The 144,179-nt window shown below is 45.2% G+C and overlaps 1 long non-coding RNA gene across 1 annotated transcript; it reads right to left on the bottom strand.

The window, feature by feature from the left end:
* Positions 1-77,686: 77,686 nt before the first annotated feature.
* On the bottom strand, positions 77,687-137,641 carry LOC146810008 (uncharacterized). The gene is made up of 4 exons (XR_014965618.1): positions 137,258-137,641; positions 101,376-101,446; positions 93,308-93,408; positions 77,687-78,671 (listed from the first exon to the last, which is right to left on the bottom strand). It is a non-coding gene; the product is annotated as an uncharacterized LOC146810008 (long non-coding RNA).
* Between the last annotated feature and the right edge of the window lie 6,538 nt (positions 137,642-144,179).

The following is a 144,179-nucleotide window of genomic DNA, read 5'->3' as shown; positions in this document are numbered from 1 at the left end:
TGTGCCTAACAAAAAAAATGAATATGTCCTCGTGTAAAGCAACTGGTGCTATGTAAAGCACTCTGATACCCAATTTGTATCAAGTTTGCACTATATAAAACTCTGTAAAAAAAAGCCCTCCTTGTACCTCCTGTAAGTCGTACGCAGCAGGATTCCTGAGCGCTGGTCGGAGGCCCAGCACCCTTTCGCTACCACTCTGCAAAAGTGACTACTACTTAAAGAAGTATCTTTCTGCGCCTCTGACTTAGAGGTAGTTTTAATTCCCCTGCCGTATTATGTACTAGGGCCTTCCAGAGGAGGTCATGCCAATCACAGGGGTACCACAACGCATAGTGTTCCCTATTGTATGTAGGTGTCTTCACTGTATTCTAAGTGTCTTGTAGCATAGCACTGGCTCTAGGCCTGGTTAGGCAGAGTCAGTTACCACCAGTACCAGTAAGTAAAACATTGGGGGCACAGGATGACTTTGAAACAAGGCCTCTTTCTGCACCTCTGTTGGTTCTTTCTGCAAATCTCTTACTTCTTTCTGCACTTTTCTTCATCTTTCTGGACTTCTGTTGCCTCTTTCTGCATTTCTCTTGCTTCTTTCTGCGCGTTTCTTCCTCTTTCTTCACATGTCCTACCTCTGTAGGCATAATTAGAAATTATAATTTAAAAAACCTTAGAAATTCACTGAAAAAACCATAGGTTTCAGGGACGTTATAGTTCGAAATTATCATTTAGAAAACCTTTGAAATTCACTGAAAAAAACATAGGTTTCAGGGACCTTATAGTTAGAAATTAGCATTTAAATAAACATAGAAATTCACTGAAAAAACCATAGGTTTCAGGAACGTTATAGTTAGTTGGACATTTCACTCATACAAAACCAGTTAATGTGGCCGTTATAGTTAGTTGAGCTAACTATAACTCGTGCCCCTGCAGTGCACTGCTGATGACATCACATATTACATCATTCATGACATGGTCAGTGACATAACTGATGACAACACTGATGACATCTCAAATAACATCATTGATGACATCATCCACGTGATTATCTGATGCACCTCCTCACACCCTAATATAACCTTTGATACACCCACTCTAAAATACAGACTAGCATTTTCGAAACCATAGACACACGAATATCAGTTACTACATACCCACTCACTGATTCCTAGGTCTACACATGCATCCACTCATTCACCTATAAAGTCACTCATACATGCAGTCACTTATCAATACAGCACTATCATTTGCACTCATACACCTATACAGACACTCACACATCACCACTCATCCATTAAGTTACTCACACACCTAGTCAATCATGCAAAGAGTCATCCCCACTCCCATTTACTCACCTATACAGTTATACACACACCACCTCACTTATTCATACAGATACTAACACATACTTACTCTCTTATACAATCACTGATACAAGCACACACTCATCCATACAGCCACTCTCACAATCACTCACTGATATATGTATATATATATATATATATATATATGTATATATATATATATATACATATATACATAAACATATATTTCAGCGACAGGAGAGCAGAAGAATGTAGAAAATTCCACAAAAATCCAGCGGCACACCAGAGGAAGGTACACAAAACCTTTACTGTGCACACAAACAACGCGTTTGAGGACGCCCACTGGGGCGGTGCTTGTTTAATTGAATAAATGATGTCCTACCACACGTTTGCTGCTCCTCTGCATCAATGAGATGTTACACTGCCAGTGAACAAGAGCGCTGAGACGCTTGAAACGCGTATGGTTAATGGGCTGAATTGAGAAGCGCGAGTGACATGCTGTGACTGCAGCCACCTGGGGCATCAGTGTGCTAACCCCCTCGTGTGAGATGGCTTCAGTGGGGCAACCTTCGTGTTTTTTTGTGTAGTGGCCTGTCCAGCCGCGAAGCCGTCCCGCCGCCGGAGAAGGCGGATCCTTAAGGCCCGCATTTGCGATCCTGAACAGGAACTAGGGGGACCGGAGCCTCAGGTACATATTGGCGTGTACCACAGTGAGCCTACTCAGCGTGTTCATCTATTGTGATTAATTATCAAACTTTGACTCATTCGTGCTTATAATTGTGGGTGGAACATGCAAACACCCAACCGGGTTAATATGGGACTACAGGCATGGCTAATAACAAATGGACTACATCATCCAGATAGCCGTGAGGACGCCCACTGGGGCGGTGCTTGTTTAATTGAATAAATGATGTCCTACCACACGTTTGCTGCTCCTCTGCATCAATGAGATGTTAGCCTGCCAGTGAACAAGAGCGCTGAGACGCTTGAAACGCGTATGGTTAATGGGCTGAATTGAGAAGCGCGAGTGACATGCTGTGACTGCAGCCACCTGGGGCATCAGTGTGCTAACCCCCTCGTGTGAGATGGCTTCAGTGGGGCAACCTTCGTGTTTTTTATATATATATATATACATATATATATTTCAGCGACAGGAGAGAGAGCAGAAGAATGTAGAAAATTCCACAAAAATTCAGCGGCACACCAGAGGAAGGTACACAAAACCTTTACTGTGCACACAAACAACGCGTTTTGGCGATGCCTTTTCTCAAGTTAGAGAATTGTGCTTCAATCCCTGCAGAAATATATTTCCACGTTCATAAACAGTGTAGACATGCACGGTGCACTTTGTTGAATGAGCAATGTCTAAATAGTACAATAATTAGTGGTTGGCAATTAGGTAATGCTATGTGCTTAGATAAGCTGCTTTGAATTTGATTGTATATATTATATCGATCCAAAATTTAATGAATTTATCGATGTATTTGAAGTTCATCTGATGCACCAAACTCTGAGTTTTTTTCCGCTGTCTATTTATATGAAATGTGAGGTATTAATCCTTTGAGACATAAGGTTGCCACTACCATTGTACATTTTTGCCAAATCCATTTGTCTTTACATCTCTATTTGTCAAATTTATGATTACAACTGTTTCATTTAATTTTATTTGAGCCGATGTTGACAGTATGTCTACACTGTCTATGAACTTGGAAATGCATTTCTGCAGGAATTGGAGCACAATTCTCTAACTTGAAAAAGGCATTGCCAAAACACGTTGTTTGTGTGCACAATAAAGGTTTTGTGTACCGTCCTCTGGTGTGCTGCTGGATTTGTGTAGGATTTCCTACATTCTCCTGTCGCTCAAATTTATGGATGGCAGCTGCTGCAGTCGCTGGCACCAGCATCGGAGGCTGTAGATCGGCTGACTGCAGCACATCTCAAGAGCCATATATATTACCTACTGGCGGTCGCCAGTAGGTAGTTATAGTTAGGACCAAGTTTCCATAGCAAGAGCATTTTTTGTTTTGCTCATAACTTTGGCGTCGTTTGATGAATCTTCATGAAATTTTCCAAACCAATTCTTTGTTCATATCAGCTCCTATGGGGGGTGATTCATCTAGGGGGGGGCTGAGAAAAAAGGGGGTCCCAAAACGTGTTTTCTCCATGTTAATTTCCATAGGAAACTTTAGACAAGGCTACAGGTTGAACGGGTGAACGGAATTACCCCAAATTTGGTAGGGAGAAGGGTCTTGGTCTAGAAAGCACGCTTTTGTTTATTTGGTGTAAATCCGTTCAGTAGTTTTGGAGAAATATTGAAATTTACAGATATCGATATTTGGGAGTTCTGCCTTCTGATTGGCTGAGGCGTTACGAGCACGAGCTTGCTACTTATTGGCTGCGAGCAGTGCGAGCGGTTGCAACTAGGAAGTGTTGGCAGCCATTTTGTGTTTCCGTTGAAGTGAGTAAGGGGACAAAAGAGCAAAAAGTGTGGGAAAGAGGAGGGTAGGAGCGCTGTGAGGTCTGTGGGGTGGTGAGGGTGTCCTTTTTTTTATTTTTTTTTTTTTATTGATGCAATTAGATGTTACATAATACATTGGACAGAAACAAATATTATCAACAATTAAACATATGCTAAATCTTCAAAAGGCACCAAAGCCAGGTAGGAACATATCAGAACATGAGACGGGGAGGCATTATGTACATACATTCGAAACTTCAATACAATATACATCAAACTCTTGATCTTCCAACAATCCAGTCAGAGATTGGAGACCATATCTTTTTACCGAAGTCCTGTTTTTTCCTCCCTTTCTGAGCATATAAAGAAATTTCAATATTATATATACCCAATACTCTAGATAACCATAGCTGGAACTAGGGGGCATTTACATCTTTCCACCCTGAGGTAATTAATATCCGAAGTACTGCTACAGTTAAAAAGACCAAAGCTTCCTCAGATTTCCCAAGTTTTAAACTATTATCTATACCCAATATCATCAACGAGGAGGACCATTCAACCCTTCGACCAAGCACCTCCACCCAGAATTTCGCTATCTCTCCCTGAATAGCTAATAACGCGCTACAGTTATAAAACATATGCGTCAAATCTGCTTGAGCCAAATTGCATCTGGGGCACCTATCATCAACTTTAACCCCCCACCTAAAAAGCTTTGCTGGAGTGGAATATAAATCAAACAGGGTTTTATAATGCTGGGCCCTCAAGTTCGTAGAGTGAAAGATTTTTTTATTCAGATAGAGTGCCTTATCAAGATCCACATCGGGATTATCCAGCTTCCGTACAAGAGTATTCTCCATTTTCTCGATATCGCTCTGTAAAGCATCCAACAAAGACAGATAGACATTTTTAATTCTAATACCCCCTGTTACCAACATATCAATCAGAGGAACTTTTAACACTATTGGCCATCTGATTCTTAAAGCTTTAATGACACTGGCCAGCTGAACATAGGAGAGCCAGTGACTTGAAGGGATGGCAGCTCTACTCTGAAGTGCTTCGAAGCCGATCAGCCCTTCTGCCCCCGCTATATCTCCTAATGTGCTAATTCCATGCTCCTGCCAGATCCGGATATTCCTCTCAAGACCTCTACCCCGAAATAAGCTCGAGTTACTAAGGTGCAGATACGCATGGATTTTGGGAATTTTACAAAAGCAAGATATAGCTCTCCAAAGTCCCCATACTCCTTCCAATATCTTAAAACGTGGTCTTTTATAATACCTCCGTTCAACCTCACACATCAGGAGACCATATGCCTTACTTCCAACTAATAGCTCATATATAGATGGTGGGGTCTGTAGATCTCCTTGCCCTGAATCATCGGGTTGAGTAGGTTGAAAAAGAATAAACATTTCTGCCAGCAGACATGACCAGTGATACAATCTTAAATTAGGTAAGGTGAGCCCCCCCTATCCCATGGGAGTGACAAAAGGTTTGTGGAGCGTCTGAGTTTCCCGTATTGCCAAACAAATCTAATGAATATTGACTCTAGCCACTTAATAGTTTTTTCCTCTACTAACAAAGGTAGAGCACGAAAGAGATATAAGATTTTTGGAAACATTGTCATCTTGAGAACATTGACCCTGCCTATCAATGAAAGATGTAAAACATCGATTCTTTTGAGATCTGCTTCTATCGTTTTCCCAAGTGGGATAAAATTCTCTGCTGTGATCTTATTAACCGCGGCATTAATTCTAACTCCCAGATAGATTGCTGAATCCATATATCTAGAGTCGGCTTTATCTATATTTGCTGTACAGATAATTTGGGTTTTAGATTCGTTTAACAGATACCCCGACTTCATGCCAAAAATGTTAGCCATCTGAACCAAAACCCCAAGTGTCTGTTGCGGGTTTGTTGTAATCACAGCCAAATCATCGGCATATGCCATAATTTTATTTTCAAATCCATTATGTATCACTGGTTCTATCCGGGGGCTGGCTAAGATCTCCCGGATGAGAGGGTCGATATAAAGAGCACAGAGGATAAGGGAACAAGGACATCCTTGGCGTGTACCTCTCGTTATATAAATTTTCTCAGAACACTCACCCATGACCACGAGGGCAACTGGATCACAATACATTGCCCGCAGAGCTGTAATACAATTCTTACCAAAGCCTCTACCGATTAAAGTCCGCCATAAATAATTCCAACCGACACGGTCAAAGGCTTTCTCTGCATCGAGCAGGATCATGGCCATCTCTCCTCCCATTGCAGACTGGATATCAAATAAAGCTATTGCCCTCCTAATATGGTCTGTGGTACCACGCCCAGGTACAAATCCATGCTGCCAAGGGGAGACGAGATCCCCAATGACCCTGCCCAGTCTTTTAGCCCAGATTTTAGAGTATAACTTTGTGTCTGAATTTATTAGCGAGATTGGGCGATAGGAGCCTGGTTTATCCTTTGGTTTCCCTTTCTTATGGAAAACCACTATGTTTGTTTCTTTCTATGATTCCGGGGCCACTCCTGTTCCCATTACCCCGTTAAAAAGATCACTAAGAAGCGGGGTAATCTCTGCCTCAAAACATCGATAAACCTCTAAAGGTATTCCATCAGGGCCTGCTGCCTTGCCGATGGCTGACTCTTGCAGGGCTTCCGCTATATCCCTCCCGGAGATCTCATTCTCTATCTCTTCTATTGCAGTATCCCCTAGACGAGGGCCATTATCAGCAATCTCCTCCGTCCCAGGTTTATTTAATATTGTTTCTGTATATAATTTTTGATAAAAATTCTTAAAAACCTGGAGAATATCTGAAGGGTCTGTATATTCTGTACCATTTTCTTCCATCTGAGATATATTATTTTTAGACTTGCCCTGCCTTATTTGTAAAGCTAAAATTCTGCCTGCGTGTTCCCCTGTTTCATACCGTTTAGCCCTAGACGATTGGTACTCCAGCATTGCTCTCTGAGTAACCTCCTTCTGTAGTTCAGCTCTGGCTACCAATAGTAGCCTATAACTCTCGTTACTAGCCCGGTTTTGAGCGATGTCAGAGGTATGTTGTTCCTCTGCAGCTGATAAATCCTTCAGACTTTTTTCGACCTTTCTCCTGTCCTCTTTTCTCAACCTTGCTGCACAGCTTATTGTTTCACCTCTAAAAGCGGCCTTAAAAGCCTCCCAAACTCCATTTCGTGATGCGCTATATCTATTGGCATCAAAAAAATCAACCAACCATTTCCTGATATGACCGACATAGCGGGTATCCAATAACAGCTTCCTTTCAAACGTCCACCGTGTCCGAGTTTTTGGTACTCCTACCATTTGAAATGACAATACCAAAGGGTTATGATCCGACAGGAATTTGGGAAGTTTAGAGATTTCTACCTTGTTAATTTCTGAGGAGGATATAAAAAAATAATCAAATTTTGAGTATTTTCGAAAAGGATTCGAAAAATAAGTAAAGCCAGATTTAGAAGGCTCTTTTACACCCCACACATCAATCATCCCATGTGAATCCATAAGAGCTTTTATAGCCCTGAAAACTCTAGGTTTCCGTCCAGTATACGTTATGTTACTTACCCAATCAGCCGAGATATTCATATCCCCACACATAATTATAGGGGATAGCCAGTTTACCAGCTCTATTTCTAGGAAATCAAAAATCTCATGGTCGTCACAGTTTGAGCCGTAGACAACACACAGTGTCAAGCCTATTACCATCTCCACCAATACCCATCTCCCACTGCTGTCGGTTTTAATTCGTCTAACACCCCCCATGGAAGTCCTGGCTAAAACAGCGACCCCTCTAATTGTTGATGATTGAGTAGTGCAAGCTAATAGCTCAAAGCCATTGATATGCATGAGGCTTCTCCGAGCCCAGGGGAGGTGAGTTTCTTGTAAGCACAAAATGTCGAAATTATTAAGCTTCACAAACATTGCCAGTTTGTTACGTTTCCTCCAATCATTCATCCCCCCAATATTGACTGAACAAATTTTAATACCTGTCATCCCTAAAATATATACATATAACAAAAAACATCTGATCCTTTGGCGATTTAGCACTGGTTTTAATCACTCTGACCTGCCTACAAAAATAACAAATTTCTATAAACATCATACTGCATCCATATTTTCCATTTTTTGTTGACCCACCACCCTTACCCTCCCTGCCCCCCCTCCCCCTGTGCCACCCCCCTTCTTGTGAAGCACTCAGACCTAGTCTGTGCTTAGGATGGTGCACGTGATTTGCAGTGACGGCTGGCTGTTGAAACCAAGAATTTAAACAAAAGAAATTACTCTTAGGTACCGTCGAGGCCCCGCTATTATTGTAACCATCATAATATCAGTGGACGAACCCCCATCATCTTATTTTAAACAAGTTGAATAATAGAAGACATTCCAGATATAATCCCTCACCCGGCCTACTTAACATACTATTCCATTTTGTTAAGAGAGACCAAGTATTCTTTTGCCTTGATTTCTGAGGAGAAAAAGATCGTCTTCCCTGTGTTAATTATTTTCAGCTGCGCCGGGTTTATCAGATAGGCTTGTATCTTTTTGTCCTGGAATAGGCTTATCATCCCTCTAAGTCTCCACCTGCGCTCTACTGTCATATGGCAGAAATCGGGACGGACAAAGAAAGAGACCCCTTCGCCACTTCTTTTGGAGTCTGGTCTGGCTTTTTCTGCAATGGATTGCCTCAAAATAAAGTTACCAAAAAAAACCAACACAGCCCTCGGCTTATCACCTTCCTTGGACTTTTTACGAACAGTGAAGGGGGTACGGTGTACCCGTTGGATTTCGCTGGCCCAATTCCAATCAGAAAGCTCTGGGAATGCTTGCACAAAGAGTTTGACCATGTATGCCTTAATATCCTGACCCTCGACTCCTTCCGGTATTCCCAAAACTCTCAGGTTATTCCGTCGTAGCCTGTTCTCCATCTCCTCCATTTTCCACTGCATGTCAGCCACTTGTGCGGATTGGATCTTTACTTGGTTAATCGCCTCTGCTGACTCTGTCTCAGTTGACACAATTCTCTGCTCCAAGTTAGATACTCGATCCCCTATGTTTGCACATGTCTTGGACAATTTCCTAACAACCCCCTGGATCTTCCTCATAGCGACTTGGGCTTTGCGGTTGTCCTGACGGGTCTCCTAACGATGTGAGATTATCTCTTTGTGAATGGTTTCCAACATAGTCATATGAGCAGTGTCCGGGTTGGGGGAGCCCTGTAATACCAAAGTAGAAGAGTGATCCCAGCTAAGCTCTCCTTGAGGGCTAACATGAGCTAGAGGTTGCTTTTTCCCGGGAGGACCCACTGGGGGCCTAGATGTAATTACAGGGGGATCTAGCTCTAATTCACTTTCTGAGTCCAAAAAAGAGCTGCATTCGACATCATCATCGTCGGACCACTCTGCCCCCTCTGAAACAGAGAAAAAGCATTCGCTAGAATCTTTATCTTTATCTTTACCCTTTTCTTCTTCATTTTGATGACCCCCAGTGCCAAGGCCGATATCCGGGCCGATATCCAAGTCAGCAGCCGTACTCAACAAAGTTTGCTGCCCGGCCTCTTGCGGGCACAGCTCCCTTTCGGATTTTTTAGGATCCTGCTCAGGAAGGCCCCTATTATCGCTTGCAACCTCTTGCAGCCTGAGATCTTGATTAATCTCATCTCCAATAAACAAACCCTCACTATGTTCCCCCACAGTGTGCAGACAAGGTTCCAGGGATGATGCCTGCTTGCGAATGGTGGATCCGTCTTTTAAATCATTTAAATTGACAGTCTCAATAATCTCCGAGGGAGCACTATCCCTACTGTCTGCCGTACCTTTGGACTTTGGACCCCGCTGCTCCTTACCAGTTCTTGAAAATATGTCAGCTATTGAGGCTGTAGAGGATGTAGCTTGTCTGGTTCTCCCCAGAGTTTGTTGATTGTTTTTTGATGAGCCTGCTCGACCGTCTTTTCCGCTCCCTTCATCGTTCCCTGCCACATTTCCTCCTTCTTGTGCTTTTTTTCCCCTTTGTGTGGCCATTTTTCCACCTGCTCCAACCTTTGGCGCCATTGCGCTTCTCCTCCTGTGAAACCACTTCGAAGGCGCCAGGACTGCACAGCAGGTGCTCTCTGAATCGATGCGAAACTCCGCAGAACTCCGCCTGGGACGCCAACCAGAAGGCAAGCTCCGCCCCCTTACACGTCCGGCACTGCCTGCGGGTGTGAGAGCCGCTGCCGCTACCGCTGCCGCTGACACCGGCACTTGGATGATCCTCCTCCCGGGACAGCAAAGTACCAGGTACAGAGAGACCGCAACTTTTGGCATCCCCAAGCGCATTTGTCAGGAAATGGTTAGCGCAGAGACAAGATTAGCGGGTCCGTAATTTTCCGCCTCGATCAGTGTAGATCAGCGAGCCGTCACTGCATCTCTCGCAACGGCTGTGGTTAAGCCGCCATCTTGCTTCCCCTCCCGATGGTGAGGGTGTCCTATACAGGGATTGTGAAATGAAGTATTCACCCCTAGCGGTGTGAAAGTGCTGTTTTGACCAGAGTGAGATGGTGCTGAGATGAGGTGCCAGTACACTCGGGGATGAAACTGTGAGCTGATTGCTGTAAACTGATCTGCTCCTGGTGCTGTAGCATACTGTCCGCTGTAGCATAGCTGTGCAAGTGGTGTTAGTATGGGTTTAGACTATAGCGGGAGTGGGAAGCAAACTACTCACCCCCACCGGTCTGAAGACTCGAATGGAGTGTTTTAGCAAGCAGGAATAAATAAATAATCGTGAAGAATATAATGCAGAATGTTGTAATGCCACAGAAGGCAAATGGTGAAATCAGGTGTGTTTAAGAAAGTGGCTGTGTGGGATAAAGCGATGGAGTCTGCAAGTTATATAAAAAGTGTCTTTATGTAAAGGCCATAAATGAAACCACTGGTGCAAGAGCTAAGGCATCCAGCTGAGGCAAACTCCAACCGCTTCTGCTGTATTCAAAGCTAAGCTTCTGCATCAGTCAATTCCACATTACATGTTACAGTTCCATGTGACATAAACAATACCTATTAGACATGAATGACTGTAAATTGTAGAATGAAAATAAAGGTAGGATACGATTACCATACTGTGCCAACCAGTTCCTAAACAATGCCGTGTTTTTTGATCTTGATCGCCAGTTCGTGAGCAGAGGTTGAGGATGAGCTAATTTGTGTGAAAGGGCTTCATGGATAAGAGACAGGCAGAGAGACGTGTGTGCAAAGTATAGATATGGCTTCAAAATGGATGTCGGGTTTAGGCTAATTTAGCAAGTAAATAGCGTATTTGCATAGGCCATACATCATCCATCCCTAGTTAGTGTGGAGAGGTAAGGGCCAATAATGAAAACAGAGTTCAAATGCCTAAGCATACTTAGAAAGTTATTATATGAAAATAGTTCGATTAACGTGTATTGAAATATTTAATAGGAAAAAGTCCAAAAAGTTGGAAAAAATCAATCCAAGAATAAAGTGAATTTCTTACAAGTCTTGGAGATTGCAGTCCGGAAGTTCTTCAGTGGCTTGAGTTGCGTAATGTTCCAAGAGGTGATTGTTGCCATCGTGTGAGAAAAGCGAAGCAATCCAATTCATATCCTCGAATGGACAGTAATGTTCCTCGAATGTTGGAGTGGCAATTTGAATTGGCAGGCAATCTGCGATGTTGTCAAAGGCTGCACGTTGCAGGAGATCTTTTGTGGCTGCGCAGAAATCCCATTCCGCCAGGATAACTTTTTGCGTTGTATCCGCCATTGCTCCACTGCCTGAACAATCAAGTTCATGGTTTTCAAGATACTCCATTACCTGCTAGATATCGGGAGCGTTTGCTGGGATGTTGGAAAGGCATAGATCCATTCGCCAGTCGATTGGGCAAGTTTCGCAATAAAAAGATGGTTGCACGCAGATTGTATATGTGTAAATAAATGTGATGTTGTAGCTGGCTCCGATAATAGATAGAGGCAGGCAGCCGAAAAGTTGTTCAATTTTTTCACGGTATTGATGTAGCTTTGCGTAGAGGCGTATTTTGTCGGACATGCTTCTTACCACAGGGAGCGTTGCCTTTTTTAACAAGCTAAAATAGTACTAGGATGGCCGCAAACAGAGCGAGAATTATGGGCACTGTTGCTGTTATTCCAAAGATGATCGAATGAATGAAGTCTGGTATTAGACTAAAAACAGTTTGAAAGCATGTGAGAAGGCCAGAGGAGACAATGTTAAAAAAGTGTCTCAGACCTTAAATGTCAGATTTGTCAAAAATTGTGTAACAATTCACAAAGTGTAATGGGAGGTTCGCATTTAAAAGGGAATGTATTTTACTTGAAGTGCATGCTACCTGCAGTCGATAAATTACTTTAGGAGAAGTGAGGGACACTTCCGTTTGAAACAAAAGCGCTTTCAGTTTGCTCCGTTTCATAAAATCTGATTTCAAAGTAGGTATATAAGGCCAAGTTAAACTTTGGGAGTTACTTTGTGTGGGTGGGAATAGAGATTGACAGAGGAAGTTATCCGGTTTGAAACAGTAAAGACATACGGTATGCCAGCTCACATTGCGTAGCAGTCCATGTTATTAAGAAGCAGATAACTGCCGTTAGAAAGCTGTGTGAATGTTGGTCTGATTGTAAAAGTTGGCGTGCTTTTAAGAAAGCACGCACAATTGGGGCTGTAAGCTTAGAAGCGTCGTGCAGTTGGACATTCTTGCATAGTAATGAATGATTGCCATTGTGGTCCCACTTTTCACCTGTGAGAAAAACTTTGGTATCCTCTTTAAGACAGCGATATGTAAATGGGAAAAACCACTGCTCGTGAATAAACGTGCTACCTTATATAATCACATACAACATGACAAACAACATGTACACCCAGCAGACACAATGACACTACGTACTGTGGGAACCATGGCTAGCCATGTACACAAACCAAACATGGCATGGCACCTCTGCCACACAATGCAGAATGCGGGGAGAGATGGGAGCAAAGTATGTGCCAAGGTGGCAAGTGATTCTCGATTATAAAAGTATACAATGCAAAGTGCTGAGGGGATGTGCCGGACAGACTTGAGTATGCAGAGCACAGACATTTACATGTCAACATAGACTGATGGTCTATTCAGTGAATTTGGCAGTGGAAGCCACCATGATAGTACAGTTAGTAAGGAAGATTTCAAAAACGTGCCCCCTCCCCCCCCAAATCTTTAGCGTAGTGGGCTGGCTCAGCGTACGCAAGGCTAGCGTTGGGGTATGAATAAAAGGCACGTTTCTCTGGGTGTAATTCTCTTCCGGAAATGCAAACATGTCTGTCAGGTCTGCGTAGCTTGCACCGCCACGAGTCTGATGCCGTGAGCGAAGGTGGCTGCAGGAATAATGCTCTCAGCCTGCTGCTACCCAGAAACCATCATGGCCGCTGTGACGCACATATGCCCCACAGTTCACCTTTCGACACCGTTGTATGTGAAAGAGGGCCCACCACGCGAAAGCTTTTGGGCCGAGGTCTGCGAGCTGGGAAGACTCCTGAGATCAACGCTGGCTACCGCGACACAGGCAGACAGCGCCCAGTCTGAGGCCCAGCACCGTGAAGTGCTCTGTATACTATTAACACAGTAGTCGAAGAGGTACCAACAATGGAACGGTGTCTTGATCCCACAATGGACGATGTTAGAACTGCATCTGAGAGTGCAGATGAAGGTACTCCTTTTGACCAGCTGTAACTAACTCTACTTCCCAACAGCGGAACGGTGTCTTGATCCTACAATGGACGATGTTAGAACTACATCTGAGAGTGGAGATGAAGGTACTCCCTTCGACTAGGTGCAAGCAACTCTAGGTCCCAACAGTGGAACGGTGTCTTGATCCCAGAATGGACGATGTCTGATATTACCTGCTGCTTGGTTTTCAGAGAACTCCCTCCCATGAGGTGCATCAGACTCTGTGCTTCCGTAACTAATTGCTGCACATGATCATTGGGCTTGGCTGACTGCAGTCGCTGGAGTACACCACGGTACAGCAGGTCCTAACAGTGGAACGAGGTCTTGATTAGGGGTGGGCGGAATTTGCGAAAGTGACATTCGCAAATTATCGTGAACATTTTAAAAATCTCCGCAAACACGCGGAAATATCGCGAAGATGTGGAAGTTTTTTTCCCGCCCGTTCGCGGTATTTTCTGCATAGTTGCAGCTCGCCAACTTACCCATGCGGTTGCTCGCGGGCGCGGCCATCTTGTTTTCACTCTTCTCGCGGTGCATGATCGCGAGAAGAAAGACGTGATCACGCGACCAATGACATTACTGCGGGCGCGAACTGTCGCGAGACAGCGCAAATGGCTACCAACAATCCAACATCTCATGAAGAACGCGACCGGATCGGGAAAACTTGTCGGCGAACGCGGGGATTCAGGTAAGGCGATCGCGAGAATGTATTATTTTACAGCGCGAGCAAGAAACAAATTATCTCTAAGCTGCGGAATGCGGAAATTTTGACATTTTCGCGCTCTCCGCGGAACGCGAAAATGTCAAATTATCGCAATTTCCACGAGCGGAACAGAAATTTAGCCCAGGCCTAGTCTTGATCCCAGAATGGATGATGTTAGAACTGCACCTGAGAGTGCAGATTAAGGTACTCCCTTCGACCAGGTGTAACCAACTCTAGTTCCCAACAGTGGAACGGTGTCTTGATCCCAAAATGGACGATGTACGATATTCATGTGCTGCTTGTTTTTCACCGAACTCCCTCCGTTGAGGTGCATCAGACTCTGTGCTTCCATAGCTAATTGCTGCACATGATTATTGGGGTTGGGTGACTGCAGTCGGTGGAGTACACCGCGGTAGAGCAGGTCCGAACAATGGAACGGGGTCTTGATCCCACAATGGACGATGTTAGAACTGTATCTGAGAGCAGATATGAAGGTACTCCCTGTGACCAGGTGCAAGCAACTCTAGGTACCAACAGTGGAGCGGTGTCTTGATCCCACAATGGATGATTTTAGAACTGTATCTGAGAGTGGAGATGAAGGTAGTCCCTTCAAGCAGATGCAACCAACTCTAGGTCCCAACAGTGGAACGGTGGCTTGATCCCAAAATGGACGATGTCCGATGTTACTTGCTGCTTGGTTTTGACAGAACTCCCTCCGTTGAGGTGCATCAGACTCTGTGCTGCCGTAGCTAACTGCTGCACATGATTATTGGGCTTGGTTGACTGCAGTCGGTGGAGTACACCGTGGTACAGCAGGTCGAAACAGTGAAACGGGGTCTTGATTCTGTGATTGAGGATGTCAGAAGTTAAAGTTTGTGATGATTTCTGTGTACCCACTTTAATCAGGTGCAACCAACTGCGTGCTTCCGAATCCAACAGCACGTGGCTGTGAGGCGTTAATGACCACTGCCTCTGGCCTACAGTGCGGTCAGCAAGGGCTCAAAATTCAGATCGAGTGGTGATTGTTTAATTACAGAATCCAGTAGGCAACTAACTACAACATCTATTGAAATATACACAATAGCCTTTTAGTATACTTATTTAAGAAGTTTTTTAAGATGACTTATTGATCTAGTACAATGACCAAATTCTTCTTGGTAGTGGTAAAGAACACTGAATAACAGTGTACACAGTGGACAGCAGAGATCGCAATTCGAATTGTTTTGATTTATTTATTGCAGAGTTTTGAGTAATTTATGTTGTTGTATTTTGTGAAGAGGACGTGAGAAAAAGTATTCATGGAAGACTGTGCTCACTACTGCCTTCAATTTACACTACAGACAGCAGTGTTCACAATTCATATCGAGTCGCTATTGTAGATGACGCAGTCCTGTAGGCAAAAGACATTGCTCCAGTGCTCTCTGTCCGCACCACGCATACGCATCATCACAGGGTCCGCACACAGTTTTTGTTGCTTCGGTAACGGCAAACAGGACAGCTCAAGTCAACGCCACATGGCTGTGGGCCCTTGCTGACTGCTCTCTGGCCTACACTGCAGACAGCAGTGTTTACAATTCATATCGAGTCGATACTGCAGATGATGTAGTGTTGTAGGCAACAGACATTGCTCCTAGTACGGCCCGCCCACAGCACGCATCATCGCTGGCTGTGCACATGCTGAATGCTTTTGATGTGGCTATCTAAGTGCACTAGACCTGATGGACCCTTTATGATACAATCTTTTTGTGTATTATTTCAGATCTACTGCCTGTATCTTAGTATACCACAAGTTATGGTTGTTTTACGATAGAATCTTTTCTGTATTATTTCACATCTAGTGTCCCTACCTTACTGCAGCACAAACTATTGACCCTTTTATTATGGAATCTGTGTGTGTGATCCAATGATTACTGTTGTAGTTGATGCTAGCAGCAACCATTCCCTGAGGGCTGATTTACACTCACCCCACATGCATCCAGCACATACGTCACTGGATATGTGACCCTGGTAATAAAAAGGAGTTGAGCGCACGTGCCCGTACCCACTTCCACTATCTATCTGTGTCCGTGTGTTCATTATGTATGCATGATACTGCCCCTGGGCCGTACCACATTACATTGTGCTGTGGACAGCGTATGCAACCATGTTACCTCTGGCAGTGGGGAAAAGTTCTGTTATGTAACTTTTAGATGCATGGCTATCACAGGTGGAAGGCTGCTTTACAGAGCATGAATATTGATGAAGATGATGGTTGCATGTTGTGTGTACTGTCAGATATGTGTACATAGCAAAAAGTTTTCAAAAAAGCTCCGTAAGCAGAAGTTGAGTTTCTCATCAAACGCTGTAGAGAGAATGGCGAAAATGGGTGGGGTCCTCCAACTGTTACAATGGGAAATGTTATGAACCAATCAAATGCTTTTCTTTAAGGTCACATGGCAATCGTGCAGCGAGCGCGCAAGGAGGTCTCACCCGACGTGATTTTGAGAAAATATTACCATAATATAAGTATATTACAGTTAGAAATATATGATGGTTTAAAATATTTTAGATTATCGCTTGTTCTCATATACACTTTAAACTTATTTAGATATAGTTTTAAGACAAAAAAAATGAGGGAATTGCGTTCCTGGTGCGACACCATACGTCTATGACGGAACACAGGTCCTGGCAGCGTGCACTCGTCACATATGCAATGCTTAGCGGGCGTGACCCCATACGTACATGACGTAAGGCACAGCTTGGTACTGCGTACCCGTCGCATATCAAAGTAGCAGCTGGCGCGACCACATACGTATATGATGTTACACGGTACGCGGTGCCACGAACCCGTCGGATACGAAATGCGCATCCTTTACGAGTTTAGCACTATGGCAGATAGGATTCGCGTGCTGATGGAGCTTGGTACACTACCGGTATGGGACTTCAGTTTTCTCCCCCCCAAAAAAAAGCGATATACATACTTTACATATTTTTCAAATTAAAAACAAAAAAGTAGAATAGAGTTAAAAAATATTACAAAAAAATAGAAAAAATATAGGTTTTATAAATATTAAAATATGAAATTAACATTTAAAAAACCTTTGAAATTCACTGAAAAAAACATAGGTTTTACAGACATTATAGTTAGGAATTAGCATTTAAAAAACCTTAGAAATTCACTGAAAAAAACAGAGCTTTCAGGGACGTTATAGTTAGTTGGACATTTGACTCATATGAAATCAGAGAAATTTGCCTGTTATAGTTAGTTGAGCTAACTACAACTCGCGCGCCCGCAATGCACTGGTGATGACGTCACATGTTACATCACTCATGACATGGTCTGTGACATCACTGATGACATCACTGATGACATCATCCACCTGATAATCTGATGCACATACTGATGGCCTAATTTAAACTTTGATACACGCACTCTAAAATACAGACTACTATTTTTGAAACCATACACACAACAATGCCAGATACTACATACCACCCACTATTTCCTAGGTCTACACTCACATCCACTCACTTATACATGCAGTTACTCATTAATACAGTACTATAAAATGCACTCATACACATATACATACAGTCACAGTCCACCACTCATCCATAGAGTTACTCACACACCTAGTCAGTCATGCAAAGAATCAATCACACACCCATGTACTCATGTATACAGTTATACACACCAATGCATTATTTATACACACCCCACATCACTTATTTATGCAGATACTAACACATACTTACTGTCTTATAAAATCACTGATACAAGCAGACACTTTTATACACCCACTCCTTCAAATAACTTACTCTCACGCATAGTCATTTATATACTCCAACACTCACATATATTGCCTTAAAACATATGTAGTTACTTACACATATACCAGTGAGACATTCATTCACTCACCAACACACTCATACACACACTAACTCACCCATACTGCCCTTCCTAGATGTACTTTTGAATCCATACAACCAGTGAATCACCCACTCAGACCTGTATGCACAGAGTCACACATCCCCCCACCCACCCACAAAGACACTCAGGCACTCATACAGATACTCAGACAACAAATCAATAACCCATATAGACACTCATGTAGCTACTCACCAACCCATGCAGCCGCTTATACACCAACTGAGGCCCTAATACAGACTTTCACACAGTTTAGTCACTAACCCATACATTCAGTAACACATGTTCAATCACTCAGTTATACAGTCAGGCACGCATCTACTAAATAATCCATTCAGGGACTTGGAAATTCACTCTTTCTTCAATACACCTTGGCATAGATATATATGAAAAATATTTAAAGTTCACAGAAACACACATTCACTGGATGATGTCATTTGAGATATCATCAATGATGTCATCAATGATGTCACTGACCATGTCATGAGTGATGTAATATGTCACGTCATCACCAGTGCATTGCGGGCGCACCGGTTATAGTTAGCTCAACTAACTATAACGGACGGTTTTATATGAGTCAAATGTCCAACTAACTATGCCGTCCCTGAAATCTATGTTTTTTTCAGTGAATATATATAGATATATATATATTCACTTCTTCTCCTGTCCCACTATTCACAAAATAGGCACCGACACAGCTGGAATCAAGTTTTCAGAATGTATTTGTTATTTGTACAGAAAGGTTTATACATATATATATATTATATTAATACATACACATACATACAGATCACTCTCGGCAAATTTCTCTTCCTTTTGCTTTTGTTTGAATACACAAATCCCAATGCGTTTTGGTCTTCACACAGAACTTTAACAAGGGTCACTTTCCAGCAATCAGTGCAACCAACCTACCTGCCAAATCATTTCCCGTTATACAATGCATGATGGTTCTTGCTTTCTTTTCACAGTCAAAGGGAAACATTAGAATTAAAAGTGACTAAGTGCTTTTTGTGCAAATATGCTACAAAATTGTCAATGTGCAATTGTGCAAACATTAATAAAAGTTACAACAATGTTAAAAGGGAGAATTCCTTATTAAAGTATTTCAAACCATATATGAAGTTCTTGCTCTTAATATATCCCATGCAGATTTACTCTATTTCGTACTTATGTAAACAAATACTCAATTAGATATTGCACAAATTCACATTATTTCTATTGATTTTGTGTCCTCCATTATATTTCAAATATCGCAAGTCAATAGTCTTGATAATTGGATTGATTTCTATATTAAATTTATTTACTAAGAGTTTTTTGTTATGACTCCTCTAGTGGTTTTATATACCATTGAATGTTACACTCTTCTAGGACGATTCATGCCCTCCAGTAGGCCATGTTCTGTTGACGTTGTGATATTTCTGCTCAAAAGATGCTGGATGATTGGTCTTCCTGATTTGATGATTTCTCTCTATACTAATCAATTGTCATCACACCCACCAGTGGATTTTTTATATATATTTCAAGTATTATTGATTGATATTCACTTGAGTCATTTGTGTTTCATTTTGCATTCTGAAAGAGCAGCATATAATCAGATTGGCTTCCTCTGATATTGGATCTCTATGAGTTTTTTCCTCTCTGGTTTCTTATATATGTATATATCGTTCCTCATTTTGATTGAGGCCTCTTAGGTTCAAGGTTCTCTGCAATAAGATGTGTCTTGATTCCTTCTGTCTTAAAAGTTTTTCGTGGCTACCACCTCTTTCTGACACTGGAACTTGTTCAATTGCATGAAATTTCAGTTTTTCCCAGTTGCTCTCAAGGTATTCTTCCATATGTTTTGGTTTTGCAAATGTATGTATATATATGCTTACACGCCATCAGATCTCTTCGCTCAGCTGATGCTAAACTTCTGGTCGCCCGTAGAACTAAAATAGCCAACTGAGGTGACAGATGCTTCATAGTTACCACATCCAAATTGTGGAATTATCTTCCCGTGCAGATTAAGGCTAGTCCCACGCTGCTATCATTTAGAAAACAAACACAAACGTGCCTGTTCAAGCAATAGGCTTTTCTCACCAGCTATAACCTACCATTCCAGCATATAGCACCAAGACACCTATGGGTATTTGTGCGCTTTACAAGTTGTTAAAATAAATTAAAAAATATATATATATATCCAACTGACAGTTGCCAGTAGGTATTTATAGTTAGGACCTAGTTTCAATAGGAAGACCGTTTTTTCATTTGTCATTAACTTTGTCATTGTTTTACGAATCCTTGCAAAATGTTCAAAACTAGTATGACGCTCACTTCAACTGTCTCAAATTTTCGTCACGTTGGGGCTGAGAAGAAGGGGGGTTTCTCAAACACGTTTTCCCAATGTTCATTTCCATAGGAACTTTAGACATGGTTACTGCCCGAACTTCCGAAAGGAATTACACCAAATTTGCCAGAAAAGTAGCTGTTGGGTTGGAGAAGTGCCTTTATCTGATTTGGGGTAAATGCGTTCAGTAGTTTTAGAGTTATTAATTGAAATCCAAATTTGTATGCAAATCCTCTGCAACGTCCATGCGCACATTTGTGCATCCTCGCACCATGAGATGTACTGTGATTGGCTGGTTGCAACCGGTCTAGAGAGTTGCATTTGCCATTTTGGACACCAGAACTGTGCCCTGGGGATAGAAATTATTATTGAAAAGAAGAGAAGGGGTCAGGGTAGGGGTACATTTACCCCATGGGTGTATTGTAGGAGTTTGTGAAGGACTCCTTGTGAGTTAGAAAATGCAGTAAACCTGTTTTTTTTTCCCTTGTGCGGGGAGCCGTGTCTCTCAGCGCAGCCCTCACGCATGACCGCAGCAAAGTTGTAAACCTTGAAAAATAATTGTTTTATGAATCCTTGCAAAATGTTCAAAACTAGTATAATGCTCACTTCAACTGTCTCAAATTTTTGTCACGTTGGGGCTGAGAAGAAGGGGGGTTTCTAAAACACATTTTCCCAATGTTCATTTCCATAGGAACTTTAGACATAGTTACAGCCCGAACTTCCAAAAGGAATTACACCAAATTTGCCAGAAAAGTAGCTGTTGGGTTGGAGAAGTGCCTTTATCTGATTAGGTGTAAATGCGTGCAGTAGTTTTAGCGATATTAATTGAAATCCAAATTTGTATGCAAATCCTCTGCAACGTCCATGTGCACATTTGCGCATCCTCACACCATGAGATGTACTGTGATTGGCTGGTTGCAACCGGTCTAGAGACTTGCATCTGCCATTTTGGACACCAGAACTGTGCCCTGGGGATACAAATTATCATTGAAAAGAATAGAAGGGGTCAGAGTAGGGGTACATTTACCCCATGGGTGTATTGTAGGAGTTTGTGAAGGACTCCTTGTGAGTTAGAAAATGCAGTAAACCTGTGTTTTTCCCATGTGCGGGGAGCCGTGTCGCTCAGCGCAGCCCTCATGCATGACCGCAGCAAAGTCGTGAACCTTGAAAAATAAATGTAAACATTCAGTCACAGTGTAATATGTGAACTTAGAGACGCACACAGAGTCGCACAGGTAGTCAGAGACCCACGAGAGATACTCACAAACTCAAGTATCCACTGAGTCACCCATGGGATAGTCATACATCTACCGACAGACCCACTCAGTGACTCACACACTCACTCACAGACCCGCAAAGAGACTGATCCACCTCCTCACAGACCCACTCAGAGACTTACGCACCCACTCAGACACCCACTGAGGGGCTCATGCACCCACTCAGATTCACTCAGATAATTGTGCACCCACTGACAGACCCACTCAGAGATGCACACACACATCGACTCACAGACCCACTGAGAGACTCTTGCACCCACTCACAGACCAACTGAGACACTCACATATGCTCTGACAGACCCACTCAGAACATCATGTACTCATTCACACACCCGATAAGAGTCATTCACAGACACACAAACTCACTCAGAAAACTCACACACCCACTCACAGAACCACTCAGACTCATGCATCAACTCACAGACCCACTTAGAAACTCATGCACCTACTCACAGACCCACTTAGACACTCATGTATCCACTCACAGACCCACTCAGAGACTCATGTACCCACTAACAGAGCCACTCAGAGACTCATGTGCCCACTCACAGACCCACTCAAAGACTAATGCATCCATTCACAGAGCCCCGCAGACACTGAAGCAGTCAGTCACAGAGCCACTCTGAACATTATGCAACCGTTCACAACCCCACTCAGAAATGTATGCACCCACTCACAGACCCACTCAGACACTCACGCACCCACTCACAGTGTTGTGTAGTTCCTACTAATCCATAGGATCTGCACATTTGTAGGACAACATAAACTTTGGGCGAGGTGCCTAGACTGATTCCGTGCACCCCCACAAGATATGTTGGCCTAGAAACCAGCTAGCTCTCAGTGCCAACATAAGCCCCCCAAACCTTACCAGGAGTGAATAGTTTCTGACAACCCCTGAACATGACAACCCTGACCCCTCAGGGATTGTTGAAACAGATCAGAACCTTTTGCTCAGTCACTCGTGCACATACAAATTTACAGATTATACACAGTGGGACATTTTCAATATATTTATTGAACCAACATTATTCTCATATAGTACACGTGCTGCGATAATCCATAGACAGAAGCAGATGAAAGTGATTACAAGCACCAAAAGCGCAAATAGTAGTTACAATTCTACCATGGTGCTAAAACAGTGTATATATGCGGGCATATAAACAAGGCAGTAATCTGGTGTACTCCTGCTATGCAAAACCCTGCTCCAAGTGTACCTAGAGTGTGTGTAGACGTGAATCCAAGAATCCCCCCAAGGGACGAACCAACCCCATTACCTTGTGAGAGAAATTGTAAGAGATCATCCTGGTCATGAACTAGCCACTCCCTCAAGGAGATGTCAGACCACTGCGTTGTGAAGTTTCAGCATGCAGGGACCCTCAGTGTCAGCTGAGGGGCCTCCTCTGCTAATCTATCGGGATTCTCATAGTTTATAATGAAAAGCAGCTTTACGATGTACGTTGTAGATTCGCAATGTTGTGGATATGTAGATAGCTCTGCCGCCCCATGGGTGAAGATAGAATGACATTTGTTCATAGTGCTTAAAGAGGCCTTGTTCATGATATTCGAGGCATCGTAATAATATTGTGCGAAGCTAGATGTGTAAACAAAGCAGTTTCAGAGAAACTAATCCAACATTGTCGCGCATGCAAATATTTTCAAAAGTTAATGGCAGAAATGCTATTGTGAAAAAGAAGACAATGTAAGAAGTGAGCAGCTTCACTACATTGGCTTAACCCGGGAACATAACAACAGACCCATTTAGACACTCATGCTTCTACTCATAGACCCACTCAGACTCACTCACAGACCCATTTAGACACTCACGTACCCACTCACAGACCCACTCAGAGACACATGCACCCACTCACAGACCCATTCATACTCATGAACCCACTCACAGACCCACTCAAAGACTCATGCATCCACTCACAGAGCCACTCAGACACTGATGCAGTCAGTCTGAAACTAGCTTAGATACTTTTGCCCCCACTCAGACATTCCCTCAGGAACTGATATATGTTCAGAGAGACCTACTCAGACGTATGCATCCACCTATACACACACTTAGGGCCTCATTAGGATGTTGGTCAGACCGACATCCAGCAGAGTAGTCTTACATCCGCATTATGATCGGTTTGTTGGACCGCATTGGTTGGAGAGACCGATCAATGATGCTCAAGGAGCCCTTGGGCCCATTGCTCTGATTTTATTCCCTACAACTGGGGCGGTGCCTGAGCAGTCTGACCACCATGTAAAACATATTGGAAATGGACTTTAGGGGCCCCTAGCAGGGCCCTGTCCCTAGTGGGCCTCAGCTATGAGGCCAGGGGGCACCTGTGGTTCCCCCCACTAATGTCACACGGTGAATGGATGTTTCAAAACATCCCTTTTTCCATTGTGGCTTGTGCTGCAGTCCTTTCTGGGTCGCAGACCAACTGCCTACAAGGTGGTTGCATCACAACTTGGCAGGTGGGACCCCAGACTACTTGTCGGTCGGTCCCAATCCCGCTGCGATGGCGGTCGGATGCTCGTTCAACCGCCATCGTAATTGTGACCTTGGGCACTGGCAAAATTACTCACAAACTCTTTGTAACATGTATAGAATAAAAATAATAGTAATAAATCTTAAATGTATTGTTGTGCATTGAGTTTGTGTGTTAGCTTTGAGGATCCACAACAGGGTTGCGACTCAGAAAAATATTTTTTTTTTAAAAGGCATTGAAAATGAATATTATTTAGTGTTGAGCAAAAGGGAGACTCTGGGGAGAGCCTTTGTGTTTATTGTGAGTATGTCACAGCTACACATAATACTGGATACAGACTTTTAGGTTGCTGAGAAACACCCTGTTGCCTTCATCTGTAGAGTGAACTCGATCACTTCTATAAATTCCATGCATGTCAAAATGCAGATTGTTGCTGTAGATAGAGCCCATGTCCTGGTCTCTGAGGAATGCAAAAACAGTTTTATTAACATGTCTCCTGGCTTCTCACAGAAAATGATTAGTGCCACTCTCCGTAAGAAAGAACCAGAAATGGCAAACTTTCCTTCTCTTTTTCCAGTGATACTGATATAGTCAGCAAATGTAAATGGTTCCCTAGTTTTTTCCTTTCCTTACTCCAGTTTTCATTGGTCATTTTAGCAACTCGTAATTGTTCCACTCGTAAGAACCCCCCCCCCCATGTAACCCAGCAACGGGGTCGCGACACTGTGCACGGAGTCTGTAAAACCATATACTTACATATATATATATATATATTCCATGCACAATGTGGGTCCTTCTGGGATCAGTCCCGTCGCCAGGTGGAGCGTCCTCCGGTAGTGACCCAAGCCGGTATTAAATTGTATCAAAAACTTCAAATAATGACGCTCACTCGGGAGTCCATTGCAACCATAGAGGTTTAATAAAGTGAACCGCTACGCGTTACGGTTCTTGATCAAGACACTTCCTGTGTCGTAACACGTAGCGGTTCACTTTATTAAACCTCTATGGTTGCAATGGACTCCCGAGTGAGCGTCATTATTTGAAGTTTTTGATACTATATATATATATATATATATATTACCTACTGGCGGTCGCCAGTAGGTAGTTATAGTTAGGACCACGTTTCCATAGGAAATCCGCAACATTCTATTTTGAATAACTTTGGCGCCGGTCGACGAATCCTCACGAATTTTTCAAAATAGGTGGGGCGCTACGCTCCGCTCCTACCCTAAAAGTCTCGGGGGGATTCGTCAAGCGGGGGCTGAGATAAAAGGGAGGTCCCAAAACGCGTTTTTCCCATGCATTTTTCCATAGGACCTTTAGACACAGCTACAGCCCGAACGGCTGAACAGAATTACTAGAAATTTGGCAGAGAGGTAGTCCTCAGGTCAAGGAAGTGCCTTTTGTAGGTTTGGTGTAAATCTGTTCAGTAGATTCTGAGAAAATAGCCTTTAAATCAATATATATATCTGAGCCAGCTTACGGTGCGCTTACGGTACGCTTACCGTACGCGTACGGTGGCGTGCGCGAGCCCGATTCTGATTGGCTCTTAGATCTTAGTAAACATTCGAATCGGCCGAAACCAGGAAGCGGCGGCCGCCATTTTCTCTCTCGCACTGAGAGTGTGGATTAAAATATAAAGCACAAAAACATGTAAAGGGGCTGTTTGGACAGCTCCAAAACACCTAGGGCCCGATTCACAGAACTAACTTAAGACAAAATCCTAAACTTACTACTTTTGGTATTCACAGAAGTTAGGATTTTGTCTTAAGTTTGTCTTAAGACAAACTTAAGACAAACTTAAGACAAACTTAAGACAAACTTAAGACAGACTTAAGACAGACTTAAGTTAGGAATGTGTCTTAAGTTTGTTTTAAGTTTGTCTTAAGTCTGTCTTAAGTCTGTCTTAAGTCTGTCTTAAGTCTGTCTTAAGTTTGTCTTAAGTTTGTCTTAAGTTTGTCTTAAGTCTGTCTTAAGTTTGTCTTAAGTCAAACTTAGGACAAAATCCTAACTTCTGTGAATACCAAAAGTAGTAAGTTTAGGATTTTGTCTTAAGTTAGTTCTGTGAATCGGGCCCCTAGCCATGTTGATGGAGTCCCCAAAGATCCCCCAAGGCCAAAAACTGAATTTTTATTTTTTCGCTAATTTCGCCGATTACGCGTACGGTAAAAAAATATAAAAAAAAAAAAATTATCCTCACTCTCCCCACCCCGTGTGCAAATGGTGCCCGAAGGGCACCATTTGTGCATGGCTTATAACAGGTGTGAAAAATTAAAATATAACATTTCAAAACGAAGTGCATCATATGTCCTCCATGTGCGCACGGTGCGCGAAGCGCATCGTGCGTACATGGCCCATCTAGCGTTAAGTGGGCGCGCACGCCACGAATGGCGTAAAGTAACTTAGCATTTAAAAAAACGTACAAATTCACTGAAAAAACCATAGGTTTCACACATGTTATAGTTAGCGGAAATTTTACTGATAAAAAACCAATGAAATTCCCCCGTTATAGTTAGTGCAGGCAACTATAACTCACGCGACCGCAATCTTCTGCTGATGACATATGTCTAAATACAGTATTAGCATCAGCAGAAGATTGCGGTCGCGTGAGTTGTAGTTGCCTGCACTAACTATAACGGGGGAATTTCATTGGTTTTTTATCAGTAAAATTTCCGCTAACTATAACATGTGTGAAATCTATGGTTTTTTCAGTGAATATATATATATATATATAGAGAGAGAGAGAGAGAGATTTAAGTAACAGTTTAATGTAGTTTTTTTTTAGTATTATTTATATAAGCAATGACATACTTGTAAAGGGCTTGAAATATTTGTTTACAGATAAAATGAAATGGATGTGGGACTGGTCAACTTTTTCAATAGTATCTGATATATACATGTAAAGAGTATCATATATGGCTATTTGCATAATAAAACAGTCACTAGCAAAAAAAAAGCAATCCACTGGATCGTCTATTGCAAGTGTGCTGCATTTTGCAGCACACATGGAAACAGCAAAACGACAATTCTTGTTTATGTGCAGGAAGGTCCCTTCCTCCACATAAACAATCATTTAAAATAATGACATTTTGCAACTTCTATGTGTGCTGCATTAAGCAGCGCACATAGGAGTTACAAAACACCATTTAAAGATTGTTTATGTGCAGGAAGGCACACCTTCCTGCAGATAAACAATCACTCCCCTCAATTCAGGCACCCTTGTACTATGGTGCAAGTGTGCCTGAGTTAGCGGTAGGTAGCTAAATTTAGCACCAGTGCAGGGGGAAACTCAGGGCTGCACCATATTCGAGTAAATATAGTGCAGCCATGCGATTCTAAAGTGACAAAGCATGTCATTAGCCTTCTTCGCTTAATGACATGCTTCACCACTGTCTTTGTAAATATGTCCCAAGCTCTCTCAGGCGAGCACCTTGGCATTATTAGCTCTGACTCTCTTTTTGGCCTCCAAATCTATTATGGAATAGGCGCAGATGAAATTGGTGTTATGGTAGCATAATAAGTGTAATTTCAATAATTTCTTGATACACCAAATTCCCAAAATTCTGCCATCATGCTACATTGTAAAGTTGCACGCTGTCAGTGGGAAAAAAAGACAGCTAATGCACCATTTGTTGTAAAAATGTATAACGAGCACATGGGAACAATGCGCTTGACAGAGCGTGCACAGCTGTTCTTCTGGGTGGTTTGGGCTTTTTTACACTCTTTTTTTTCAACATGAAATTCATTCACCAGTCCAAAGTGGGCACAAGGATTCATTTTGCACGAAAATAGAGAGCCAAATGTTAGTTTTGCATTTCGCGTAATCGCGTGTAATTCCACGTGATTTCGCCAAAATTGCACATGCATGAACAAATTACACAAATTTAATGCACCTCTACTTTAGACTTCGTTGTTACGGTTCATCTGTCGCATCACAATTGCAGATTTCAGTAGCTGAATTGATGATCGTTGCAGTTATACAAGTGAGGATAAATATTCTCACCTTTTGCATCAGTCGAACGCCCACTTGGGCATTTCCCTGTGTTTGACACACAGTTGATGGGTGTATCACTGGCGGTTCGCAAGCATTTAAATATTCATTCAATGTTCCAGCGCATCAGGGGATTATACGCAGAAGAATCGTAGGTGGAAAACAATACATCCAGAGTATTGGTCCTGTCTTTTTCATGTGGCAAAATAGTGTGTGGAATAATTTCCTGTCACAGTGGATGTCATAGTGCAGGAAAGAACTACTTCCGGAGCCGACTGAGCTCCTGCCTTTGGGGATACAGACAGCAGCGATACGCAGAAGGTTTAAGCAGAGTGTCTAAATGTGAAGACTCCGCGGTTGGGGGTGCAGAAAAACCATGACGGAACACCTTGGCCACGTGCACTGCTGGAGAACAATTGCTTCCTGTGACTGAATGAAGACACAACATGGCGCTCTTCGGGGCAGATCTATATTGGAGATGCGCCACTTTTACGCCGCCGTTGCGTCACTTTTGTGACGCAGCGGCGGTGTAAACCCTGCGCCACGTTGCGCCATATTTACATCGTGACGCATCTATGGAGATGCGTCACGATGTAAAGCCCTGTGCCACGTAAAACGTGCGTCAGGTTTCACGTGGGCGTGTCGACAGAGGGGGGGGCGTTCCGTCGCAGGAACGCCCCTGAAAAGTGACTCAGTCAAATCTATAAGATTTGACTGAGTCACTTTCCCAACGCTGATGCGCCAAAACCCTGCGCCTGCTTGAAGCAGGCGTAAGGCTTGACGCACCATGTTAGGGATAGGGTAGGTTGGAACAGTGCTGGAGTTGCGTCACGCGTGCGACGCAACTGAAGCACTGCGCCAACCTTACGCCATAGGATGCGTCACGCATCTGTTTATTCCTGCGCCATGATGCGCCACATTGTAAATGCGGCGCATCATGTGTGGCGCAAGGGTAAACTTGCGTGACGCATCATTCCTGGCGCATCCTTGCTGATTTGCAGGGATGCGCCAGGAAACATAAATCTGCCCCTTCATGTCTAAGAGCCCTGGACATCTCTGTCCCTGACTGACATCTTTGAAATCCCTCGCACACAAAAACACATACTAAACAAGGCTGCAGAACTGCATTTTACTTGACCTTAGTTTTAGTGAACAGCACCAAACCCAGTCTTAAATGGCAGAAACTCGAAAATGTACGCTTGTGTCGGTACATATTCATTCAGTGGCCAAGTACCATTGCCTATTGAGCACGGTGTGCAATACTCTGCCCCAATTGCCTATACTGCCCCTTCTGCCTCTTCTGCTCTACCCACAACCCGAATGAGTGAAACCAACAGGAGCACTTTTTCAATGTTGCGCTGGATTTCTGCACTGGACTTAGCAAAGGTGGCGCAAAAGAAACTGATAGCGATGGGGTGTAGAACCAAACAGCGCTACTGTGTATGAACATTAAACTGGAGCAACCATATCAAATCATCCTTAGAAAAAGCTTACTTGCTTACTGTAAATAAACAACAAAGTGAAACCTCATACTGTAAAGATGAGGCGTCACAGAGGTACTTGTAAGTAGTTTATTCCTTTACAGGACGACACACTCAACCGGAGGCCAAGTGCATAACCAACCAAATGAAATCCTACCAACTGTTCCAACTGTCACTCTGGAACGTCCAGCTGTCAACATTCCAGCTGGTGGGTTCCGCGCGCAGGAGGGAGGGGCGCGCGGTGGGAGTAGGCAAGCATGGTGCAGTTGCCCTAAGTAAACAACCTAACACATCTCCTTCTCTTGTGATAAACAGACAATTGGAAGGAAACATAAAAAACAGGTGAAATTCATGTTTAACTATTCACAAATAAAATCCTTGTATTTGCTGGGTTTAACCACGCTGCGCCCACATCTACTTGTGGTGGCCTCTTCTTCCAAATAGTTTTTCTCTTGCCCCAGTTCTTGGTTTGAACCCAGACAGTCACTAGCCTCCAAGGAACCTCTAGTGGTACTGGTAACAGGATAACTCTTTTCTCCGCTGGGTTCAACAGTCTCCTGTAACTCCTCAATGCTTGTGTCACTTCCATTACCTATGGATGCCTCAGATGCGCTAGTACTCAGTTCTCTGTTTACTCCTATTGTTTCGATATCCTCACATCTCTGTCTGTTACCACCTTTCTGTTTTAGATGTTGTTGTGTTATGTAATCATCATCTTCCTCTGAATCAGATGAATCAAGTTGTATCCGTTCCTGCTTGTTATGCCTACTGTGTCCCACATCCGTTCTCCTTTGTTCTATTTCAGATATGTTTCTTTTTCCTTTCTCCTTCTTTTTACAAACAGATAATGCGGATGCATGCCATATTCTTCCGTCACTGAGGAGTGCCGAGTTGCAAAACACTTTTTCCACAAGCAATGGATTGGAGAACCTACTTTGTCCTTTTACCACATTTCCGCTTTTTTTCACTCTTACACTGTCACCTTCCTCCAGGTTGATTTCTTTGCAGTTATTTTTGCTGTCAAATTTTCTTTTACACTGGTCTTTTGCCTCTTGTATTCTCTTCCTCACTGTTTCTACAGACCATTCTGATTTCCTTGCATTTTTGAGCCACCCGATATTGTCTTTAGATACGGGAGTTCTGCCTCTCATAATCTCGAATGGGCTTACTATTGTTTGTTCCCCTGGAGTTATCTTGTAACTCCATACCATTTTGTCCAATTCTTTCCTCCAACACTTCCCATTGTTGTTTGCCAACTGAATGGTTCCTTTTATTACCCTATTAAATCTCTCTATGGCTCCATTGCCTGCAGGGTGGTATACACTTGTTGTTTTGTGTTTAATGCCTTTTCTGTCCATGAATTTTTTGAAAATGTCTGAAGTGAACTGACTTCCATTGTCACTGACAATAGTTTTAGGTATACCTTCTCTGTTAAATATACTGTCCATGAATGTGACAATATCAGTTGCATCCACCTTCCTACAAACTTTTATTTCTGGCCATTTGGAGAAGTGATCAACTAAGACCAAAACATACACCAGTTCCTCTTGCCATCTTACAGGACCCATAATATCAATTCCCACTCTCTCCCACGCCATGTTTGGACACTTTAATGGCTGGAGTGGGGGTCTTAGAGTCGTTTGGCTTTTATCTGAATTCTCACATGGTATGCAGTCTCTTACTGCTCTTTCAATTTGTATGTCGCACCCAGGCCACCAATACCAGCTCTTTATTCTTTGTTTTGTTTTATTTATTCCTAGATGACCCTCGTGGCACAAGTCAATTAGTCTCTCTCTCAAAGTGGTTGGGGTATAACTTTCCCCTGTCTTAAAATCAGTTCATTTTCTATGGATAATTCATTTCTTGGCTCCCAGAATGCTCGCAACTCCTTTCTCATGTTCTTCTTTTTTGGCCATCCCGCTACAATAAGTCTTCTCACCTCATCCAGGGTATCATCCTTTACGTATTCTTCTTTCCATGCATTCATGGATATGCTTGGGAACTCTTCATTGACACTTGCAACACATAGTTCTTCCTCCTTAATTTCTTTTTCTGCGTTCTGCAAGGGTAACCTGCTTAGGAAATCTGCAACGACATTCTTACTTCCTGGCAAGTATTGTACTTCGTAGTTGTAATCCAAAAGTTTTATAGATAATCTTGCCAATCTAGGTGATGCATTAAACAATCCTTTCACAGTGAGGACCTTTGTCAATGGTTTGTGGTCACAACACAATATGATTCTTTTCCCCCATATATACTGTCTGAAGTGTTCCAAACCCCAGACACATGCTAGTGCCTCGCGCTCTATGACAGAGTACTTTCCTTCCGTTTCGGTCAAGGATCGGGACGAAAAAGCGATTGTGACTTCCTTTCCGTCGCATTCTACTTGTGTTAGGACTGCTCCTATACCTCTTCCACTTGCATCGGTGGTAACCACACATTGTAGATCATTGTCAAAACCTTTGAGTGGTGGTGCGTCACAGATCTCTTTTTTAAGTTGTTTAAATCCGTCTTCACAGTCTTGTGACCATTCAAATTTATTTTTGTTCTTTAAGAGGTTTCTAATACTGTAGGTTTTCATTGAAAAGTTTTTTACAAACTTGGAGTAGTATTCCACTAAACCTAAGAATGCTCTGAGTTCATCTTTATTCTGTGGTACAGGTGCGTCCTTGATGGCCTTAATTAACTCCTTCTTTGGTTTTATTCCTTCTTTACTGATTTCATGCCCTAGGTAGGTGACTGAATCGTTGCTGAATCTGCACTTTTTGTATTCCGCTGTTAACCCATTTTTCTCTAAGATTTTTAGTACCTGTACCAACTTTTTGTCATGATCCGTCTGTTCTTTTCCCATTATGAGAATGTCATCTTGGAAGATGAGTACGTTTTTTACCCCCTTGAATATTTCATGCATAAGTCTTTGAAATAGTGCGGCTGCAGATGCTAGTCCGAAAGGTACCCTTTTAAACCGGTAACACCCAAAAGGTGTTACAAAGGTGGTAAGGTGTCTGCTTTCAGGGTTTAAAGGTACCTGGTGGTAGGCTGCAGCTAAGTCTATTGTTGAAAAAACGGTCATGTCCTTTGTAATAGACAACATTTCATTTATTCTTGGTAAGGGGAATTGGTCGATCAGAATGTTTTTATTTAGGTCGCGCAAATCAATGCATAATCTCAACTTTCCGTTTGCCCTCCTTGCGACCACCAGAGGTGCGACCCACTCTGATGATTCCGTTGTTTCAATTATTTCCGCCTCGAGTAGCTTATTTATCTCGGATTTCACTTCCTCCCTTAGTGCCAATGAAATTTGTCTCACTTTATGCAAACAAGGTACTGCACTCTCCTTTAGTTGGATTACATGTTGGAACCCTTTTAGTTTACCTATTTTTCCATTAAATACCTTAGGGAACTTGTTAATCAAATCACACTCCTCCTGCTGTGTTATCAGAACGGGTTCAATACTATTAGGATTAAGTGTTATTCCAAGTTTGCCTTGGTCTTTCCAACCAAGCACAAATGGGCCTGTGATAGCTACATACAATTTGCTGCTAGTTTCCCTTTCCTTGAATGCAAATTTCAGTTCTTTGAAACCCATCAGTTCAATAGGTTCCCCCGTGAATGTCTTCAGGGTGATATCAGGTTTTTCTAATTGTCTCCCCACTTTTCTTCTGAATTTCTCTTTCCAAACCTCTCGGTTAACTATTGTGCATGGTGAACCCGAGTCAGCAACTATATTTATACTCACACCTCCGATTTCCACCAAGCATGTAGGTTTCTTCTTTTTGCTCTTCTCCTCATCCTCCTTAGCCATCTCCTCATTAACATTCAGCATACATAAGTTGTACTCCGAATCATCCGAGGAGTTTTGTTCATATTCCTCATCATATTCATTATCTACGAATTTAACTTTCTCTTTTATTTTCCTTTTGCAAGCCCTCTGGAAATGACCAATTATTCCACACTGGGTACATTTATTGTTCCTGGCAGGGCATTTCCAATCATTGGCCAAATGTTTACTGCTACCACATCTGTAACACCATAACTGTTCATAGGATTCAGCATGTCCCTTGAATTTTGGTGTCTCTTTCCCTTTATTTTTTTAATATGTCTTTCTTCCACTTTTTTTCTCCACTATATTAGTTTCCTCATTTTTATTTTTCCCTTCGTTTATAACCTCCTTCGCACATCTACCAGTCAACTCTGCTTTCTTTACAATGTCAATAACTTGTTGAAGGGGTTTCTCCCCTTTAGCCCATAAGGCGTCTTGTATGTTTGAATTAGCAGCACACATCACAATCTGATCCCTTATGAAATCATCATGCATATTTTCAAACTTGCATGAAAGTGCCAAGTTCTTTAGTGCCGACACGTAATCATCAATACTTTCCTCTTTTCCTTGTTTTCTCCTGTAGAACTTATATCTGTGGACTGCTACACATACAGTTAGTTTGTAGTATCCATCTAAGTCCTCCATTGCCTCATCGTATACTTTCCTCTCTCCTTCTGCTCTCACTATTTTAGTAATATTGTTGTATACTGTTAATCCACCAGCACCCAAACAATGTAACAGAATTTTGTTCTTTTCCTCTTGTTTAAGTGGTTCATCTTCTTTGTCAAATGTGGAAATGTAATTGTTAAAATATTCCTTCCACTCTTCCCACTTTACTATAGGCACACCAGTACCTTTCAAAAATGCTTCTGGTGACTGCAAATTATATAAATTTCCTGTAGCCATACTTCAACCTCTGTATTATTATTTTTTTTATAGTGTGTTCACTTTTATATGGTCACTGTAAAACAATTCCCTAATTTGTCAATAAAATTTCCTTAGTGTTTACACCAGAATTTATATAATATGAAGGAGAATATTTTTCTGTACTGTTACTTTTTTTTTTTTCCCTACATTTATCAACTATTAATTTATTTTTATTTTTTAACTTTCGTTATTCTCACCTGCCCAGGCTTTTTCCTAGCGTAGAATTTCAATTCTGCACGAGTTCCTTTATTTATTTCTCCTTGCACCCAACGCTGTGGTTTTTACGAGCTCCTCCGTGGTTACGAAGGTTCCGCTCGTTACTTACGCATTTCCTCTATATTCGTTGGACGCAAGACAGTACGTCACTACGCTAAATAGCTGGTGCGTAAGCTTCACTTCCTGGTTTCCCTTTTTTTTTTTGCTTACGTCACGGCGTTCTAACAGTAACGCCTTCGCTCTGTGGAGATTCTCACTCGTCGTCAAGTTTTCCACAAATCAAATTTTCCTTCCTCCTTCAACAACGCGACGAACGATCCCAATGGAAGTCAGACTGCTGCACATTCAACGGTAAGAGAAAATGTTACATTTACTTCACCTCATTTTTTATCGCATTTTCTTCTTAGTTCTAAGACTCTTTCCGCCGTATTTGCCTTCAATTTCCTTAGCTTTTGTGGCAGTTTATTCTCCGTTGCTCTTCCGTTCGTTCAATTTCACAGTCTCAATATTCTTATTAGATGTATAGAGGTTATTGTACACTTGCCAGCATTCAACGCTTATCTTTCAATGCTCTTCCTATGGTCCTTACTCACATGAAATGTGTAAAGTCCTTTATCTTCTTTTATCTTTTCATTTGTCCTCCGTAAAATTATTGTAATTTCCGTTTCTTAAAATCCACCAAGTTCATCATCATGTGGGTTCTCATGTGCGTCGTCCAGCCATATCTCGTCGCCAAATTGTAAAGATGAGGCGTCACAGAGGTACTTGTAAGTAGTTTATTCCTTTACAGGACGACACACTCAACCGGAGGCCAAGTGCATAACCAACCAAATGAAATCCTACCAACTGTTCCAACTGTCACTCTGGAACGTCCAGCTGTCAACATTCCAGCTGGTGGGTTCCGCGCGCAGGAGGGAGGGGCGCGCGGTGGGAGCAGGCAAGCATGGTGCAGTTGCCCTAAGTAAACAACCTAACACATACTAATGACACAAAGCCTCCTGGACAAAAATTAAAAAGAAAATGTAGGGGGGCGTGGACAGGCACCCAACGAGCATGGCAGCATTTTTGTGAAGCTCTCCACACGGGTGCGGCGGAATCGCGCTACTAGAGAACTTTGTGCAAAGCTGCCCGGAGGAATGCCTGTGTGAAGAGATGTACGCAAGGATGAGTTATCGCCCGAAGCTCCTCATAACAACAGAATGGTATATTTAAAGGTAAAGTGTTCCTAAGTGAACTCGTGGCATCGCGGCCACCATTTTGATTATTTGGAACGCACTGTGATCGTTTCTCCTCATAACGGCGATAATAAACCATTTCTACGAGCGCAGTAGTCTCTTTAACACACAATAACTCTAATGTTCCCTTTTAGCGGAAGCTTATCGCGGTGCAGCAACCCAGCTTAACCTAACTACTGCACAACTGCTGAGGAGATGAGGCTGCGACTGCCATTTTGAGGAATATTTATATGCTTAGCATGGTCAACGCTCAAGTATTTATTTGGATTGTACGTGTTTTTTTTGCCTTAAGTATTTTCTCTTATACAACCCTGTCAATAAGAGGCTATTTTTGCATTTTCTACTGGCCTGCTTTATGCATCATCCTCTATGACATATATTAAGTGGAGGGAAAAGGCATATCAAGGAGTAAAAAAAATGCTCTCAATGCAACAATGGTCATGGCGGTTTAAAGGCTGCAATTCATTTATGTTCCACAGCAGGTCACAATACTCTTCAGGACTGCATAGACTGTTGTGTTTATTGTGAGTATGTGACAGCTACACATAAGACTGGATACAGACTTTCAGGTTGCTGAGAAACAGTGAACTCTATCACTTCTATAAATTCCATGCATGTCAAAATGCAGATTGTTGCTGTAGATAGAGCCCATGTCCTGGTCTCTGAGGAATGCAGAAACTGTTTTATTAACATGTTTCCTGGCTTCTCACAGAAAATGATTAGTGCCACTCTCCGTAAGATAGAACCAGAAATGGCAAACTTTCCTTCTCTTATTCCAGTGATACTGATATAGTTAGCAAATGTAAATGGTTCCCTAGTTTGTTCCTTTCCTTACTCCAGTTTTTATTGGTCATTTTAGCAACTCGTAATTGTTCCCCTCGTAAGAACCCCCCCCCCCCATGTAACCCAGCAACGGGGTCGCGACACTGTGCAGGGAGTCTGTAAAACCATATACTTATATATATATATATATATATAGAGAGAGAGAGAGAGAGAGAGAGAGAAAGAGAGAGAGAGAGAGAGAGAGAGAGAGAGAGAGAGATTTAAGTAACAGTTTAATGTAGTATTTTTTGAGTATTATTTATATAAGCAATGACATACTTGTAAAGGGCTTGAAATATTTGTTTACAGATAAAATGAAATGGATGTGGGACTAGTCAACTTTTTTAATAGTATCTGATATATACATGTAAAGAGTATCATATATGGCTATTTGCATAATAAAACAGTCACTAGCAAAAAAAGAAATCCACTGGATCGTCTATTGCAAGTGTGCTGCATTTTGCAGCACACATGGAAACAGCAAAACGACAATTCTTGTTTATGTGCAGGAAGGTGTCTCTTCCTCCACATAAACAATCATTTAAAATAATGACGTTTTGCAACTTCTATGTGTGCTGCATTAAGCAGCGCACATAGGAGTTACAAAACACCATTTAAAGATTGTTTATGTGCAGGAAGGCACACCTTCCTGCAGATAAACAATCACTCCCCTCAATTCAGGCACCCTTGCACTATGGTGCAAGTGTGCCTGAGTTAGCGGTAGGTAGCTAAATTTAGCACCAGTGAAGAGGGAAACCCAGGGCTGCACCATATTCGAGTAAATATAGTGCAGCCATGCGATTCTAAAGTGACAAAGCATGTCGTTAGCCTTCTTGGCTTAATGACATGCTTCACCACTTTCTTTGTAAATATGTCCCAAGCTCTCTCAGGCGAGCACCTTGGCATTATTAGCTCTGACTCTCTTTTTGGCCTCCAAATCTATTATGGAATAGGCGCAGATGAAATTGGTGTTATGGTAGCATAATAAGTGTAATTTCAATAATTTCTTGATACACCAAATTCCCAAAATTCTGCTATCATGCTACATTGTAAAGTTGCACGCTGTCAGTGGGAAAAAAAGACAGCTAATGCACCATTTGTTGTAAAAATGTATAACGAGCACATGGGAACAATGCTCTTGACAGAGCGTGCACAGCTGTTCTTCAGGGTGGTTTGGGCTTTTTTACACTCTTTTTTTTCAACATGAAATTCATTCACCAGTCGAAAGTGGGCACAAGGATTCATTTAGCACGAAAATAGAGAGCCAAATGTTAGTTTTGCATTTCGCGTAATCGCGTGTAATTCCACGTGATTTCGCCAAAATTGCACATGCATGAACAAATTACACAAATTTAATGCACCTCTACTTTAGACTTCGTAGTTACGGTTCATCTGTCGCATCACAATTGCAGATTTCAGTAGCTGAATTGATGATCGTTGCAGTTATACAAGTGAGGATAAATATTCTCACCTTTTGCATCAGTCGAACGCCCACTTGGGCATTTCTCTGTGTTTGACACACAGTTGATGGGTGTATCACTGGCGGTTCGCAAGCATTTAAATATTCATTCAATGTTCCAGCGCATCAGGTGATTATACGCAGAAGAATCGTAGGTGGAACACAATACATCCAGAGTATTGGTCCTGTCTTTTTCATGTGGCAAAATAGTGTGTGGAATAATTTCCTGTCACAGTGGATGGCATAGTGCAGGAAAGAACTACTTCAGGAGCCGACAGACAGACAGCAGCGATACGCTGAAGGTTTAATCAGAGTGTCTAAATGTAAAGACTCCACGGTTGGGGTTGCAGAAAAACCATGACGGAACACCTTGGCCACGTGCACTGCTGGAGAACAATTGCTTCCTGTGACTGAATGAAGACACAACATGGCGCTCTTCATGTCTAAGAGCCCTGGACATCTCTGTCCCTGACTGACATCTTTGAAATCCCTCGCACACAAAAACACATACTAAACAAGGCTGCAGAACTGCGTTTTACTTGACCTTAGTTTTAGTGAACAGCACCAAACCCAGTCTTAAATGGCAGAAACTCGAAAATGTACGCTTGTGTCGGTATATATTCATTCAGTGGCCAAGTATCATTGCCTATTGAGCACGGTGTGCAATACTCTGCCCCAATTGCCTATACTGCCCCTTCTGCCTCTTCTGCTCTACCCACAACCCGAATGAGTGAAACCAACAGGAGCACTTTTTCAATGTTGCGCTGGATTTCTGCACTGGACTTAGCAAAGGTGGCGCAAAAGAAACTGATAGCGATGGGGTGTAGAACCAAACAGCACTACTGTGTATGAACATTAAACTGGAGCAACCATATCAAATCATCCTTAGAAAAAGCTTACTTGCTTACTGTAAATAAACAACAAAGTGAAACCTCATACTAATGACACAAAGCCTCCTGGACAAAAATTAAAAAGAAAATGTAGGGGGGCGTGGACAGGCACCCAACGAGCATGGCAGCATTTTTGTGAGGCTCTCCACACCGGTGCGGCGGAATCGCGCTAGAAGAGCACTTTGTGCGAAGCTGCCCGGAGGAATGCCTGTGTGAAGAGATGTACGCAAGGATGAGTTCTCGCCCGAAGCTCCTCATAACAACAGAATGGGATATTTAAAGGTAAAGTGTTCCTAAGTGAACTCGCGGCATCGCGGCCGCCAATTTGATTATTTGGAACGCGCTGTGATCGTTTCTCCTCATAACGGCGATAATGAACCATTTCTACGAGCGCAGTAGTCTCTTTAACAAACACTAACTCTATGTTCCCTTTTAGCGGAAGCTTATCGCGGTGCAGCAACCCAGCTTAACCTAACTACTGCACAACTGCTGAGGAGATGAGGCTGCGACTGCCATTTTGAGGAATATTTATATGCTTAGCATGGTCAATGCTCAAGTATTTATTTGGATTGTCCGTGGATTTTTGCCTTAAGTATTTTCTCCTATACAACCCTGTCAATAAGAGGCTATTTTTGCATTTTCTACTTGCCTGCTTTATGCATCATTCTCTATGACATATATTAAGTGGAGGGAAAAGGCATATCAAGGAGTAAAAAAAATGCTCTCAATGCAACAACGGTCATGGCGGTTTAAAGACTGCAATTCATTTATGTTCCATAGCAGGTCACAATACTCATCAGACTGCATAGTTTTAATTAAGGTGATGCATCTTCTAGACTGAATCTGCTTCTCCATCTCTCATCTCCTTGACTAACATTTTTTGAATCTGCTTTCAAGCCTCTCTGCATTACCTACTTCTCAAAGTTGATGGGTAGAACGAAGGGATCTTTTCATAGCATTTCAAAACCACAACACTCTTTTATCAAAAATTCATCACTCTTTTCAGGACTCTCCAAACTGGAAGATTCAGGATTACTCGTGACAGAGAGCATCAACACAATAATGGATTCCTCACAAGCAACACCAGGGAAGTCCAATGTGAAACGCCTGAAAAAAGACCCCCCTCCCCACCTAAACCGGCTTCTCCAATTTCAATGGAGTTATTACTACAGGAAATAAGAGCCCTCAGACCCTTTGTGGAGGAAAACAACTCCATATTACAAGTACTTTCAGACAAGTGGTCACAACTTGATACAAGGCTTACGGCAGTAGAGCAAAATGTCACCTCCTTCAATGACACCACCAAAAGTGTTACTTTCTTACATTCTCAAGCCTCAACACTTCAAAAGCAGATTGAGGACCTTGAAAATAGCAATAGGAGAAACAACATGCGTATTTATGGTTTGGTGGAGGGGGCAGAAGGTACAGACTCTCTTACATTCTTTAAATCATTACTCCCTAAGATCCTTTATATGCCAGATACCACGCTAAACACACCGCGTGCCTGTAGGTTGGGATGAGTTTCAACTAATACTTCACCTTCACAACGACCAAGAGGAGTCATCCTTTATTTTCTAGAGTACACCGACTTGCTGAAAGTACTGGCAGCATCTAAAGCTATTCAACGGATTTCCTGGTCTGAGTCCACACTGTTCTTTGCACAAGATTATTCCAAAGTCACAGCAGCCAGACGTAAAGCCTTTCTCAATATAAGGCCAGACCTTCGTTCCATGGGAGCTAGATATACTCTATTTCACACCTGTCGTTTTAAAGTCACTTATAACAACAGAACAACAACATATGAAGATCCCGTACGTCTGCAAAGCTTCATCAACTCTCATAAAACGGATCTTATGGATTCTTCAAGATCTTCCTCTTCACACATTACATGACTTTCCTGACTGTATATATGAGATGCCACCATTCTTTTGAATACAGATTTTATGAAGTTAGTCTCATATATATGATGGTAATTTCTCCTCAATAGCATTGCAGTTTATTGTCGCTTTCATGTTACTGTGCTTCATTATTCCCTTGTTCATCGTTTATCCTAGAAATTAATGTTAAGTATGTTATTCTCCGCTTTACAGTTACGACTAAGTTATGGCGTGATCCTCCCCCGGTCTAGTCGAGTCGTCCCTAGACGTTCGTCTGCTCCATGTGGTTCTACCCACCCCCGCTTCCACGTTTCCTTTTTGTAGGTATGTTACTTGTTTTGTTTTTTGTTATTTGTTCTGTCATGTATTTCCTTATTCTCTTCTCTTTTGGTGTCTCTAATATCTTCACTTCTTTCTACACACTTATGTTTATCAATATATTTGTCACTACACATCTAAATCTTCCTTTTCCTACATTCTTACATTACTTATTTATTATATTCATCTTCCGTTGTACTGTCATCTCTGATTTTCATTCTTGGCTCAGGTTTTCTGATTCTTCTTTCTTCCTTAGTCTCGTGATTGAACTTATCATTTATCTCTACCTTTTCTCTTTCTATATCCTCCACTGTCGCATTAATGAATTGGACTTTTGTTTCATGTTTTTTTTTCATTCTATTTCTGAAACTTTATGTCTTTAAAACTGATCTCATGGAACGTTAGGGGATTAAATTCTCCCATCTAAAGACAAAGAGTCTTAACTCATCTAGCCAAATTGGGCTTCGACATTGTTTTTCTACAAGAAACACATCTCACGGATGTCGAATCTTTAAAACTAAGATAAGTTGGATGGGGGAAGTTTTCTTCTCTCAAGGGGATGGTAAACGTAATGGAGTCACAATACTCTGTCGTAAATCACTTCCAGTTAAACTTTTATCGCAAGACTCGGATGCTGATTGTTAGAAATGGGATTTCTGGTTGGCTGAGGCTTGTGCCAAAGCCAGGCAGAAACCACCACTCTAGTCAGGGCTGGGGAGTTACACGCCAAAGATAACCCCTGCTCACCCCCTTGGTAGCTTGGCACGAGCAGACAGGCTTATCCCTGAGGCAATGTGTAAAGCGTTTGCGCGCGCACCCAGCAACAACACCCAAGGCCCACCACAAAGGAAACTCCACACAAGGTATTATATAAAAATAACCTTTGTATTATACACAACACATTAGATAAAAACACACACTTTACAATGTGCCAACAGGCACGGGCAGAATTTACAAGGGATTATATATACAGGGGACAGGGCCACATGGACCACTGTCAGGAATTAGCACTTTGTAGAAATAACACTTAGAATATAGGAATAATATTTTAGAACATAGCACATACAATCACTGTAGCACTAAAAATAGAACATATAGCACACAACCAGTAACTACTGGTAACCAGAAAGTACCACCTACGCAACCCTAACCACCTTTAGGAATATCACGCAGGGAACTAGGACCTCACTAGTACCACCTGCACTAGGGGAAAAACAACCACCTAAGTATCACAATACCTGTAGGGGTCTAAACACATAAACACATGATGCATAACATTCAGCGGTGTAAAGCAATAAAACACATGATGCATAAAAACATTTCAGGTGCAGGAAAGGAACAATAACGCCAAAACTCACATTAGCCACGACTGTGGCAGTCCCTAGGCCAACTGGCCTTGTCGGGGCAAGGACGCTCTGTGTCAGGTCAAGCTGTGCCAGCAGCGCAAAGCAAAACGAAAATGGTCCCCCACCTAAACGTTGCAGCTGCCCACTAAGTGCTGGGCAGCTGGGGAAACGAAACTTTAGGCACTCTGCGTGCCTCTGGAGCCTCCCTGGGCTCTACAACATGAAATGCCCTGAGCCTTGCAGGCTCTGAACCAAGCAATGCCTCCGTGTACGGGGGAGCGGCCCGCTTCCTTCCGGGGCCGCTCCGCTGGTCAGGAAATGCCCCCGTAATCTGAGTCCCTCTGGACTCTCGGATAAATCAATCCCACGTTGGAGCGCCTCGCGCTCAAAAGACAATAGCTGCCCCCTTTGGTGGAGCCTCGAGGCTCTAGTGCTGATGCGGGTGTAACGTTGGAGCCTCGTGGGCTCTGTACAAATATGTACCCCGCTCACGGGGGAGAAATGCCCGCCTGAGCCTCTCTGGGACTCGGAGTCCCACACGGGGGACTCTTTCACGGCAGGGATGCGGGCCTCGTCTTTGGAGCGCCCTAGCGCTCACAGCCAGTGTGCACACGGAGTCCCACCCCAGCCCTTCCACACTCACCGGGCTGGGCTTGGTGACTCCCGCGTCGCCTCTGTTGTCTCGGTTCCGGCCGCGCTCGTCAGCCCTTCTCCTCAAGGCCCCGGGGCGCAGGGTAGGCTCCTGCCGGCTCCGGGGCTTTCAATCCAACCGCCAGTCTTCGGTGGGAGGCGGGGTAGGCTCCCGCCCTCCTACTTCCTGATCCGGTTGTCCCGGCGGCCCGCCTGACTTCCTGGGTGTCCCGGGCTGCAGCGGTGATTTTGATACGGCGGCAATGAGGGGTGGGCTCCCTCAATTAAACCACGGCGATAGCGGGGTAGGCTCCCGCTATCAAAATAAACAATTAAGCGGGGTAGGCACCCGCCTTGGACACGGCAGACAAGCGGGGAATCCCACGCCGGGGTTCCCTCGCTAAATATTGCAGCTCAGCGCTGCTGGGGCCACAATAGAGCGCTCCTAGCGCTATAGGCAAATCAAAGCGTTTCTAGGCGCTTAGGGACACAATAAGTGCTCCCAGCGCTTTAGGGCCAAATAATCCCAAAATCAGCAAAGTTCTCCCTTGCAGGCAGCAAGGCAGGGGTGGGGGGGGCAAGGCTGGACCCAGAGCCAGCTCACTGGGCCTCCAGGCAGGGAGGTAGTCCAAGTGGCGGTCCTCTGGTCCAACAGCAGCAGCAGCCCCCCTCAGGTAAGATCCTGGCAGAGAACAGTTTCTGTGGGGACACAGCCCCATTTTTATACAGGCAAACCCTTTGTTCTGGGTTCAGGGTGAGGGGGAAAACCAGTCGCAGCTGGTTGGGGAGCACCCTTGATGTGCTCAGCCCCTCACTCTATTCACTGGAAGGGCTAGGGTCGTCAGTCGCACCACAGGGGGCGGGGCCAGCATTGTGTTTGGAAAACCCTGTCCTATTCAGGACCCAGGTGGACTCCTCCCACCCATCTAGCTGCTGATCTCCCCATTCACCACTGGGTGACTCATCCTGACACTGGGGAATCCCTAGCCCGTCACATGACACGACCAGCCAATCACGCGACAGACACACTGCACACCGAAGTGCCCACTTCTAGAAGTGGCACTTCCACACTAGGTACATGCACGCCGCACACATCATCGCGCAGCATTCACTCCCACGAGTCCGCACATACCAAACTCGGGCCTGCACACCCCACGCATCAGGAACTACTAGGGACACATACATTCCCCATGCATTCCTATGGGAGGGCAGGCCTATCTCACCACATGCACTCAGAGCACGCACGCACTTTACCCTGGGACACAGGTAAAGTGCGCAGAAACCAAACAATCACCACACCAAGTCACCAGTAAAAATCAAAAAAGTTCAGGGGTGAACCTGCCAGAAGGGCCAAGTCCAACACAACCCCCTTCCAGCCAAAACGCAGGGCAGCCCAATCACCACCGTGATGGACTTCCCTGCTTGGGGCGATAGAACACGGACGCGGGCCCGCAACTGCAGGGACACCCTCCGGTTCTACGCCACGGCGAACTCATGGAATTCTTTCTAACACCACTGTCTGGACCAACTGGGCTACCCCACTGGTACTCCCAAGTTGTCCGCGGCCAAGACCAGGCCCTAGGCCACCCAGGTGCCACTGGTCTTTGCCTAACCACAGAGTGGGGGGTAGTAACCCCTGGCACATAGCGGCCATTCTCCACTCTTCCTCTCTGAAAGACAGGACTAGACTGCCACTGGTTCTCCAGCCTAGGGTCTACACCCTCAGGCGGACCAGGAGTCTCAGGGAAGGCTCTCCTCCCCCTACCTCTTCTCCTAGGGTTCCTCCTCCTCTGGCGAGGGGTACACCTAGAACGCCATTCCAACCCAGGGTTTAACCCCTCAGGTTGTACCGGGGGCAGAGGTGGGCTCTCCCACCCTCTGCACCCCCTTCCAGAACCCTGCTCCCTACCAACTGGGGCGGTACCTCTGGAAGAAGAACTGGTCGGGACGCTGATTACAGACGTCCCACCCTTCAGGTCAGGCTGATCCCGAACCTGGCCTTCCAACCTCCGGCCTAGAACCTTTGGTGGAATAATTGCCTGGCACTCCAGGACTTCTGGGGATCTCCACTCCATCCCCCTGAGGCTATCAAATGACACATATGTCGAGCGACTGTCTGTCTGGCGCTGATCTCCCGTCCCCTGTCCACCTGACAGTGCGCGGAGATCCCCCAGAACAGAAGTGGTGTCACCCTGGTCACTACACGGGAACCTAGCCCAACTGGGAAGTCCCTGACCCACCGGCTCTTCCACTGGGGAACTCATCCCCCAATCACTCACGCTGGACTCCTGTACCCTCCCTACCGGAGCGGTACCGCCAGACTCCAGAACCACAGGAGCCCTGGTTACAGGTGCCCCAGGTCCTCCACTCACTAAGAGATCTTCCTCAAGTGGACTAACAGGACAGCCTAGGTCCCCAACTTGGTGTTCCCTCATGAAACCATCCAAGTCCTGAGGCAGGGTTTCGGGCGTCTGGGGACCCTCGGTCACCCCCTCACTCCTGCTCCACTGAGCCAGGCAGCGAGCCCCTACACCCTCCTCGCTATCCTGGGACCTAGCTGGGCTACACTGAGCCTCCTCCACCACGCTGGGCTGGAGGATCTCTGACCCACTATTGTTGGAATCACTCACTAATGACACTAGAGAACCTCTGGCCCTTTCCCAGCGGTCTGCTTCCTCTGCAAGTTCAAATGGACAAAAAGAGTTATACCTCAACAGGTGTTGGCGCAACCCTGGAGAACAACTACTGAGCATCTGCTCCTTGATAATCATATTTAGTACTCCATCCAAATCCTGCTCCGGGTTAAACACCAACCAGTCCACCAGTGCATCATGACATTCCTCCACAGCCTCCTCCCAAGACTGGTGAGACAGCTTCTTACTGCCCCTGAACTTCAACCTACATTCCTCCTCTCGGGAACAAGGTACCACACTCGGGGGACTGGGACTCTCTGTACTGCACTTTATATCGCTGCCCCCCCTGGACTCCACCCTCACTGGGGAATCCAGAAAACTACCACTATACTCAGGGGACAAGGAAAGGGATGAGGCGCTATCTCCTACGCTGGACCCAGCAAGGGACTCCCTACCTACGGGGTCCTCACTCTCTACTGGAGTCCAGGTACTGTCATCTTCTTCTAAATCTTCAGGGCTCCCCACGGACCCACCACCCTCCAGGTGTGAGGCCCGGGCCCTTTCTTCCTCACTGTGCTCAGGTTCCCATTCATCTGCTTGCCATCCAATCATGTAGTTCCTCAATTCGTACACAGTGTCTGACTCGCTCACCCCTATGTTTCTCTCTCTACAGAACCTTTCCAACTCCTGCATACTGTAATAAACTAGATCACTGAGATCAAAAGCAGGCTCCATTCTGGCAGACGTTCTAGAGAAAAGATCACACAGGGAACCTAGGGGTCTGAGCTTAACAGGAGTACACAATTCACAAAAAGATTCAGCAAGCTCTCTAACCCAGAGAACTCACACTCACTTGCCTAGTGCCACTCACCACTCATCCACACACAACCCTCCCCTCGGACTGGTAAGGCAGTTTCTACCACCCCTGATTCCTCAACCTGACCACCACGTGACACAGGTACCAACTCTGGGCGCAGGGCGGGGGACAAATGTACAGGACACTATTACGCTGCCACCACTGGATCCCACCCTCTGGTGAATCCAGAAAACACAATGCACTAAGGGGGATGATCTACCCTCCCGAGCTAGGGACACCTAACTCACAGTGCACAAAAACACATTTCCAAGGAAATGACAATTAAAAACAATTTTAAAACAATAATCCCTATACCATGTGATTTATCTAAATGCAGAGTTTTGTAGTGCGGCCAGTTGCCGCTGCGGTACAGCGCAAACGCAAGTCCAAATCCCACCGCTGATCACCAATGTTAGAAATGGGATTTCTGGTTGGCTGAGGCTTGCCCCAAAGCCAGGCAGAAACCACCACTCTAGTCAGGGCTGGGGAGTTACACGCCAAAGATAACCCCTGCTCACCCCCTTGGTAGCTTGGCACGAGCAGACAGGCTTATCCCTGAGGCAATGTGTAAAGCGTTTGCGCGCGCACCCAGCAACAACACCCAAGGCCCACCACAAAGGAAACTCCACACAAGGTATTATATAAAAATAACCTTTGTATTATACACAACACATTAGATAAAAACACACACTTTACAATGTGCCAACAGGCACGGGCAGAATTTACAAGGGATTATATATACAGGGGACAGGGCCACATGGACCACTGTCAGGAATTAGCACTTTGTAGAAATAACACTTAGAATATAGGAATAATATTTTAGAACATAGCACATACAATCACTGTAGCACTAAAAATAGAACATATAGCACACAACCAGTAACTACTGGTAACCAGAAAGTACCACCTACGCAACCCTAACCACCTTTAGGAATATCACGCAGGGAACTAGGACCTCACTAGTACCACCTGCACTAGGGGAAAAACAACCACCTAAGTATCACAATACCTGTAGGGGTCTAAACACATAAACACATGATGCATAACATTCAGCGGTGTAAAGCAATAAAACACATGATGCATAAAAACATTTCAGGTGCAGGAAAGGAACAATAACGCCAAAACTCACATTAGCCACGACTGTGGCAGTCCCTAGGCCAACTGGCCTTGTCGGGGCAAGGACGCTCTGTGTCAGGTCAAGCTGTGCCAGCAGCGCAAAGCAAAACGAAAATGGTCCCCCACCTAAACGTTGCAGCTGCCCACTAAGTGCTGGGCAGCTGGGGAAACGAAACTTTAGGCACTCTGCGTGCCTCTGGAGCCTCCCTGGGCTCTACAACATGAAATGCCCTGAGCCTTGCAGGCTCTGAACCAAGCAATGCCTCCGTGTACGGGGGAGCGGCCCGCTTCCTTCCGGGGCCGCTCCGCTGGTCAGGAAATGCCCCCGTAATCTGAGTCCCTCTGGACTCTCGGATAAATCAATCCCACGTTGGAGCGCCTCGCGCTCAAAAGACAATAGCTGCCCCCTTTGGTGGAGCCTCGAGGCTCTAGTGCTGATGCGGGTGTAACGTTGGAGCCTCGTGGGCTCTGTACAAATATGTACCCCGCTCACGGGGGAGAAATGCCCGCCTGAGCCTCTCTGGGACTCGGAGTCCCACACGGGGGACTCTTTCACGGCAGGGATGCGGGCCTCGTCTTTGGAGCGCCCTAGCGCTCACAGCCAGTGTGCACACGGAGTCCCACCCCAGCCCTTCCACACTCACCGGGCTGGGCTTGGTGACTCCCGCGTCGCCTCTGTTGTCTCGGTTCCGGCCGCGCTCGTCAGCCCTTCTCCTCAAGGCCCCGGGGCGCAGGGTAGGCTCCTGCCGGCTCCGGGGCTTTCAATCCAACCGCCAGTCTTCGGTGGGAGGCGGGGTAGGCTCCCGCCCTCCTACTTCCTGATCCGGTTGTCCCGGCGGCCCGCCTGACTTCCTGGGTGTCCCGGGCTGCAGCGGTGATTTTGATACGGCGGCAATGAGGGGTGGGCTCCCTCGATTAAACCACGGCGATAGCGGGGTAGGCTCCCGCTATCAAAATAAACAATTAAGCGGGGTAGGCACCCGCCTTGGACACGGCAGACAAGCGGGGAATCCCACGCCGGGGTTCCCTCGCTAAATATTGCAGCTCAGCGCTGCTGGGGCCACAATAGAGCGCTCCTAGCGCTATAGGCAAATCAAAGCGTTTCTAGGCGCTTAGGGACACAATAAGTGCTCCCAGCGCTTTAGGGCCAAATAATCCCAAAATCAGCAAAGTTCTCCCTTGCAGGCAGCAAGGCAGGGGTGGGGGGGGCAAGGCTGGACCCAGAGCCAGCTCACTGGGCCTCCAGGCAGGGAGGTAGTCCAAGTGGCGGTCCTCTGGTCCAACAGCAGCAGCAGCCCCCCTCAGGTAAGATCCTGGCAGAGAACAGTTTCTGTGGGGACACAGCCCCATTTTTATACAGGCAAACCCTTTGTTCTGGGTTCAGGGTGAGGGGGAAAACCAGTCGCAGCTGGTTGGGGAGCACCCTTGATGTGCTCAGCCCCTCACTCTATTCACTGGAAGGGCTAGGGTCGTCAGTCGCACCACAGGGGGCGGGGCCAGCATTGTGTTTGGAAAACCCTGTCCTATTCAGGACCCAGGTGGACTCCTCCCACCCATCTAGCTGCTGATCTCCCCATTCACCACTGGGTGACTCATCCTGACACTGGGGAATCCCTAGCCCGTCACATGACACGACCAGCCAATCACGCGACAGACACACTGCACACCGAAGTGCCCACTTCTAGAAGTGGCACTTCCACACTAGGTACATGCACGCCGCACACATCATCGGGCAGCATTCACTCCCACGAGTCCGCACATACCAAACTCGGGCCTGCACACCCCACGCATCAGGAACTACTAGGGACACATACATTCCCCATGCATTCCTATGGGAGGGCAGGCCTATCTCACCACATGCACTCAGAGCACGCACGCACTTTACCCTGGGACACAGGTAAAGTGCGCAGAAACCAAACAATCACCACACCAAGTCACCAGTAAAAATCAAAAAAGTTCAGGGGTGAACCTGCCAGAAGGGCCAAGTCCAACACTGATGGAAGATGGCTGAATGTTAAATTGTCTCTTAAGGATGTTCCAGTCTCTTTCCTTAATGTCTATGCCCCTACTGGAGGTGATACCTCTTTTTGGCACACATTGGCTAAGCAAATGACTCATTGCATTGAGGATAATTTTATATTAGCTGGCGATTGCAATCAGATTTATGACCCGTTTATAGACAGATGTTCTAAAGTTTCTTTTGTCCCCAATAAGCCTCATAAATCTTTTGTCCACACCATCACTCAACATAAGCTCCTTGATGCATGGCGTTTGTGTAATCCGACTACCAGAGAATACACTTTTTATTCCCCAGCCCATCACACTCAATCACGAATTGATTATATATTCGTCTTACACAATATTTCGCAAGCCCTCATAAATGCAGAAATTGGCCCTATTCTATTGCTGACCCCGCCTCTATCTCAATTAGCCTTGATATATTGCCTAAAATTAATGCTCCTAGAAGATGGCGTTTTAATAATGCTCTTCTTTTAGATCCTGTGTTCACAGCTTCCTTCACCTCCTTCTTTAATGAGTACTTTGCGATAAACCAAAGTGAGTCCTTGCCACTTTCAACTATCTGGGATGCCTTTAAAGCTTCAGCAAGAGATTTCATTATTATCTTTGTTTCCAAGAAACGAAAAATTGCATGCAACCTTACAAATGATCTCTTTCAGGACATATAGAGACTGGAGCACTCATATTATACATCCCACTCGAAGAAATGTTTAACAGCTCTTATAAATGCTAATTTACAATGTAATAAGAAATCTACAGATAATGCCTCACTATACTTGTTAAAATCTAGTGCAAAATTCTATGGAGGCAAAAACAAGGCAGGGAAAATATTGGCTAATTATTAAAAAATTTGGCACAACAAATTAAATATCGAATCCATCTACGATGAACATTCTGCTTTAAAATTTAAAGATGCTGAGATATTAAATGAATTTTCTCTCTTTTATAAATCATTATATTAATCAGAAACACAATCTACAGACCAATCATTGTCATATTTTTTCTCTAATGTCCAAAAACCCCACAATGCCCTCCTGATTTTTCTTCCTTGGAAGTGAACCTAACACAACAAGAACTCCTCAAAGCTCTCCAACACCTTAATAAAACATAAAGCGCAAGGTCCAGATGGTTTTACCGTTGAATTTTATCTTCACTTTTCCAAACTTTTATTGCTCAAATTGTACTCCCTGATAAACTCTTTTTGGGGCATATCTACAAGGACGTCGATAAATAGACGCAAAGTGCGCTTAGCGCTTTTCTATTTATTACCGTCTATCGCTTGATTATATCGCCCTGTTAGCGCGTTATATGCAACGTGTTTCCCCAGGGCGATATAATTACCAGTGATAGCGGGGAGATCGCCGTTTTGCAGGGAACATCACTGGTTTCGAACCAACTCACCCTTCACCTCATAACACTCCAGATTCTTTCCTCAATTCACCAATTTGGCACAACAAGAACCTGCTTATCTGGAATAAACCCTTCTACTGGGAGACCTGGAGACAAAGGGGATTATTATGGGTTCATCAATTATTCTCACAATCTGATTTTTTATCCTTTTCTTCACTCAGCAAATCATTCAACTTACCTGCCTCATTCAATCATAAATATAACTTACTCAAGGAAGCTGTGATGGATACATGTACCCATCTTTCTACTGTACGTGATACTTCTTTTGTCCCAAACACCTCCCCACGACTTCATACCTTGTTACAAACCATGCCCAAGGCTTCCACCATCTATAAATATGTACAAGGTATTGACAATGTCAGACAGAAATCTAAAATAAAAGAGACGTGGGAACGTGATTTTATGACATCCTGGTCGTTGTCACTATGGAAGAACATATGGAACAAGATTCGTAGATCTTCCAGAGCAGCCAACACAATGCAAACATTGTTTTTTGTATACAATAGACTCTTACTAACACTGACTACTTTAAGTAAAAGCTTTTCAACTGTATCGGATACTGTATATACTTTCTGGAAACAAGTATGGACCCAAATTAATCAAATTTTTGGCACTAAATTTCCTTTACCCATATTTTTTGAGGAAGGCTCTCTTCTATTTGGGAAAATGTCACGCTGAATGTCAAAATTATTGATTTGTTATTAGCGGTTGCTTTTCGGCAAATTACCATTGATTGGAAAGATTTTACAAACATTTCTTACAAAGCTTGGTGGTATGTGGTTTGCCATAATCATAGACTGGACACTTCTTTTGTTTACCCTTTACACATGGCAACAAAACGTTTAAACTTGAGGTCACCCGTCACAATATACATTGACACAAGTGCCCAACGATGTTCCCTGATACAACCATCTCAGCAAGAAGTCCTTAAACCACCCTGACTCCCCCAATAGTTCCTCATTTTTTTTAACACTCTAATGTTATTCATGTTTCACTTATATTGTTTTGCTTTTCTTATTTTTATTAATAAGTCCGATTCATGTAGTTCTATTGTAGTAGACTTGCAGTGTAATGATGTGAGCTCAATATTTTGTACTGTATGTAGACACCTTTATACTCTTCAATAAAAAAATTCTTGAACTGAAAAAAAAGAAAATGTTGGCTCCCCCCACGAAAAATTCAAGCTTGGGGAGTCTTAAATCAGTGAAAGATATCAAAGTGTCAAAAGGCCCCAACTAAAGCTTACACTGGACAACAGCCCAACATCCAAACTACCAAACTATTGTGAGTGCTGTAAACAAGGGGAGTCCTCTCCCCAAGCAGGTTTAGTCCATAGTGTCAGCAATTCAAGCGCGAAACACAAGAACAGTTACCAATAGTGCACTTTCCAATGCACCATTTTATGTAGACTTGAGAGGTCATTTTTCCCACATTGGGGAGACAGCTTCATTTTGAGGGAAGTAATCCAAGCGAAGGAAGGAGGATAAAGTCAATGTTGACATTTTGGGGAATGAAATGTTTAAAACACTGTGGTCCGGATTTACTAAGGCTTTGCACCAGCGCTCGTGTGACGCAAAGCAAGGAAAAGCAGCACATGCTCTTATACAGGGAAAAGGTGCTTTGGACTCAGAATGTGCACTTTTTTCACAATGCAATTCCACCAGTGCTGCTTTCCATCACTGGGTTGTTACAGGGGTGGATTAGCGCAAACACCTTTAAATTTTGATGCAAAGCCTAATCTACTATAACCTGCCTGGGCTTCGCTTAAAAAAATGCCTACTTGAGGCAGATGCACATTAGGGGAAATGTGTTTATTTGTCAAAACGTGATGCATTACATGTGTGTCCATATCACACACCCAATCCGTGGGATCCTTCTGAGTTTGTCTGCACATAGCCACTTGTACTTGCAGGGTACGGCTCATGGACAATTGCTATGCTAGAGCTCGCACACTCACTTCTGCACCAGGGTGCAAGGCCATGATTTGCACGAGACAACCTTGTTTGAACACCAGCACAGGGGATGACACCAGCAACAGGGGATGACACTAGCAACTGGCCAGTCTAAGTAGATATGAGTCTTCTCTGTTTCCCCCTTGCACAACACAAAGTAGCAAATTTGGGTTCCCGGGCTGCGTTATGTGACTATTAGTAAATATGGCCCTGCGTCTTCAAGTACTCTTTCAGCAAACACACCATATGATTGTATTCAGTATTCACACAATTAAAACAAGGCACGCTAGCAAGATGCATTTTACTGACATACAAAATCTTTCAATGAACAACACACAAAAACATAGAGAAATAACAGAGTGACTGTATCTACACTTGGCCCCCTTACACTTGTTTTTTTCTAGTCCTCCATTCCCGAAGCAATTCAGTGTCTCATTTATGAAAACTGTTGCATCTCTGCGTGAAAACAGCGATGCAACAGTTTTCAGTGTGCCCTTTTTGCGACACGATGAATGCGCCGTATTTAATGTACGGCACTCCATGTTACATGGAGTTACAGATACGTCAGTATTTCTGACGTATATGTAGGCACAGTAATGATACATTGCTTGAGTGTGTTGCAAAAGTGACGCAACTCCAGCAATGGGTCATTACACATGGGCAAGTCTCATGTTAAATGTGCCTGCGTCAGTCTTACGCCTGCTGTGAGGTAGGCGTAAGATTTTGACGCAATGGCGTCCTAGAAGAAGCGCAGTGAAATCTAACAGATTTCACTGCGCCACTCCTAAGAGGCTTTTTTCTGGGTAAAGCCCACCCTGCATACATTATACCTGATGCAGGTATAATTCAGCGCAGGGCATTAAAAAGTGATGCATTTGCTTAGATGCGTCACTTTGTAAATAGGGCTCAAAATGGCGCATTTTTTACGCCAACCGGTGCGTCCCAAAAAGTGACATAATGACAGCACAAAAGTGTTGCAAGGCCGCATAAATAAGGCCCTCAATGTCTGTGATACTTAAAACACTGTGGGACTGGGCTGACTTATTACAATTACATTGTACCAAGCAAAAATTCAATGGTCATAGCTTGTAAGCTCATTGGCTGAATTATACTTTAGTGCATTGAGTTATCCTTCAAGATACAAAGCGCTAGACAAATAGCTGATAGCGGTACAGACCTGTAGTGTTCACTCACTTCTGAGTAAAGGAGTGGGTGCGTGCCAGCAGTGGCTACATCACTGGCATGAATACACATATTAGGAGGGTGAATGTGTGCGGTGTGTGTGCCTCTGAAGGGCCCATCAGTGCTGTTCTTGATCTAATGTGGGTGGGTAGCAGACAGCAGTGCGCAAGCTCCAGGAGGACCGTCTGAATAAATGGTCTAGGAGGAGCGGCCTGACTGCCACTGTGAAATGAGAAGAGGGACCCGAAGCTAAAACCCACATATTATTAGCAGCCCCCAAGGATTATATAATTAGTCAGTGATGTTACAGCCCTACTCGCCGCCACAGACGACATCCGCACCCACCTGGACCAAGGCCACTCCACAGCCCTCATCCTACTCGACCTATCAGCGGCCTTCGACACCGTCTCCCACCGCACACTAGTCGCCAGACTACACGACTCAGGCATACAAGGAACAGCCCTGGACTGGATCCGATCATTCCTCACCGGAAGAATCTAAAGGATCAGACTCCCACCCTTTCTCTCTGACCCCACGTAAATCACCTGCAGAGTCCCACAGGGTTCATCCCTGAGACCCAGCATCTTCAACATCTACATGGCCCCCATCGCAGCCATAGTCCGACAACACGGTCTCAACATCGTATCCTACGCCGACGACACCCAGCTCATCCTCTCCCTAACCAAAGACCCCAGCACTGCCAAACTCAGCTTCCAGAAAGGAATGCAAGACGTCGCAGTCTGGATGACCAACAGCTGCCTGAAGCTCAATGCTGAGAAGACAGAAGTCCTCATCCTCGGCACCCCTTCTGCATGGGACAGCACCTGGTGGCCGACCGCCCTCGGAAGCCCACCTACCCCCTCAGACCACGCCAAGAACCTTGGCATCGTACTCGACCCATCCCTCACCATGAACTGACATGTCAACGCCGTCACCTCTAGCTGCTTCAACACCCTCCGCATCCTCCGCAAGACCTTCCAGTGGATCCCCCCTGAGTCAAGGAAGACAGTCACTCATGCACTCATCACCAGCAGACTGGACTATGGAAACGCACTCTACACCAGCATCAACAAGTCCCTCCTCTGCAAACTCCAGACAATACAGAACACCGCCGCCAGACTCGTCCTTGGCCTCCCCCGACACGAACACATCAGCCAACACCTACGAAGTCTCCACAGGCTCCCCATGGAGAAAAGGGTCACTTTCAAAATCCTCACTCACGCCTCCAAATGCCTACACAACAACAGACCCAAATACCTCAACGACAGAATCAACTTCCACATACCCAAAAGAAACCTCCGATCTTCCAACCTCGCACTGGGCGAAACCCCACGCATAAACAGAGCCAGAGCAGGCAGGAGATCCTTCTCACACATTGCAGCCAAGACCTGGAACAAGCTACCGGCAGACATCAGACGCGCCCCCTCTCTGAACACCTTCAGGAAGACCCTCAAGACCTGGCTCTTCGGCTAAACAGATCTGAGGACCCCCCCCTTCAGCATCTTGAGACCCTCACGGGTGAGTTGCGTGCTTACAATTCCCTGATTGATTGATTGATTGATTGATGTTGGGTTACACTTGGTAGAAAACGAATGCGCCCACCCAATAGAGCAGATACAGTTACATGAAGGTCTTAAAAAACACACCAACTTAGATTATATGGTCATAACCTTAGCTTTGTGAGTCCTCAAAAAATGCTAATTACATTCTAGACCATAAAACTGAATCTGTTTTGTGCATTTTCAGTGGATTTATTGTTCTATGATTGGGGCTTGATTATTTTGTGCCATATGGAAAGGCAGGCAGACAGCGCTAAGAGAAGTGTCATTTTGACCTATTTGAAATATGGTTGTCTGAACATATGCGCTTGTACTGCCTCGTTTAGAATATGGGTGCCTGGCAGATATGTGCGTCATTTAAAGAAAGGCTGTCCTGAAGCGGTGTAATATTATTGCCTCGTTTTAAATGCGGCTCTGCAGATGTGTGCTGCAAATTTAAAAGTATGGGGGATGTGCGGATATGTGCTGTTCCTGTTAAAGTTTTGCTTTCCTTCATATATGCGGTGGTTCTGTCTCATTTAAGGTATTGCGGTCCTGAAGCTAATACTGACCCCCTTAGTCATGGAGTAAGCTGCCTGTTAAAAGCTTGGAAGTCCTGTAGAGAGGTGGTTGTATACAATCCCATTAAATGAGTGTCATTCCTGTAGACAACCTCTGAGGAACCAGGTTCGAGTCTCGACGTGAGCGCAACATCCTGTGATTCTGAGCAAATCACTTAGGGGCATATCAACAACAACCGGCGATAATTATCTCTAAGCGCACTTAGCGCTAGGATAATTATCGCCGGCTAGCGTGAATTTTTATCGCTGAGATAGCGTGCTATTAGCAACGCTTATCTCAATAGCGATAAAAATCCTCACGCTAACAGGCTAACGTGAGATTATCGCTGGAAACCCAGCGATAATCACACGTTACCTTGTTTATAGGGACAGGCAAACTTAGCCATGATATCCTCCTTCCATAGGATATCATGGCTAAGTCAGAAAAATACCAGACGTAAAAAAGCAGCGTTAACCGCGGTTAGCGCTGCTTTTTTTGTCTCTAACAGGGTTAGCGACATTCTTGATAATAGGAGAAATGTCGCTTAGCGACATTTCTCCTATTATTTTACTCTGGAACGCCCCCTTTGCATCTCATTAGAGATGCAAGGGGAAGCGTAGAGTAAAAGGGTGCTAACATGCAAATTTGCATGTTAGCACCCTGTTGTTGATAGGGCGCTAGTTTTATCTCTCCTTTTTTGGCTTTTAAAGCCAAAAAAGCAGAGATAAAGCCCTTGTTGATATGCCCCTAAGGTCCTGACTTAGATCTTGGCGGACGGGTTACTCCGTCACAACGGTGATGGATATACCATCCGCCGAAATAGAAATCCTATCATATCCTATGAGATTTATATTTTGGTGGACAGGATATCGTCACTGTTGTGACAGAGTAATTCGTCCGCCAAGATCTAAATCAGGCCCTTAATGTCCCATGCATACAAAATTAAAGCGCCCTTGTATAATGTAACTGGTGCTTATGAAGAGCGCTCCAATACCTTCTGGTCCTGATTTTGCTACACAAAACTGCATTAAAAAAAACCTGTAAGATAACCACGAGCAGAAGCATTATAGTCCTATTAGTTTATAGTCCTATAGTTTAGAGAATCTGGACAATATTCAATCCAATGGTGACCAGCAACAAGTTTCAGTAATCATGCATCATTAGCATAGGGCTTTCTCAAGACTTGAATTAATTAATTACAATACAAAGTTGAAGGCAAAATATAAATATAATTTTCAAACCAGTTCTGCGATGCCAAAAATTCAATTGGGAACACACTTTTATCGAAACACTGCACACAGCGACACTTTAAAAAACTGGTTTGAGTCTTTTAAATTATACACTATAAATGGCATACTGTGCACCAGAAAAGTTGCTGTAGGCAGTGTTTGTATTGCCGTTTAATATATATTGTCTACAAAAATTTGGTCTGGGCAAGATTTCAGTAATACTGGTGTAATCTAGCTTAATTTCACAGATTTTGTGTTATGCCTGGTACAGGAATTTCAAGAAACTAAACTATTACATCACATGGTGTAATTACATCACAGCAAGCCTTTAGCACCGGCACAATGCAAATGATCAGGACATGAGCAGATGCTGTTCACAGCGCTTTTTATTAGCGTGAAATGCATCCTTAGTTTCAGATTTCATGCTAGGACATAGCGCTAAATGCCTGTTTTGTATTTCGTCTAATTTCGTAGTTTTGAGGATTTTTGCAATATTATGCAAAAGCAAATTATATGAATTTCTCATGTCCCATGCTCAAATATTGCTTGCCATTTTGTTCAATCAGGAACTTGTCTTATTTAGCCGTCAGAGAGTTGGATTGTCCAGACTGCTCTGAAGTTGCAGTAACTGTGGCATGTTGAAGCTTTATGAAACAAATAAAAAAATGTTGGCTGAAATTTGGCCAAATCAATAAACTCAAGGCTGCCTGTGAGGATGAATGCTGTCCATACAGAATATACTGAACAATGAATGCTCCTGTCTCAATGGTGCATAGCCAGGGCCAGATCAATGAATTCCTTTCAAGTTATGGATTTTTCCAAGGATCCTATCAATGAAAATCAATTAGGAGTGCCTTTGATGATCTCTCATCCACAGGATGTTTTCTTCATTTGAGGTGGAAAGGCATGACCCATGCAGTAGGTGCTGGAAATGGATTGCTAGTTCATTATGCATGACCCACTCAATTAAAAAAGGAGCAGCAGCTCCTATTGATATTCCCCGGCAGCAATAAGAAGACTGATGGTCTATCTAGGTGGTGCAATAAGAGCAGAGAGCCCACCAGAGACTATCTCTGGGGCATATTATCAAGAAACGGCGTTAAAATTATCACCGCTTTAGCGGCAAAAAACTGCCGCTAAAGCGGCGATAATGGGCTAGATAATATGCCGAAGAGAATTCCAAGAGAAGCCCATTCTGGTGTGAACATGGGCTTCTATGGGAATTCTCCAGAGCAGTTTTCTGCCATTAAAGCGGCGATAATTTTAATGCCGTGCTTGATAATATGCCCCTCTGTTTGCTTACTGCCTTTGTCTCTCTTCTTTGGCTCTGGGACCTCCCCTAAAAGAACAGTGATCTCTTGCAAGACAGCTCAGAGTTAGAGTCTAGTAACAAGGAGCTGGCTCCACACAACGGGTTCAAATCGGACAAGGCTGCTCACTATTTAATTTTTCAAAGGTTTGTAAAAAGCGTCCTATAGAGTTGGGTAAAAGAAATAGCTATTATTCAGAGTTCATATGCTGTTCAAAGCTTTTCATTTACATTTTTATGTGAATTACATTAGACAAAAAATCATTAACACATATATATCTCAATGAGAGTGAAAGAAACTGATAAAAGTGAAATTAAGTAAGTACAAACAGGTAGGTTAGTATATATATGTTGTGACATGACAGCTACTGAATACAACTACAACACAATACAATTTTTGTTTCAAGACTTACCCTAGAGAGGGAGAAGATATACAGTAAAGCAAAAATGTAACATATCAGTCTAAGGTTCACAGGTTTTTCGGTCTGTCCTTTTATATTAGGTAAGAGTCTACTGGCTTCCAATCCTTGAGAACATGCTTTCGCAATTAGACTTTTTTTGAAAGAGATGGCACAAGAGCAGTACATTTCCTGATGTAACAGACAATGTCCACCAAGAGTGTTATTGCAGTTTCAAGAGTTTTCCTTGACTCATATTGCTATCAAGGAGTTACAGAGTTAACTGTCTTCTTTAATAAAAGGAAGAAGTCCAGTTTTTAAAAGAACTTGGTGAACAAGGCTTGCTGAGTTTGTTAATTTTGTGAATTGATTTTTAGATCTTTTTCACAGCTCATTAATTTGTGGTGTATTTTCTTTTTTTAAATCAATATTGAGACACGAGAGAAGGTCTATTTTTTATCATTTTGTCATAGTTCTGAAACGCCCGAGCAAGTGGAAAATGCCAGATTACATGATCATGCTTAGCCTTGTACCTTGCACTTTTTGGGTCAGTTATGTTGACGATTGCCCTTCGATTTGGGCAGGAGTTCAACATACTATTTTATTTCTAATAATTTTGTGTTTCAGGTATCTTCTCGTTTTAACATATAATCTCGAAAACACATTTATCTTTCATTGGTACTTTTTGAATGCATGTTTATCAGTGAGGTGGCTTAAACTAGATGAAATCTGAATGTGTAATTTGGGGGGGATTCCAAACAGCTTTGGATATTGTCCAAACTCTTGCAGGCAAATATTCTCATCTGCTACTAACTTGGCGCACAAAATAAATGTTCTGTCTTCTGAAAGGTGATTAGGCTTCAGTTTGCTGCATGGCTGCCAGTGCAATTATTGTATATTGATTTTGATCTGGGAATACACCACTTTTCCTGGAGAGAAAATAATCTCTCTGATTTTGATTGTTGTGTTTTTTTGTTCAGGTTCATGATAGCTGCTATCCTGCTCGTAAAGATTGTGCATTCCAAATATTTGAAAGATTCATCAAGGAAAGAGACATATTTGCTCCAGTACAACTTGTAGCATGTGCCAATTGAAGTAGAGTTTTGCTACAAATTATCATATTACATGTCTGATGACAAAAGTTTTCTGTCACTTTTTCAAAGTCTGGTAGGTTCAAATCTTCTTTTCTCTTCCTGCTCAACAGTATTTTACATAAGAATTTTACATTTTTTTCTTTTCTACAAAACGTTTGTTAGTCTTGTTGCTTTTAATGAAAAGGAGAACAGAAACGGAAGTGGTAGGATTAACAATAATATCACTTCAATACATTTAATTCTACTCTACCATATTAAATGTGAAAGGCACAATTAATCTCCAAAGAAATTAACCTTTTGTCTTATTTTGGATCACTCACACAATATCAATACATCTTTAATCTTTCAAATCTTTATTTCGACTCAAGGAGTCATAAAAGAAATACCATACAAATACAAACAAAAATGCAAAAATTACAGGAATAAAAACAACTATGTTTTAGAATGGATACATCATTTACAGAGGTATTTGCAGCATAAAAGAACCACATATAATACGATTTAAAATTTAGTTCAACAAAAGAGTTCTTCTAATGTTCCATACAGCTGCTAAATACTTGCTGATAGCAAATACAGTAGGAGGGGATAAAACAGATTTCAATAATCTATAGGCATGTAAATGATGCCTAAAACCCCAATTTCTGCAAATGGGAATTATCCACTTTTTCCTTAATTTTGTATAGAAAGGACAAAATAACATTAAATGAATTTCGTCCTCTTGCTCGTTGGGACAAGCAGGACAATTTTTCAGTGTAGGCGGGTGCCATTGGCTGGTGAGGGCTCTAATGGGAAGTGCATTATATCTCCATTGCAAGAATAATTTCCTGAGGCGAATGGGATTAATATCATCCAGCACTGTTTCTGGATTGTAGTAATCCTTGATTGCTAAAAAAGTATTAGTCATTGACCCCAGGGTAACACTTGCAAGAGAAGCAGTGAGATTACGGTTGTGATATAATTCAACCAAATTTTTACGAGATATAGTAGCACAGGCCTCAAGAGGTTTGGTCCACAGGGTCGAAAGACCCAACCTCATAAATTCATCCTTGACGTACTTTAGCCATGGAATATTACATAGAGCTGGGTGTTGGTAAAGTTCCGTGAGTTCGGAACGGTAGCTCATAAGTTCAGGGGTTATCCAGAGTCGTCTCCAGACGGTTAAAGGCTTCACACCTAGTTCCTCCTTTATTGGTCTCAAACCCATATCAAGCCTGAGGGGGAGAAGCGGCGTGCTCGGTGGAAGAGCAGCCAGGTTCCGTAAGAACTTATTTTCCGTGACGGCAATTTCCGGTGCACAATTATTGCCCCAGAGTTCACCCCCGTATATTAAAGCCCCGCGAGCCTGCATTCTGTAAATTTCCAAAGGCGGGCCAATAGGATGAGTCATTGATTGATTCCATAGTTTCAAAATGCCCGCGACCTTTTGAGTTAACTTTAAATTTGATTTTGTCTGATGATGGGACCACGTCATTTTTTCATTCAGAGTTAGTCCCAAATACTCAAAAGTATTGACTCTCTCTAGGCTAATACCATTAATGGTCGGATTGGGGCGCAGAGACCTAGGGGGGTTGAAGATCATGAATTTTGTCTTAGCCGTATTGATCTCCAGCCCCCGATCAATGCAAAAAGAGACAAAACCATCAAGGAGTCGTTGAAGCCCCATAGGGGTCTTAGCCAAAAGAAGAGTGTCATCAGCGAACATAATAGCTGAAATGCCTATGCCCGCAAGTCGTGGAGCATCTCTATTTGGAACGTCGTTTAGATGGGAAATGAGGCCATTTACGTAGAGACAGAACAGGGTGGGAGCCAGGACACACCCCTGCCTTACCCCTCTTTGGACAGGGAAACTAGCTGATAAGCCACCATCTCTTCCACATCTAACTTTCGCATAATTATTATCTCTCTGATTTTGATTGTTGTGTTTTTTTGTTCAGGTTCATGATAGCTGCTATCCTGCTCGTAAAGATTGTGATTTCCAAATATTTGAAAGATTCATCAAGGAAAGAGACATATTTGCTCCAGTACAACTTGTAGCATGCGCCAATTGAAGTAGAGTTTTGCTACAAATTATCATATTACAGTCTGATTCTGTCACTTTTTCAAAGTCTGGTAGGTTCAAATCTTCTTTTCTCTTCCTGCTCAACAGTATTTTACATAAGAATTTTACATGTTTTTCTTTTCTACAAAACGTTTGTTAGAGTCTTGTTGCTTTTAATGAAAAGGAGAACAGAAACGGAAGTGGTAGGATTAAGAATAATATCACTTCAATACATTTAATTCTACTCTACCATATTAAATGTGAAAGGCACAATTAATCTCCAAAGAAATTAACCTTTTGTCTTATTTTGGATCACTCACACAATATCAATAAAACTCAATACATTTCAGAAATTAAATATTAATAACGAAAATATCAACTTCTTATACTTAACTACTAAAGAACCACAAATATTAAGAACACAAATATTGTTGTCACAAATATTGATTATAACCTATATATCGAAAACCGAAATATCAGAAACAAAAATATTTTGTTGCCTTTAAATAATATCAATTCACACAATATCTATTATCTACTACAATATTATCACCAAAATAATTAAATAATCATTAATAATTATTTTTTTAAATCACTTTGTACATAAAATAATGATTGGTTTCTGACGACCCGACCACGGCGGGCCTACCGACTGCCTCGAGTAATTGGAAACTAAAGTTTTGAGATGCATACACACCCAATTTCGCTTCTTTCCAGGAGTCTTTGCTGTAGATCCTTTTCTCCAAGTCTCCCCTACTCCTGAGCAGTTGAACTCTGATGTCAACAACCATTTGAGAGCGGGAATCCAGGTAAGTCCTTCTGCAGTATGTATCGCCATTAACTGGACTGTGCACATTCGTCCACACTTCATTAACGGGGTACAAGGAGCACAATGCATATCCCCACATATGTCATGCATGTTATGTACAATTACCATGTTTCCTGTGACTTTGTATGCACTTGCAGAAACATATCTGGGGCTATGTGCACCGCTGTAGATGAGATTGGCGCAGGAACAGCAGATGCATCGTAATACAGCAAGGGGAACTTTCCCACCCTCGTCGGTCAGAATCGGATCATGGCTACAGTGGTTGGATGGACGGTCTGTCCGCCCAGCATGGTAGTGACCCCCTAATTTTTTATTGTACTTCATAAAACCAACAATACTAATAAAATAACAAAACCTATTTCTACTACATAGTGATACAATTAAAATAAAGAATTTAATTCAGACTAAGGGCCTGATTACAAGTTTTGCGGAAAGCAAGCTGCTGTCGAAACAGAGTCGGAAACCCTGCGCACAGTTGGCGGTCCGCCCGTCGTATTACGATGTTGCCGGTTTATTGAACGAAAGACGGCTGGAGCACCACCGCCACCACCAGCCATTCGCAGATCACCTCAACGGCTGTGTCACAGGGAAGTAACGAGAAGTTCACGCCATCCAAATTAGGAGTTGACTTTCTGATGACCCGACCATGTTGGGAAGACTGCCTGCTTGAATTCGGTGGAATAGATGGAATTGGGGTGTATTCTCACCCATTTCCTTTTCTACCCTTCAATCGCCCACATGGATGTCTTCCTCCAGGTCCCCCCTTCATAGCAGCATCTTGACCCTGAAGAAAACGACCCTGTTGGCGCTGAAATCCAGGTAAGTCCGTTTTGTACTATTAACCAATTTACTGGACTGGGCGCACATGCCCAGACTCCAGCAATGGGAAAGCCTGGTAGTGAGTATTTTTTCACATGTCATGCATATGTGTGCAGTCAAAATATACACACATGCATCAACATATATGAAAAACATTTCCCTGTCATCAGAAGCACCGTTTCTGGGCCAGCGGTGACATCATAATACGGTGGGCAGGAGATCACCATGGTAGCGGTCTTCTTGGGAATGCTGCCAGAGTGGTATGGCGATAAGACCACCAAACTTGTAATCGGTCCCTAAAATTCTAAAATTAAATAATCTCATTCAAACATAACCCATTTTTAAAAAAGTGCAAGACACTAAAAGGGTGACATTTACTCAACCTTTTCTCACTCCAATCTAAACATATTTGGGGAAGGTTTTGGAGACTATATGGGGGACATTTACTATTCCCACTCCAGTTTAACCTTATTGGGGGAAGGTGTTGGACAGTAAAGAGGTGACATTTACTATTACCACTCCAGTCTAACCATATTGAGGAAAAGTGTTGAACACTAAAGGGGTGACATTAACTATCCCTACTCTAGACTTACCATATTGAGGGAATGTGTTGGAAACTAAGCGGTGACATTTACTATTTCCACCAGCAGCAGTTCCTTCTTTAGGACAGCAGTAAATCAACAATTCATGAATTGTTAAAATGGTCTCATTACCAGTTTATTATGATGTGCATCAGTGCGTGCCACTGGCGAGTGTGGGGTTATTCCTGATAAGTGATTGGCAGCAGCAGGGATGACACGTAAAGTGAGGAGTGCGTATATTAGATTGGCCGGCTGTCTTGTTATGGACAGCCTGACATGCGCACTTCAGCCCACACTAATCCAGCTGTGTTAACAGACAGGAGATTTCAGACACAGGCTCTCAGTCGGAAAAGGAGCACTGGGTTAACCTGATCCATCCAATCCTGAAGCTTCTCTCATGCTGAAAACAGCATGAGAGCAGCTGCAGGATTGGTTAGGTTCTCGTTGTTGGCGTGAACCCGTCTATAAGCAGCCTCGGAGGCAGAGCAGCATGCGGGCTCTCAGAGAGGGAGAAAGACTGAATGCCAAACTAGTTTGCTCAAGGTGAGGCCAATGTGCAACTTAAACTGAATTGGGTGTAAGGTGATGTCAGTCACAAGCATGCCGTAACTGATAGGGCTTAGTTGACCCTTATGGCATTTCAGTACTAGTCGTGTTTGAACAATGACATTTTTAAGAGTCAAGAGGTGGTTGATGCATTATGTAAATTGCACTTTCCAAGGTCACTTGATGGGACCCTGTATGAATCAGCAGAGATTTAATATTTGCTGTGCAGGGAGGAGATTTCATAATAAAGTGTTAACGTTCTTCAGCCGGTTTGGTTGAATAATGCAGGGTTACTTTAAGTTAGAAGAGAGAGAAACCGAGAGAGAAAAAGAGAAAAAGAGAAAAAGAGAGAGAGAGAGAGAGAGAGAGAGAGAGGGAGAGAGAGAAAGAGACTGTGCCCATGGGAGGAGCATGCTTGATGCGACAAATAATCAATGCCAGGGAGTCGCGATTTCACGTTGTTGTCACGTGCTGTTTTCCAAAAAGATTAACACTCCAGGAACCGGAGTTTGCAGCTTCAAAATAAGACAGTAAGTGTAAAACTATTCATCTTCTATTTTAATGTTTACTGATTGTGTGGGTTACTTTGGAGAAATGGGCCTTTGCAATTTTACCTGGCAATAGGTGAGAAAAAGTAAAGCCTCTCTTGCAGGTGCACAGAGGGCTGTATTAAAAAGGTGCTTAAGCATGCTTGATGTGCCCGCTCCTGTTTTCCACTCCTTTCATTGATGTTAATTGTCAATTCTACACACCACAAGTTACAGCAAGGACAAGGTGGCTTTGTTGGTGCAACGGAACTGTCCAATCATATTGCTGCCAAGGGAGTTCTTGTCACGTGTCACAACCCCCGCCATGTGACCACTTCACACTAGGATTTATTTAACCAAGCATTTTCAGATAGATAATCCAGATAGCAGTGGGGTAACAATAGCCCCCGCAGCCCTCGTGGTGCAGGGGGGCCACAAGCTCCAGGGGGCCCCCTCAGGCACTGTGCACTGGCTTTGGCCGAGAGCTCGTCTGTGTCTAGAGCATAGAAGGCCCCATCCATGTACTTTGCAGGGGGGGCTTAAGTTTTGTTACGCCACTGCTAGATAGTCTGCCATACAAAGTGCAAAACTAAAGAAGGAAAAAAGAATACATGCCGTTATACTACATGACAAGGTTTCTAGTAGCATGTCCCAGAAGGGTTCAGATTGAGGTGCATATTACCAAGCCCCTATCGCCACCACAACGTCACTTTTCGTGATGTTGTGGTGGTGATAGGGTCAGCGTTCTATTACCAAGGCAGCGTCAAACTACATAACGTGGCTAAAAGCCATGTTAAGTGGCTTAATTCTGCTTGGTAATAGTGCCCCTTTCACGCCAAACTTAGGGGCTCATTAGGATGTCGGGCGGTGGCGGTGCTGGCGGTGCGAAAAAAAGCTATTTTCCACCCGCGAGCAGTGGCCCACACGTCCGCCATATTAGTATGGCCAAACATAGGCCATTTCCCGACAGCCGCGGTGCGACGTGCACCGCCATCAAAGTGCGCCTGCCACCGTGGCGGTGGGAGCCAATGGAGACTCTCCGCCGTGCGTAGTGACGTCTGCCCCGCTCCACAAATTAGGATGACAGCGGAGCGCGAAACCAGAGTCCCGGTCACGACCGCCATGGACCCAGCTCTACACGTCTTTCCGGTGCTGTACCTGCTACATCACCATGAATTCATGGACTGCCGCAGACGCCGCCGCATGTACGCAACAACACAAACACAACACACAACACATGGGCTGACACAGGGTCGAAATCCACATCAGACACCCTAGGGGGGACAGGGACACATCCACAAGGGCACCCACACATCACCCACCTGCCACACCCCTCTGCATCCTGGACACACAGCTACCACCACCATGCAGCAATGTCCCGGTCACGTCACCGCAGCGGCGAACACAAGGAAATACATGCGCACAATGCAGAAGGCAGGGCCAGTACCAGGCATGGGCAGGGCACAAAGACCACAGGGCTACACCCCCTCCCACCACACACTAGCACACCCCATGAAGGCACATGCCATGTGCCCCTCCTGTGCACTCCCATGCACAACAACAAGTCAGGTGAATACACACCCTGCACCACACAACAGACAACCAGGGAGACAGACACTGCAGGAGTGGCTGCACAGGAACACACAGCATATAGGACAGTAGCACAGGGCTAGGGAAACACACACACCACCACACCACCACAACACCACACTCAGGAAAATAAAAATGAGGACAAGCAACAAATGAACACATACAAGGAATTAACATCCAAATGGACTCACAGCCTGCACAGTCACACATACATACCACAGACTGACACACACACACACATACACACCCCACATGCCAACAGCAATGGAGCACAACAAATAGGGAAACCAAAGTGGGCTTACAAAAATGGAAGGCCATGGAGACACACAACAAGCATGTGTACATCACATTAACACAAGGAACAGAGAACAACACCCTCACACCATCATAGCACACATGGCTGGCACAGTGAGTGAACTCAAACCACAGACAGCTCAGTTCAACAACACAGGAGACAGCAAGGCAAACCATGTATAGGCACAAGGATGAAAGGAAGGCCCTGAAGTCAAACTGTGAACAGCCGCACATCCATACAACTACTTCACAGGAGTACACCAGCAGCACTACACACAGGGCCCATCTACACACCTTAGGACTGACAAACACCAGTAAGAATCTACACACATACCCCCCTCACACAAGCAGCACACAACACCAGTGCCAAACACACTAAAGACTGGCAATACTTGACAGTCACTACACACACAAACAACCAACCACACACCCTGGGGTCAGCCACAAGCATCACACACACAGGGATGCCACCACAAATGTGGAAACAAATACAACAGACAAACACATAACCCAACTGAAACACACACAGAGCCACAACAACAACAGCAGACATGCCCTGTGCAGCTAAACTGGGGAAAGGCAATGGGAGCACAGACACAACAGGGGTGCACAACCACATCACTCAGGAACAATGCACAGACAACATACTACAACACACACAAGAAGTGCACCATCACAGAACAACACAGCCACAGCAAACAAACAGATGCACAGGCAGAACAATCACATAGCAAACACAGCAGAACATCAGGGGATGAACACCAGGCAATTACACGGCAACATACACACACATCACTGCATGCACAACAAGCTGTGTGCGCACACCAAGCATACCAGTCACACACAGACATCAGTTACAGAACAGCAACCCACACAACACCATACAGCACAGCATAAAGACAACATCACACCCAGGAAGTGAAGCAAAAACACAAACAACACACATACATCCAACACAACACCCAATAGATGCACAAGTCTGGGACACAAAGGTGGAAACAACTTGACCAGAGGACTAGGCAGCACACACAGTTGAACTGCATAGGAGCAACCATGACTGACAAACAGCACCAGAACATCACACATGACCCATTGGGCAAATGCCCTGGGTGGCACATTGACCCTGGCCAAAGAACTGCACCACAAAGCACAGTGTCACAAATGAAGTCATGGGGAGGCACACACACATATAAACCAAGGGGACAGCTGACACCGAAGTGAAGTGTACTGCATGTCAGTAGGATACATGGCAGGAGTGTACCATACACAGAGAGAGGGAGTACAGACCCACAATGGGTAGGCAGCTGAAGCACAGATAGGGGATGGAATGACAACACACACAACATGCCACACTGGAGGCAAGAAGGCACCATGTGACAGCAATGCATGAGAAAGCATAACCATAATGGCAGTGTGGAGCAGCAGGTCTGCACAGTCCCCACAAACAGCCACCAGACACATGGATGTGCAACAAAACACAACACTGACTTGACAGTAACACTCTCTGCATACTCGCAAGTGACAAAAACAACAAGTAGGAGTAAGACAGAACTGCAAGAACACACCAACACACTGCACAGTGCACAACATACAACTCACACATGGGCATACAACCACATCCACAGGGATGAACAATCAAAACAACAGGCGCACAACTCCTGGGTGACACGTGTATAGTTGACAGTGCAGAGGCATGTGCACACTACACACTCCCCACAAACTCACGCCCTTCACACTGCACACTACCTGGCCATCCAAGAGAACAAATGGAAAGTAAGCCATGGGACTAGGATGACTGGCCATCACAAGATGACCACACACATACACCACTGGGCACACATAAAGGAAGAACACACATACATGATGACCCTGGCCAGCCTGCCTGCAATACTGTGTGCAGAAACCCACTCTGTGCTGGCAGTGCCCCCAACCTGACATGTGTACAATATAGCCAACATTAACTAATTAAGTAAATGACTACTGCTAACCATTGTAAATTGACACCATTGCCCACACAAGTATCTGGGTCGAGAAGAACTGAAGACACTGTCACCCCTGAAGAAAAAGAGAGTAAGTGAGCCCAAAAATTGACTATGTTGAAGTGCCACACAGACCATGTGGCACAGTAAACCATTTACACACAGCACAATAACTTTATTCAGTAAGGACACTGACAAAATAAACAACAGGAGCAACTGTCTTTATTCACATATTGCACAGATAGGTACCATGAGAAGAGAAGAGCAAGGCACAAGATGCAGAGCATGTCCATGAGAAGCTGCACAGGCAGGGGGCACACGGCAGTGAACGGCAAGGCCAATGGGCAGGACAAAGTGCAGACTGAGTCCATGAGAAGCTGCACAGGCAAGGGCAAAACAGCAAGGCCAGTGGCCAGTTCAGGGTGCAGGGTATGTCCATGAGAAGCTGCACAGGGAATTGTTCTACACAGCAAAGAGCAACAAGGCCAGTGGGCAGTTTAGGGTGCAGAGTATGTCCATGAGAAGCTGCACAGGGAATAGTTCAACACAGCAATGAGCAACAAGGCCAGTTCAGGGTCCAGAGTATGTCCATGAAAAGCTGCACAGGGAATAGTTGAACACAGCAAAGAGCAACAAGGCCAGTGGCCAGTTCAGGGTGCAGAGGATGTCCATGAGAAGCTGCACAGGGAATAGTTGAACACAGCAAAGAGCAACAAGGCCAGTGGGCAGTTCAGGGTGCAGAGTATGTCCATGAGAAGCTGCACAGGGAATAGTTCAAGACAGCAAAGAGCAACAAGGCCAGTTGCCAGATCAGGGTGCAGAGTATGTCCATGAGAAGCTGCACAGGGAATAGTTAAACACAGCAAAGAGCAAAAAGGCCAGTGGCCAGTTCAGGGTGCAGAGTATGTCCATGAGAAGCTGCACAGGGAATGTGTGTGACTGTACCTTTCCATGGTCAGTAACACAGTCAGGGGGCAACAATGTGCAGTACAGGCCCACCTGTGTGAGAGACAGGTGTGAGAGGGTGACTACCACTCAGACTTGGATGTCAGGCGGACTGGGAGCTAGCTGTGTCTCGAGGCATGTCGGGGCACTTGACTGGGGAGAGAGCGGAACAGCTGAGGTAGAGCTATCAGTGGCTTGGCAAGCCGGAGGGCTGCTTGGACCAGGGGGTGTAGTTGCACCTGGAGGTGGAGTCATGCAGACAGGAGACATGGTGTGGCTGGGAGATTGTGGAGGGGTGCCCTTCCACTTCTTGGGGATCCTAAATGGCTTGACTGACTGTGGATCAATGGGAAGTGGTGTGAGCACAACAGGTACTCTTACCACCAAAGCTGCTGCAGGTGCAGGCGCTGGCAGCCCCTCTGGTGATGTGCTGGACCCAGCGGAACGCTTTGCCTGGCTTCGCCTCTGCACCCCCTTCCCCTGTTTACTAGGTGTTACCCCTACAGTGCCCTCTGGCCCCTGCTTCACTGGGCTTGGAATGGGAGTCGAGGTGGTTGGTGATTCTGCCTTGGAGCCCTTCCTAGGTGTACCCTTGGCATGCACCACCTCCTTGGTGGGCACAGACACTGTATGCTTCTCTTTGCGCGATGCTTTAGGGACAGGAGAGTCCTTGAATGGGGATGTCACTGAGGCATGTGTGCCTGAGGTCTTCTGCTTTGCTTTTCGTCCACTGGTGTCGCCTGACAGGCTTTTCTCCCTGTGCTCTGGCTTTAGTTTTCTGTGGGGATGGGGTCTGTGCCCGGGACCGCTTGGGTTGCTGCTGCTGTGTGCTTCGTGTGCTGTATCGTGACTTTGACATATGTGGACCGTGGTCACTATCGTCCGACGTGTCCACTGCCAGGGGAGTGGACAAAGGGATCGGAGCTGGACTGTAAGCATGTGCCTGTTGCAGGGCAGACATCACTGTTGATGACAAAGCCTGGACTGTCCCGTGCAGCCCACCCACGTATGAATGTATGTGCTCCATGAAAGCAACCACCTGGGCCAATTTCTTGTCGTGGTCAATGAAGGCATTGAGGAGAGCTGTCTGGCCTACACACAGCTGGCGCAACAGGTCCACAGACTCAGCAGTGATGCCAGGGATGAAGGACACTCTTCCCCTCTTACTGAGGTGGACACGGGCAGCACCAGAGGAAGTGGCAGGGAGGGTGGGCACTGGCTGCTGTGTGGTGAAAGTCAATGCAGAGTCCCCGTTCCCTGTGCCCTCCAACATGGATGCATCCCCGCTGGCATCGGATGATGTGGTGCTTTGCATCTCAGGCTGGGATTCCTCCAGAAGTCTCCTGTCCCCCTCTGAGGCGCTGGTGAAATCTGTGTCAGTGGGCTCCTGGGCAGCTGTTGTGCTAGTTTCACCCCCACTGGTGTCTGTCTCCTGTCCCTCCGTGACCACAGGTGATGCTGCATGAGAGAGAGAAATGTTGGGTCAGGTCTGTGACAGCAACAGGACAAACATATGCAAGCAATGCATCACAAAAGAAGACCAAATCTACATGTTGCACACCACCCTGTGCAATCACATTGTGCCAACTCACTATATTGACTTAATCAGTGCGTGGAAACTGGAAGCTCAGGCATGAGTGAGCCATGTGATGACCACACAGCACAACACCCTGCTTGTGGCTCTGTTCAAACAGACACACAACTAGCTCTGAGCACACCTAGGGACATGATGGGGGCACAGTGCTTGTTGCCAATGACAGATCTGGATGGAATAGGAAGGGACAACACAGACCCAGACTACAACATGACAGTCCATAATGGACATTAGCCCATGCCACCCACCATGTCGTTCCTTGGGGACAATAGAATGGTGCACATTGCTGTCATATGTGTAGGCATCCCCAATCTGGATGCATGCAATGGACACATTGATGTACGCACAGTCAGATCGGGCACACTGCCATTCCCTCCCATGGGATTCCCAAGACTACCCCAATGCAGAAGAAACCTGAAGAGCACAACTCAGAATGTAATGTGAAGGCACAGCATCCAAATCACCTTTGTAAGTAAAGGTAGGGCAAATGCATGCCACTGGCACCCAGGCCAGCAGCCACTTACCTGCCACAGCATCACACTACCAACATCACATAGGCCAGCGCTGGCACAGGCTCTGTACACATGCAGCCACTCCCAGTCAAAGTCAGACTCCCCAAATGCTCATCCCTGGCTTGCTGCTGATGCTCCTTCAAACGTGCATCCAGCTCAGGCTGTGTCAATATGCACCCCAATAGTGGTGTCATGCTGCGCCGTGCCGAATGCCCAGTGCGAGGAAGCAGCCCCAAGGTCATCTCCACCACATTCTTTGCCAGCCGGCTGATGTCGTCCCATCTCTTGTGGCAATGGGTGCGCTGTCGGTTTGAGACCCCCAGAGCTCGCACCTTCGCAAAATGAGGGGGAAATGATCAGTGACACAGTGTCATGTACCGACATCTATCAGTATAGCAGCAAGATACAAAATCATCACATATCCAACGATAGGTCAATCAGAGACTATAGTACAGTTCACATGGGACACCTGCATGGGAAAAGCTGATGTTAAAGCATGCAGGTGTGAGGGGAACACAGTCCCTGCACATCTCACGCACATGCAGGATGCCATCACTGAAACACCCATGTAGCCTGCCCACATCTCCAGTCCATTGTTGGCTTGAGCAACACATACATCACATGTCAACCTGTGTTTGGGGGTGGACTCACTGTGTCCAAGACTGCCAGCCATCAATGTCCCTGTCCTGTGAATAGATGAATGTGTCATGGTGGTCACATTAAGGGACATGATCTCACAAATAAAAAATGCCATTCGCAAGGGCAGTTGTGTGCAAAATTCAGTGCTGAGATGGCCCATAGCTGGAGTGCAATGTGAAAAGACTGATGTCATACTCTGTAAGTTAAGTGAGGTGTCCTTGTCTCTGTAGGTGGGGACTGTGCAGGCCAGCTGGGCTCACACTGAGATGGACTACAGGGGTACACACAGCCATCCAGCCAAGCAATTACTGTCCTGATTACAACATGAACAACCTTCTGTGTCACTGTATGGCTGACAACACAGGTCACTCATACATACATGTGCAGGGATGGAAAGCTGTGGCATTGGGTACACACCCTCCCACTGGAGACAGCATGTCAGGCAGTGCATGACACTACACCACACTCCCAGGCACATACTGCATCAGTCCAACTAAATGTGTGGCCCCCCTGCCCTACCCCACCACTGTCAAAGGCTTACCATGACATTTGGGGCACCATATAGCCTTGGGTACTGTGTGAGCACCTCGTCCGCCAGGACCTCCAGCTCCTCGCTCATAAAGGGCCTAGCACAGATCTTCTCTGTCCTTGCCATCCCTGTGGACATGAGACAACAGCGGCAGAATTGGGTGGTGAGGGGTCTCTGGCAGCAGTCCCTGGAGGCAGCAGCAGGTGGGGAGTCTCTAGCAGCAGTCCCTGGAGGCAGCAGCAGGTGGGGGGTCTCTGGCAGCAGTCCCTGGAGGCAGCAGCAGGTGGGGTGTCTCTGGCAGGGACTTGCAGCAGTCCCTGGAGGCAGGAGCAGGAGGGGGGTCTCTGGCAGCAGTCCCTGGAGGCAGCAGCAGATGAAGGGTCTCTTGCAGCAGACCCTGGAGGCAGCAGCAGGTGAGGGGTCTCTGGCAGCAGTCCCAGGAGGCAGCAGCAGAAGATCAGGGGTCTCTGGCAGCAGTCCCTGGAGGCAGCAACAGGTGAGGGGTCTTTGGCAGCAGTCCGTGGAGGCAGAAGCAGGTGAGGGATCTCAGGCTGCAGGCTCTGGGAGCAGTGGCAATGTGAGGCTCACTCCCACACATATATAGCTCCCTGGGGTCGATTCAAAGGTGCCAAGCTGCAGCAATTGGGGGTCCAGGTCTGCCTCTTTCAAATACATCCAATGACTGCCTCCACGGCGACAGAGCACGCCTACCGCGATCTTCAAAATTGCATCATGTCACCACAATCATGGCTCCCATTGGCTGTAAGGGCATGCTCCATGGCAGTGACACAACTCTGGGGCCCGGAGTGTGCTACCGCGATGGTGCATCTTTCAAATGCAGCCAATGTCCGCCTCCGCGGTGGCGGAGCACGCCTACTGCGATCTTCAAAATTGCATCATGCCACCGCTATCGAGCTTCACATTGGCTCTAGGGCAAGCTCCATGGCGGTGACACACTGCAGGGGCTCGGTGTGCGCTACCACGATTTTAGCGGCGGAGCATGCCATCCGCCATTTCCACATGTCTCCATGTCTATCAGTACCGCACTTATGTGAATAAGGGTGCTGGTGACACACCGCTGGGGCCAGGAGGTAGCTACCACGATATGGGTGCCATGCATTGACACGATGCACTGCGATTTGGGTGGCGGAGCATGCCCACCGCCATTTCCACATGTCTCCATGCCTATCAGTACCGCACTTGTGTGAATGGGGGATGCTGGTGACACACCGCCAGGGCCAGGCAGTAGCTACCGTGATATGGGTGGCGGAGCATGCCCACCGCCATATGGGCATGTCTCCATGCCTATGACTACCGCACTTGTGTGAATGGGTGTGCTGGTGACACACCGCTGGGGCCAGGCGGTAGCTACCACGATATGGGTGCCATGCATTGACACGAGGCACCGCGATTTGGGTGGTGGAGCATGCACACCGCCATATGGGCATTTCTCCATGCCTATGACTACCGCACTTGTGTGAATGGGGGTGCTGGTGACCCCCCGCTGGGGCCAGGCGGTAGCTTCCGCAAATTGGGTGCCATACAATCGCAATGCCCATCTGTCAAACATCAACAGGGCAAAGTGCCAAGATGGTCAATGGAACATCACTGTGCACACAAGGCCAATTTTCCATTCACTCCACTGATGGCTACACATGCCATGTTTGTGTGTGTGTTTCGTAGATTGGCCTGTCCCCACTCACATGTCACTTATGGATTTGATGTTGGTGTACGCAGGACAGTGTTGTTCTGGACTCCACAATGTGTACACATGTCAATGTGTTGAGGTGCAGTGACAATCACAACGATGCTCGTCTCAATGAATGATGAACTATGTTGCATTGCCTCTCATGTCTGCTCATGCACACATTCGTCATTCCATCGCCGACTGTGGTCATTGTGTGGTGGATGTGTGCCAGGTTGTAATGACGCATTGAGGTGTGACAGGTACAGCACCTAGGTATGAGACAGTGGTTTAGATTAGTTACACATATGCTGGATGCTATACTCCCAGGCGGGCCCATTTGAAATGTAGCCGTATCCCTATGTGCATTCACATTGACCAAGGTGGTGTTTGAGGTACTTGTTTTGTGTAAGTTGACAGGTGTGGCCTTTGTGTACATGAAGGTGTCCCTACATGTGAGCTGGTCTGTTAGTCAAGATTGATGTCAATCATTGTTGTCATTGTGTCATGCAGAACGTGATGTGCTGTGCACATCTCATAATGTATTGCATTGACATGTGTTCACTATCATCTCCAATAGGAGGAGGCCAAATTTGACTCGTCACTTGATGGTGCTGGAGGACATGGAGGATGTTGCGATCATACAGAAATGCCGCCTGGACAGAGCCACCCTGAAAACCCTTTGTGATCTGTTGGAGCCCCACCTGCGGCCTCGCAGGACATATCCAACAGCTTTCACCTCTACTTATAAGGTGATGGCGGCCCTGCATTTTTTTGCCACTGGATCGTTCCAAGAGACAGTGGCCAGCGCTGGTGGGATGTCACAACCAATGTTCAACATGCTGCTTGATGTTCTGTCCGCCATGATGCTATACAAGGACAGATACATCCATTTCCCCAGGGGTGCTGAATTGCCAGCTGTGAAGGGAGACTTCTATCCCCTTGGACACATACCCAATGTTGTTGGTGCCATTGATTGCACCCATGTCGGACTTGTGCCACCACAGGCAAGTGAGCACATTTACCGCAATCGCAAGCATTACCACTCCATCAATGTGCAGGTGGTGTGCCTGGCAGATATGACCATCTCCCACGTATGTGCCAAATTCCCAGGCTCGGCCCATGACTCTTACATCCTGCGGAACAACATTGTGCTCCAGCTGATGGCTAATCTGCTTCCCGAGCGTGCATGGATTGTGGGTGAGTATGCCTAGTCATGTGGCGTGCTGGGTGTGTGACCTGCTGCCCTCAGCTTCTGCGACATTGCAATGTCTATTTGTGTTTGTCATACCTAGGTGACTCTGCATATCCCAACCGTTCCTGATTGCTGAGCCCACTGCGGAATCCCAGGTCCCCGGCTGAAGTCCGCTACAATGAGGCACATGGGAGGACACGGCGTGTAGTGGAGCGTACTTTTGGTCTGCTCAAGCATGTTTCTGCTGCCTGGACAAGACCGGAGGTGCACTGGCATACTCACCCAGGAAGCTGTGTCAGATTGTAGTGGCATGCTGCATGCTCCACAACCTAGCCATTCGCAAGGAGATTCCCCTGCTCCTGGATGATGGTGAGGACCCAAGGCCCCAGCCTGCAAACCAAGCCTTGTCCAGTGATGAGGACAGTGGAGAGGAGGAAGGTGTTGACCTACATGAACAGCTCATCACCTGCTACTTCACTTGAAGGTGGGTGTCAGTGTGCAACATACCCATTGTATGCTGATATTGCTGTTGTCGTGAAGGGGCATGTGAGAATTGTAGCAGCAGCCAGTTGTAGACTCAGTGGTGGTTGGCAATGTTTCTGGGACAGGTCATTTGGGAACATCTACAGGACGTGTATGTTGACACTTGTTGCCCATTGTGACATGTGCCTGTTGGGTTATCCTGATGGTAGGGGTTGTGTGATGTCTGTGATGCCACACCCAGACCAGTGAAAGTAGTTCTGTTGTGTTTCCCTAAGTGCCTTCGACTTCTCCTTGCCTACATACAGCCCATGCTCCTGGTACATTGTGATCATGTTGAAGACTACATCCTGCAATAAAGACGGAGCAAACACGACAACATGTGTGTAAAGATATTTTATTTGCAATGCAAGAAGGGGTGTACATTTCCATTGGGGGGGAGCGGAGCAGTGAGTTGATAGTTGTGGTAGGTGAGATAATCGAGTAGTCACCACATTGATGTGGTGACCCAGTCCAACAGACTGATGCCATTCACAAGGCAGTGTGGGGAAGGACAGTCCAAAAAGTCAATGCAGTGGTGGAGAGGGTTGCCATCATGGCTGGCTCCGTGACAGGTGTCTGGCAGGTGCTTTGCCTCCAGATACTCCCAGGGTCTTCTTGGGACGGCCCCTTCATCATTTGGCTGGCGGGGCCCTGCTGCAGGGCCAGTGGGGTCTGAGGACTCATCCCTCTCTGTGGGCGCAGGGGAGGATGGTGAACTGTCATCGTGCGGCCCACCAGAGGGAGGTGGAGGTGTTGTCTGTGGTGCATGCCTGTCCCTCAGTACCACCACTTGCTGGCCCAAGAGGTTCACGATTTGTCCCATGCGGGTGTCGATGGACCTCAGCAGCAGGATGAGCTCGTGCAACAGTTCGTCCGACTGGCCCGTTTGTCCCTGGGCCTGTTCGTATGCGCCCAGGACTCTGGTGATGTGTTCCAGGGATTGGGACCCAGCCTCCTGGTGTCCGTGAGTGACCCTGCCCCTCCAACCTGCCCTGCTGCCACGGACCTGTTACCTCACCACTGTGGGCACCCGCATTCTCTCCCTGCCCTCCTCCGTCAGTGGTGTGTGCTGGTCATCCTCTAGGACAGGGAGGGTGTTGCAGGCAGCACTGGTGGTGACGTTGGCCGCACAGGCCGTGACAGCAGGGGTCTGCTGTGAAGTTGTTGGCGCAGATGTGGTGGGGGGGACGATGGGGTCCTGGGACCTGTTACTCCCTGGCACACCAGATGGGCCGGCTTCCAGCTCATCGTCCATGGCATCCTAGGAGTCAACATCCGAGAGTCCATGTACCGGGGGGAGACTGATTCTGCAGGTTGCTGGTGTTGTCCTCTGCAGTGAGTTCTTGGACACCTGTGGATCAGATGGGAAATGGTCATTGTAGTGCACCCGGCAAGCTTTATGATAGATGTGTGTCATTCACTTTTTGTACACTGCACAATTGACAGATCATCACATTGTTTACTCTGTGCACTACTGTGCTTCCTGACATGATGCAGTGGTACAGGCATTACTTGTCCATGGTGTGAGGTGTCAAGGCATACCATGCGACCCGTGCACAATTAAGGATTACAGGGACTTGTTGCCATCTAGGGCCTGGCACAACATGTGTTTAATTGAGAACTCATTGTTTATTTGTCTGACCTGGCAGACGTCACATCTGCCATGGACTGGCCATTGTCATCTCCTGCATACCTTTGTCCTGTCATGTGCATATCTTGATTTGTACCACCACACATGCTTTCATATTTTTCGAATGGTCCTTGTTGCACTTGCCCCATGGCGATGCACATGTAACTAGGTGCTGTGCATGATTGTACCCTGACTTTCTTCTACTTGTGCATTGGTGTGTCACACTTTGGTAGCTGTGGCAGTTTCCTTAGCTTACCTGTGTGCACACTGTGCTTGGCAATGGGGTAGGTGTGCCTCTTTGTGCAATGAGAGGGCTGGTGTTGTCATATGGCACCATTTAATTTGTGCCAAATGGGTGGGTGCATGTACTGGCTACTTACCTGTAAGTTTGTTTGGTATACTGTGCTGGCTTCCAACTGCTTCTGGATGGGGGAATGCTCCATCCTGCTCAGGTGTGGGTGATGTAATGACTGACACATGCTTCTGGGTGGGGTGGGGGGAGCGATCCATCTTGCTAGGCTGTGGGACAGGGGGAATGGCGGGAGTAGTAGTGCAGGCCTCCCATCCCCAGACACCCTCACTGTGAAGATGGCTACCTACCTGTAAGCTTGTTTGGTGTACTGTGCTGGCTTCCAACTGCTTCTGGGTGGGGTAGTGCTCCATCCTGCTCAGGTGTGGGACAGAGGGAATGTTGGGAGTAGTAGTGCAGGCCTCCCACCCACAAACACCCTCACTGTGAAGATGGCTACCTACCTGTAAGTTTGATGAGGGTGATTTAATGGCTTCCAACTGCTTCTGGGGGGAGGGCTCCATCCTGCTGAGGGGGGGGGGGCAGGGTGCATGGTAGGAGTAGTGGTACAGACCTCCCACCCACAAACACCCTCACTGTGAAAATGGCTATCTACCTGTTAGTTTGATGAGGGTGATGTAATGGCTTCCAACTGCTTTGGAGGGAGGGCTCCATCTTGCTTAGGGGGGCAGGGTGCATGGTGGGAGTAGTGGTACAGACCTCCCACCCACAAACACCCTCACTGTGAAGATGGCCACCTACCTGTTAGTTTGATGAGGGTGATGTAATGGCTTCCAACTGCTTCGGGGGGAGGGCTCCATCCTGCTGAGGGGGGGGGGGCATGGTGCATGGTGGGTGTAGTGGTATAGACCTCCCACCCACAAACACCATCACTGTGAAGATGGCTAGCTGTAAGTTTGTTTGTTGTACTGCAATGGCTTCCAACTGCTTCTGGGTGGGGGAGTGCTCCATCCTGCTCAGGTGTGGGACAGAGGGAATGTTGGGAGTAGTAGTGCAGGCCTCCCACCCCCAGACACCCTCACTGTGAAGATGGCTACCTACCTGTAAGTTTGTTTGGTGTACTCTGCTGGCTTCCAACTGCTTCTGAGTTGGGGAGTTCTCCATCCTGCTCAGGGGTGGGACAGAGGGAATGTTGGGAGTAGTAGTGCAGGCCTCCCACCCCCAGACACCCTCACTGTGAAGATGGCTACCTACCTATAAGTTTGTTTGGTGTACTGTGCTGGCTTCCAACTGCTTCTGGGTGGGGGAGTGCTCCATCCTGCTCAGGTGGGGGACAGAGGGAATGTTGGGAGTAGTAGTGCAGGCCTCCCACCCACAAACGTCCTCACTGTGAAGATGGCTACCTCCCTGTAAGTTTGATGAGGGTGATGTAATGGCTTCCAACTGCTTCTGGGGGGGAGGGCTCCATCCTGCTGAGGGGGGGGAAAGGTGCATGGTGGGAGTAGTGGTACAGACCTCCCACCCACAAACATCCTCACTGTGAAGATGGCTACCTACCTGTTAGTTTGATGAGGGTAAAGTAATGGCTTCCAACTGCTTCGGGGTGGGGTGAGGGGTCAATCCTGCTGAGGGGGGGCAGGGGGCATGGTGGGAGTAGTGGTACAGACCTCCCACCCACAACCTCCCTCACTGCGAAGATGGCTAACTGTAAGTTTGTTTGTTGTACTGCAATGGCTTCCAACTGATTCTGGGTGGGGGAGTGCTCCATCCTGCTCAGGTGCGGGTAATATAATGGCTGACACATGCTTCTGGGTGGGGTGGGGGGAGGGATCCATCTTGCTAGGCTGTGGGACAGGGGGCATGGTGGGAGTAGTGGTGCAGGCCTCCCACACCCAGACACCCTCCCAGGGAGGATGGCTACCTACCTGTGAGTTTGATGTGGGTAGTGTAATGGCTGACACATGCTTCTGGGTGGGGTGGGGGGAGGGATCCATCTTGCTAGGCAGTGGGACAGGGCGCATGGTGGGAGTAGTGGTGCAGGCCTCCCATACCCAGACACCCTCACAGGGAGGATGGCTACCTACCTGTGAGTTTGATGTGGGTTGTGTAATGGCTGACACATGCTTCTAGCTGGGGTGGGGGGAGGGATCCATATTGCTAGGCTGTGGGACAGGGGGCATGGTGGGAGTAGTGGTGTAGGCCCCCCACCCCAGATACCCTCCCAGGGAAGATGACTACCTACCTGTGAGTTTGATGTGGGTTGTGTATTGGCTGACAAATGCTTCTGGGTGGGGTGGGGGGAGGGATCCACCTTGCTGATGATGTGGGACAGGGGGCCTGGTGGGAGTTGTGGTGCTGTCTGCCAGTACACATGCCCCCATGGTAATGTTTCTAGCTATGTTTGGGGTGAATGGGAGTGGGTGAATGTTGGATCTGTGAGCCATGTTTTTGTGAGTGTGTGGTGCAAATGGATGGAATTTGTCCTAGGTGGTGTAGCTTTGTAGTTGTGCAAGACAGTACATATCAGAGTGGCGGTAGTCATTTGTTTGTACTTACCAGCCTCCACTCCCCCGGCTACTCCTGTGAGACTCTCTGGATGCAGTATGGCAAGCACCTTCTCCTCCCATGGTGTGAATGGTTTTTGTGGAATGGGAGGGCCACCGCCAGTCCTCTGAGCCTGCTCATGGTTCTTGCTCCTCTTCTTCTTGACCACCCACTTCAGATCATGCCACCGCTTCATGATCTCCTTTTTTGATCTTGGGGTGGTCCCTACTGCATTGACCCTTTGGACTATCCTTGCCCACATTTGTGTCCTTGTGGCTAATGGTGTCTGTTGGACCAGGGTACCAAAAAGCTGTGGTTCCACTCTGACTATCTCATCTACCATGACTGTCAACTCACTCTCTGTGACTTTGGGCATTTTCTGTGTGGCCATGGTGTGTGGTGTGCAAAGTGGTTGTGGGTGCAGGAGTGTGAGTGGTGGTTGTGATGTGTATGGTGTGTGTTGTGCAGGGGGGTTAGTTGTGCAGGTGTGCAGGTGGTGGTGGTGCTGTGTGTGGTGTGGCTAGTGATGTTGTTTCCTTTGCCTCTCCTGTCAGCTGGGGTGTGTGTCCCTTCTCTCATGGAGTATTGCAAAGGATTGTGGTCAGGGAAGGGGCTAGTTTTATATCAGCTATGTGGGTGTGTCCAATTGGGGTGTTGCTGTCAGGTGTGTTGTCCTGGGATTTGTATGTTTCTTTTTGTCATGTGGTTGGATCATTGGGGTGTGTTTTGTGTATTTAGGGGGCATGGCTAGTTTTCTGTGTGCACTTTTTGGCCTTCTTGTGGGTTTTTTGCTTCGTCCGCCATATTTTTTACGGATCGTTCACCGCGGTGGCTGTGCTTCAGTTCTTCCGCTGGCTCTCCCATTCATCCCATTGTGCGACCACGGCGGTCGGAGACAGCGGTACGTACCGCGGGACCGTCGGGGATATCCTATTTTCCAGTGCGGTGTCTCTGCTATACTTGGGCCGGGTTGGTGTTTTTCCGCCGTGAATCCGACCACCGCGGATGGATTTTGTCCATCTCCGCCTGCTATGGGCGTTTATTCTAGGCCTCGTTCCGCCGCGGTCGGTGTTTTTTGGCGGTTGATCCTAATTAGGCCGCCGGTTTTCCCACGTTGCCAGCGGGCGGTTGTTTTCCGCTTCCATGGCGGTTGGGGTGCTTTTCCGCCCACCATCCTAATAGACCCCTTAGTATGAAAGGGGCATGCAGTGGGTGTTGCGGTACGGCAACACCCATTCACTTCGACGCTGCTACCTATTATCAAGAGAGGAAATAATAGGTGGCAGTGCCGAACTTAAGACCAGGAAAATCCTGGTCTTAAAGTGACGAAACAAGGAGAAATGCTTCATTTCTCCTCGTTTTTGCTTTTCCCATGTGTGCTGCCTTGTGCAGCACACATGGAAAAAGCAAAATGACAAGGTTTGTTTATGTACAGGAAAGTGTCCCTTCCTGTACATAAACAAACATTTTTTTTAAAATACCATTTTGTAACTTACATGTGTGCTGCATGAAGCAGCACACATGTAAGTAACAAAATGGCATTTTAGGGTTGTTTATGTACAGGAAGGGACACCTTCCTGTACATAAACAAACCTCCCTGCTCGCAGACACCCTTGCACTCTGGTGCAAGAATGCCTGCATTGGCGTTAAGTCGTGAGACTTAGCGCCATCATAGGGGGAAATGCCAGGCTGCACCATATCCTTGGTAATATGGTGCAGCCTGGTGTTTCCGAAGTGGGGATGAGAAGCGTTAAGCCAAGGAGGCTAATGCCTCTCACCGCCACTTCCTAGATAATATGCCCCTAAGTATAGTGTGTGGGTGGCAAATGGTAACACACACAATTAACTGCATGCACAATTGTTAAATGCAGACCTTGAACCACCAGCAATGACATTGTGGTGTGTTTTACTTAGTGGTGACACACACCGCAATCTGTAGTCAAGGTAAAATAATAAACATACCTTTTTCTTTATCTGCTATTATTGTTTGTTTTGTTCTCACCGTTGCCGTGGTGGCTCAGAGTCAAACGTCAAACATATACTGATTCCTAATTACTTGTCAGACATGGAGTGAAGTTTAACTGACAAACATGGAGCGCATGGGTGCTCTTACCAAGTTCGTAAAAACTTCTAGTCAACCATTGTTGGAATGGAGTACAGGGAAGAAGGGATTTGAGGCATACATATGAGAGCTGTCGACAGAGACAAATTTGTAAACAAATTGAAATCAGCCCTGCTAAAGCACTGTCTAGGAACCCAAAGGGGGAGAAATATTAAAGCATTTCCATTCATCGTTATTATATGAGAAGGAGGAGCATGATTTGAATGAATGTTCTACTGCTATTGGGGAATCAGTCAATGAATATTGCATTTATACTTTATACGAGGTAATTGGAGTCAGGAGGGGCCCACGATTGTCGAACATAAGTAAATCAGGGGTGCAAAATCACCCAGCACTACGACTTGTGTCATGACTCCATTCAAGTAACTTTTGTTTGTTTGTTGAAAGTTGTGCTCAGTTAACAACACGATTTCTTCTCAGTATTTTCTCTAATCTTTTGCTTATGTGAATCTGAAACAAGAAGGCTCCGTAAGTTAATGCTTATCACTTACATATGCTATGACTTGCAGGTCATAAGTTGGGTTCACAGTAAAGCCAGCTCAGCCTTATCTCCTTGGGAGGCCAGCAAATGGAGTAGCATTATATTTAGTAATTGGATCACCTGTTGTCTATATTGTCTAGAAATGGCAAAATTGTGGTATCAAGCGCTATATGTTTAAATGTTATTTTTATTTTACTGTCACACATTAGGAGTGCTTTTGATTCTGCTCTGACAGGTGCCACCAGACATACATGCAATATTATAAATATTGGGTTTACTCACAGATACAGATAATAATTTAAGGTGGCACATGTTATGGCCAAAGTTATGAAATAGAGAATTGGATTAAATATGTTTGCATGGTGGTCTGACCTTTCCGCCTTTAATTAAAGCCTGACTCACCAAGGATCAATCAGCTACTGTGTATTGTAGTCCTCAGTGGTTGTACAAGAGCATGAAAAACTATTGGTAGGGACAATGTAAGCCGCATTATAGAGATTCTATTCGACTTAACATTTACTAGAATATTTTCTTAGTATCCCTTCAGAACACCTGTGCTCTGGGCTGAGTTATGTGCAAATGATGCTATAAAATGCAAGGATTGTCTCAGATTTGTTTCTAGAAGAGAGACCCTTTCAAGGACATAGGGCTTATTCAATTCACTCACTAACTTGGATCAAAGGCATTTTCTTTCGCCTCACCACTTTCCAAGTCCACCAGCCGCCACTGATTCTCACTCCAATCTAACCATATTGGGGGACTATCTTGTACTCTAAAGGGGTGACATTTACTATTCCCACTCCATTCTAAGGCTATTTGTAGAAGATGTTAGACTCAAAAAAACTCAAATTTACTATATACACTTAAATCAAAACATTTAAACAATGCTAATACAAATTACATATTTTATATACACAATCAATACCCATACTCAAACACAATTTCTTAGCTATAAAATACAATAACATGTATTGAAAAACACACTATCCAAAACTTCAGACCTATAAATATATACTAAACACATCCAAATATAAAACAAATTATTACAAATAATAATTATTATAAATATAAAAAGTACTACCATTCCTAACCTTTATTCCATAAAAAAGTAATAAAATCATAATTTAAAATGAACAATCATAGATAAAAAAATGAAACCCATTTTCTATTTTAAACATTTAAAAAAATGATTTTAAAATAGCATAATTTAAAAACAAATTATATTTTTGTAATATAAAGACATTTTTCAGAACAAAATTACATTTTGAACATTTATATAAAAATATTTTCTAATTAACATTTAAAAAAATATATTTTTAAAGATTGTTATTTTTTATTTCCTTAAACTATGTACATTTATTTTTAATTAATATAATGATTTTTGGTTTAAATTTAATAACATCAATATATTTATATTATTTTATTTATATTTTCTTTTATTTAATATTAAAATATAATATTTCCAAGATAATATTAACATTTTGATAAATGTGTAAATCAATAATGTCTAATTATTTTACTTTATTACAATACATTTTTATATATTTTTATTTTGTAATATATATATGTTTTTTAATGGGAAACAATGTATTATACCTAATGCCATTAATACATATATTAATTAATATAACATTGAAATTATTTAAAAGCAATAAAGTAACAAAATACAATTTTAAATTGTAATATATTAATTTGCTTATCGTTGAAATTATTACCATAAAAGTGAAATCCTAATAGGAAATTAGGCTCTGACCGCTGCCCCGACAGGCTCCTTGAGTCTGTCTGAGGCAGCAGTCTTTCCCCTTGCCTGATGCGTTCTGACCGCTGGTATCCTAATCCGCTGGTCGGACCTCTAATCCGGTGGCGATCTGCCGGACACCATAATTAAGCCGCAAGTAACACCTGCCGGACTATAAGGTGTAGTATTATAACTTCAAAGTTTCTCCTTCAAAAATGTTGGCACGTTTGAGTTATTGGCAATTGAAGTTTTCACAGCATCTTTTAAAAAATGGTCAACTCTTTCTACTAGACAACTGAAGATAGACAATAGGAGTGGAACTTTAAAATGTTTTCAAGCACATTTTTCAAAGAACGGCAACATTTCTGATGGAACAAAATGTGAACCATTATCAGTAAGCTTTGCTTTTGGAAATCCTTCAATATGAAGCAATTGTTCCAAAAGGGTAATAACACGGCTTGAATCAGTTGTTTTAACAAAAAAATATGAAAGCCACTTGGAAAAATAATCAGCAGCTACTACAATATATTTGCACTCACTGGACAAAGTGCTGTAAGGACCAGCAAATTCCAATCCTAATTTTCCCAATGGCCTCTCCGGCCAAGGAGTGGGATTTAACGGGCTTGTAGAAAATTTCCAATATTTATTAAACAACAAACATTCCTTACATCCCTCAACAAGCACTCTGACTTAACTATCAAGTCCAGGCCACAAGTGAAATTGTTTAATTTTGCACACTGTTGCAGACATACCCAATGATCCTCACTGCAACCCTTGATCCATTCTTCCTCTGAAATTTTAGATTCAAATGTGGCATTCACAACGGTAATTACACATTCATCCTCCCCACATAAGTCTTTATAGCAATATTCATCTTTAACAGGCAACCACAAAAGATGATCTGCCCTTACATTTTGCTCACCTGGCAAATATTTGATGTCATAATTCAACTCCTGCAAATGAGACAACAACTTAATTAACCTTGACAATGCTTTGTTTGGAATAACTGTTTCCTAACATATTAATCAAAGGTTTATGATCCGTATAAATCAAATCTGACACCCCAAATGTACATTTAAACATTTTCGGTTGCCCATAAGAATGCTAACACTTCTCTCTCAATAGTGCTTATTTATACTCTGCTTCACTCAACATATGGGATGCAAATGCCATCATTTGCTCAAATCTGTTACACATTTGACTATGTACTGCACCCAATCCATATGTGCTAGCATTGACTGTTATAATGCTCTTAAATTCATGATAAAAGGAGGTTTAATAGCTGGAGCATAAACAATAAGTTCTTTAGTTTTCTCAAATGCCACACTCACCTCATCTGTCCACTCAAATGTACAACCTTTTTTCACAAGATTGTGCAAAGGTTGCACCACATATGCATATTCCTGCACAAATCATGATAAATATTCACTTAAACCTCAAAAAGACTTAAGCGCATCCTTATCTTCAGGAGAAGGAGCCTCCTGAATAGCCTTAACTAATGACAATTTGGGTTTAATACTTTTCTGCGTTATATTGTGACCTAAATCAACCTGTGTGGTCAGAAATGTGCATTTATCTTTATTCACTGTCATACCATGTTCCAAAAGTGTTTTCAACATAACTTTTAATCTTTCATTATGTTGTTCTGCCTTATCTACAAAGACCAGAAAATCATCTTGGAATGTCTGAATATCCTTCAATATTTGAAATACACTTGCTGTGGATGCCAGACCAAACAGCATCCGCTAATACATGTATGCCGCAAAAGGCTCAATAAAAGTTGTCAAGGGTTGAGATTCTAAAGAAAGAGGAATGTGATGGTATGATGATTGTCAATCTAGCTTTGAAAAATATTTACTTACACCTGGATTTGCGAGCATATCTTGAATTTGAGGTAGGAGATGACAATCAACAGGTATATTCCAATTTAAAGAACGCTGTCAGCGCACAGATGTATTTTACCTGATTTTTTTCATGCTATAACAACAGTTGGCGCAAAGTTATAGTATTCTACGGGTTTGGTAATACCTTGAACACAAATCATTCAACAAATGTTTCGATTCAGTATTGACAGACAATGGCACAGGTCTAATTTCTAAATATTTGGGGTGGCATCATCATCAACTGGATCATTTGTACCAGGCTTCAATACAAGTCTCTGCCTTCCTTGGCCTTGCCAAACCATTATGTCATGCCCCTTCAAAGTCACTAATATTATTGTATACATTTCTCATCCTTTATATTTTAACACATCTTGCAAGTAACCCAACATACTAATATCAGATTTCATTACAAGAGCAGAGGCAACCATTACACAATAACCTTTCATTGCTGCCGCAACATTCCGCCCTTTAAAGAACATAAATTACATCATAAACAAAACATTCAATTTTAAGAACTTTCAAGATAGTATATAACTCCATGTCACTAGCACAGTCCTCTTTTATTCACTGCTCCTGCACAGTTAAGTACCATGACTTTTTTTTTTTTTAGTTTATAAAGCTTTATTGAATAACATAATCAAAGTAAAACATCAGTACAGAGAATATAAAAAAAAGACAAAGGCAATGTGGTGGAACAATATATAGAGGAGAATCAATTACACTCTGAAAAGATGCCAATGAAAAGGTAGGGCATGTACTTAGGGAAAAAGCATTTTAAGGTTTTGATTAGTGGGTAGGGAGGGCAGAGAAGAGGAGAAGAGGGGGAAGGGAGGGGGCAATGCAACCAATGTACAAGATAAGCATCAAATAAATACCGTAAGCTAGCAAATGAACAAATACATTAGATAGAACTATATGTAGAACATGAAAAATGAGAAATAAAAACAGCAAATTAAGGGACATGTTGAGAGAGAAAATTAGTTAGTGGCAACCATAACAAATCCTTTTTGATCAGAAGAGGAACAGTGGTAGCAAAAGCACGATCCAGCCGATGATGGTGACACAATAAATTCCACCATGCATTATATGAAATCTTCGAGGTATCTTTCCAGTTGGACGTAATTATCTGTAAAGAAATGGCTATATACAAATCTATAAATTTACGTACATTAATAGAAACATTCCATATAGGAGCCATACCACCCAAAAAGATATGGATGATCTCAAATGTGTGATCGGTAGCTAAGATATCATTCAGTTTAGACCAAATACGGGACCAAAGGGACTTAACCAACGGGCAGTGGAAAAACATATGAAAAAGGTCACTATTGTCAGAGGGGCAAGACCAACATTTCTTAGAGTCAGTTAATTTGAACCTATAAAGATCAGAGGGAGTGAAAAAAAGTTTATTATAAAAAAAATACAAGGTCTGTGTGGTGCTAGCAGAACGTGAAGCAGTATGTAGCTTTGACCATAAGGAATTCCAAACTTGAAGGGGAAACTCTTGGGCTAGATCCGTTTCCCAGGACAGTTCAAGTTTGGACTTTGTTCTCTCTACAGGGGAACAGGAAAGTAGCTTGTAAATAGCAGCAGCTTTAAGGGGAATAGAGAAGTCCGGCAACGGGAAAATGGTTGAGTCAGTGTTGGAGAGTGAGGCGCCCTGAGAGATAAAGAGATCTAAAGAATTTTTGAGCAAGGGATAATGGGAGGAGTGGGCATTGGAAAGATGGAAAGAGGTACGAATATCAGAGAAATCGCGCAAGGAATTATTGCTAAATAAGGAATCGAAGGTGATAATACCTTTATCTATCCATTCTTTCCAAAAAAGAGCTCTGTGATTAATCTTAATGGAATTATTATACCAAATTGGGATTGAGGAATGAAACTTCAACGGCGAGAGGGAAGAGCGAAAGACAGAAAGAGCAAGTGCCTTAGAGTGTCTAAAGATAGGAGTAAGGAGGCGTTGTGGAGGATGAGACAGTCGTGAAGCCGTAGCAAATGTGAAAGGCGAAAGCTGCGCAAGCTCTATGGCTCTCCAGGCTGTCAAAGGGGGATCAAACAGATCAGATAGGAAAGGCCAGATCTGTTTTAGTGTAAAAGCTGAGTGAAATCGAACAATGTTGGGAAAGTTAACACCACCTAGATCTTTAGGTTGTTGAAGACGGGAAAGAGTAATCCTCGCCTTACGTTTATTCCATAAAAACGTAGTAAAAATACGGTTTATAGTTTTGAAGAAATGGAGTGGAAGGGAGATTGGAAGCATTGAGAGATAAAAATTAACAATCGGAAGAAGCGTTCATTTTAATAGTGGCGAGCCTCCCCCACCAGGATAGGAAAAGGGGGGACCAACGCTCTATAAGGGAAGAGAGCTTTTTAACTATATCTTGTTGATTAAGCTTAACAGTCTCTCTAATAGAGCTAGCATATAGGATACCCAGGCATTTGATATTCCCTGAGTTCCATTCAAAGCCTGAGCCCTGAAACATATGAGGAAGGCAAAATTTGTTAAGTGGCAAAACCTCAGATTTATCAATATTAAGTTTGTACCCGGAAACAAGAGAATATTCTTGTAGCAGAGAAAAGAGCGTGGTCAAAGAAGTGGACGGGTTAGAAATATAAAGCAGAATATCATCAGCATAGGCCGTGAACTTAATATCAATGTTTTGAAATATGAAGCCAGTATAGGATGATGAACGACAAATTTTTTCCAAAAAGGGTTCTAACGCAAGAATAAAAAGAAGAGGAGAGAGAGGGCAGCCTTGTCTTGTGCCGCTATGCAAAGAAAAATAAGAGGATTGAGAACCATTAACCCAAATAGAAGTGGAGGGAGCAGAATATAACAGTTTAACAAGATGGATGAAGGGGGGACTAAATCCATGCCACCGCAAAGCACCAAACATGAAATCCCAACAAACTCTGTCAAACGCCTTTTCGGCATCTAAGGTAATAGCAGCGATAGGGGAGTCCATCTTTGAGGCCAAATGAATAATATTAAGAAAGGTTCTCGAGTTGTCAGTAATGGATCTACCTTTAACAAAGCCAGATTGATAAATGTTGGTGAGATCAGGGATAACTTTATTAATACGAGATGCCAAGACTTTAGCGTAAGTTTTACAGTCTGTGTTGATTAAAGAAATGGGTCGATAATTTTTGCAGAGGGAGGGATCTTTATCTTTTTTAGGGATTAAGCATAGCATAGCCTCAGTAAAAGAACCTTGGGACTTCCCTAGAGCAACAAATGAGTTAATCAAAGAAAATAAATGTTGTAACAAAATGTCTTTAAAGTGGAGATAAAACCGAACCGTGAAGCCATCAGGGCCCGGGGTTTTGTCTTTGGGAAGAAGAGTAATGGCATTAAGTAATTCTTTTTCAGAAAGAGGGGCGTCCAGTGAAGAGAGGTCCACAAGACTATCCGAGGAGTTAGGGAGAGATTGAAAGAAGGATTCAATTTGAGAAGGTGAGGGAACGGATTCAGGCGTATAAAGCGTGGAGTAATATTGGACAAAACAATCGAGAATTTTATCGTCGGAATGTTGAGGATTTCCATGTGAATCAGTAATAGTTGTTATTTTAGATTTTTGTTTTTTAATTTTTAGATAAGTAGCAAGAGACTTACCAGCCTTATTTCGTCCCCCATACATCTTGGAATGAAAATTAAGAAGAATATTACTCGCAGAGTCCCAAGAGTGTTTATTGTATTGCAACTTTGCCTTGATGAGGGAAGAGAGCACTTCTGAAGAGTTAGTAGTATAGTAGAGGTGCTCTAAGTCCTTGATTTGCTTAAGAATTTGGGCCAACTTTGATAGAGCAGTTCTCCTTTTCCGTGAGACGAAAGCAATAATGAAGCCTCTGGCAGCAGCCTTGAAGGAATCCCAGATAGAGTGAAAGTGAGGGGTAGAATGGAGATTATTTGTAAAAAATTCCTGCGCAAAAGATATAAATTGCTCAACAAACTGTGAGTCAAGGAGGAGCGAATTATTGAAGCGCCAACGCCTGGAGGTGGGGGTAGGTGAGGGAAAGTCTAGATCAGTAATAACCGGAGCATGGTCAGATATAAGAATTGAGCCTATTTCTGAGTTGGTCATAAATTGGAAAGAGTGTTGTGTGAGAAAAATATAATCTATACGGGAATGTGAAGAGTGCACTGGAGAGAAAAAAGAAAATTCTAAAGTATCGGGATGAGAAAGTCTCCATGAGTCAATAAGACCTCTAGAGGAGATGGCGTTAAAAAAGGACTTTTGCATTCTATTAGGTACATATCTGGTATGTGATTTACGATCTAAAAATGGGTCCATGAGTTGGTTGCAGTCACCACCCACCACCAGATTATCACTTGCATGAGAAGAAAGGAGCTTAGAAAAGTCCCTCCAAAAGGATAAATCAACACCATTCGGGCCATAAACACTGCAGAAGGAAAATTGTGAATTGTTAACAGTAACATCTAGAAATAGCCACCTACCACAAGTGTCATGGAATTCATTGTGCAGCTGAACAGATAATGACTTATGAAACAAAATAAGAACACCATTTTTGCCATTTACTGCTGGAGAACAGAATGCCTCTCCAACCCATTGTCTACGCAGCGAGGACAAGTCTTGAGAGTTAAGGTGAGTTTCTTGTAACAGTGCAACATGACATTTCAACCTTGCTAAGTGAGATAAAACACGTTGTTTTTTAACAGGATTGCGAACGCCCTTAACATTCCAAGAGATAATACGAAGACCATTAATTCCCGAGAATGAGGTAAAGATAAGCAGAAAGGGATATGAAGTTTAAGACAGAGTAGAAAAGGAGAAATAAGCTGAAAATAGAAGACACCCAAGTAGAAAACAGAGTGAATAGCAAAAGGCAGAGAGAATAAAGTAGGCAACCACCAAAAATACGGTGGTAAAAGTGTAAAAGAGTATAAAAACAGAGAGGTACCATAGTCAGAAGAAAGAGAAAAGGAAATATGATGTGTATCAAATAGTAAAGAGGTTGCCAAAAGCATAGGAATGACAGGGATGAAAAGGAAAGAGGAAGGGGAAGACACATAGCAAAAAGGGGGAAAAAGCGAAGAGGAGAAGGGGGAAAATAGAGGAGAGGATGCAGGGGTACAGAAACCCCCAAAAGGTATCCAAAGGAGGGTGACGAAAAGCCAACAAGCTTTAGCCACAGAAGGCAAATAAACGAAAAACATTACTGTGAGAGGGGGGCGACGAAAAACAAAACAGCCGCACTAAAAGGAGCATGTAAGATAACAGACTACCACAGAGATCGAAAGAACTAAAAGACAAAAGACTATAAACTGGAAAACTAGAACAATATAACAATCAAATATAACAGGTGAAGGAACTTACCAAACATCTAGGGAAGGAAACATCAACAGAAAAGTGTAAACACCAAGAACAGCAGGATGGGACATAGGGTGACCTTGACAAGAACGTCACATAGGGGAATCCTGCAAAACAAGGGAAAAACAAGGGATGAGCTAAGAAAAGACAAAATAATACAAGAATTATACAGCAATGAACAGAATATTTTCGAAGAACAAAATAGTCCTAGGCTTTAAGAGAAAAAAATAAATAAAAATCAACTAGGGTTTGCTCAGTTCCATAAGCTCTCCCTTATGAGTATGAATGAACTTCCGCAAGTCAGCAGGATCATCAAAACTAAAAGTTCTCTCCTTATAGGTCACTTTGAAAAAACAAGGGTGTATTAAACCGTAGCGTGCATTCATAGATCTCAAGGCCGGTCTAAGATCCAAAAATTCCTTTCAACGAGAGGCCGTAGGCTTGGAAACATCCTGAGAGAAAAATATCTTGTACCCTGACCAAATCATTTGCTTATGCTGCTTGGAGGCCTGGAGAATTGACATAAGATCTGAGTAGAGGAGGAAATATGCTATGAGTCCACGAGGTTTAGATGCAGAAGATGCATTCCGAGGCCCCAAATGATGAGCGCGTTGTATGTTGAAGTCTGAGGATTTCGGGAGGCCAACAATTTGAAGAACTTGAGATTTAAGGAATTGGATCATATCAGACCCTTTCGAACCCTCCGGAATACCATAAATACGCAGGTTGTTGCGCCTATTGCGGTTTTCCAAATCCTCCGCCACCTTCTTGAGCTGGTCGACTTCCTTGGTGAGAGTGTCAACTTTAGTAACAACATCCTGTGCATCGCTGATCCTCTGCTCCACCTCAGAAAGTCTCGTATCCAAACTAGACCATTTGTCGTCTAACCTCTGAAGCGTGGCAGCAGTGTCTGTCATAAAAGGACGAATGAGGCGCAACTCCTCCATAATATCCTCAAGGGTGAGAGGCAGCGGAGACTTAACTGGGGAAGGCGGATCTTTTTTGGTGCGTTTGACAGAAGGAGTACTTGAGTCCTTCCTTCCCCCAGCGGAGCCACCATGAGGTTTGGTTGGATGTGCGCCCTCCATGCTGACGGTGTCGCAAACAGATATGACAGAAAAACACAGTGGCAGAATGCAGGCAGGACAGCGATGACAATGCGTGGCAAGAGCAAGAGGAGGCGTAGCAAAAATTGAAAGTGACCGAAAACAACACAGCAAAAGGTACAGAGTCTCTGGAAACACAGCTGGCTCCCTCTGATGTAGTTGCTAAGAGATGCAGTCCGAAGGGACCACAAAAGCAGCAGAAGAGACCAACCACTAGCAATTGTTGGCACAAAAAGATGGCATAAGGTAAACCAATGCAGCCACCTCCGTAATACCACAAGAGAACAGCATAGGACTAACCAGTAAACTCAGTGGCATCCAAAAATAGAGAAAAAACGTTGAAGGAAAAACAAAATGGCGGCCGCCATCTGAGGAGAGCAGAAATTGCACAATTAAAGTGGTAAAAAGACAGCATTTTGATCAGAAAAACCTGCCAAAACAGTCTCCACAGTTTCCGATGCTCGAATCCATCCTTGGAGCGAAGCTCCGTTGCCTTAATGAGGCGCCTTCACACTCGAGTCGGCATATTTCGAGCGGAGCTCCTCACCCGGCGGCCATCTTGAATCGCCGCGCCGCGCGCTCCCCCAGTACCATGACTTTTTTTAATACCTTTAATATTTAAAATTATTTAATCTACTTTTAATATTTGTAGATTGGACACATCCTTACTTACTCAGGTAAGAAGATGTTGATTTCTTTCTCGCCCTTTCAATTTATGGTTGGGTTTTCTTATTTTCTTTAAGTGTTTCTTTTCTATAACCGGATATTCTGTGATTGTGAGACACCGGGCAGCTCACTTCTGGGCTGAGCCTCTTTAACTTCCTGATTGCTCCAGAGGACCTGGGTACTCCCCGCGGCCTCCTGGTAGTTTTCTTCAAGCTGTGTTCTTCAAGCCTGAGGATGCACTCCCGCATTTTGGGAACAGGGTGCACTTGGAAGGCATCAGAGGGGCTCTCTCGTATTTTAGGAGGAGCTCCTCTTTTTCCATTCACCAGCCGCCTTATCATAAGCCTTCCCAAAGCCTTCTGGTTTGGCTGAGTCCTTAGTGAGGTAGAAAGAGGACATAGCATCACAACATACATCTTCCTTTGGATTAAGCCTTTTGTTTAAGACTTGCTCACCTCGCCTACTGCATTGCCATAGCAATGCAAGCTCCTGCCAACTGTTCCCGTCTTGCAGAGGTGAACGGGTAGGGAGCGTTTGTGTCAGCTGGCTAGTGCTTGGTATTTTTTTTTTTTTAAAGGGAAAATAAGGAGGAAAATATTGACATGGGGAAGGTTAGTACAAAATTAAAGCCCTTTTAATCATCCTTTTCTAAGGAAATTTGTGGTAATGCCTGAGACTGGTACACTAGAGACCCCTAACCCTCCCTTCAGTGAGGATACTTTAAAAATATTTTTTTAAAGGGAATTCACATCTTCCCTGAAAGAGGTGGTGGAAGCCATTTTCACAAAAAGGAAAACGGATTCACCCTCTGAGGAAGAGTTTTTGTCTTTTTCAGAGGTTATTAGTTTCATTAGTTAGGAAAGGAGGAGACAACTAAAACAAAATAACCACCTCATGAGTGAGGAGCATTCCTTGGGCAGCCTGAGCACTGCAAAAGACTGTGAACAGTCCTTGGGTAGTCTGAGAACTACAAAAGACAGTGGTGTCCATAGCGGCACAATTAGCAGGAGCAACAATGTTGGCGCAATTGATATAGTTGTCCCCTGTGCATAAAGAGAATGAGTGGCGTTTATGGCACAAGAGACTGCAGTATTGATACTGATGATGAATACTCATATGGTAATGAAGTAGAGGACAATGTGGATGAATATGTCTAGGATCCTCTAGTGATGTAGTCTGCTTTCCTTGATTAGGATTTAGGCCAGCCTTCAAGTTCAAAGGCTATTCTGGTGTGGAAATGTTCAGTCCTAACTGCATTACACACCCAAGGGGCCAGGATTGGTGGTCTATGGACCACGTGACCTCCTTTATTAAATTCCTGGTCTGCAAGTCTCTTGGTAAAGAGACGCGCCATCTGATGAGAGTTGAATGTCCCAGACTATTCCTGGATAATAAATCAGGAATAACACCTAATTTGGACCCGGAACTCTTGACTTTCTGTTTTAAGTTTGGAAAAGATCCTAAGAAAGGTCCTGAGCACTACCTTAAGCAGTGCCAAGACAGATAATTAGAAGCTCTTTTTGTCCACTGGCCGGGATTTTGGATATGGCTAAAGAAGCCTCCTTTAAGGGCATACCTGTAGATGCAGAACTTCTCCAAGGGTGGAGCCAACAGGTCTTATGCCTGTTTGGCAATGCCAATGCCAGTTTAATTGCACAGAGGAGAAGGGCTATCCCGATGGGGATCAACCCAAAGTTGGGTGATCTGGCCAACAAAGAAACACCAGGGGACCAAAATGGCCTCCTTTTCAGGGGAAGTTTTATTAAAACTCTGGGAAAATATGTCTCAACGTTCAACACCTTCAGTAATGCCCAAAATAATATGAGACGAATGTTCAATAATAGAATTTTTGGAAGGGCTAACAGTAGTAGTGTGGCTGTCAGCCGTGTGCTACAAAGCTCCCAATATGTACATCAAGACCAGCAGGGATATGGAAGGAGCTTCTGTGCAAACAGTAGTTTTTTCCTGCAAAGAGGACTATCCCCTCTCTCACAAGACAGCAGAGGAAGATTATAGTGAGCTGGAGATCAAGGTAAGCCTAGATCCTCCAATTGGTTCTTCACAGTTACAGACTGTGAAGGGTTTCAAAATAGAGTTTTGCCAGGTTCCTTACCAAAAGTGTTGGCCAAGGGGAGTGTCCTTAGATCAGGAACAAATGGCAGATGTTGCACAAACATTGCTCAAAGAGGCAATTTGCAAGGTCATGGACTCAGAAAAGAGTTTTATAAGTACTGTCTTCCTAGTGAAGAAGAAAGACACAGGCTGGCAACTGCAATAAACTTGAAGGAACTGAATAGGTTTTTGGTTTACAGGCACCAAAAGATGAAGGGATCCATTGTCTGTGGGGCATTTTACTAGAAAAAGACTGGCTTGTGAAGTTGGATCTGAAAGACACCTACTACACAATTCCTATGGATCTAGATTCACAGAAGTATTTACAACTCAATTGGAGAGGTATTTTGTACCAGTTTTCCTGTTTTTCCTTTGGTCTTTCATCAGCCCCTTGGTGCTTCACCAAAGTCCTGCGCCCAGTGGTTGCTTTCTTGAGAAAGAAGGGAGTATGTTTACTGACTTATCTAGACGACATGTTACTGATGTCTCAGGATCAGGGGGAGTTGCTGAAGCACATGAAGTGGTCAACGGATCTCTTACAAGCCTTAAGGTTTATTATCAATGTGGAGAAGTCAATCATGCACAGAATTTGTAATTTCTGGGGTTTCAGGTGGATGCCAATTTGATACAACATTGTCTCCCTCAGACAAAATTCTCAAAGATCAAGAAGGAGGTAGCGCATGTTCTAGCAATGGAAGTGGTAACTTTGAGAGATCTAGCGAGAGTGGTAGGACTTTTTTCATCCTCCATTCAGACCGTTTCCCCAGGACCATTGCATCACAGGGCTCTTCAGAGACTGAAATCCATGGGTTTGAGGAAAGGTCCGTGGTATGCAGATACAATCCCTCTGTCCCAGGAGGCTCAAGAAGACCTTCAATTGTGGTTGAGCAACCTGGACTGCTGGAATGGCAAGGCAATATTTGGGAATGTTCTGGAATTTATTGTAGAGTTGGATGCAAGCTACCTTCGTTATGCTGCAAGATTAAGAGAGCTAAAAAAAGTGGAGGTAAATGGTCCAGGGAAGAACTAATTCTTACATATAAATTGTTTGGAAATGTTGTCAGGCCTGATCACTTTTATGAGTTTCAGGCCTATTCTAACAAACAGCGTGGTATTGATCCGAATGGATAATTTCACTGCACTATGCTATATCAATCAACTAGGTGAAGCAAGATCAAAACAACTTGCAGATCTATCCAGTTGAATTTGGTAGTTTTGTTGGAAAGTTCTTTTGAAAGCAGGGTTTATCCTGGGTCATCAGAACTAGGGGTGGGCGGAATTTGCGAAATTAACTTCCGCAAATTATCACGAAAATGCAGAAAATCTCCGCAAACACGCCGGAAATCTCGCGAAGACGCGGAAGGTTTTTGCCGCCTGTTCGCGGTATTTTTTGCGTAATCGCGGGTCGCCAACTTACCCATGCGGTTGCTCACGGGCGCGGCCATCTTGTTTTCACTTGTCCCGCCCTCTCGCGATGCTTACTTCCTGTTCCGGGTCGCGCAATGCATGTTCGCGCCTGTTCGCGGTCGATATTTCCTGTTCGCGACCGCTTTTACTTGATCGCGCTGCTTTTTGCTTGCTCGGGGAGAAAATATCGCGCGAACTTGCGCACGTGGTCGCAATGGGCGCGGCCATCTTGTTTTTCACTCTATTGCATGGTTCTGGGGCCTGATTTTCAATCCTCCCTAAATCTTTTCAATCTTTTGTTTATAGCCACTTTTTTTGGATCTTTATTACTTATTATTTCTCTAACTATTTTCCTGCTTCTATATTTTTGGTTTTTGTCTACTTTTTTTTTGTTTTTTAACTACGTTTTCACTCTTTCTATTGCCTATTTATTTCCTTTACTTACTTTTTAAATTTTGTTACCTTTTCTTTCCCACCCCGTCTCTCATCCCCAGAACCATGTCAAAGGGTAGGGCTCGCCGCAGCCAGAGCCGCGACCGCCTTCCATGTGGAAGGCGTCGCCCACAAGGGGTGCAGGCACGGGCCTTATTTGGGGAGGTGGAGTTGGCTGCACTCATTTTCTTTGTGCAGCGCCACCTCCCCTCAACCCTGGCAGCAGGTGGCAGGCCTGGGTCCAGGTACGGCCTCCGGGAGCGTCGGCAGCGGTGGGGGAAGGTGCGCCGGGCAGTGTCGCGCATCTCTGTGGTCCGGCGCACCCAGGCACAGCTGACGCACCGGTGGTCCGACATCCTGGACCGTGAGCAGGACCTGCTGGACCTGCTAGGAGTGGAGGTCCCGGGGCTTGGTGAGTACCTATTTAATTATTACAACTTTGTGTCTGTTCTTCTGCTCTATGTTATATATTGCGAATATCTTTTTTTCCTTCCAACCAGCTAGAATGTTGCTGCTTACAATACATTCCAGGTTAAAAACGTTTAAAAGTCTTCTGTGATTATGACACAGGTGCTCTTCTGCGCTACTACTAATCTTACTTGTTTGCAGCTTTGCATTTGCGCTTGCTTAGCGTGATTCTTTACGAGTTTATTTTAGAGAAATTAAGTTACGTAATGCTACAGTGACTCACGTCCACTCCTTACTTTGTCCTGTCACTAGTAGATAGGGGCGGATTGATACTTAGGTTTAGGTACTTTGTAAGGACCTTCTTATTGGTTAGTGGTATGCGTGATGCCCCCCCTCACTCAGTTACGTGACGTGCTGCTACTACGGCAGTCTTTAGAACCTTTTCTAGTTTGTTCAATGAGTGGAGGTAGGCTTAGCAGTTACTTAGCAGTAGCAGATCAGCATCAATCAAACCAAAATTTGGTGTATACAAAAAATGTAGTCATGTTCATGTGTCCTCCATGATTGGACCATACGCATTGTTGAGGAATACAGTGGAAATGCATACTTAATGTACAATTGGCATGCCTGGAATAGGTGGGCTAGGTTGGGTGGTACGTTGTACTACTACTTAGGCTTAGTTGTAACTTAGTTTTCTGTAATCAGAATGGAAGACTGGATTACTGTTGATAAATAGTAACTTAAGTATTCGAACTGCGAATCCCCCGATATTACATGTTGACCAGATGAGATCGGTCAATGTAGTTATTGCAATTGTTGTTTACATAAGTGTTTTTTGACCGTTATTGAAAAATATTGTATTTGTTTGACACCATCCATCAATGTTTGTCTCTTTCTTATATCTTTCCTGTCCATCAGCACCCAGGGGCAGACCGACAGGGACTGGGCAGTCGGCGGGACAGGAACACCACCAGGAGGACACCGCTGGGGCTCCTCTGCTGGCCCCAGTAAGTCTTCTTGTTTTTAATAATATTTCTTATTCCATAACTTTTACTGCCCCATTTCTCCCGAACTATAGTGTGTTTCCAAATGCTATTTTTTTTACCACCAATTATCCTTCGATCTGTACGGTTTCAAAAATCTTATCCCTGCCTCCGCTATGATGACTCTGAGTACTACTACATCCTATCAATCTGTCTGTACTGTAGTAGCTAGTCTTGCCCAGTTGGCCAGTGCCACTCTTTGTGAAAGGTTGTAATATAAAACTCATATTCACCAGTAGCTCGTACAATCCGTTGGGTCGTTGTCTTGTACTACTTTTACTCTTATTGATGTTGAGGCTTTAAAAATTCACAGCAACAGCCCTACCAGATTTCTTAATATTTTGATATGATACCCTATAGGACATACCACTGTTGTAGGGATCTTGCACATACATTTGCACCAGAAAATAGGATGTTGGTGATGGTAGGTTGGACCTTCCTTGCACACCTCAATCAGAAATTCCGCACCCACCACAATTCCACTGCTTGACTATAGTACTGTCTTGTCATACCTATTAGGTCTCGGAACCCTCCCCCCAAGATACCCAACAAGTAGACAACCCAGAACATAACACACCCAACCTCTGTCGTGGAAGCAATTCACATGCACACCCTTACTTTAATTTGCTCACTCGTGTAACTTAGTCCACTCCACACCAAATACCACGAAGTCTATGTAAGTTTAAAATGTTTATTTCAGTTTGAGAAGGTCTGTACACTGTTTTCTTAGCAGCACCAACCGGCAAATCAATAACATTAAAACAATATACATTGTTACACTTATACAGTTGGGAATTAAATCATGATAACTGAACAGTGGTGGAAGGCAGCACCACCATCCCATAGCAATTTAGTTTATATACATTTATAAATGAAGATGTGAGTGAATGGACCCCTCACCTCAGAAGAACCTAGTACTGGTAGTTGGTGCATCGTTCAGAAGCTCTGGTTCGTAGAAGGGAATCTTGCGTCTGTAATGCGAAAAAAGAAATGGTGTGCGTTAGTATATTGCAACTTGCAAGCATTTCTCAGCCGTGCCAAAAAGTGTAGCATCTATGGATAAGCAATATGGACTAACAGTAACAGTAGTACACCAGTTCTTCCTAAAAAAGTGGCTTGTTAATGTTTCTTGACCGCTTGTACGCAGCGCGTAGACTAGACAGTAGCAGTGTGAGGCAGGTCATGTGGGCTCAAAGGTGTCTTCAGAAGCTGCAAGGTAAAGGTAACGTCACATGTGCCTGGCTAGGGCTAATCAAGCAAAGGCTACAATGATCATATAACTATTAGTGTCTACTTACTACTACCTGATTTGTACTAGTGATGTATGTTAGTATTTACTCATTTTTCAACCTTGCTACTGATCAATAGGGGGGAGGTGTATATGACGCCTAATAAATGTGTAATGTTTTCTAGGCGCACTACCGACCACCATTGCTGGGGCCAGCGAAGGCGACGCCGAGTGCGAGGATGCGGCAGTTGCAGATAGCAACGGAGCGGTAGGGGGAGTGGCAGCACCAGTGGCAGGCGGTGGTAAGTTAGATTCATAATCTTTAACTATTGTTGAACTTGACAGCACACTCACTGCAAGGGTGTACTGTATGTATATGTATACTGTACAGTTGTGACTTAGGGCCCCCATTAGGATGGTGGGCGTATTGCCCCCGCCGGGCCGGCTGGAATTCACTGCCGTCACCGCAGGGGCAAACCTCCCGCCATCCCTGTAGAAAATATTCAGACATGTCCAGGCGGAAAAGGGTTCAATATGGCGGTGGTGTCTCTCTCACCACACCGCCAGCCATATAATCTGCATTTTGGAATGCCTTTGCGTGGCGGCATTGCCGTCCGCCACGGAAAGGCATGCACACATTGCAGAGTATGCTTGGGGGCCCCCATGGAGGGTACCTACCGATGCTATGGTACCCCCCCGACTTTCAAAGCAAAATGTGACAGGCTCCGTGCGGGGCCCGTCATGTTGTGCTTGGAAAAGCAGCACAACATTTTAGCATTGCTTTCAGCAAAGCCAACCAGAATTTAAATTTTAAAAAACAGGGTGCGCCCGCCACTGTGCCGGGCGCATCATCCTAATTAATTGTCCCCACGGGACCCCCACCCTTTTTAGCAGTCGGATGGCGGGCGGACAAAGTCCGCCCGCTATCCGATGTCGTAAGTAAGTATGAGTTCTTGGGGACGTTTGAAGAGTGAACTAGAAGACTAGAATTCCCTTTAATTGGTATAGGACTAGGAGCCGGAGTATTGAGTAACCAATGGCCTCATCTATCTGATTTGAACTCCGCTTTGAAAGTTTTATGGAGAAGAGCACCTGGTGCACTGTTCAACTAAAAAGTGTAAGACAGGTGGAAGGAAGAAGGACGGGCGCCATTTAAAATGTTATGTACTACTGTGCTTTATTTTATAGTGCTAATCTACCATGCCACTATGTGTATAAATAATTACCTTGTCCTACTGTTTTATTAAGACTATATTTTACAATTGTCTTGTTTTTTTCTTTTTGATACACAGCAACTCCGAAACTCAACCGGAAGGAGTTGGCCGCCAAGGCACGGCGCCGGAAGCTGGAGGCAATCCAGCATGAATACCGGCGGCTGGTGGTCCTAGCCGAGGAGGAGGAGGAGACTGCAGCAGCTATTGAAGCCTCCTCCAGTGCCCCGGGCCCCAGCCACCGCCCTCCAGCGTTACGGCGCCACCGCCTGGCGGCTGCCCGCCGCCACCGTGTCATCTCCGGTGCCCCCCCCACTGTGGCTGCAACTGCCGCGGCCTTAGACGCCGCGTCGCCCATTTAGAGGACGAGATGCGCCAGATGAGTGTCCTCCTCCAGTCCCGCCCCACCAGTTAGTCCCTGTCACTGCCCCTTTTTTAATTCCTGTTCTTTACTCGTTTGGCGTTTGACTTTTTTCTACTGTGGACAGTGGTTGGGGTTAGGGAGGTGGGTGGGTCAGCTTTTGTGGGTTTAGTTTATTTGTTAGGGTAAATTAAATATATTTTTCTATGTTACATGCAATGTTGTTAATGTTTTGTAGGTGGGGTAACTGTTTTACATCACACTGTTTCCTTGCTGGTGCATGGCCGCCCATAGCCTGTGTTTGATTTCAATAATTTGCTGACTGTATAAGACACAAACAGATAGATGCGACACACCTCACTCATTGACTGGTCCTTCTAGTACTTTCAGTCTGTCCTCTAGTCCATGCATTCTTTGGAGTGGTGTTTGAAAATGAAATCATTGACAACATGTCCATTATTAATTCTGCCTCCCCCAAACTTCTCTCTTAAAGGTGCTTGATGTTTATGTCCAACTGTCGCACAGCACTGGCTGCATGGTGAAGATGGTTTCCTTTTTCATACATGCCATGATTGGGGTGGTGGTAGTATAGTGGTAGTAGTATACACTGGCAGGGTGGCAGCATTTCCAAAAAAAGAAAAGGAGATAGTCAATCGCCTTTGAGAGACTGTTAGAGGAGTAGTTGAATGAAGTACATCACAGAATTTACTGAGCAACAATTATATGCTCAAATATTTGACAAAAAAACTGAATGGTGGTTATTATGAGGATAGCCTACTAGACAGAGTTACAAACTATAGTTTTGTCGACTCGAGTCACTTGACTATGCCTACAGTCTAACAGTTAGTGCTGTATATGAGGAATGACAACAAACAAATCCAATCAATGCCGGCAATTCATGCTGAGGTATATGTTCCTTTGTTAAATAAAATAACCTCTGAAATATCCTACTCATGGGTGGGCAAGCAGAAGAAGATCATCGCTCTGCATTGAAATTGAAGTAGTGTTGCTTTCACCACATCCGCCCCAGCAAGTGTGTGATTAAGTATTGGTGTACATTTAATTTAGTTACACCTCGACAATAAGTCACACAGCCCGGGGGAAGAGGGTTAGGGTTTGTTGAATGGATGGGAAGGGGGATTTTGGGAAAGGTTTGACATAGAAAAACAGTATGCATACATAGACAAACAAACGACAATCATTGAAGACTACCATACCATATCCATTCCATATGTTAAGGGAGAAAAAGGCAATGCATGCATGATGATGAGACCCGGATTACATACACTTCTATTTCTTGTTCTGTTCCGGCCTTAATACTTTAACAGATAGCAAATAGACATTTTAAATATTGGTAGTGAAGAATCGTAAACACAGAGCAAACGTAATGATGATTGATAATAACAACTCCAAGAACACACTGTTGTAAAGATTGTATACAAGATATTAATCAAATTATTTAAAAGAAGTTAAAAGTGGATACTGTTACTGTCTTATCCTGGTCAAAAATGTGGACTGGTTTTTTGCATCTCGGCATTCCTCTTGCTCCTCTCGTCCATCAATCTTGGGTGTGTCGCCTCGCCACTCGCCACTGCCCGGCTGGAAAAAAAAGGTGATTGATTGGTAAGGTAATTAATATGCATTGTAATGTTTTACAAAGTTTTGGCCAAGGCCCGGCCTGTAATTTTAGATTGAAAACCAAAGGGGATATTGAGAAAGAAAGTGAAAACAAATGCACAAGTGATGGTGTAGTGCAACAAGAACACTTTCCGAGGTGGCATGTATGCATATGCATCACCTCTACTCTAGTCTGTTTCCAGCATTGACCTTCAACAGTAACAGGAGAGATCAGGCCCACAGTGCTTACCATTAGCACATCCTACGTTAACACTTTAGAGTCCTTTTTTTTCTCTCAAAGAGTTGGACAAACGCAAAGCACATTATCCATTCCAAACATAGCATTTTACAGTTAAAGTTAGTAAAATCAATGCACTGCAGTCATCCCACCGCTACACTCTATTCAACTTCTACACAGACATTTGGGTCTGCTGTGGTTGTTGTTGACGTGTTTACCTTTAGGCTTTTCCGTTTTATGCCACTCCTGAAACATCCTCCTCCTGACTTCATCATCATCTCTGATACTTTTACTGACTGAAGATCGGCCTGTAGTATAAGTATAATTTTTATGAATCACCCAGAGTAGAAATATAAATATTACTGACTTGAGTCATTCTTTATTGTGTACAGAAAGATAGATTACTACTAGTATACTTTGACATCACTTTGTGCACAACAAACAACGCAAACACAAAGACCAATAGATCAGAGTCAGGTGTCCAATGCATGCCATTAATTGTCATCATTCATTACCTGTTCCTTCTCATCTTAAGTTAACGGGCCGTCTCTTTCGCCATCATCATGATGGACGGTGCTGTTAAGTCACAGTCATTTGCATTGCGCAGATTGAGTGAGTCCCCTTCCTGTATTGAATTAAAAGCAATGTATCACCAAGATGCAGGAGAAGTACACAGTTCTTGTTTGCAAGAAGGGGAAAATTAGTGTGTTCTGTAGAAAGTTGATTAGTGGCAGTGCACAATTACATCAATTCATGCGCAACACACACAACAAAATCTACATCATTCAGTCTGCCATTCTGCGGCCAATGCATGGCATCAATCATTACCTGTTGCATCTCATCTCGTTAACGCTGCAGGCCGTCTCTTTCGCCATCATCATGATGGACGGTGCTGTTAAGTCACAGTCATTTGCATTGCGCAGATTGAGTGAGTCCCCTTCCTGTATTGAATTAAAAGCAATGTATCACCAAGATGCAGGAGAAGTACACATTTCTTGTTTGCAAGAAGGGGAAAATTAGTGTGTTCTGTAGAAAGTTGATTAGTGGCAGTGCACAATTACATCAATTCATGCGCAACACACACAACAAAATCTACATCATTCAGTCTGCCATTCTGCGGCCAATGCATGGCATCAATCATTACCTGTTGCATCTTATTTTCAGTTAATGGCCAGTCTCTCTCGGCTCTGAAGGAGGATAGCTATAGAAGTCATCAGATTCATGGTCCACTTGTTTTGGAAGGACGAGGAAAGTTTGAATTTGTTGTTACCATCATCCAATCATCATTCATGAGGGAAATGGAATTGACCAGGAGATGCAGTATGATCGAGCGGAGGAGCTGGATTCTGAGGACTGTAGTGTCAAATGGCAGACACCTGAAACTTGTATCTTAAATTAGAAGAGTAGAAGACAGTGATAATGCATTTGTTGCGATTCACAAGTTTATAACCGGAACGACAGACACAAACAAAGGGGGAAAAAAGGGAGGAAGACAGTAAGTGCGAGCCTAATTGTCAGGGAAGTATAGCTCGTCCTCAAACTCTGGGGGATCTTCCAGTAGTAGGTAATCATCTGACACAATACTTCCGTCACCTGAGCCGCTGTCCTCATCTTCCTCTGTTGATTCATGCATTGTGTAATTCGGTGGTATGAAGTGCTGATTCATTTTGATCATTGTTAACCTCTCCACGTTTTTGGGAGATAGACTGGTCCTTCTCAAGGTTACAATGGAACCAGCAGCACTGAAAACACGTTCGGAAGAGACACTTGCGACAGGGCAAGCCAGATAGCTTATCGCCAGCCTGCTGAGCTGTGGCCAATCAGACCTTTTCCTATACCAATACTGCACTGGGTTTTTATCAACGTACACCTCTGTTGGGTCGTCCAGATAGGCCTGTGTTAAATGGTAGCGGCAGTCGTAGTCGATAACCTTTCAAGTATTGCCCGGCAGTAATCGCCTCTTATACCATTCGATGCTAAACCAATAAAGAGGCAGGCGCCGGAGACTGGAAGGCAGGAAACAAAGTTTTATTCCGTCGGAGTGGAACACATCAGATCAGACAGCGAAGTATCGTCACGAGGTGCTCTAACTGCATGTCTGAGACCTGGCCTCTTATACACACATTTATGACTTTATTGCAGGGTTATCATACATGGCACATTCTTGAGATCACTTTGATGCATGAAAGAACATCCTCAGAATCCCCGGCTCAGATCCGATCCCACGCATAGCTACAGTAGAAGTTCTCACCCCACCCGCAGTAGGAGATGGCTATCACACAGCAGGATATTCCGCCAGTTCCCGGGGGTGTGTGCAACCGGTCGGGTCTCAGGGGGTGGGGGCCTTGATCTGCTGTAATCCCTTTGATGTGGGGTGTTTCCCTTACAGTAGGGGCAATAAACTGCATCCGCAGGGCTAGGTGATGGCCTGGGATCGGTTCGGACAATCGGGCGCGGAGGAAGGGGGTTATCAGAAAGGATGTATGACCATGTATGGGATGAAAGGAGGTATTGGTCAGGCACGGGGTGCGATTCCATGGCAGGGTCGCGCAGAAGGAGAGGTTTTACAGCCCATGTATGAGAGAGCGGGGGTGGCCAGCGCGCGGGGGATGTTTGCAGCGCCTGAGGGGCGCGCTGGTGATCGGCAATGAGCGGGGAGAGAGAGTGGGGTGCCTAAAATGGCGGCCGTGCGTTCGCTGTGCGTGGTGCTGGGGAGAGGCAAGATGGCGCAGATAATGTTCAGTTACAAGCTAAATTTCCACAGTCCTCACTTTTAACATATCTCGCCAGCTTGTTTAGTTCGGATCTATCCCCATAATACTACGAACTTCCACCTCATACAGAGCTTTCATTCGTTCCGCTTCAAAGTTCAAAGTCTTAGGGCAGATGCAGTTCATAAAAAGCAAACATAAAGGTGGCAGACACTGAATCCCCAAGCAACATCCACATAGTATCACAATCGGTATTAGGATAAATGAAAACAGCCTCCATCCCCAACTTTTAATAGTGTCCCAAAACCAACTCCCAAGTGACCATCCTTCTTGCTCCTGATGAACCTCTGCGGAAAGTCTGTGGAGGTGTTCAATTGCTTTGTAGACTGAGGGTGAGTTATCCGGTACGTACAACAGCTGGACCCAATGATGCGGCATGCTCCTCCACGATCAGCCAGAACCACATCTAGAACGAGGCGGTTCTGAAGAGCCACCAGGCGGACGGCCTGAAGCTCGGCGGTGTTGTTGGCGAGGATGCCAGCCGTAATGTTATCGCTGTCTCGACTGCCTGAGTTAAGCGGTGGATGGCACGGCTGTTTGCCATTGGACCCCAGAGTGGAACAAGTCCCTTTACTGCATCCAGGAACTGTGCTCCGGTGGAGTCGGCTTGTACAAGGTCTTTGGCACGTTTCTGTCGGTGATGGTTTGCTGGAGCCACATATGTCGGAGGAAGGACAAAAGCGATGTAGCAGGTGACTCCCCAACCTTTTGGAAGCCAGGTGTAGGCCTTAGTACCACAGACGAAGTACATATTCGGGGAGGCAACAAAGGAGGGTGGATCAACTGAGTCCAATGTTCGGGTGATGAGGCAGGAGCTGTGGCCCACCAGCTGCGCTCCCAGGCCTTCGAGGCACACAAATCCAGTGATGTTGATGACGGATAGGGCCACTGTTAGGGTGGCGGCCGTTCGTTTCCGGAGGTAAGAGAAGGTGGGTCTGGCTGGGTTGTTGAACACTTGCATTTCAACTCGTTCTTTGGCAGGGATGTCCATGTGAAAGGAAGTGTTTGATCTCAGAGGACAGAAGGGGGCAGAAGTTCTTCCAGTTTTGTTCAGCCAGAACCCATGGTAGAAGTGTGACATAGTTCTGCCGGAAGTGGCATTGTCCTTGTAGCTTTCTTGCAGGAGGATTAGCCAGGCGAGGCAGGAACCATGGACAGAAAAAGGTGAAGGGATGAAAGGGATAGAGTGTCCAGTGGCATGTGGTAGCAATCCACAGATCCAGCAATTAGTGGCATTGGCGGCAAGATTGTGTTGGTGGAGCAACTGCACAAAAGAGTTATTCCAGAACTCCTTACGCCTTTCTCGGAGTTGGGGTGAAAGTGAGATCAGATGGTGTTCTTTCATGGTGATAGGTTGAACGGTGGTCAGCAATGTCTTATGAGCGGGTGTGCTCTCCTCCACGATCCAGAAGGTGACCATGAGGAGAAGGCAAAAGAGAAGGGTAATGAAAAGTGCAATAGTCTTTGAGCTGTGCATTCTGTCAGTCTTTGGGTTTTTGTAGTGGATCTTCGGACGTCCGGTTGCTTCCATCATCTTCATGTCGGATGCTTCCATCACCTTCAAGGGACTCGGTAGCGGGCAGAACCACAGATTTTGTTTAGTTTCTCTCCTGGTGGCCTTTGAGGTGACTAGGCAACCGCTCTGAGATTTCAACTTAGTTTGTGGTCTGCTTAGCCGAAGTTCCCTCCTTTCGTCGTAGGTTATACCCTTCCTTGGATGGCACAGTGGGATCGGGATATTTCATTAATTCAAGTGTCTCTGTATCCGGGCAGCGGCTCAGGGATGGTCGGTCTTTGTCCAGAAGTTCTTCTTGGGCGGTGATGTTGTCCGTGGTCGTCAGGGTCGATGATACCTTCTTGCAGTGGTGTACATGCAGCCAACTACGCTTCCCCTCCACTCGAAGAGCTGTTCGGGTGGTGATCAGGACTTGCAGGGGGCCCGTCCACCGGGGCTCCAGACTCTTGGTGCGCTGGAAGTTACGCACTAAGACAAAGTCATCGGGTTGGATGTCGTGTCCGGGGCCCCTGGAAACATCGGGAATGGCTTGCAGCACCTGCTGATGGATAACAGACAACGTTTTAGTTAGGTTATACAAATAGTCAGATATGAGGACGTCCGGGACGTCGTGGATGGATGTTGGCTTCGGTGCAGTCCAAAGGTTCATGGGCCGCCCGAAGACGACCTCTTAGGGGGTTAAGTGGTGTTTGGTGGGGGTGGAACGCATTGATAGTAATGCTAGCGGGAGAGCGTCTGGCCATTTCAGTCCTGTGGTGGCAACTATTTTTGCTATCTTAAGCTTCAATGTGGCATTATGTCGCTCAACCAAGCCTGCAGATTGGGGATGGAAGACCGCATGGAACTTCTGTTTTACACCCAGCCCCTTTACGATGAGTTGGATAACCTCGGCTACAAAGTGGGGGCCGTTGTCGCTCCACAAAATTCGACAAAGGCCGTATCGGGGGAAGAATTCTTTCAGTATTACTTTTGCGGTAGTCATAGCGGTGTTGTCGTGGGTTGGGTAGGCTTCCACCCACTTGCTGAAGGCACACACAACGACAAGTACGTACTTCAAACCTTGGCACCTTTATAACTGGACGTAGTCCATTTGTAGGACTTCAAAGGTGTGATTGGGAACCCCAAACCCTCCCCGGGGTACAGCAGTTCCTTTCCCAGGGTTGTGTTGGAGGCATACCAGGCATTGTTGGACCAGACGTTTGGCTGAGTCTGGGACTTTGTCGTTGTGCCAGACTTTGGAGATGAGTTCGATCATAGGGGCAGACCCTATGTGTGCGGGGGAGTGTGCCATGGTCAGCATGGGGATCAAGTATGAGTCAGGTAGCAACCATCGTCCTTCAATCCCACCCGTGCCCATTCAGTTAATTCGTGTGGTGTGCTGGCTAGTTGGATGTCCCTAATCGTTTCCCTAGCATCCTTCCATTTCTCAGTTTGTGACCTGGTCACGTACATACGGGTCGTGGACCTATTCTCGGCTGTGGTTCGGGCAGTAATGTCAGCTAGTGCATTTCCCTGTCCTATAATGTCTGTCACCTTCTTGTGTGCCTGGCATTTGATCACAGCCAGCTGTGTGGGGAGGAGGACTGCTTCGGTCAGGGCAGAGACTAGATTTCCATGCAGGATGGGTGTGCCATGGGAAGTCAAGAATCCCCTCTCTTTCCATAAGAGCCCAAAGTGGTGAACTACCCCGAAGGCGTACTGACTGTCTGTGTAAATGTTTGCGGTTGTCCCTGCTGCCAGGATGCATGCTCGTGTGAGAGCAATTAGTTCCGCCGCCTGTGCGGATCGCTGTGTGATGCGGGCTGTCTCAACAACTGTTCGGGCTGTGGTGACTGCATAGGCAGCTGAGGTGGTGCCATCGGGGAGCTTGATGCATGAGCCATCCACCCACAGTTCTCCGTCAGGGTCCGGGAAGGCAGTATCTCGGAGGTCAACCCTACTCTTGGTCTGTTCGTCGGTGAGGGTCACGCAGTCATGTATAGGGGACGCATTGGGGTCAGTGTCAGGGAGAGGTAGTAGAGTAGCTGGATTCAGAGTGGTGCATCGTTTCAATGTGATGTGGGGTGCAAGCAGAGTCAGTTCGTAACCAGTCAGTCGTGCGCTAGTCAGGTGTTGAGTCTTGGTCTGGTTCAGGAGGGTGTCAACCGCATGAGGTACCAATACAGTGAGGGGGTTCGAGAGCACGATCCCCTCACTTTGCCAGATAGAGACAGCAGCGGCGGCTACTGCTCGAAGGCAGGCGGGCAAAGCTCTGGCTACAGGGTCAAGAGTGGCAGAGAAGTAGGCACATGGGCGTTGTTTAGGACCTATGGACTGGGTTAGGACAGACAACGCACATCCCTCCCTTTCGTGGGTGTAGAGGGAGAAAGGTTTAGTGTAGTCTGGGGTTCCTAGGACTGGGGCCGAGCAGAGGGCGTCTCGTAATTCTTTGAAGGAGGATTGGCATTCGGGTGTCCAGGGGAGGGGGAAGGGGACATCTTTAGCCAGCAGGGAAAGAAGAGGTTTTACAATAAGACTGAAGTTTGGCAACCATTGTCGACAAAAGGAGGTGAGGCCTACTAGAGACCGCACTTGCTTCTGAGTTTTGGGAACAGGGGTTTCTAGGATGGTCTGAATTCGGTCAGGAGTAAGTTTCCTCCCATCCTTGGATAGGAGGTGGCCTAGGTATGTCACTTGGTGTTGGCAGAACTGCAACTTCTTCCTGGAGACCTTGTGACCGTTCTCCGCGAGGAAGTGGAGGAGGTGAAGGGTGGCCGTGACAGCAAGTGGGGTGGTGTCGGCCGCCAAAAGGATGTCATCGACGTACTGTATTAAAACCACTCCATCGGGCAATTGGACTGCATCTAGTTGTCTCTTGAGGGCTTGGCTATAAATGCTGGGACTCTCAGTGTAGCCTTGGGGTGCCCTACAGAATCTGTACGACCGTGCTTTCAAAGTGAAGCCGAACAGGTAGCGGCTGTCTGGGTGGATGGGGATGGAGAAGAATGCGTTCTTGAGATCAATAACAGTAAAGGTGGTGGCAGTGGACGGAATTAGGGTGAGGATGGTGGTGATGTCTGAGACCACGGGGTACTGAGGTATGACTACTTTGTTGACTTCTCGTAAGTCAACAATGAAGCGGTATGCTTTCTCATCTCCCTCGCCTTGCTTCTTTACAATGGGTAGGATAGGGCTGTTGGAAACATTACTGACTACTTCTTCTACTACTCCTGCATTGACTAGGGACTGGATGATTTCCACCAATGCCTTCTCACCTTCGGGCGATATTCGATACTGTGGAAGCTTTGGTAGCACTGCGTCCGGTCGGACGGTTATGTGTACTGGGTCGATCACCATGCGCCCTACATCTGAGTCGGTTTTAGCCCATAGATGTGAGGGTAACGTGTCGAGTAGGGACAGGTCAGCATCAGTTATAGAGAGCATACGTCGTGTGTGACAAGGTCTGAACAGATCTGGGTTATCGTGCAGGATGACTCGAACTCCGTCTGGGGAGCATCTGATGGTAGCTCGGAAATGTTTTAGCAAATCAAGTCCCATAATAGCATCGGGGGTGATGGAGGAGAGCAGAAAGGTCATGTCAGTGGCGTTATCTTCTAAGTCAAAGGAGATTGGTGCTGATAAGGGGTTAGTGGAGGGCGTTCCATCGAAGCCTATTGAGGTTACGTGTGAACCAGACAAGGGTGCCCTAGGAATCAGTCGTTTAGATAACGCACTACGTGTCGCCCCAGTATCTACCAGGAATGGAGACTTTGTGCCCAAGACCTTAGCAGTGACGTAAGGACCTTGCTGGTCAACACGGAGTTCGACTGGATCCCTCCCTTGCCCCTGGCGGTCCTATGCGAAGTCATGGGTGCTTTCATAGTCGGACTGCTGACACTGGTTTTGTCGGGGCGATCAAAGGTGTTTGGTCTGCCTGGCCTGTCGTTGATGGCGTCGTTCGTGTACCCTCGTCCCTGTCCTCTATTTCTGGGGTCATATGCTGTGTCTCTGGGGTCCCTATTTTTGTTCAATTCCAGAAGGACCGGGCACTGGGATTTCCAGTGTCCGAACCCTCTACAGAACGCGCATTGGTTCCCATCTAAGTCTCTCCGTCCGTTGTAGGGTGCAGGTGTATGGTCTCTAGGGGGTAGCTTTCTAGGGGCGGTTGGTTGGTAATTCCCTTTTGGGGGTTCCCTTCCTATGGTCACCCCTTGCAACTGTGCTATCATTACCCTCTCCTTCAGTTCCATTTTCTTCCTCTCTGACGCCCTATCGTTCTCATTCTTTTGGTTTTCGTAGTATTGGGCCATCTGGAGGATTGCTGCGGGTTTGGAGGCTGCCCAACTACTCTCGCTGGTCTGTAGCTTCTGGGAGACTTCTTGTGACAGACCCTTCACATAATTCTGGACAAAGAGGTGATGTCCGGTTGCGGTGGTCATGTCCTGGCCACTATAATCGGAAAACACAGTCTCGAATTGAGAGAAGTATTCAGACACATCCTCCTGGGGTTTCTGGCGACAAGCCGTCACTATCGACCAGTCTACCTTTCTTTCTGGGATTAGAGTCTTCAACTTCTGTACAATCTTGTCTGGGAGCTCCAATATGGCTTTCGGGGGTTTCTGTCCCGGTTCTCGCTGTTTATCTATGGTATAGAGTTGTACCCAGGTATATCTGAACGGCTCAGCGTGGTCAACTTTCCGGATTTGCTTCCACACATCAGCCGGCAGACATAACCCGAAGAACAAGTCGATATCTGCTAAAGTCATTATTGTTGAACCTAAGGCTGTACCTAGTTCGGTGTAGAAGGCAGTCGGGTTCTTTCTTAAGTCGGGTAGAGTTTTTCTGAAGGTCAAAATGTCTTGTCGGTCCCATGGCTGGTAGACCCAATTATATACAACCCTTCCCTTCGCCTCTTGGTGGTTGATGTCGTCCTGTGTTCCCTGACCTCGTGGGGGGGCCCAGTCGGGGGCGGCCTCTTTGATGGGCATCATGGTATCAGTCCTTCCTGCCTGGGGCTTAGTCGCTATGGGAGTTTCTGCTTTGGTTGTCTGTCTGTGCTGTTTAAGGTGTCGATAGACCTCGAGTGTACGAGTGAAGAGGTTCGTCACATCACCCTCTCCTTCTTCCCCAATGTCTACCTTCCTATATAGGGCCGCTAAGCCTTCGGGACCTTTATCGTGGTACCTATCCTCATATGTATTCAGGGCGTGATAACAAAGTCGTACGACAAAGTGTCGTCTGCGGTTGTCGGCATACGAGTTATACACGTCTGTTATATACTCCTCACTTTCCTTTCACTCCACCAGTGTCCCTACTATCTGGTCGATTCCTGCTCGTTCATCCTTTGTTAGTCGATTCATTCTGGTGGAATCTTTCTTTCTCATCTCAGGGTCATCCAACGTTATTGCCGACGTTGTGTTCAGTACAAGAGGCTCGGCCGGCGCGGAGGCCGTGAGGACCAAGGCCCCTGTACTGCTTTCGCTTGTGTTTGGGGGTTGTGGGTGTTGCACTACCGATTGGGAGGGTGCGTATGGAGGGGGCATGTAAATGATCGGGGGACCTAATAGTAATTCGTCATTCGTTCGTTGCTTAGAGGACAACTCAGGGTAGAGCATAGAGGGGGTCCTAACAGGGTACTGGCCTGATGTTTCGGGCTCCTGTCTTAGTTTAGTTTCCCTTCTCTCCTTTATTTCTTCTTCTAACTTTCTAGCGGCAAGGTGAGCTGCCTTTCGTAATTCCTTTTCTGCTTTTACTTCTTCCCTCTTTTTCCGTTGTGTTGCTTCTTTGCGCCACATGCCGATACTGTCAAGCATAGTAGGCATCGTCTTATTGCTACGCAGAGCTATTTCTAGCATTTCTATCTTATGGTCGTCGAAGGATCCCATCAGTGGCCACTGACTCTCGGGGTCCTTCTTTGTATATTTATGCCATAGCTTGCTATAAGCTACGGCGACTAGTCCATATTTAGTGAACATGTCCTTATTAGGGGTGCCCTCCAGTGGAGCCGCATGGTTCACCTCTAATAAGCGGTCCGGGCAGAACCAACTACCAATCAGTGGGGAGAAGATAGGCATGACGGGTTACAACGGGGACAAAAGTCAGCACTACCTATCTTTTCACTGCTTACAAAGACTAGACAGAATATCTCTATTCCTCGTTATTTGTAAGCAGAGAATACCTCCAAAGAACCAATATCGAACAACTAGTGTTCGGACAATCAATCAATCAATGGGGAGATAAAGATAGGCACGACGGGTTACAATGGGGACAAAAGTCTGCGTTACCTACCCTTCACTATTTGCAAAGACTAGACAGAATATTTCTATTCTACGTTATTTGCAAACAGAGAATATCTCAAAGAGCACTATCCTTCAAAACAATCAACGTTCGGACAATCAATCAGTGGGGAGATAAAGATAGGCACGACGGGTTACAACGGGGACAAAAGTCTGCGTTACCTACCCTTGACTATCTGCAAAGGGAGAGAGAGAGAGTATTTCTACTCCTCCCCGTTTGTAGACAGCGAATATCTCAAAGAGAACAATCAATAAGCAATACTAGTATTTTTCAATCAATCAATCAATCGTTTCGCAATTTGTCGTGTTTCACGACCTTACCCGGACCGCGTGGACAGTTTCTCGTCTTCCGCCTCCAGCGCCCGATCGTCCTCTACTCTCCGTTATTGCCGCGGCACTCCTGATGGTTCCCAGTCAGGACCGTAGATCACTCGAGAGAGGTCTGCTCGGAACCAGTGAAGTTCGGATGATCGGCTGCCAGACGAGGGTCTATCGGGCAGGAGCTCTCCCGATCGTTGCAGTCGTTCACTCTGTCGTCGGGACCTCTCCCACTGGATCCACGTGTCGCTGATGGGCCCCACGCTTGGGACGCCAATTGTTAAATGGTAGCGGCAGTCGTAGTCGATAACCTTTCAAGTATTGCCCGGCAGTAATCGCCTCTTATACCATTCGATGCTAAACCAATAAAGAGGCAGGTGCCGGAGACTGGAAGGCAGGAAACAAAGTTTTATTCCGTCGGAGTGGAACACATCAGATCAGACAGCGAAGTATCGTCACGAGGTGCTCTAACTGCATCTCTGAGACCTGGCCTCTTATACACACGTTTATGACTTTATTGCAGGGTTATCATACATGGCACATTCTTGAGATCACTTTGATGCATGAAAGAACATCCTCAGAATCCCCGGCTCAGATCCGATCCCACGCATAGCTACAGTAGAAGTTCTCACCCCACCCGCAGTAGGAGATGGCTATCACACAGCAGGATATTCCGCCAGTTCCCGGGGGTGTGTGCAACCGGTCGGGTCTCAGGGGGTGGGGGCCTTGATCTGCTGTAATCCCTTTGATGTGGGGTGTTTCCCTTACAGTAGGGGCAATAAACTGCATCCGCAGGGCTAGGTGATGGCCTGAGATCGGTTCGGACAATCGGGCGCGGAGAAAGGGGGTTATCAGAAAGTATGTATGACCATGTATGGGATGAAAGGAGGTGTTGGTCAGGCACGGGGTGCGATTCCATGGCAGGGTCGCGCAGAAGGAGAGGTTTTACGGCTCATGTATGAGAGAGCGGGGGTGGCCAGCGCGCGGGGGATGTTCGCAGCGCCTGAGGGGCGCGCTGGTGATCGGCAATGAGCGGGGAGAGAGAGTGGGGTGCCTAAAATGGCGGCCGTGCGTTTGCTGTGCGTGGCGCTGGGGAGAGGCAAGATGGCGCAGATAATGTTCAGTTACAAGCTAAATTTCCACACCTGGACCATCCGCTCAATGTTCAGGGTTGCTGCTGGTAAGCTTTTGTGCTGTTTTTTCTGTGCATCAGCACTGTGCTTAAGGCCCATCTTTACATACCAATCTGATAATGTTTGTACTCGGCCGAATGATCCAGTTATTGTTTTTGTAGTCGATGGTGATGGTGAGTGTTGCGATTGTGAGCCAACCGCACTGCCCTCAGCCGACGAAGTTGCACTTGATTCTGCATGGCCTGCTTCAGTATCAGTACTTGTTATGGGTTGATGTGGCAGGCTTTTAATTAGCAGCCCTTCGTTTTCAAACTTGATGGTTGCTTCAGCTATACAACTTTTGTAGCGGGCAACATCATTGTCGGAAAAAGAAAGGAATAGTCCTAATTTTGCACGTGGATCCAGAATTGTGGCACAAATGTAATGTTCTTGTGACAAAATTTTATTTTGTATCCTTACATTTTCTGATAAGCGCCTGGATAAGCTCTCCACCAAGTCATGGGCGTGCCTTCTGTCCTCTACACCTTTGTAGGATTCAGACACATTATTCAGCTCATGCTCTAGCATTTGCAACAATGGGATAGCTTGGCCCATTGTACAGTCCTCCTTGCTGACTTCACGTGTGAAGACCTCAAAAGGAGACAGCATCTCAGTCAGGCATTGAATTAGGGTCCATTGCTCCCTCTGAAGGGTCATGCCTTTAACACTAGCATCACTGCTTCTGTACCAGACATATTCATTGAGTGACCTGTGCTGTTCGTACAGACGATCAAGCATGTAATACGTTGAGTTCCAACGTGTTGCCACCTCCTGGATGAGTGCCTTGACTGGCATCCTAAGTTCACGTTGGATGATCCTCAGCTGCTTCCGAGCTTTAAAAGAATGGCTGAAATGAGTGCATATTCTTCGGCAGATGGCCAGTAAATTGCTTACTATGGGTTCTTTTTTCAGAAAGTCTTGCACTATAATGTTTATGCAGTGTGCCAAACACGGAACCCTGAAATAGGAACCAAGTTCCATGGCCTTCAGTACATTACTGCCATTGTCTGTGGCAACAAAGCCAATACCAAGCCCTCTGGGCCGCAGCCATTCCAAAACCTTGGTGCGAAACTCTTCTAAAATGTTTTCAGCCGTATGAGATTTCTCCATGGTGAACATGGCTACAGTTGCATGTTTCCGAGTACCTTCAAAAATCGCAGCTGTGTCAACAACACCTCGTGCAGATAGTTGATCTCTAACCCCCACAAAAGAGATCCAGTGTGCAGTGATGCACATGTAATCTGTGGCTTGGCAACTGCTCCACATGTCTGTTGTCAGGTGGATATTGTGCACAGCACTCTGCCGCAAACCATGACCAACCAATTCCAGCACATCATTATGTAGTGCCGGAACAGCAATTCTTGCGAAATAGGACTGGCTGGGAACTTTCCATTTCGGGCAGATGGCAGACACAAATTCAAGGAAACCCACCCCTTCCACAAATGAAAAAGGAAGAAGGTCCAGCGCTAACATTTTAGCCAGCTTCGCATTGTACAATCGTGCCGTTGGGTGGTTGCGTTGGAACTGCCCCTCCAACCTAAACATGCTGTCAATGGTAGGCTGGCTTACTTTCCTTAGTGGTGCTGTTTTCATTAACCCACTAAGGCTCAACGACACAGATTGTCTCATTGAGGTACTCGCCGGTCGCCTTGGTGTCTCACCCACACTCTGAGTATGGCTCTTACTGCGGTGCCACTCTGATGTTACTGAGGAGGATGTGGGCATTACCACTGCAGTGACTGCACTACTGGAGACAGGGCTAGAAATGCCTCCCTGTTCTTCACCTGCCACCACAATAATATCGCTCCCTGATTCCTGACCAACTTCAAAGGGTTTAGTTTTTCTACTTTCTTTTAACTTACGTAGGTGATCCTCCCACACGATATTGTGGTGTATTTTTAGATGACTTGCTTGTCCTCCGGTACCATAGTTTGTACCAAGCTTACCACGCCGAACACTTTGCCGACAAATTGAGCATATAGCAACGTTCTCCTCCTTGGCGCTAACAGAAAAGAAGTCCCAAACTGGGGAGGAGAACTTTCTGGCACTGCTGGATGTGCCACTTTCAACACCAGATGAACTTGAGGGGGTGCTTGAAAATATGTGACCCTGTCCACCTACACTGTGACTTTTACTACCAATTCCTACTGAGATGATTGAGCTGGATGTAGGTCCCTGCCGGGCCTTGGAAAATATGGCAGCTGGAGGTAGTGGTGGTGTAACCTGTGTTGGTGAGATCCGTGCTACATCCCGCTCAGTAGCAGCCTTTCTGGATAGGGTGAGAATGTCGGTCTCCAATCCCTTTGGGGCGGGAGTAATGTGCGTGATGACTGGCTCGTCTTCATCAACATCATCACCCCCCTCTTCTACATCTACCTCCATAACTCTAAGTTTTTCTGGGACCTTCCTTTTCAGAAGCAATGTCTTGTGGCGTACTTCACTCTCAGACCGAGCTGGTGGGACCCAAGTGTCATCACGATCATCAGAAGCGGGGCTTGAAGAAGAAGATGATGGACTAAGCCTCCTTTTCCTTGCTGGTGGTCTGGAAGACAATTGATCTTCTGAAACAGTGGTTTGACTTCGCTCCACTTTGTCTGTAGGAAGCTCGATTTCCTGAAATACCCCTACGTCAGGAGCAACAACTACTATGGTGGGCTGTTGCGGCGGCTGCTGCTGTTCTGGTTGCGGCGGCTGCTGCTGTTCTGGTTGCGGCGGCTGCTGCTGTTCTGGTTGCGGCGGCTGCTGCTGTTCTGGTTGCGGTGGCTGCTGCTGTTCTGGTTGCGGCGGCTGCTGCTGTTCTGGTTGCGGCGGCTGCTGCTGTTCTGGTTGCGGCGGCTTGACACTGATCTGCTGAGTTTGCGCCTGCGTTGAACTTGATTGTGTACTACTTTGCGGTAATGACATTTCTTCAACATCACTGCTCGTTAGTAGACTGGCTACCTCTGCGACACTAAAGCCCTTGGGCCTAGGTTGGTGGGGTTGGACCGCTGTGCTGCTCCCAGCTTGGTTCCCGGACAACGCTTTGGTGCCAAAAAAAACATTGGCCGGCACACCACCAGTCGTGGTTAATGGCACTTCCTTTTTCTGTTCCTTCTTCTCACCGGCAACTTTCTTGGTACTGGACCTGGTACCTTTCTTTGGGGCCATCTTCTTCAGATGTCAGGCAGGAGGCAGATGCACAACAAGTTCTGGTCACACGTGGGCGTGATGCGCAGCAGGACTTCTGTCTGGCTGGCAGTACAACGGGTAGCCAGGTGATGCCGATGACACCTCCTACTCTGTCGTTTGTGCACCTAAAAGCAATGAAGACAGGAGAAGAACATCAGTGAAATGTTGCATTTGTTTTTGTGGTTCAGTTACTTAGTACTGTACTAGTGCAAACAAAAGATAGTCTAGCCATTTATGACTATTTTTTTTAACTAGAGCTATGTTATACTACTAGTACTGTGTACAGCCACACACTACACTCTCAGGAAGGATAGGAAAGTTAATAATAAACAACAAAATAAAAAACTAATGGAAGTGGGGTGGACCATTGCATTATTTGAGCATCTCAGCATCCATGGAGCTGCTGCTGGCAAAGGGGGTGGATGGATGGAAGCAGTAAGCCAATAGGAAAACCATGCAGGCCTATATGGCAAAAGCAGGACACTAATAACTCCCAACACAAAAAAAGGCCACCAGCCACATGGACACTCACAAATCACTAACAAGCAGGGGGCCTGGGAAACACCAGGAGCTGACAAAAGGCCTATGAAAGTCAGGTAAAGGATGCATGCTGAAGCACACTGCTCTGCCTTTTTAATGCAACAAAATGCAAATACGAACATTCACAGGCCCCAAAAAGGTCTGCAGGGAGCATGCATCGCACACCAACACTCACCAGACACACACAACAAAAGCATGTCTTTAAGACAACCAACATCAGAAAGCCCACCCCCAAAAAACACATGTCCCCAACTCAATCCAATGCCATCCATGCCCTAAATGATGTCTAAATTCAACAGAGCACACAGAAAACAGTAGATTACTAAAGCTGTGGCTACCTGCTCTGGTCCTAGTGGATGAAAGCAGGCCTGTTGGCAGACAAGGCCAGGCAAGCTTGCAGGCCTAGGCCTCAAAATGGCCACCAGCCACATGGCCAGGCCCAACAACATCAGCAAGGCCACCCCAAAAAACACACTTCCCCAACTCAATCCAATGCCATCCATGCCCTAAATGATGTCTAAATTCAACAGAGCACACAGAAAACAGTAGATTACTAAAGCTGTGGCTACCTGCTCTGGTCCTAGTGGATGAAAGCAGGCCTGTTGGCAGACAAGGCCAGGCAAGCTTGCAGGCCTAGGCCTCAAAATGGCCACCAGCCACATGGCCAGGCCCAACAACATCAGCAAGGCCACCCCAAAAAACACACTTCCCCAACTCAATCCAATGCCATCCATGCCCTAAATGATGTCTAAATTCAACAGAGCACACAGAAAACAGTAGATTAATAAAGCTGTGGCTACCTGCTCTGGTCCTAGTGGATGAAAGCAGGCCTGTTGGCAGACAAGGCCAGGGAAGCTTGCAGGCCTAGGCCTCAAAATGGCCACCAGCCACATGGCCAGGCCCAACAACATCAGCAAGGCCACCCCAAAAAACACACTTCCCCAACTCAATCCAATGCCATCCATGCCCTAAATGATGTCTAAATTCAACAGAGCACACAGAAAACAGTAGATTACGAAAGCTGTGGCTACCTGCTCTGGTCCTAGTGGATGAAAGCAGGCCTGTTGGCAGACAAGGCCAGGCAAGCTTGCAGGCCTAGGCCTCAAAATGGCCACCAGCCACATGGCCAGGCCCAACAACATCAGCAAGGCCACCCCAAAAAACACACTTCCCCAACTCAATCCAATGCCATCCATGCCCTAAATGATGTCTAAATTCAACAGAGCACACAGAAAACAGTAGATTACTAAAGCTGTGGCTACCTGCTCTGGTCCTAGTGGATGAAAGCAGGCCTGTTGGCAGACAAGGCCAGGCAAGCTTGCAGGCCTAGGCCTCAAAATGGCCACCAGCCACATGGCCAGGCCCAACAACATCAGCAAGGCCACCCCAAAAAACACACTTCCCCAACTCAATCCAATGCCATCCATGCCCTAAATGATGTCTAAATTCAACAGAGCACACAGAAAACAGTAGATTACTAAAGCTGTGGCTACCTGCTCTGGTCCTAGTGGATGAAAGCAGGCCTGTTGGCAGACAAGGCCAGGCAAGCTTGCAGGCCTAGGCCTCAAAATGGCCACCAGCCACATGGCCAGGCCAAACAACATCAGCAAGGCCACCCCAAAAAACACACTTCCCCAACTCAATCCGATGCCATCCATGCCCTAAATGATGTCTAAATTCAACAGAGCACACAGAAAACAGTAGATTAATAAAGCTGTGGCTACCTGCTCTGGTCCTAGTGGATGAAAGCAGGCCTGTTGGCAGACAAGGCCAGGCAAGCTTGCAGGCCTAGGCCTCAAAATGGCCACCAGCCACATGGCCAGGCCCAACAACATCAGCAAGGCCACCCCAAAAAACACACTTCCCCAACTCAATCCAATGCCATCCATGCCCTAAATGATGTCTAAATTCAACAGAGCACACAGAAAACAGTAGATTAATAAAGCTGTGGCTACCTGCTCTGGTCCTAGTGGATGAAAGCAGGCCTGTTGGCAGACAAGGCCAGGCAAGCTTGCAGGCCTAGGCCTCAAAATGGCCACCAGCCACATGGCCAGGCCCAACAACATCAGCAAGGCCACCCCAAAAAACACACTTCCCCAACTCAATCCAATGCCATCCATGCCCTAAATGATGTCTAAATTCAACAGAGCACACAGCAAACAGTAGATTACTAAAGCTGTGGCTACCTGCTCTGGTCCTAGTGGATGAAAGCAGGCCTGTTGGCAGACAAGGCCAGGCAAGCTAGCAGGCCTAGGCCTCAAAATGGCCACCAGCCACATGGCCAGGCCCAACAACATCACAAAGGCCACCCCAAAAAACACACTTCCCCAACTCAATCCAATGCCATCCATGCCCTAAATATGCTTGAAAATGAAATATATTAAAAAAACAAAAGGAACAGTTGCTTCATCATGCACACACACACCCATGAGGCCATGCCCATGGCTAGCTCGGGCCTACTACTACAACCCACAAAATGTAAAAAAAAAAAAAAAAAAAGGAATGATGATAATTAATTAATTATCAAAAATAAATTGTAGTTACACAACAACTGCAATGCCCACAATCAAACACAAAAACCACTTACTTGTAAAATATCCTATTCCAAAAATCCTGAAATCCAATTGCAATGATGCAGCAGACAAAAAGAGTGATCTTTCCAGCTCCAAATCCAAAGGCAGAATGAGCAGGAGATGGACAAAGCACTGGGAGGAGCCTGCTGGACAGGAACAGGAAGTTGGAGATTCTGTGTCACTTCCTCCCTCTCTCCACCTTGTAAAAAAATGTCTCCTTGCACAAAAAAGGAAAGCCAAATGTCAATGTAAGGAGTTCTTTTCATCCAAAATCAGTATTTGCAGATGGTTTCATGCTGATATTCCTCTCCAAATTGTAAATTTTACGTTGTTGAGTTCTCGAGCTTCACATTACTTCCGCCGGCGTGTCGAAAACGATATGATCGCGTTCTCTTCTTTGTCCCTGTCGCCTTGGATATGACGTGTTCGCGGTCTCTTTCTCCTGTTCGCGTTCGATTTCATGTGCCCGCGTCCTCATCCTCTGGCTCGCGATGTAGAATGACATGTTCGAGATCTCAATCTTCTCATACTCGCGCGGTGCATGATCGCGAGAAGAAAGACGTGATCGCGCGACAAATGACGTGATCGCGTGAAAAATGACGTTAATGCGGCCGCGAACTCTCGCGAGACAGCGCCCGCGAACTCTCGCGAGACAGCGCAAAATGGCTACCAAAATCCAACATCTCGTGGAGAACGCGACCGGGTCAAGAAAACTTGTCGGAGAACGCAGGGATTCAGGTAAGGCGATCGCGCGCGCGCGAGAATGTATTATTTTACAGCGCGAGCAAGATAGAAATTATCGCTAAGCTGCGGAATGCGGAAATTTTGACATTTTTGCGCTTTCCGCGGAACGCGAAAATGCCAAAATATCGCAATTTCCGCGAACGGAACGGAATTTTGGCCCAGGCCTAATCAGAACAAGAGAGCAGTTTGGAACTCAAGATTTTTGAGGGATTCCAGCGACCGGAAGCTGAGTCAAATATATTTTCAAAAGAAACAGAACATGTGGGGTCCTTTTCAGATAGATCTGTTTGCCAGCAGATTGACATTTCAGGTAGATTGGTATTACAGCTGGAGGCCAGAACCCAAGGTATTTTCAGTGGATGCTTTGCTACAGTCTTTCTATGCATTCCCTCCATTTGCTCTGATCCAGAGGGTGTTAATAAAAGTTTGGAGAGAACACTGCAGCATCATTCTGGTTACTCCCTTTTGAAACTCGCAAGTCTGGTTCCCTGGAGTAATGAAACTAGCTGTAGAAGTTCCCCACATGATACCAGGGAGTTCAGGCCTTTCACAAGTGCAGGAAGGAGAGGAGCATCCTTTAGTGCTATAAGGAAACTTGGACCTTCTTGTCTGGAGCATTTCAGGAGATCTGGTAGATACTCTGGCATTTCAGGAGAGGCTAAGAACCTATTGGATGAGTCATGGGCACCAGATACCCGGAAAGGATACACAGGAGTATGGAAAAAGTGGTGTAGTTGGTGCTTGAAGAGGAATTTGGCTCCCGTGGGGGCTCCTACGGTAGAATTAGCTTATTTCCTAGCAGAGTTTACTGTTACTGATCTGGTGTTTCGGCAAGGCATTTCTTGGTGAATGATTTTGCTATTGGTAGTGATCCTTTGATACGCTGAGTAATGAAGGAAATAAAGCTTAGGCATCCACCTAGGGCTAGGTATGATTATTTCTGGAATATTAATGTTGTTTTGTCTCCTGGCCTGATAATTCCTATCTTTCCAGGAGACAGATATCACAGAATTTGCAACTTTACTCTGTCAAACATCTTTTTGAAGGGTCTTGAATGTTAAGGCATTATAGGTTTGTAATAGGTTTTATTCCCCGGATGGGGTCCATTTTGAGATCTGGAAGAGGACTAAAACCATGTCTTAAAACATCTTTTATCCCTTTTCAAATGACTGCAACAAGTTCTGTGTAGTGAGTTGCATAAGAGTTTATGAACAAAGAATGCTGGAATTTAGACCAGATGGTGAGGATCAGCTATTAATTTCCTATGTTCAAATCTATAGGGCAGTTTCAACAGCTACTATTTCATGATGAGTGAGAGCAGTGATGTTTTAAGCATGAATTGATTTATTCAAGTCTTTCTTCTAGGGGTGCAATGGCCAGTAAAGTGTTTTGGGCAGACATTCTGAAAGCGGCCGACTGGTCAAGTGCTAGCCCATTTGTGAGCTTTTATTTTAAGCCAGTCAAGCATGTGAGTAGTGTGGTGCTGGAGAGCTTTAAACATGCATAATGGTAGCCTCCAGTCTTGTAATGAAATGACGATTCTCCAATTAACATATAGCGAGAATCTTGATTTCATTAACGGCAATGGAGGCTAACATTAGCCCACCCACCACTCCCATTTAATTATCTTACAGTTCTGTATTTGAAGTATTTGTTTACTATTTTTTATTGTGATTTTATCATTAACTTGATGTTTTTCCTTACAGAGGTAAATTATTATTTACTTTGGAACACATTTTGTGGGTGTATCACTTGGTTTCTTGTTTTCCATATAATTCTTTGCAGTAAGAAGACATTCCAGTCAAGCCATTGAACACCTTTTGTTTTCATCACAGCGTAAAAGAGGACTATGCTTAGTGACATTGATCTTGAAAGTTCTTAAAATGGAATGTTTTGTTTATGATGTATTTTATGTTCTTTAAAGGGATGCATGTTGGGGAAGCAATAAAAAGTTATTGTATAATGTTAGCCTCCGTTGTCTTTAATGAAATCAAGATTCTCTCTGTATGTTAATTGGAGAATGGCCATTCTCCAAAAGCCTATAGATTGATATCTGTTGCCCTTCAGCTTTCCTTAATCCAAAATGTATAAAACGTGACATCAGATAACATGGTTACCGGTAACCCAGAGTCAGCCATAAAACAGAGATCAATTTCAGCAATGCTGATGTCACATATTGGTCCCTTAAAAACTTTCTGTTGTACATTGACCGTATCCACTTGAACCGTTAAAGCCACATTGGCTAATTCATCAATCACTTCCGGACCAGCATACCTGAACAGCCGACTCAAATTCCACGCACCCCAAAGGACCCTACAATCAGCCCAGCTCTCCTACGCTGTGGTCCCCCACACCAGAAAGACCAAATCAGGCGGCCGCTCCTTCTCCTTCCTCGCGGCCAGAGCCCCTCAGACAGACAACATCTCTCCCCATCTTCACAAGAAACCTCAAAACCTGGCTCTTTGTCACACCCCCTCCTTGATATACTGGAACCTGCGAAACCCACCTCCCCCAGCGCCTTGAGACCCTCACGGGTGAGTAGTCGCGCATAACAAACACCTGATTGATTTGATTGATTGAACTGTTGAACTAATCTGATTAACAGAAATATTTGATTTAACATTTTTACAGCTATCCAGAAAATGTCTACTTTTTTTACAACCATTACACTTTGTACTAATGGCAGGACACATCGAACTGTTAGCCAAGTGAAACTTAGACCCACCTCTGTAACATAAGTTTGATTTTTTCTTCAAAACAGTTTTTCACTAAAACTCTTTGTAGACTTACTTTTTCGTGTAACAGCACACACATCCACATCACTCATTTGAGACATTTGACATACAAAAGCGTCCTGCTTGTCATCATCAGATAACACTTTACTTAGAAAACATTGCTTTCTCTATATTTCTAGCTAAATCCATAACTTCATCATTTCTGCACCCCAATATTTTTTCCTGATTTTATTTCGGTGAACATTTGAAAACCATTCGATCACCCAAATGAATATCTAGATTGTCACCAGATTTACATTAAGCAGCTAGTACTCAAAAGAGATGCCAGATAATCCTCCACGCATTCATCACCATTCTGTTTTCTCTTGAAGAAAATATGTCTCTTGAGGATCATCTGTGTACGGTTCAGCTAGCAGTAGCCTCAGAACATTCATCCCGCCTGCCAAAGTCTGAAATAGGAGCATACACTTCAGGTAAGTTGTCATATACCTGTAGCCTAGTATCACTCAAATATCAAAGCAGTATATCTCACTTTATCAAATTCAGTTGCATCAATTGAAACCATATAATTCTCAAAGACTCTAAGCCATTTTTTCCTTAGAAATGGTGGTTTGTCAGGATTCTGCAGACATGCTGGAGGTTGCACAACATTACTAGTAGTGGCCATTACAGTGGAAGCAAAAGAAAACTTGACAAGTCAAAATAAAGTTGAATATGAAGAACTAAATGTTTGCAGTGTTTAAATTACTTTAAACAAATCTCTTGTGAAAACACTGTACTGCTTCCCTGAGAGATGATATCCAACCCAACAGGCATCTGGGAGATGCGTCACGTTGTAAAGCCCTGCACCAGAGGTAGGCGTTGCTGCACAGAGGGTTGGCGTTCCGTCGCAGGAACTCCTCCCAAAAGTGGCTGAGTGAAATCTACAAGATTTCCCTTAGCCACTTTTGAGCCCATGCTGCGTCAAAACCCTGCGCCTGCTTGAAGCAGGCGTAAGGATTGGCACAGCATTGTTAAGATAGGGCACCCCAGAGCCTCTTACTTTGGATTCACACGAGGATCGCTTATTTGGATGGCTCCTTGAGTGCCTTTTCAACACCTTCACCACGTGACAGACCACAAAGGGTGCTTTATGATTTTACATAGAAAATGGGAGGAAAGGGAGATATGCCTCATCAATGTTTATGCCCCAAATTCGGATTGTCTGGTCTTTTTCCCAACAGTCATGAAAGCCGCAACCCCATTCCTGGGGGGGGGGTGATCTTAGTGGGTGATCTTAATTGTGTCTTTGATGCACAGTTAGACCAAGAGACCCCTAAAGAAAACACCAATCCTAGAATGACTGCAACACTGTCAGATATAATGCAGGGCATGCAGCTCCGAGATGAATGGAGAATGCGTAACCCTCTGAAATGAGTATTCTCATGTCACACCTTTGCGACTAATACCTTGAGACGGCTAGACTACTGTTGTCTCTCACCTGTGTTGGCCCCAGATGTGGCACAGGTGTCATATATGCCCCGTGACTTGTCTGACTATTCTCCAATCCTGTTAAGCCTGAAGGGGGGTGGTCACTCGGCGGTACCTCTGTGGCGAACCCGAGTAGAGGCACTGAATGATTCCCAATGTGCAGCTACAATACCAGAAGCCCTTTCCCACTACTTCGAGAATAACTGGGGCACAGCGTCCTAAAGATCAATGAAATGGGAGGCCATGAAAGTGGTTCTTATGGGGGTTTCTATTATAACATCTCACGGGGTCAAACATCAATTAGAACGGGATATCTGTACACAAGGCCACCAGCTGGATACACTGTAGGCGTACCTGCTTGTGGCTCCTCAGAACATTGAGGAGTGGAGGCTCTGATGGCGTAGACTATAAAAATTCATATACACAGTGTACCGACAACTCCTACATATAGAGCGGGATAAAACTGGAGCCCTACTACTTAGACTCATTAAATCAGAGCCCTCCGCAACCCTGATATTGCAATTACAAAATAGCAACGGGGACATGATATGCACCCAGGGTGCGATTATGAGCACACTGGCTCAACACTTAGCTACCGTCTACCAAAATAGACTTGCCCTGCCCTAAGAAATATCTGGAGCCGATAGAGATGCCCCAATTAGACCATGATATCGCTTACATGCTAGCGGGCATCCCATCACTAAAGAATGAATGAATGAATGAATGAATGAATGAATGAATGAATGAATGAAATTACACTTATATAGCGCATGGCTACCCTGAGACCTCCCAGCACTGCAGACGAGCAAATAAGGATAGTGGTCAGAAAGCTTAAGGGGACTCCTTAAAGAGGTAGGTTTTCAGAAGTTTCCGAAAAGTCGATAGACTTGGCTCCGTCCGAAGATTGTGCGGAAGGGCATTCCAGAGATTAGAAGCATTGAAAGAGAAAGAACAACCAGCCCATCTAGATCTTCGTATTTTAACAGCAATAGCCAACAAAGAGGAACTGGAACAAAGATTACGCAACAGATGGTAAGGAGTGATGAGAGAATGGATAATGGCCGGGCCCTTACGCCAAAAGGCTTTGTGTGCCAAGCGCATGGCCTTGAATTGTATTCGTGCTCTGACAGGGAGCCAATGAAGGCTCCTCAATGCGGGTTCAGCTGATTGCCTGCGAGGAATCTGAAAAAGCAGGCAAGCCGCATAGTTCTGGATCACCTGGAGCTTATGTGAGGTAAAATGAGGAGATCCCAAGTAAAGGGCATTACCATAGTCCTGGCGACAGACAATCAGGGCCTGGACCATAATCCTCCTCACGTGGAAGGGAAGAAGAGGAAGGATCTTCTGCAATAGCCTCATAAGGCCAAAGCAGGTGGCTGAAAGCTTAGTGGCCTGGAAATCAAAACTAAGAGCACTATCAAGCCAGGCTCCTAATCTGGGGTTTAGGATCTGGAGCGGGACCAAGACAGTCCGGCCAGAAAGAAACAGGGTTGATGGAGAGGGAGTTAAAGAGAAACATGAGCTCGGTCTTATCCCCGTTGAGCTTAAGGTATGAAAGTTCCATCCATCCGGCAACTGCTTCTAGGCATGGACCCAGAGAGCCAGATGACCTCTCGGGGTGGTTTAATGCCACCACGAGCTGAGTGTCATCTGCATAGGTGACAATTTTTATGCCGAAAGGATGGACAATCTCAGCTAGGGGGCTCATATAAACATTAAACAACGTGGGGCTCAGGGACGAGCCCTGAGGTACCCCACAGCTTAACAGCAGCTGGTTAGACACCACATCTCCTTCAAACACCTGGAAAAAACGATCAGTAAGAAAGGATCGAAACCAAGCTAAGGCCGAGCCGGAAACGCCAAGGTGTTTAAGGCAGCACATCAGAATGTTATGATTGACAGTGTTGAATGCGGCACAAAGGTCAAGAAGAATAATTGCCGCCGTGCCGCTCCGATCTACAATCTTCCTCGCCTCCTCAGTTACAGCTAAAAGGGCAGTCTCCATCCCCAGCTGAGGACAAAAGCCAGTTTGAGAGCAGTGAAGAAGATGATTGGACTCCAAGTACTCTACTAACATGGTGTTCACATGTTTCTCAAGCAACTTGCTCAACCAAGGAAGGAGAGATATGGGACGGTAATTGGTCAGATTGGATTGATCAAGAGAAGGTTTTTTTTAAAGCGCCTTCACCCGGGCACATTTCCAAGTAGGAGGACCACACCAGAAGAGATAGATAAATTTAGTATATCGAGGATGACGAGACGAATAGTGTTAGTGACCAGGGTAAGTGACTGAGGACGAGCAGGATCAATGGGAGAGCCTGAAATTACCTTGGACATGATCAGGTCAAGTGAGGTGAAATCTGAGAGAGGAAATTGCTCTAATGAAAACTGAGGTTCCTCGACCGTTTCTGCCATTTGACAGACACTTGAGTCATTATGAAAAACTGGAAAAGATAGATAGATATTCAAATCAAATCAAAGATTACTTTATTTAAACCACAAAGTCATAAAAGTAAACACAGCATGGTAAAAGAGCACATTTTAAAAACAGATATAAAATAGACAATATGGTATAATTCAATATAAAATAAGAATAAGTTACAGAGATAGGAATAACAATCAGTACAGTCGATGGGAACAAGAAGGTCAAGCAAGAAATCATGTGAATCAATTTGGTAATCATAAGTAACTACCATACTAAAGTGCATAAACGTTATTCCAGTTCACAACAATGACCATCACATCAAGCATTTGGTCCTTTTCAGCCATAAGGCATGCCAGTATCTAGATAAACCAAAAACCATAAGTCTGATTGTGTCCGTGCTTAGCAATCTAAGCACCTCCAGATAGTGGCCAGAGCCAACAATTTTACAAAGTGGAAAAATCCACTTGGCCCTCAGCAATTTATATATCGGGCAAAAAAATAGGAGATGAATAATAGATTCAGCACTAGCATTACAAGCAGGACATTGATCTTTATTCTCAAAGTCTGACCTCCAGTTTTTACAAAACATTTCAAGCGGGAGTGTTTTATAGCGGAACTGAAAAAACAACTTCCGAGCCAAGGGAGGGACAATTTCATCCAATGATTCTTCAAAACGAGGTACACATTTGAAATTAAGAAAATTGGTGGTCAAGCTACCCTTGGCGCCAAATGCAATTTGTAGGGATGTTGCTTCCCAATACCGTTCCTTCATCACAGCTCTCGAGATGGTAACCATACTTCCTGGGTCAAACCAGTACCCCATCATTCCAAGCCTCTCTAGGAGAGCCCTCAGAGCTCTAAACCAGGGGACAGATTTAATAATAGTAAATTTCATAAGCTCACAAAGTAGCTCCCGGTATGCACGCAATTCCTCCACAGTCCACAGTCTGTGCCAAAACATCAAGTGCTTATAGCTAATTTTATGGGCCAGCTGTCTGTGTGCCAAGTCAAAATAAAGGGGGACTAGAGACGTGCTTACTGGAAGATTAGTCAAAGATCTAAGAAAACGATTTTCAACAAATGACAAGGGAGCAGTTATACCAGAGCCCCAAAGTTCTGCTCCATAAAGTGCACCCCCCAAAATGTTCATATTATAAATTTCCAATGCTGGTGCTAGCTGCCTTGTAAAAGTATTTCTGTGTATTTTTGCCAGATTTGCTGTTTGAAGGATAAGTTGCAACTTTACTTTATCAATGTGTTGATCCCACCTCAATGTGGGAGTTAAACGAATGCCCAAATAATCAAAAAATTCCACACGCTCTAGCTTGCTACTGCCAGCAAGGACCTGTCTTTTGTTTCGTTTGTCCTTACCCTTCCTAAAAATCATATATTTTGTTTTAGTTTCATTTAACACCAGGCCTCGTTCCTCGCAAAACAGAATAAAATCATTTAAAAGCTGCTGGAGACCTTGAGGAGATTTTGCAATTAAAAGAGTGTCGTCAGCGAAGAGGAGGGCTGGAACTCTTCGGCTGCCCACCTTTGCAGCGTCGCACCCATCCCTATCTAGCCACTTTATAACGTCAGTAATAAAAAGAATAAAAAAGAGTAGGGGCAAGGACACATCCCTGTCTCACACCACAGTCCACAGGGAAAGTGTCCGTAACTTGGTTATTCTCTCCCCATCTGACCTGTGCTGTATTAGATGTGTGGAGTCTAATTAAAATGTCTAAAAGAATAAGTGGCATGCCTAATTGTTTGAGAACCCTCCATAGTTTGGACCGGGGAACTAGATCAAAGGCAGACCGCAGGTCTACAAAGGCCACATAAAGTTCCCCTCCCTTGATTTACACTTCCTTCCAGTATAGGCATAGCAAACGGAAGGTTTGGGCCAGGGTACTAATTTTGGCTCGAAATCCTGCCTGAAGGTCACTCAAGATTTCAGACTCTTTGATCCAGTCCTCGAGTCGAGCTAGTATCTGCTTGCAGAAGATCTTTTGTAAGGAGTCAATAAGACTTATCGGCCTAAAGCTTGAGGGCTTTGTTCTGTCCCCTTTTTTGTAAATCGGGTCGATCTCGGCATTTTTCCATGAAATAGGTATAGGACTACCCCTAAGAATGGAGTTTGATAGTATGCTTATATACCGACCCCATAGGGCCACATCCTCCTTATAAAGATCATTAGGGATTCGATCAGGCCCTGGCGCACGTGCTAGGGTAAAAGAAGCAATTGCAACTCGGGTCTCCTCTAGCGAGATGTGAAGATCAGTTACATCCAGGGCCTCATCAATCAGACTTACGTCTTGACCTACAGGTACCTTGTCCCTAGATTCGCATAGGGTGCAAAAGTGGGTTTCCCAGGCCTCTGGCTGAACCGTAAATTCCAGATGGCACTTATTATCCTTTAACCAGTGTGCTGCCAGACTCCAGAACTTTTTCGAGTCCCTTGCTAGCAAAGCACTCCTTAAAGATGACCAAAGATGGGCCTCCCACTCCTTTTTAGCTTCTTCGATGGCTTTTTTATACTTAGCATAATATCAGGGCGAGATTTTTGCTTTACTGCCTTTAATAATTCCTGCTTTGACAGCCTATATGCCTTTGTATACCAGGCTCCCTGTTTATTTTGTGCATAATGCGGATATGTTCTCTCTCTCGTGTGCGACTTTCCCTGGCTACCCAATAGATCACGGAATTCTCTATAGAGGAGATCATGACTCGTGCCTATCACATCATCGACCTGCTCCATGGTTGATCTAGCGGCTTTCTCAAGGAATGCGGAAACCTTCCCCTTTACTGCACCCAAGACCTCCAGGTGGGCTTCAACCCAGTTCCACTTGATTCTCCTCTGGTTGTTAGCAACCCCGGTCTACGGTCCACCCGGATGCTTGATTTGTAAGGGTAAGAGCAAGGGCGTTATGGTCGCTATCGGCCCTTATGACCACTGCCATGTCCAATACAAGATGCCAATAACTTAAGGATTCAAGGCAGTAATCAATTCTGCTTTCCTGAGCAGTCCTATTAAAGGTAGGGTCCCCTTTTGCATCTGATAGGGTCCTGCCATTGGTAGCCCTGAGGTCATGTTGCAGTGTAAGTGCCAACAGCTGCGCTCCTCTTGCACTCCACCTAACCGGGGCAAGTCTATTTGAGGAACCTGCCATTCACTATCCCATTCATCAGTTAAATCGGGGGAAATTGAGACCAAAGGCTCGAATGTACAATTAAAATCCCCACAAACCAATAACTGAGATTTATGGGAATATTGGGTTAGTGCAGTGTCAAGAATGAGCAGAGTATCTGTTTGAACCATACCTTTCTGTACCCTATTATAGACATTCAAAATTCTAGTTCTAATGCATGCCACTATTGATGCTAACTTCAAGGGCTAATATGTCTTCCGACTCTACCTGCAGCTGTATAGCTTTGCACCAAGTCCAATGTTCACCCAAATGGCTAGACCTCCTGAGGGTCTTCCTCTCTCTTTTCTAGTGGCGTCTTTGGCATAAGTTATAAAGCCAGTTCGATACGGGCAAGAAAGACTCCACGTTTCTTGAAATAGAATGATATCAAAGGAGTCTATAAATGAACACCAATCTAGGTCTACCATTAGCTTATTAATCCCTGCCACATTCCAAACCAGAACCTTAAGGGGGGGTGACTGCGACATTGCTGCTATCCGAACATTGGGGCTAATTTGTTCCCCTAAATGCAAGCCCACCCCAAATTCAGCAATGGGAACACAATCAATATTAGTAACTACATCTGGTTCCGGGGCACAAGCTAGGAAAGAAGAATTTGTGACTGGGGATCTAGATTCACTGGAACCAATCCCCAAGCAAATGCTTTGGAAGATTTGAGTTAGGGGACTTTGAGGGGCATGATTATCCATGTGTGAAGACATTTTCAATTCCTGAGGTCAGCTAAACCTATTCCCATCAGCCCTATTAAATAAAAAGGACTTACAAGGGGCCTCCTCCAGCTCAGTAAGAAACATAGCTTCCCGTGGGGCGCAGATGGGGACCAAGGAAATTGTAGGTAAATCATCACATAGAGGTCTATACCTAATGGTTATGCTGGAGTTCTTGGGAGGGATCTTACAGACCTCCATGGAAAGCAAACCAGTGATAATGGTAGCATCATGAAAAGTAACCTCAATCATGTCCCGGGTGGTGTTTGGCATAGATAATCTTCTAGCCATTCTAATATCTTCCCTGATTATTGCATAGCATTGGCGTATATGTCTAAACCAGTGTGTGATCTTGTTTATAAGGGACTCCTGATTTTTGGAGATTCTACCATTATGTTTGGGAACTTCCATAAGGAATATTCGGGAGGGGTTTTCCTCCTCTCGTGGTCTCACATAGACACCCTCCCTCACAAACCCCCTTGGAGGTCCCCACCCCTGAGCCTGCATATTGGAGGGGCCTATATCATGAGTAACTTCACCTCTATGAGCATCCTTACTCGATATTAAAACTGGGGTAAAGACCTGGGGTGCCTTTCCATTTTACAGCTGCTGATGAGAGTCACCCGTAGGGAGCATTGAGTTTAACAATCTAGTATAGATAGGGTCTGTGGTACACATTCCCCTTTTATTAACTGCACTACATTCCTTTGGGCTAGTTAGGTCCCTCATCCCTAAAGACTTCTTATGCTGGGGCTCGAGAGCTTCGCCCTTCTTATGATCAAACCTTTCTAGTAGACCAATAACCTTGGCTTTGAGTGAACGGACCTCTGCTCTCAATGCTTCTATTATGTCTATTAATTGCTGTGTCCCACCCGTCGTACTTACTGCCTCCCTGATGTCTATGGGGTTGACACTCCCCACCTCCTCTCGGCCCCCTACTTCCAGCAGGTGAAGAGGGTCAAATCTGTTGGAACATTCTATGCTAGGTAGCGATGCGTGACTCGTGATGGATGGGGAGTCTAGCACCTGTATATTACCTTTCGCGCATGTATCAGGTGCCGTACCTTTGACCTTCCTGCACCTTACACGCTGTTTTCTAAGCGCTCGCGGAGACAATCTTGCAGCCTTTTTCGCAGGAGAGGATTCTGAGGAAGTATCACCCGATGATTTGTCATCTAATACTTTCTTGCACCTTTTTTTAGGTCTAAACATCAGGGGGATCTGTTTTGCAACCTTTTTTGCCGGGGGCGATCGAGGAGAGTGAGAGGACTGTAGACCCGCTGTGTTGTCATTACCAATTTGGGTGCCACCAGGGGACAAAGGACTAATAGTATCTGAATTAGCAATGGTCTGGCATTCTGCTAAAATCAGTTCAATCCTGTCCATAGTCTTATGGCATACAGCTTTAGCTAATCTATCGTGGCCCAAAGATTGAGCCTTCGCTTTCCTCTTGCCCAAATTTTCCAGTGGACTAGGGATATGATAATCTTTTGTCAAGTCTAATACACAGTAGAAAAAAGTGCAAATGCCAATATTATCTATATAGTACAAAATAGTACAAAATGCAGGATACAAAAAAAATGTACAGAACTGGTCACGCAGTGTAGAAGGGCCAGAATGCAAAGTGCAGAGATTTAAAGTGCAAAGTTGAGGTAGGTTTAAATAGTGCAAAGATACAGGGAACAGGTTTTGAATACAATAATAAAAACCAGGCTACGTTGAGTCTAATTTAGTAAAAAGGAGTACAATAAAAATATAATAGCACAAATTAAAACCAGGTAAAAGCAACACCACTTAATAAATGGTAAATACTACTCCCCAACAGCAAAGTAAGAAAGAGGCCTGGTGCCAGGAGTCAAGTGGTCAAGAAGCAGCAGGGGGCACCAAATGAAAGTCAGGGCAATAGTCATACACCAAATCCCCGTGTGTCTCTCACCGGATAGATCAGAGAAGTTCTTACACTTTGGTATTTTCCTACGGGAACAAGATCGCCAGAAGCAGGGAAAAAATGTAAAAAGCCCTGCCCTGCCTCCCTACCTCGTCTGGGGCGAAGGGGTGCAGACGGGCCGATAAGGGCTCAGCTCAGCTGACTCCTCGCTCACAGCTGGAAGTGGAAGGCGGGAGACTCGCGGTGTACCCTGGGACTTAGAGTCCCACCAGAGTGTGTGTCCCTGGAATTTTGCGCTCCCCAAAAAAGAAACTGCCCCCAGAAGTGGCAGTTCCTATTAGCTGTCCGTACACTCCCACAATGCGCACCACCAACCGGGCCTCACCCACACCTGTCACTTGGCGGGAGGGTCAAGCACTTCAGTCTCGGGCAGAACACGGCGAGATGCGGCCCCCTTAGAGATTGTCCCAGTCTCCTCAGATCAGGCCACTTCCGACAATCGCCCACCAAGGGTCCCAATCACGGGGGCAGTACTAATCGCCCGCCAGTCGGGCCAGACTCCCGGATTCGCTAAAGCAATCAGTGCCCCCTCAGCAGCTGAACACAGTCTCAGGGCCGCACCGCCCCTCACCTGTATCTTCCGCTTGCTCTACCAAGGCCCCCAGCACAAAACATCCCAGTGCCGATGGTTACCAGGCTGAACAGCACTCTGCGCGATCTTCCGGGAAAGACCCAAGATGGCGGTTCAGGGGTTCGGCCACGGCCGTCGCCTATACCATGATGTGAGCTCCGGGCTTGCTAACCTGCAGGATTGCCCCTTCGTCAATTCGCTGAACGCTGCCACAGCTCATCCGCATTCGCCGTTCAGTAATCCACCGCCACTCCGCCTGGGATCTATGCCGGAGCCGCGGCGTCGCATAGTATATGACTGCTGGCGAGCAACACTCCTCCTCGACCCAGTTACTGCTGGTAGGCCGTTCACCGGACCTCCCCTCGCACAAACACTCAGGGACAAACTCCGCCGCAGCAGAGCCGGCACCCGCCGAAGCACCTCAGCGCGCCGGCCGACCAACGCCGCAGTGGAGGGGGGCTGGGCTCCGAGTCCAAGACCCAACGCTTGTAATGACCAAGGAGTGTCATTAATGGTCTTCTCAAAAATCCATCCTGCTCATTCGCTGGAAAAATACACTCATCGGAAAAAAAAAAAAGATAGATATTCAGAATTATTTGATGGAAAAATTCCGCAAGATTGTTACAGCGGGTTTGTGCCCCCTCTAAGATTTGGGCTTTCTGAGGTAGAGTTACTAAGGTTTTAGCAATTTGAAAGATCTCCTTAGGAGAGTTTGAGGCTGAGGTAATTTTCTCCTCATAGAAAATGGCTTGGGCGATTTTAATTTCAGTTTTATACACTCTAATTAATTTCCTATAATCTAATTTCCTGGATTCGGAATAGTTCTGCCTCCATCTTCTCTCTGACCTTCTACACATTTGTTTTAATTCTCTTAATTTAGAGGAGAACCAGGGCACCTCCCTTGGTTTGCATTTCCTATAGACGTGTCTATTGGGGATGACTGAATCCAGTGTACTTGTGATCCAATGATTAAAATCAATGTCCAGATCCAGGCCGGCAGTATTAGCTGGTCGGGAAGGTCTAGAAGCTTCAAGAGCAGCAGTCCAGAGGAAAGGTGAAAGCCTCGACCAATTTCGTGCCAGCACTGGTATTTTATTAGAGGGAGGGGCAGGACCACACCCTTCCCAGACTAAGGGGATCAGAAAAGGGTCTGTCCATGGAAGTGGAATAGGAGTACCAACCACCAGTTGTTGTAGGTTACTAAAAACCGGGACAAGAAGATGACCTTTAACCTGGGTGGGTATGAATCCTTTTTGCATAAGTTGAAATGCTGAGAGGTTCATTGAGAGCTCATTGGCCAAATGATCAAAAGGATCATTTAAATGAATATTAAGATCTCCCAGTTCGGTAAAATTAGAAGGAACTAAGGCTAAGTTAGAAATAGAGGTGGAGAGGCTAGTGAGAAACTGTCGTATAGCCCCAGGGGGTCGATAGATCAAAAGGCCAGAAAATGTATTTATCGGAGAGAAATCTATGACGAAGGCCAAGCTCTCACAGTCCACGAGGGTGGTGGTAGTAATACGGCAACTAAAAATCTCGTTAAAAATAATAGCTAGACCCTCACCTCTACTGGTTTTACGATCGGCCCTATGAATTAGGTAGCCTGGTGGGAGAGTTTGGACAAGGACCGGATCAGCTTCACTATGAAGCCAGGTCTCAGTTAGAAAGAGAGCGTCTGGTTTTAACTTATCCAATAACAATGTAAGCTCAGTTGAATGTTTCAAAAGTGATCTGCAGTTCAGAAGAAACAATCTGATGGAAGGAGGGGGAATAACAGAACCCCCTGTATTGGTATGTACTTGAAAAGTAAAATCACAATACATACAGTGAGGGAGACTATTGGCAATATTCATTGCGTGTAAACAATTTGCACTAGAATGTCCTCGCATCCCAATCAAGGATTGAGGGCTGTAACTAAGAATACTTCTCAAGCAACTGCCAGGGGGGGTGGTCCCTGGTCCCGACCGTGCACGGACGGGTGCAGACGGGCTTGCCTTTGGCTGCGCCGCGTCGGACTAAGCATCCGGTTTTATGTCCTAGGGGGAAGCGTCGACTAGAGCGCTAACCTCACTACCGGAAGTGGCCTAGGTCTCCCTCCACACAATCGGGACTTCACCCGCGGTGGACCGGGGAGAGCGACAGAAATATAATGGCAGCCAGTACAAGTGGGTAAAATCCCATAACAGAATTTAATCACGATTTTAAAACATCTAGCAGCATTGGGGTAAGGCTAAAAAACGGAGATTCAAAGATTCAAATATTCAGAGATAATATATAAACAGATCAAGTTCTAACATATACTAAATGCTAACAGCTAGTTTTAGAGCCAGCAAATACACAATTCCTCTGACAAAGCTTTCTGCCCTCCAAACGCGCGTCCGCTGTGCGTCGGACTAAGCATCCGGTTTTATGTCCTAGGGGGAAGCGTCGACTAGAGCGCTAACCTCACTACCGGAAGTTGCTTAGGTCCCCCTCCACACAATCGGGACTTCACCCGCGGTGGACCGGGGAGAGCGACAGAAATATAATGGCAGCCAGTACAAGTAGGTAAAAGAAGAATTACTAGCAGCCATCCAACCACTCAAAACAGCCAAATGACCCAGAAGTGACGGACTCCCTGCTGAGTTCTATCATCAATTTGTGCCGTTGCTAGCAGATAAACTACTAGAAATATAGAAATATATATATTGAGGCCCTTGAAAGACAATCCTTGCCCACATCCATGCAAGAGGTGTTGGTAACTATGGCAATGAAACCTTACAAAAACACACTACTGTCCAGCTCCTACAGCCTGATCTCACTTCTAAATCTCGATGTTAAGCTCCTGAGTGGGATCGTAGCAGCCAGGGTACTGCGTCATATGCCCCACCTTGTACACCTAGACCAGTCCTGGTTTATACCATCGAGAAACACCACACATAACTTGTGAAGCCTGGCACATGTGTGGCATGCCGCGTTCCTTAAGAGCAAGGAATGTGCATTGGCAATGCTTGATATTGAACAAGCATTCGATTCAGTGGAATGGGAGTATGTCTGGGCAGTTCTCCGAAGAATGGGCATGAGACCAGGGTTTATTCAATGGGTCCAACTGCTATATGAAAACCCAACAGCCCAGGTCCAGCTCCGGGACACATTATTAGAACAATTCACATTGACACGAGGTACCAGACAGGGCTGCCCCTTGTCGTTGCTACTTTTTGCGGCAGCAATAGAACCCCTGGCAGCGACACAGAGGGAGAGAATGAGTGGGTGGGGAATCACCTTGGGAGATATTAACCATGTAGTATCCCTATATACCGATGCTACATTGGTATATTTTCGGCACCCGACCCAGGCGGTGCCGGCCCTCCTTACCGAGCTGGAGAAATGTTGGCCATTTTCTGGACTCCATATTAATCCTGGGTAATCAAAACTAGGCCCAGTAGGGAAATTGGTGGAGGAATCGCCGGATGATCTTCCTGAAGTGGGCCTGCCATGGGTAATCGAAGGAATTCTGGGGCATATTATCAACGGCCAGCGATAATTATCGCTGGCCGTTCATAGCGATAGAAAAATTATCGCCAGCTATCGCTGAATATTATCGACATGATAACGCTATATTTACAACGCATAGCGCTATGGCGATAATATTTCAGCGATAGCGGGGTTTTCAATGGAACATCGCTGGTTTTCCAGCGATGTTCCATTGAAAACAGCAATAACATTGCTGATAGGACCCTGTGGTCCTATCAGCATAATCCATATCCCATTAAAAGTATGCCTTAGTCAGGAATTTAACAGGTGTTAAATTCCTGAGTTAAGGCTGAGGTAGCGCGATTTTTTTTATCGCTGCACCTCCTTGTTAATATCGCGAAGCTGCCTTCACGATATTAACATGTGTTGTTTTCACAGCCACGCCTCTTTTGCATCTCATTAGCGATGCGAGGCGAGGCTGTGAAAAAACGGGCTCTACATCAAGGAAACACGCGCTAGCGTGTCCTTGATGATATTGCGATATAATTATCGCCGCTTTTCGCCCAAAAACGGGCGCTAAAGCGGCGATAATTATATCGCCAGCCCTTGCTAATATGCCCCAAAGTACCTGCGGATCCACCTGATTTATTCGGGCCCTTCCTATCTGAAAAACAATATAGGGAGGGCAGAAGAAGGTATCCGCATCTCCATAAGGTTGGTTTTGTAAAAATCTTCCTCTGTCCCTGATGGGGAGGGTGGCGATTATAAAAATGATTATACTGCTCCGTTGCCTCTATGCCCTTCAGCACTCCTTTTACGAAGTTTCCTAGGAGGTACTTTATTACTTTAGAGAGTTTGCTTGTGGAGCTTCTGTGGGAAAACTCTTCAAAGGAAATGGGAGGATGGTCGGTTGAAGGTGTCCAACTTGGAGTTGTACTATATGGCCTCACAACTGCAACATGCGGTCCATTGATTGGAAGAAAATGAAAACTGGGAAGAGCGACTGCTAGCTGGTACGTATGGTGGGGCTCCCCTCCCAGAGCTACTTATGCTGGGTGGGTGGTAGGATCTCCAAACAGTACCCATATATAATAAGGCACATGGCAGAGGTGTGGGAGGCCACGGTCAGGAGGGTGGTTCAGCACACACCTTATGCCCCAGACATGCCGTTATGGGTCGTATAGCCCTTCAGAAGAATAGCGGGCTCCATGTCAGTCCGAAAATGGAAAGATAGAGGATGCCTTACAATGGGAGATCTTTATAGAAATGGGCAGTTTCTATCGAGAGAGGAAGCTGCGACTGGCTTTGACCTGGGAACTGGGCAGTTTCTCCAATATGGGAAGCTATCAGCCGTTACCTGGGAGTTATGGTGCTCATTTTCCAAGGAGCCCCCTAGTACATCAGTACTAATGACACTGTAACTATGTCAGGAGTACGACAACTCATTTCACACATTTGTGGAGCACTACGTGATGGGATCGGTGCAGGACAAACTCACATCAAGCCGGGAGTGGACGAAGATACACGAAGGGGTATAGAAGGTGAGCTCTAATGCACGATTCAAGTTAGTGCAGTACAATGTCGTGCACCAAGTATATCTAACCCCGCAGACATTAAGTAAAATATACCCAAGACGCTCAGACACCTGTCCTAGATGCGGTGAATCAGAAGCTCACTTTATACATATGATGTGGGCATGTCGAACATTAACACAGTACTGGGAGAGTGTACTAGAAAGGCTACATATCACCACGGGATGGACAATCCTAAGAAAATACGAGTTGTAATGTTGGGCCTACTACCCACTACTAAGGGGAAAAAACTAAGGAGGAAGTTTGAGCTCCTAGGGTTGGTATAAGGACAAAGACGAGTGGCATTCTCATGGATGAGTCCGGTCCCGCCTCTCATGGATAGATGGGTAAGAGATATGGGTGAATGGGCGACAGCAGAGTTAATCTGGATGAAACAGGTTGGAAAGGACGAACAATGGAAGATGATAAACAAGCATGGCTAGCTATGATTGCGGATTTCCAAAATCAGAAGCCTCAGATGCAAGGGAAGACGAATGCAGTGAGGGGAATGAGGGGTGATTCCTGATGGGAAGAGATGAGTGGGAATGAAGTTAGAGGGCAATATACTCACGCTGATGTATTACTCGCCCCATGACGACACGATCACAGACTATTGAGACCATGACACGGAAAGGGTGGGAGGAGGCATGGGAGTTACAACTGTTGTGAATGGTATGAAACTTCCAATTCGAATATAAAAATGCAGATGACAATATTAATAAATGTACTAAATGAAGACCGGGAAAATAGAAGGAAGAGAAGGGACAAGTCTACGTAGTACGAATCCTGTATTGTACACTGTTTTAGTAAGTGCAAATGCCAATAAAAACTGTTTTAAAAAAAAAGATAATCCAGAAACTCATAAAAAGGCTGTTGATGTTCTCTGTCCACATATATTTGTTATTACATCAATAAGGACATTGTTCCAAGTTGGAGGTGAAACAATATTAGTGACCACCTACTCAACGGGGAAAGTAGAAGAATTACAGAGAGGGGAAAAGAGAGAGGGAGAAAGAGAGAAAGTGTAGAAGGGAGGAAGAAGTGGAGGGGAGGGAGAGGTGAAGGTGACAAGAGGCAGAGAGATCTATCCCCAGTATCAAGGATCCAATCCCTCAGTGTAGCCTCTTGTTTGCCCTCACACACCCCGAAGGATGTCTTGCTTCATCATCGGGCTTTTTATTGCTCCTCGTCGGGCCGGCGCTGCAATGCCCGACGGTCCCCCGAAGGGTCTCTTTTACAGAGATCTTTTAAAGAGAAAAAGCCGATAGGTGAGTGCGAGTGTGTGGGATAAAACGGGGGTAAGAAGGAAAGGATCCAAGAAACAGGTGGTTACGTGCGTGCAAAGTTAGTTAATAAAATTACCTAGGGGTGTCCAAATACGCTTTTTTAATGTTGCGGGACCCCTGGTAAAATAAAAAGACCAGAAGGTCAGGGAGTCACTAGTGGGCGCAAGGTGCTTATGTGACTCAGAAAAAGGTCGACATGTTTCACGCCTGCTTTGCCTATAAAGGTCAGTGGCGTTTCTTCAGGACCTAACTATGTGAAAGGATGTGCACGGTATATACGGGGGTTCCAGGGATTGGGAAGGTAACCCGCGTAATTGAGAGGGTGTGTTTGGTTCAAAACTGCGGGGTGCAATGACCTAATCAGCAGTGTAAGTCTAAGAGTAATTTCCTCAGAGCATTCCAAGACTTGTGTTACCTAGAAGGGGATAAAAACGGGAGGGGAAAGGATGGGAGAGTAAAGGAGGCGGACAACAAACACCAATGGAGGTTTGAGATGATACTGATAAAAATACTAATAATAACAGTATATCAGGCGTAGCACGGCGAGAACTGTCCGTGCCCCCGATTGCCGTCCAAAAGGTAGTTTCGCAGTCAGTCATCTGATAGCTCAAA

Source organism: Triturus cristatus, chromosome 7 (genome assembly GCF_964204655.1).
Source record: "Triturus cristatus chromosome 7, aTriCri1.1, whole genome shotgun sequence".
NCBI classification, from domain to species: Eukaryota; Metazoa; Chordata; class Amphibia; order Caudata; family Salamandridae; genus Triturus; species Triturus cristatus.
Note: the sequence above shows the minus strand (reverse complement) of the source record. Positions and strands in the feature narration are given on the sequence as shown.